This window comes from Rattus rattus, chromosome 5, assembly GCF_011064425.1.
Source record: "Rattus rattus isolate New Zealand chromosome 5, Rrattus_CSIRO_v1, whole genome shotgun sequence".
NCBI lineage: Eukaryota > Metazoa > Chordata > Mammalia > Rodentia > Muridae > Rattus > Rattus rattus.
Genome location: NC_046158.1, coordinates 12,887,390 through 13,031,568, shown reverse-complemented (window position 1 = coordinate 13,031,568; position 144,179 = coordinate 12,887,390). Strand labels below are relative to the sequence as shown.

Below are 144,179 nucleotides of genomic sequence, written 5' to 3'. Positions count from 1 at the left end.
ATTATTTTAGCACAGAAAAATTCTGCTCTTAGCTTTTTAGCTTTTAAAAATAATACTGGTTATTATAACGGTTCATAGAAATAAAGCTGAGGGGAACTACTCTTCACCTGAGTTACAGCATCATGGTTTGAAGAGGGAAAGTGAGCCTTCGTTAGGGAATACAGCATAATGAAGGTCCTGAAGGGGATCATTTTTAGTCTCTTGAATGTCTAGGAGCATACAGCATTACTATCATAGGCAGCCACGAGGAGGCCCTGAAGGGAGATGCATACCCTTCAATTCTGTAACACAGAGAATTTCTCTGTCTTTTAGGTCTCCAAGAGTGGGATGGAAGATTCCACCCCATGTTATCCAGCCTGACCTAGCCAACATGCTAGGATGTCACAGGCTGAAGGGTACTAGGTAAAAGTAAATTTATAATTCAAAGTTTACTTGGATTTGCTCACAGCTGCAATGGGACCATAGGGAGGGGAACTCTAATTCCACAGTTACCTTTGTTTATCCACTTTCTGGAAAGAGGCAGGCAGGAAGGCACTGGGGAGAGGGAACAGGGGAGGATGTCGGTTGAGTTTTGGAAAAGACACAACAGTTTGTCCACAAAAGGATCTCTGATCTAATATTCTAGCATAACTTTTGTCTTGTACTGTAAGGTTGTGCTTGCCTGCAGCAGCAGAGATTGGAGAGGGACCTTTGTTATTGACATTGCTACTGTACCTGTAGAGGGATTGGGACCAGGACTTTTTTGCTAGAATTTCTAATGCAAATAAGTCCATATAAAAATGCACAATCCAGTTATTATAATTATAAGCTATAGCCTAGATTGGGCAGATCTAATGCTATACTAACTTATTTCCCAGCTATAAGACTTGTTGCTACTTGCAGTTTCTCCTGGCCATGGTTTTGGTCCATCAAGGCTTCTTTCTCCTCTTCCTCTGTCCTCTCTCTTTCCTCTCTTGTCCTCTTCTGACTCTCTACCTGCCCCTACCTTCAAACCTCCAGTCCCAACTTTCCCCTCCACTGCCCAATCACAAGCTCTAGCCTTTATTGACTGGTTAAAATAGGGAGAAGTTTCACATGAGATCACCTAAGTACATGATGGACTGTTCCTTGTGGGCAACCCTTCTTGAAGAAACAGAATTAACATCAGAATACATACAGCATCAGGTCAACCCACAACAGGGCTTCAGGGAGATATGACCAGATGTCTCCTACAGCTATCACATCTCTTAACATGGCCTCACTTTAAACAACATGTTCATTGTCTAGGAATAGCTAATGTCAATATTGATAATTATCTCAAGTGAAGCTAAGAGACCTGATAGAATATCTATCCATTTCATTTTGAGATAAGAATTTTTGGCAACTTCCTCAGTAACTGAGTTCTCTTCTCTTCAGAGACTCACCTACATCTCTGCTGTATCATCATCACTCCTGCTGTGGTCTGAATATGGCTTGAGTATGGCCCACAAGTATTCATAAATTGGAAGACTGATCCCTAGGTTGGTCATAGTAAGAGCTAATTAGACCATGTGAGTTGAACCTAGAGAAAGGGATTATGTCATGGAGGGGGGTCCCAACCTTGAAGAACATTCTTAGTTGATATAATAGTTTATTATATTAACATAATAGCATGCAAATATTCCATAATTAACATAGATTAACATAGTTCTTTGTGGAATCCCAGTTAATTGACCTGAGAAAAAGTTGTTATAAGAGCCAGATTGGCTCCTCTCTCTCCTTTACTGCTTCCTATCTCTTCACATAATCACTCTCAGTGCTAATTTGTTTTGTTTTGTTTTGTTTTTTTTAAAGATTTATTCATTTATTATATATGAGTACACTGTAGCTGTCACCAGGAGAGGGCATCGGATCTCTTTACAGATGGTTGTGAGCCACCATGTGGTTGCTGGGAATTGAACTCAGGATCTCTGGAAGAGTGGTCGAGGCTCTTAACCGCTGAGCCATCTCTCTAGCCCTAATTTGTTTTTCTCACGTTCCCATTTCTTCTAACTTCTCTGTCCTTTGATATCCAGATAAAGTTTAATTGGTGACTTTGGCAATTTGGACTGTCTTCTCTAAAAGATAGGAGGCTGTTGAAGGGTTAGACCCAAACACTGAACTTAAAGACACATCAACAGACTACACAATCTTTTACAATTTTCTTTTAGCGTTGGAGTACTCAAGCAATATGCAGAGGCTTTTAAATGCATAAAGATACTTTCCTCTGAGATGTGTTCTACAGGCCCACTGTGCATCATTACCTGATGCTACCACTCCATATCCACAATCTGTGCCTCCACCAGATTGCATATTCTTTTTAATGTTTTTGTTTTTGAGATTGTAATTACCTTTCTTCCCTTTTGTTTACTCTCTCTGAACCCACCCAATATCTCAGCCTACTTTTCATCAAATTCTTAGCCCCACCCGTGGTCCAGGCACCGCCCAGACTTGAAGGGACCAATCAACAGTTTTCGGCACCCAAATCCCATGAGAGGGAGAGCTAAAACTTCAGAGGGGCAAACAACCTGGGAAGCCAGAATAGACTACACTCTGCCCACATTTCTGACTCCAGAGGAAAATACCTAATGCCATCTGGGACCCAAGTGCACAGGGGCTTAAGGCAACGCAGGCCCTCCTGGTTGCTGCCCTCACAGAGAACTCAAAAGCAGGCCCCACGAGCAACTTGAGCCATGTGACCACAGGTAGGACCAACTTTTCTGCTCCAAGTGACCTGCCAGGTGGACTCAGGACACAGTCCCACAGGAACAGCTGAAGACCAGTAGGAAAGAAAGACTACACGCCTGAAAGCAGAACACTCTGTTCCCACAACTGGCTGAAAGAAAACAGGAAAACAGGTCTACAGCACTCCTGACACACAGGCCTATAGGACAGTCTAACCACTGTCAGAAATAGCAGAACAAGGTAACACCAGACACATCCTGATATCGAGAGGCAAGCACAGGAACACAAGGAACATAAACCAAGACTACATGGCAACATCAGAGCCCACTTCTCCCACCAAAGCAAACACTGAATATCCAAACACACCAGAAAAGCAAGATCTAGATTTTAAATCACATTTGATCATGATGATGGAAGACTTCAAGAAAGACATGAAGAACTCCCTTAGAGAAATGCAGGAAAACTTAAATAAATGAAGTTGAAGACTACAGAGAGGAATCACAAAAATCCCTGAAAGATCCAGAAAAACACAATCAAACAGTTGAAGGAATTAAAAATAGAAATAGAAGAAATAAAAAAAACACAAAGGGAAACAACCCTGGATATAGAAAACCAAAGGAAGAGACAAGGAGCCATAGATACAAGCATCACCAGCAGAATACAAGATATAGAAGAGAGAATCTCAGGAGCAAAAGATTCCATAGAAATCATCCACACAACGGTCAAAGAAAATGTAAAACGGAAAAAGCTACTGTTCCAAAACATACAAGAAATACAGGACTCAATGAGAAGATCAAACATAAGGATAGTAGGTATAGAAGAGAGTGAAGACTCCTAGCTCAAAGGACCAGTAAATATCTTCAACAAAATCATAGAATAAAACTTCCCTAACCTAAAGAAAGAAATGCCCATAAACATACAAGAAGCCTCCAGAACTCCAAATAGATTGGAACAGAAAAGAAACTCCTCCAGTCACATAATAGTCAAAGCACAAAATAAAGAAAGAATATTAAAAGTAGGAACGGAAAAAGGTCAAGTAACATATAAAGGCAGACCTATCAGAATCACACCAGACTTCTCACCACAGATTATGAAAGCCAGAAGATCCTGGACAGATGTCATACAGACCCTAAGAGAACACAAATGCCAGCCCAGGTTACTGTATCCTGCAAAACTCTCAATTAACATAGATGGAGAAACCAAGATATTCCATGACAAAAACAAATTTACACAATATCTTTCTACAAATCCAGCGCTACAAAGGATAATAAATGGTAAAGCCCAACATAATGAGGCAAGCTACATCCTAGAAAAAGCAAGAAACTAATTGTCTTGGCAACAAAACAAAGAGAAGAATAGCACACAAACACAATCTCACATCCAAATACTGAATATAACAGGAAGCAATAATCACTATTCCTTAAAATCTCTCAACATCAATGGACTCAATCCCCAAAAAAAAGACATAGATTAACAAACTGGATATGCAATGAGGACTCTGCCTTCTGCTGCCTACAGGAAACATACCTCAGAGACAAAGACAGACAATACCTCAGAGTGAAACGCTGGAAAACAACTTTCTAAGCAAATGGTCTGAAGAAGCAAGCTGGAGTAGCCATTCTACTATCGAATAAAATCGATTTTCAACTAAAAGTCATCAAAAAAGATAAGGAAGGACACTTTATATTTATCAAAGGAAAAATCCACCGAGATGAACTCGCAATCCTAAATATCTATGCTCCAAATACAAGGGCATCTACATACATAAAAGAAAAAAACCTTATTAAAGCTCAAAGCACACATTACACCTCACAAAATAATAGTTAAAGATTTCAACACCCCACTCTCATCAATGGACAAATCATGGAAACAGAAATTAAACAGAGACATAGACAGACTAAGAAAAGTCATGAACCAAATGGACTTAATAGATATTAATAGAACATTCTATCCTAAAACAAAAGGATTTACCTTCTTCTCACCACCTTATGGTACTTTCTCCAAAATTGAACATATAATTGTTCATAAAACAGGCCTCAAGAGATACAGAAATATAGAAATAATCCCACGCGTCCTAACAGACTACCACAGGCTAAAGCTGGTCTTAAATTACAATAAGGGAAGAACGTCCACATATACATGGAAATTGAACAATGCTCTACTCAATGATAACCTGGTCAAGGAAGAAATAAAGAAAGAAATTAAAGACTGCTTAAAATTTAATGAAAATGAAGGTACAATATACCCAAACTTATGGGACGCAATGAAAACTGTGCTAAGAGGAAAACTCATAGCTCTGAGTGCCTGCAGAAAGAAACAGGAGAGAGCATATATCAGTAGCTTGACAGCACACCTAAAAGCTCCAGAACAAAAAGAAGCAAATACACACAGGAAGGCAGGAAATAATCAAACTCAGAGCTTAAATCAACCAAGTAGAAACAAAAAGAACCATAGAAAGAATCAACAGAACCAAAACTTGGTTCTTTGAGAAAATCAACAAGATAGATAAACCCGTAGCCAGACTAACGAGAGGACACAGAGAGTGTGTCCTAATTAACAAAATCAGAAATGAAAAGGGAGACATACTAGAGAATCAGAGGAAATTCAAAAAAAAAACAGATCCTACTATAATAGCCTATATTCAACAAAACTAGAAAATCTACAGGAAATGGACAATTTCCTAGACAGATACCAGGTACCAAAGTTAAATCAGGAACAGATAAACCATTTAAACAACCCCATAACTCCCAAGGAAATAGAAGCAGTCATTAAAGGTCTCCGAACCAAAAAGAGCCCAGGTCCAGACAGGTTCAGTGCAGAAATCTATTAGAAATTCATAGAAGACCTCACACACATACTATTCAAATTATTCCACAAGATTGAAACAGATGGAGAACTACCGAATTCCTTTTATGAAGCTACAATTACTCTTTTACCTAAACCACACAAAGACCCAACAAAGAAAGAGAACTTCAGACCAATTTCCCTTACGAATACTGACTCAAAAATACTCAATAAAATTCTGGCAAACCGAATCCAAGAACACATCAAAACAATCATCCACCATGATCAAGTAGGCTTCATCCCAGGCATGCAGGGATGGTTTAATATACGGGAAACCATCAACGTGATCCATTATATAAACAAACTGAAAGAACAAAACCACACGATCATTTCATTAGATGCTGAGAAAGCATTTGACAAAATTCAACACCCCTTCATGATAAAAGTCCTGGAAAGAATAGGAATTCAAGGCCCATACCTAAACATAGTAAAAGCCATATACAGCAAACCGGTAGCTAATATTAAACTAAATGGAGAGAAACTTGAAGCAATCCCTCTAAAATCAGGGACTAGACAAGGCTGCCCACTCTCTCCCTACTTATTAAATATAGTTTTTGAAGTTCTAGCCAGAGCAATAAATCAGACAACAAAATGAGATCAAAGGGATACAGATTGGAAAAGAAGAAGTCAAAATATCACTATTTGCAGATGATATGATAGTATATTTAAGCGATCTGAAAAGTTCCACCAGAGAACTACTAAAACTGATAAACATCTTCAGCAAAGTGGCTGGGTATAAAATTAACTCAAATAAATCAGTAGCCTTCCTCTATACAAAAGAGAAACAAGCCAAGAAAGAAATTAGGGAAATGACACCCTTTGTAATAGTCCCAAATAATATAAAATACCTCGGTGTGTCTTTAACCAAGCAAGTAAAAGATCTGTATGATAAGAACTTCAAGCCTCTGAGGAAAGAAATTGAAGAAGACCTCAGAAGATGGAAAGATCTCCCATGCTCATGGATTGGCAGGATTAACATAGTAAAAATGGCCATTTTACCAAAAGCGATCTACAGATTCAATGCAATCCCCATCAAAATACCAATCCAATTCTTCAGAAGAGTTAGACAGAACAATTTTCAAATTCTTGTGGAATAACAAAAAACCCAGGATAGATAAAACTATCCTCAACAATAAAAGGACTTCTGGGGGAATCACTATCCTTGAACTCAAGCAGTATTACAGAGCAATAGTGTAAAAAACTGCATGGTATTGGTACATAGACAGAGAGATAGACCAGTGGAATAAAACTGAAGACCCAGAAATGAACCCACACACCTATGGGCACTTGATTTTTGACAAAGGAGCCAAAACCATCCAATGAAAAAAAGATAGCATTTTCAGCAAATGATGCTGGTTCAACTGGAGGTCAGCATGTAGATGAATGCATATAGATCCATGCTCATCACCCTGTAGTACAAAGCTTAAGTCCAAGTGGATCAAGGACCTCCACATCAAACCAGATACACTCAAACTAATAGAAGAAAAGGTGGGGAAGCATCTCCAACACATGGGCACTGGAGAAAACTTCCTGAACAAAATACCAATGGCCTATGCTCTAAGATCAAGAATCGACAAATGGGATCTCATAAAACTGCAAAGCTTCTGTAAGGCAAAGGACACTGTTGTTAGGACAAAACAACAGCCAACAGATTGGGAAAAGACCTTTACCAATCCTACAATAGATAGAGGGCTTATATCCAAAATATACAAAGAACTCAAGAAGCTAGATGGCAGGGAGACAAATAACACTATTAAAAAATGGTGTTCAGAGTTAAACAAAGACTTCACAGCTGAGGAATGCCGAATGACTGAGAAACATCTGAAGAAATGTCCAACATCTTTAGTCATAAGGGAAATGCAAATCAAAACAACCCTGAGATTTCACCTCACACTAGTGAGAATGGCTAAGATCAAAAACTCAGGTGACAGCAAATGCTGGCAAGGATGTGGAGCAAGAGGAACACTCCTCCATTGCTGTCGGGACTGCAAACTGGTACAACCATTCTGGAAATCAGTCTGGAGTTTCCTCAGAAAATTGGACATTGAACTACCTGAGGATCCAGCTATACCTCTCTTGGGCGTATACCCAAAAGATGCCCCAACATATAAAAAAGACACGTGCTCCACTATGTTCATCGAAGCCTTATTAATAATAGCCAGAAGCTGCAAAGAACCAAGATGCCCTTCAACAAAGTAATGGATACAGATAATGTGGTACATCTACACAATGGAATATTATTCAGCTATCAAAAACAATGACTTTATGAAATTCATAGGCAAATGGATGGAACTGGAAAATATCATCCTGAGTGAGGTAACCCAATCACAGAAAAACACACATGGTATGCACTCATTGATAAGTGGCTATTAGCTTGAATTATCCTAGAAGCACAGAACACATGAAACTCAAGAAGGATGATCAAAATGCAAATGCTTCACTCCTTCTTTAAAAGGGGAACAATAAAACCCTTGGCGGGTAATAGGGAGGCAAAGTTTAGAACAGAGGCAGAAGGAACACCCATTCAGAGCCTGCCCCACATGTGGCCCATACATATACAGCCACCAAACTAGATAAGATGGATGAAGCAAAGAAGTGCAGGCTGTCAGGAACCAGATGTAGATCTCTCCTGAAAGACACACCCAAAATACAGCAAATATATAGGCGAATGCCAGTAGCAAACCACTGAGCTGAGAACGGGACCTCCATTGAAGGAATCAGAGAGAGGACGGAAGAGCTTGAAAGGGCTCGAGACCCCATATGAACAACAATGCCAACCAACCAGAGCTTCCAGGGACTAAGCCACTACCCAAAGACTATATGTGGACCTAACCTGGGCTCCAACCTCATAGGTAGCAGGGAATAGCCTAGTAAGAGCACCAGTGGAGGTAGAGGAGGGCCCAGGAGCAGCAGGTCCACCGCGTCTGAGACACCGCACCTGAAGGGACCGACCGGATAAACAGTTCTCTGCACCCAAATGCCATGGGAGGGAGAGCTAAACCTTCAGAGAGGCGGACATGCCTGGGAAACCAGAAGAGACTGCACGCTGCACACAGTACTGATCCCAGAGGAAAACACCAAAAGATATCTGGAACCCTGGTGCACGGAACCTCCGGAAGGGGCGGGCGAGATCTTCCTGGTTGCTGCCACCGCTGGAGAGCCCGTGGGCAGCACCCCGCGAGCGAACTTGAGCCTCGGGTCCACAGGTAAGACCAACTTTTCTGCTGCAAGTGACTTGCCTGGTGAACTCAAGACACAGGTCCACAGGAACAGCTGAAGACCTGTAGAGAGGAAAAACTACACGCCCGAAAGCAGAACACTCTGTCCCCATAACTGGCAGAAAGAAAACAGGAAAACAGGTCTACAGCACTCCTGACACACAGGCTTATAGGACAGTTCAGCCACTGTCAGAAATAGCAGAACAAAGTAACACTAGAGATAATCTGATGGCGAGAGGCAAGCGCAGGAACCCAAGCAACAGAATCCAAGACTACCTGGCACCATCGGAGCCCAATTCTCCCATCAGAACAAACATGGAATATCCAAACACACCAGAAGAGCAAGATCTAGATTCAAAATCATATTTGACCATGATGCTGGAGGACTTCAAGAAAGACGGAAGAACTCCCTTAGAGAACAAGTAGAAGCCTACAGAGAGGAATGTAAAAATGCCTGAAAGAATTCAGGAAAACATAAATAAACAAGTAGAAGCCCATAGAGAGGAGACACAAAAATCCCTGAAAGAATTCCAGGAAAACACAATCAAACAGTTGAAGGAATTAAAAATGGAAATAGAAGCAATCAAGAAAGAACACATGGAAACAACCCTGGATATAGAAAACCAAAAGAAGAGACAAGGAGCTGTAGATACAAGCTTCACCAACAGAATACAAGAGATGGAAGAGAGAATCTCAGGAGCAGAAGATTCAATAGAAATCATTGACTCAACTGTGAAAGATAATGTAAAGCGGAAAAAGCTACTGGTCCAAAACATACAGGAAATCCAGGACTCAATGAGAAGATCAAACCTAAGGATAATAGGTATAGAAGAGAGTGAAGACTCCCAGCTCAAAGGACCAGTAAATATCTTCAACAAAATCATAGAAGAAAACTTCCCTAACCTAAAGAAAGAGATACCCATAGGCATACAAGAAGCCTACAGAACTCCAAATAGATTGGAACAGAAAAGAAACACCTCCCGTCACATAATAGTCAAAACACCAAACGCACAAAATAAAGAAAGAATATTAAAAGCAGTAAGGGAAAAAGGCCAAGTAACATATAAAGGCAGACCTATCAGAATCACACCAGACTTTTCGCCAGAAACTATGAAGGCCAGAAGATCCTGGACTGATGTCATACAGACCCTAAGAGAACACAAATGCCAGCCCAGGTTACTGTATCCTGCAAAACTCTCGATCAACATAGATGGAGAAACCAAGATATTCCATGACAAAACCAAATTTACACAATATCTTTCTACAAATCCAGCCTTACAAAGGATAATAAATGGTAAAGCCCAACATAAGGAGGCAAGCTATACCCTAGAATAAGCAAGAAACTAATCGTCTTGGCAACAAAACAAAGAGAAGAAAAGCACACAAACATAACCTCACATCCAAATATGAATACAACCGGAAGCAATAATCACTATTCCTTAATATCTCTCAACATCAATGGCCTCAACTCTCCAATAAAAAGACATAGATTAACAAACTGGATACGCAACGAGGACCCTGCATTCTGCTGCCTACAGGAAACACACCTCAGAGACAAAGACAGACACTACCTCAGAGTGAAAGGCTGGAAAACAACTTTCCAAGCAAATGGTCAGAAGAAGCAAGCTGGAGTAGCCATTCTAATATCAGATAAAATCAATTTTCAACTAAAAGTCATCAAAAAAGATAAGGAAGGACACTTCATATTTATCAAAGGAAAAATCCACCAAGATGAACTCTCAATCCTAAATATCTATGCCCCAAATACAAGGGCACCTACATACGTAAAAGAAACCTTACTAAAGCTCAAAACACACATTGCACCTCACACAATAATAGTGGGAGATTTCAACACCCCACTCTCATCAATGGACAGATCATGGAAACAGAAATTAAACAGAGATGTAGACAGACTAAGAGAAGTCATGAGCCAAATGGACTTAACGGATATTTATAGAACATTCTATCCTAAAGTAAAAGGATATACCTTCTTCTCAGCTCCTCATGGCACTTTCTCCAAAATTGACCATATAATTGGTCAAAAAACGGGCCTCAACAGGTACAGAAAGATAGAAATAATCCCATGCGTGCTATCAGACCACCACGGCCTAAAACTGGTCTTCAATAACAATAAGGGAAGAATGCCCACATACACGTGGAAATTGAACAATGCTCTACTCAATGATAACCTGGTCAAGGAAGAAATAAAGAAAGAAATTAAAAACTTTTTAGAATTTAATGAAAATGAAGGTACAACATACTCAAACTTATGGGACACAATGAAAGCTGTGCTAAGAGGAAAACTCATAGCGCTGAGTGCCTGTAGAAAGAAACAGGAAAGAGCATATGTCAGCAGCTTCACAGCACACCTAAAAGCTCTAGAACAAAAAGAAGCAAATACACCCAGGAGGAGTAGAAGGCAGGAAATAATCAAACTCAGAGCTGAAATCAACCAAGTAGAAACAAAAATGACCATAGAAAGAATCAACAGAACCAAAACTTGGTTCTTTGAGAAAATCAACAAGATAGATAAACCCTTAGCCAGACTAACGAGAGGACACAGAGAGTGTGTCCAAATTAACAAAATCAGAAATGAAAAGGAGACATAACTACAGATTCAGAGGAAATTAAAAAAATCATCAGATCTTACTATAAAAGCCTATACTCAACAAAACTTGAAAATCTGCAGGAAATGGACAATTTCCTAGACAGATACCAGGTACCGAAGTTAAATCAGGAACAGATAAACCAGTTAAACAACCCTATAACTCCTAAGGAAATAGAAGAAGTCATTAAATGTCTCCCAACCAAAAAGAGCCCAGGTCCAGACGGGTTTAGTGCAGAATTCTATCAGACCTTCATAGAAGACCTCGTACCAATATTATCCAAACTATTCCACAAAATTGAAACAGATGGAGCACTACCAAATTCCTTCTATGAAGCCACAATTACTCTTATACCTAAACCACACAAAGACCCAACAAAGAAAGAGAACTTCAGACCAATTTCCCTTATGAATATCGATGCAAAAAATACTCAATAAAATTCTGGCAAACCAATCCAAGAGCACATCAAAACAATCATCCACCATGATCAAGTAGGTTTCATCCCAGGCATGCAGGGATGGTTTAATATACGGAAAACCATCAACGTGATCCATTATATAAACAAACTGAAAGAACAAAACCACATGATCATTTCATTAGATGCTGAGAAAGCATTTGACAAAATTCAACACCCCTTCATGATAAAAGTCCTGGAAAGAATAGGAATTCAAGGCCCATACCTAAACATAGTAAAAGCTACATTCAGCAAACCAGTTGCTAACATTAAACTAAATGGAGAGAAACTTGAAGCAATCCCACTAAAATCAGGGACTAGACAAGGCTGCCCACTCTCTCCCTACTTATTCAATATAGTTCTTGAAGTTCTAGCCAGAGCAATCAGACAACAAAAGGAGGTCAAGGGATACAGATCGAAAAGAAGAAGTCAAAAATATCACTATTTGCAGATGATATGATAGTATATTTAAGTGATCCCAAAAGTTCCACCAGAGAACTACTAAAGCTGATAAACAACTTCAGCAAAGTGGCTGGGTATAAAATTAACTCAAATAAATCAGTAGCCTTCCTCTACACAAAAGAGAAACAGGCCGAGAAAGAAATTAGGGGAAATGACACCCTTCATAATAGACCCAAATAATATAAAGTACCTCGGTGTGACTTTTAACCAAGCAAGTAAAAGATTTGTACAACAAGAACTTCAAGACTCTGAAGAAAGAAATTGAAGAAGACCTCAGAAGATGGAAAGATCTCCCATGCTCATGGATTGGCAGGATTAATATAGCAAAAATGGCCATTTTACTAAAAGCGATCTACAGATTCAATGCAATCCCCATCAAAATACCAATCCAATTCTTCAAAGAGTTAGACGGAACAATTGGCAAATTCATCTGGAATAACAAAAAACCCAGGATAGCTAAAACTATCCTCAACAATAAAAGGACTTCAGGGGGAATCACTATCCCAGAACTCAAGCAGTATTACAGAGCAATAGTGATAAAACTGCATGGTATTGGTACAGAGACAGACAGATAGACCAATGGAACAGAATTGAAGACCCAGAAATGAACCCACACACCTATGGGCACTTGATTTTTTGACAAAGGAGCCAAAACCATCCAATGGAAAAAAAGATAGCATTTTCAGCAAATGGTGCTGGTTCAACTGGAGGTCAACATGTAGAAGAATGCAGATCGATCCATGCTTATCACCCTGTACAAAGCTTAAGTCCAAGTGGATAAAGGACCTCCACATCAAACCAGATACACTCAAACTAATAGAAGAAAAACTAGGGAAGCATTTGGAACACATGGGCACTGGAAAAATTTCCTGAACAAAACACCAATGGCTTATGCTCTAAGATCAAGAATCGACAAATGGGATCTCATAAAACTGCAAAGCTTCTGTAAGGCAAAGGACACTGTGGTTAGGACAAACGGCAACCAACAGATTGGGAAAAGATCTTTACCAATCCTACAACAGATAGAGGGCTTATATCCAAAATATACAAAGAACTCAAGAAGTTAGACCGCAGAGGGAGACAAATAACTCTATTAAAAACTATTAAAACTATTAAAAAATGGGGTTCAGAGCTAAACAAAGAATTCACAGCTGAGGAATACCGAATGGCCGAGAAACACCTAAAGAAATGTTCAACATCTTTAGTCGTAAGGGAAATGAAAATCAAAACAACCCTGAGATTTCACCTCACACCAGTGAGAATGGCTAAGATCAAAAACTCAGGTGACAGCAAATGCTGGCGAGGATGTGGAGAAAGGGGAACACCCTCCATTGTTGCAGGGGTTGCAGACTGCTCACAACCATTCTGGAAATCAGTCTGAGGTTCCTCAGAAAATTGGACATTGAACTGCCTGAGGATCCAGCTATACCTCTCCTGGGCATATACCCAAAAAGATGCCCCAACATATAAAAAAAAGACACGTGCTCTACTATGTTCATCGCAGCCTTATTTATAATAGCCAGAAGCTGGAAAGAACCCAGATGCCCTTCAATAGAGGAAAGGATACAGAAAATGTGGTACATCTACCCAATGGAATATTACTCAGCTATCAGAAACAATGACTTTGTGAAATTCATAGGCAAATGGTTGGACCTGGAAAATATCATCCTGAGTGAGCTAACCCAATCACAGAAAGACATACATGGTATGTACTCATTGATAAGTGGCTATTAGCCCAAATGCTTGAATTACCCTAGATGCCTAGAACAAATGAAACTCAAGACGGATGATCAAAATGTGAATGCATATCGCTCCTAAGAGACACAGCCAGAATACAGCAAATACAGAGGCATATGCCAGCAGGAAACCACTGAACTGAGAACAGGACCCCCGTTGAAGGAATCAGAGAAAGAACTGGAAGAGCTTGAAGGAGCTCGAGACCCCATATGTACAGCAATGCCAACCAAACAGAGCTTCCAGGGACTAAGCCACTACCCAAAGACTATACATGGACTGACCCTGGACTCTGACCTCATAGGTAGCAATGAATATCCTAGTAAGAGCACCAGTGGAAGGGGGGAAGCCCTGGGTCCTGCTAAGACTGAACCCCCAGTGAACTAGACTGTTGGGGAGAGGGAAGCAAGGGGGAGGGTTGGGAGGGGAACACCCATAAGGAAGGGGGGGAGGGGATGTTTGTCGGAAACCGGGAAAGGAATAACACTCAAAATGTATATAAGAAATACTCAAGTTAATAATAATAATAATAAAAAAAAAAGAGCACCAGTGGAAGGGGAAGCCCTTGGTCCTGCCAAGACTGAACACCTAGTGAATGTGATTGTTGTGGGGAGGGTGGTAATGGGGGGAGGATGGGTAGGGGAAGCCCGTGTAGAAAGGGAGGGGGAGGGGTTAGGGGGATGTTGGCCCAGAAACCTGGAAGGGGAATAATAATCGAAATGTAAATAAGAAATACTCAAGTTAATAAAGATAAAAAAATCTTAGCCCCTTTTCTCACTAATTGTTATTATATATACATGTATAACCATATGCCATATCATATCCATATCAGTCCATATCTTATTTGTATGCACATTATCAGGGCTGACCGTCTGGCACTGAGAAACCAACTGGTATGCCTTTCGTATACTGTTTGTAAGGGCCATCAGTTGGTGCAGGATTTCCCATCTGTACAATTTTAGGATTTCCTAAAGCATCAGTCCCAATATTCTTCATTTGAGTTCATTTGAGTTCATTTGGTTGTTTAGGGTTTTGTTTTGTTTTGTTTTGTTTTGTTTTGTTTTGTTTTCCATTTCTACAATTGCAACTATCTATAATTCCTTATAGATAGAATCCATGATTCCCTTTATTCTTTAGTCTCTCTGAGCCTTTCTAAGGAGGCAAGTCCAATTTCTTGTCCTTGGTTCCCTCCATTTAAGATCCTAGTACAGTTTCTTCTGCAATCTGATTCTTTTATAACAACATTTTTTCAGGTACAAATTGGATTCTGACTGAAACAGAGTACTAAGGGATTTGGAAGGCAAATGGTACCTTTTTGATGATGCTTTGTTGTGAACATCCCAAGGAAGAGGACATTTTGGCTGATAAATAAGGGAAAGAATGCAAGAGGGGCAACAAGCACCAAATCTCATTCTCAATTCATCTTTATACGTTCTCTTAAGGCAACATGAGAGCATATTCTTCCAAGGACAGAATGAGATCCAGGTGGAAAGGAAGAAAGATGTATAAGGGAGACTATTAAAAGGCCAGAGCAGAATTTTGGATGTCCAGGTTCTAAGAGTGATCACTCTAATTTGTGTTCCCAGAATTTGTGGTCTAAACCCAAACTGACAGATCAGGGCAGCTAAGCTCTGGGGAAATCCCATAATCTCTACCTTTTGAGAAACCTACAGCTTGTCATTAGATCTGTTTCCTGGTAACCGTCATATGGGGCTGGGCTCCCTATGATTCTTAAGGAGCTCAGACAAGTCATACTTATGCTGATTCTGCGGTTGCTTCACCTGAACTTCCCAGAAGCAAAGTTCTGGCAGGAGGAACTGGATTTCTTCCATGCTGCATATTTGCCACACCCCATAAAAGAGGTTGGAGCCTCTGGTACTCACCTAGATAAAGGACTCAGACTGGGTCAGAACCCATCACTGCACCTGGAAGCTGCCCAAGCTGGGATTTGATCTTCTGAACTTTCCATAAGGACTCTTTCTTGCCAGGTATAGCCCAAACCTACAAAACCCTCTGACTGTGGAGTCTTCTGCAATTTAGGGCTCAATGAATGGACACAATCCATCTTGCTGTGAGTGATCTGTGAGTGCTCTGTGAGTGACCCTGTCTTTCACTTCTGAGTTGCTGAAATTCTGGCTGAACTGCCCAACATGAAGACCCTCTTGACTTAGGCAGAAAGAGATGACAGTGAAGGGGAAGGGTCTCAGGGGAAAGGATATACAAGGAATTGGAGACTGAGAGAATGTTCAAGTTCAAATGTTACTTATGGCCTTGAAACATGTAGGGAAATAATGTTATTAGGATTTCTGTGAGAGGAGAATTATGCCTGCTCTTCCATCTCCAGTGCCTTAAGATTTTGTTCCAGCAAGTAGCTTAGTTTTTCTGACAAGAGCATCATGTCTGGTTATGCATTTTTGGCTCTCTGTCCTGAATGAAACACTGAGAAACCAGGGTCTTAGAAAGTCTTGGAAATGTTCCTGAGGTTTATCTTCTTCCTTCTATCTTCTCTCTCAGGCACCAGAACAAGTTCATGATGGAAAACAATGAAAAAAATCATTACATATGGGTGTGATGTTGAGACGTGACACTAAAGAACTGGGCTATTTGTATCTTCAGCTATGTCCTCTAAATACCCACATTCTCCATGTACTGCCTCAGGTATGGGTCTTAGCAAACAATAAGGTGCTCATATGCCATTAGGACTTCATTTTCTGAAAGATGGAGATGACTGCCAGCATCAGGCCGATCACAGAGCAAGCACAAGAGCAGTTGGGTCTCAGTACATGTGAACTGTGGAACTGCTTTTCACTCATCTTGCTGGTTTGTCCTTTCGATCAGTAATAACCCTGGGTAGACTTTGATTCCCATAGATTTACTACAAATAAAGTCTGGGTTGATGAGTTACCAAAAAATAAAAAAGAAAGCTGCCAGTTTTGGGATATAAGACCCTGGTTTTCACTGCAGAACGAGTCTGGATTTAGGCAGTCATCTTTCTCCTATTCCTGAAACTTAAGCTTCACGTTTATTTGTTTTCATTCAAGCAGGAAAAGAAAATCCTGACCTTGGGCAGGTTTCTGATGTGGACCAGCAGGTGTGGATCTTTCGCGATCAGGCCCTTGTGACAGTTCCACGAAGCCACACTGTAACTCCAGGTCAGTGGTCATCTGTTACTGCTTTGCTTCTAACACTGTACAGACTTTGTTAAAGTACCCTATTGTGCAGCAGGATGGCCATGGTTAATAGTAGTTAGAAGAGAACTTCTGGGTTGTTTGACCACAGGTGAATGTTAAATATATGGCCTGAAGCATATACTGATTACCCTAGTTTCATCATTGTCATTTGGCATGTACATATATTAAATCAATACTCTGTACCCCCAAAATATGTCTAATTATGTAACAAAACTAAGTTTAACTTTCAATGGGAGCCACCAGGAAGAGGCAGAATTTTACACCTGCTGCGAAGAGAAATCAGGGAGAGGGTTGTTCCAGACAAAGGTAAGGCAGTCACTGTAGGTGGAAGAGCTTTCTCAGGCATGAGGAACTTGTACCAAGGATCTAAAGCAGCTAATCTGTACTTTGGAAGAGATATATGTGTGTTCTATATGATATCAAGGCATCCTAAAAGAATCAAATGAGTGAATAACACAGATTGGGAAACTTCAACATCCCATTAGGCAAACTTTGCTAATGGTCCAAGAACTCTCCATTGGCTCAGAGGAGTCTCTTAGGGTAGGACAACTGCCATTGAGTGTTCAAGCATACGTGTGAGAATCTGGATTGGTGCCTGCCCCAGTAGCTAGAGCAGTGCTTCCCTATCAGGGTGGATGGGTAGATTGGTGGAGGACCGCTTGGCTGGTCTAGGTAGCAGAGATTACATCCTCTAAGTGTCTTCTGGTCTCACCCGGCACATGCTACTCTGCTAAATCAGAACTATTAGAACGTTTTGTCTTCCTGGCTTCAAAAGGAAACTGTTTATCTTCTTATTTTTATAGTCACTGTGACTGTCCTCCCATGCAAGTACCCAGAGTCTCTTGAGCAGGGCAAAGGGACTCCCATTTATTTGGGAATTCAAAATCCAGATAAATGCCTGTTTTGTAAGGAAGTTAATGGACACCCCACTTTGCTCCTGAAGGTCAGTAACCCAGAAAAATAACATTAAAAAACTGTTTCTTTTCTTATACTTTTTATCTTTAAGTTAGCATATAAAGCAGTAGGTTTCATGTGGCATTTTTTAACAAAGCATGTTGTGGTAGATTCTCAACACTCCAGCTCCTTCCTTTACCCTCACATCTGACTCTCCACCCATCTCCTCTCTACTTCACACCACACTGCCATTTTTCCTTTCCCTACTTAGTTGTCACCCTTTTCATTTCCTCCTCTCTCAGATTCCTTTCCAGCCCATGTATCTTTACATGGTTTATTTGGCAGGAGATCAAATGTTAGAATTAACAAAGAAGCTTTTCTTTCTAGCATGTTTATTTCTAGCTCCTTTTAAAATGTGAGCATGTCTTGTAGAAGACAGACTTAGTTAAATTAATTGATGTGGGAAGACCAAGCCCACTATGAACAGTACCACTCCCCAGGCAGGGAGTCCTAAACTGTAGAAGATTGGAGAACAAGCAAATAAATAGGCATGTCTTTAGATGGGGTGTGACTAGCTAGATGCCTCAGGTTCCTTGACTTCAGAATGATTGACTGAAGCTTAGCATTGTAAGACAATTGACCTTTTCCTCCCCTAAAGTAAAATTAAAAATATAGACATGTAAAACACTTTATCTTGACTTCCCTAGTTGAGAACTTTTGTCTTTGTTAAATGTTAAGGTATCTGCGGTCATGGTGGACATTCACATGACCTCTCCCTAATTCTCCTGTATTTCTCATTTCAGAATTCCTATTCACCAGTCAGTGGAAGTCTTAGGCTTCCCTTGAGTATTTTACAGTATCTTATGTAATGACCACACTTTCTGTCCTTCCATTATTTAATTACTTACTTTCCTTTCATTCTAGGAAAAATTCTTGGTACAATATCCCTGTTTATAAATTATGCTCTTTCTCTTGTTTTGCCTGCTCTATGTCCCTTCCTTAACCTTTTCTGAAATGTTAATCTTTGCTGTTCCAACTCTTAACCTCTCAATATAAGTGTGTGTGTGTATATATTCATACATAGAAATGTATATAAATAAATATAATTTTGTTTGTATATAAGGATATGTTTTATAAACATATATATACATATATACATATATATATATTCTTGCTCCATAAACTTCACTGTAATTAGCTCAATTACACTCAATCCAATTCAACTCAACAAATATGCAAGAAGTTAATTGTACCATATGAGTACATGGGCTATCTTTGAACAGAATGGCAAAGAGCTCTGACCTTGTATAACCTGGATTCTAGATAGAGAGACATGCAAATGATAAACATAGTAGTACATTTGTGATATGGCAAAGGGTATCACATGTCATAGGAAAAATAAAGCAAAACAACACAAAACAAGTTCAGTAAAAAGCCGATCCAATCAGGGCCAAGCCTGGGAGCAGCAGAAGCAACATGGAGTCAGGCAGTAAAATGTGTGGTAGGTGTCATTATACAGGAAGAGCTCTAGGAGAGAGCAGGAGCAGGGAATTTAGTCAGCAGCAGAGGGTGAGTTCAGGGACCAGTGAAGGTATGTGGCACTGAACTGAGACCAGAAAAAGACTTGCAGAGGACTGCCAGGACTTGGCCACTCCATCCAAGTGAAAGGAGAAACCTGGGATGCTTTGAATGGAGTGACCCAAAGCAACTTGGGTCTGAAATGGATTGTCTGACATTAGGTTGATCAGACATTGCAGAGGGCAAGGGTGAAAGTCCTCTGGGGGCTCTATGGTAAACTGGGTGTGGTTTGATGGTTCTGGGATGATAATGGAATTGGCGAGAGTAGACTCTGAAAATAGTTTTTATGTGTCTGCAAAAAGATTTATGGACAGAGTAAATGTGATTACATTCCAAATTCTGTCCTGTCTTTGCTAAATCACTCTTCTGTAGGACTTTTTTCCCCAGAAATCGGCCATTGATAATGTATGGGCTTTGGGGAGAACTTAATGAAACAGTGTTAGGGGTGAAAAGGTTGCTTACATGGTGTGAATTGAAAGAGAAAAATCAGACAGCAGATTTTGGCAGCCATCAAGAGGGGTTTCTGTAAAGCAAGAACTGACAGGGGGCTTGGGTCATTAAAATACACTTATGTGACACATGACAACATTTTGATTATCCTAAGACCATGTCATCCAGTGACATTGTCACTGCCTTAAGTTGTGCGAGCACATATACAATGTTGACACAATGGATAATCACCAATGTTCTCTTAGCATTTGTCTGTCATTTAGTGCCAAGCCTATGGCCCTTATTTAAGATGAAAGCAAATATACAGATAAGAATGACCTAGCAGAAAAAGCAAAATGGGCGGTGCCTATGAGAGCAGGAAGGATGGCTAGAGAAAATCCTTGGTTATGTGAGCGAAGGGGAGCCATTATCTAGTCCTCAGGTAGGAAGCAGAGGTATAGCTGACTTGTGCCCAGCCAGTGGGTAGTTTGGACAGTCGGTGGGTAGTTTGGACAGTCGGTGGGTAGTTTGGACAGTCGGTGGGTAGTTTTGAAAAGTTCTGGTTCAGTCATTTCAGCTTTCTCAGGGACCTGGAACCTGAAAGTGAAGATGATTAAAGAAGTGGGGGAGATAAGAAGGTAGATTTTCATTTTTTTGAACAGTCAGCAAATCTCTGCTGAGCAGAATGTCAGGTCAGTAATGAGCAAGTTTAGAAGGTGTTAGTAGTGAAGGGGAAAACCAGAAAAGAGATAATTATAATCGGGGAGACTTGAAGCCTGCCTTCTTTCCTTCCTTCCCTCCTCTCTCTCTCCTTCCGTCTCTCCTTCCTTCCTTCTTTCCTTCCCTCCTTTTTCTCTTCCTTCGTTCCTTCCTTTCCTTTCTATTTCTTTTCTTTCTTTTTCCTTTATTTTTTGGCGGGAAGAGAGTTAGTGTAGACTGAACCCAGGGCCTTGCACTTGCTAGGCATTTTCTACCACTGAGATAAATACCTCACCCCTGAAATGTCTCTTTCTTATCCTGTTGTAAGAGAGGCTTGCTTGAACTTGAGAATATTTAATGGCTGTGTAAAAATAACTTTGCCTGTCAGAAATAGTGTCTGTTTTTGCTCATGAATATTCTCTCTCACATGTAGGAAGAGAAGATTTTGAATTTGTACCACCATCCTGAGCCAATGAAGCCATTCCTGTTTTACCACACCCTGACAGGTGCAACGTCCACCTTTGAATCAGTGGTTTTCCCTGGCAGCTTTATTGCCTCCTCCAAGATTGGCAAACCCATCTTCCTCACATCAAAAAAGGGAGAACATTACAACATTCACTTCAGTTTAGATATAATTTAGATATAAAGTCTTGAACTCAGAGTGGAGGTGGAGGGTTGGTTAGAACTCTTATAACTTCAAACCTCTAATATGCTATCATTTCTTTGATGTGTGGTGGTTTCATACTGAGAAGTGAGCAAGACCAACATTATCTCATTTCATAGATGAAGAAGCAACAAAACAGAATGTGTACTCCAAAGTAGGTTGGATGGGAGTGGTATAAGGCTGTCCTCTAAGGCTGAAGTGGTCCAACCCATAAGGCATCATGCCTTTCTCAGGTGCTATTATAGGGTGCTGTGACACAATATATAAAAACTAGAATGCCCCATGTGTGAGTGGCAACATCCTCACTTCCAGTCATTGGCCTGATTCATACCAGGTTTTCACACACTTGTAATACCAATTCCTTGCATTTGGATAGCAGGAGCCTCACAATGACATTTGCTGCCAACAGCTGATAGCTTTGATCCTTCAGCAACTGACTGCTACGTGGATCTGAAGACGCCAGAAAAGGAATTGGAATCCTAAGTGAACAAACAGTTTTTAAAATGTCTAGAACTATTTAAACTATGTTAGAATACAGTGGTTTATCCTTGAAAGGTAAGGATACTGCCTGGTAAATCAAAAACAGTTAGGTCAATAAACTCAGCTTGAACAATTCTTTCCTGGAAACAATGTGTGCGAGTAATGATTAAAACATTACCTTTTATTATTCTAGACTTCCATAAATGTTTTAATGTTCTTTCAATTATAAGGTGCATCTGTGGTTAAAAGCACTACTATCATGCCCCAGTCCTGTCTCTATAAGTCACTTTCTCTTGCTCAGTTCTTTTTCCCCTGCATCTTGCTTCCACACACCCAGGTAGATGTGAGCATAAGCACTGAGTCAAGCAGAGTTGGACCCACTGACAGTGACCCCAGGATGATCTTTTTGCCTGGTTTTAGAATTTGGATAGTTTATTTTATTATTTGTGTGTGTGTGTGTGTGTGTGTGTGTGTGTGTGTGTGTGTGTGTGTGTTTAAGAGAGAGGGAGAGAGAGGGAGAGAGAGAGAAAGCAAGAGAGAATGCAGGAGGCCAGATAAGGGTGCGGAATTCCCTGAGCTCAGAGTTACAGAAGGTTGTGCGCTGACTGACAACGGGTGCTGGGGACCTAACACAGATCTTCTGCAAGAGAAGTGCATGCTCCCAACCATCGATTCATCTCTCCAGTCCACGGATAATTTTTAAGTGGCATCATTTCCACCTGCCTTTTATTTTGTTAATGAGGACAGGAAGAAATATGGATGGAGTCAACAATAAATGCTGAGGACAGCCTTGACATTGAGTACTATAACCAGAAACAATGACATTCTTGATATTTGGACTTTAAATATTTATCTGCTGAAGTTAGGTCCATTATTACATACAGTATAAGAAATCAGCAGATATGATCTTGGGCAAGATTGATGTCCACATGAAATAGTTCACTACAACCATGATGATTAATCCAATTAAAGTTTTGAGCCCTTGAGTGGCCAGACCAAGAGTGGGTTCACATCTCTGGAGAGTCTCTTGGTACCCAACCACAATTACATCCATGCTAGTAGGAAGGCATTGCATTATTGAGGGGTTGGGAGTTCCCTAATATCTGCTTTCTTTACAAGGCTCAGCAATATCTTACAAATACTACACAATATGGTTAGAGCATGGTTGATCATGGACAGTTCCAGAAGTGTTGACAAGGTGAACATGACTGTTGTGGGTGGAAGGCTTAAAAGTCACCAGGTAGGCACAAACTATGTTGGGATATTATGGTATATCTTAGTCACTTCAAGATAGCATGATGTCTTGCCATGTGCATGACAAAATTTTTTCTGTAGGGATACAACACACATGTTTACTTCCCCAAGGAGGGATTTCATGACAGACCAAGGTACAGATAGACCACAGTCCTGCTTGGTGAATCAATGAGTTTTATTGAGTTTATTTACAAGACTATGGGTGAGGGGTTTCTTACAGGAGCAGAAATGACTCAAAGACAGCTACATTACCAAAGTCTACTCTAGCATGAGTGACAATGCACAAAAGCTAGAGAACCTGGAGCATGCTGCACTGTGTGCAGGCAGCTCAACAAATTGCAGAATGTCCTTTCCAGGAGCCTCCATTGCTCTAAACCACTCTCAGGCAGTTCCACTGGGTCCTGGTCTTTCAGCAAGCTGGTCAGGTCTTAGTCATCTTAGTCTTCTCTGCAGCATAGTGCTTTTATTGTTTACTCTGGCAGGAAGGGGCCTAGCGAATCGTCTAAGCTTCAGGGACTTCCTAAAGCTATTTTTCATGGTTTGCTTTCCTGCTTAAGAAGCCTGCCTGAAGAATGGAATATTTCAATCTTTGTAGAAACTGTTATATGACACATGGCGAACTCCAGATCTCTTCATGCTCATCCTTGAAGTTGTCCTTATTTTGCACAGTATCAACCAATGACTCATCCAAACTCAGTACCTCTAGCCACCCAAATATAGTCATGTAATAAAATGTACTTATTTCACTGCATTTCTTACACTTGAAACAACCAGAATTACCAAATGTATGTACTAAACCTTCATAAACCCCATACCTAGTAAATTAAACCCCCTTCCTAGACATTGCAACATGGCCACCAGGGATTGCTGATTGGCTAATGTTTTCCTGGATTTCTCACTGTAATTTTCTATATAAATATACTCAGACTAATCATAGTTAGAACTATACATATACATATATATACACACATATATATATGCTTCTGTAGAAATAAAAAGTTATCTTCAAATGCGTTTCTTGACTTTATTTTTGAAATGTGGTGATACCTTTACCTTTTTCTGTTCCTTTTTTCTTTTTTTTATTGTATTTTTATTTACATTTCATATGTTATCCCCTTTCCCAGTTTTCCATCTATTAACCCCCATTCCATCACCCCTCCCCTGCTTCTGTGAAGGTGTTCACCCACCCACCCACCCCTTCCTGCCTCCCTGCCCTGACATTCCTGTACACTGAGGCATCAAACCTTGGCAGGACCAAGGGTTTCTCCTCCGATTAACTATTTTTATATTTTCTTCTCTAAAGCCTTTTCCTCTTGAGTGATTTAAAAGTTAGCTGTGCATTAGGGATATGGAACCTGAAGAGGTTACCTCCTGTAGCCAGGCAGGAACCCCAGTGAAGCTATAAGGACACCAACTCACCCACCAAACTTTCAACCCAAAATGTATCCTGTCTACAAGAAATGCAGGGATAGGGGGTGGAGTAGAGACTGAGGAATTGACCAACAAATAACTTGAGACCCATAGGCAAACACCAATCCCTGACACTTTTAATGATATTTCTGTTATGCTTGCAGACAGGAGTCTAGCATGGCTGTCTTCTGAGAGTCCCCACTCAGCAGCTGAATTATACAAATGCAGACACCCACAACAAAACAGTGGATGGAGCTTGAACATTCTTATGAAGAACAGGAGGAAGGATGTGGGCCTGGAAGGGGATGGAAACTACACAAGAAGACAAACAGAGTCAACCAACCTGGGCCCTTGGGGCCCTCAGAGACTGAACTACCAACCAAAGGACATACACATGTTCGACCTAGGCCTCCCTACTCATATGTAGGAGAAGGGCAGCTTAGTTTTCATGTGGTTCCTTAACAACTGGAAGGTGGGCTATCCCAAAAGCTGTTGCCTGTACATAGGATATGCTCTTTTAGCTGGGCAGACTTGTCTGGCCTCAATGGGAGAGAAGGCATCTAACCCTGTAGAGACTTGATGTGCCAGAGTGGGGAGATACTCAGGGAAGCCCCCACCCTCTCAGAAGAGAAGGGAAGAGGAGAAGGGAGGAAGGATTGTGAGAGAGGTGACCAGGAAGGGACAGTGAACAGGATATAGATGAATAAATAAAAATTATGTTAAATTATAAAAAATAAACTATCACAAATACTTCAATAAGTGCTTTGAAATATTCATTTTTATAATAAAAAGTTAGCTGTGCAAAATGACTTGCATAACAATGTTCAAGCCATAGAATCAACTTTTATAATATTATAAGCAGAGGAAGAGCCCAGATTTCTATCAACCAGTGAATAGATAAGCACACAATATATTCAGTACTATCTAGTAAAAGGAAATAACATATTCAACTAAATGTTTCTGAGATTGGCAGACACAGGGGGAAATACAGTGTATGTGTTCATTTATAAGAAGTTCAAAAATAGTTGAGAATCCTTTGGATGAGTGAAATTAGAGCATCCATGCTTTGAGGAAAGAGAAGACAGTGGGAATTTTAAAAGCTGCTAAAGAAATAAAACTAGCTGCATTCAAAGAATGGATGGGCCAAAATAGCTTTTCGTGACTCCACTGTAATGACATGCACTGAAGACCTTTAAAGCAACACTTTGTAGAGAAAGAATATTTTCATGGTAGAAGTCCTTTCTCACATATTTTATCAACTAAGAATAAAAGTAGGATGAGCCCACCAAAGAAGCTCATTTTCAGAGCTGGCAAAAAATCACTTTTTGTGGAAACATGACCTGAGTTCCATCTCTGGGCTCCACAGTGGGTCAGTAGAAATAATGTCTGACTCACAAAAGCTGTCCTCTGACCTTCACATATATGCCATGGTATGCGCATGCGCGCGCGCGCGCGCGCGCACACACACACACACACACACATTCACACGCACAGGTATACACACACACACAACCTTCACATAGGCCATGTGTTATGGTTCGTCTATGCTCAGCCCAGGGAATAGCACTATTAGAAGGTGTGGCCCTGCATCCCTGGGATGAAGCCTACTTGATCATGGTGGATGATTGTTTTGATGTGTTCTTGGATTCGGTTTGCAAGAATTTTATTGAGTATTTTTGCAACAATATTCATAAGGAAAATTGGTCTGAAGTTCTCTTTCTTTGTTGGTTCTTTGTGTGATTTAGGTATAAGTGTAATTGTGGCTTCATAGAAGGAATTAGGTAGTGTTCCTTCTGTTTCTATTTTGGAAAATAGTTTGGACGGTATTGGTATTAGGTCTTCTATGAAGGTCTGATAGAATTCTGCACTGAACCCATCTGGCCCTGGGCTCTTTGGGGGACTTTTAATAACTATCTCTATTTCTTTAGGAGTTGTGGGACTGTTTAGATGGTTTATCTGATCCTGGTTTAACTTTGGTACCTGGTATCTGTCTAGAAAATTGTCCATTTCATCCAGATTTTCCAGTTTTGTTTTATGGCTTTTGCAGTAGGATATGATTTTTTTTAATTCCCTCAGATTCTGTTGTATGTCTCCCTTTTCATTTCTAATTTTGTTAATTTGGATACTTTCTGTAACTCAGACTCTGTCTCTCTCTCTCTCTTTCACACACACACACACACACACACACACACATGCCATATAATGAATAAAATTTTGAAGGTTTAAAAATTATTTATTCCATGTGTTTTACCTAAAAAACTGCTAGAGAATAAGTCTGCCCAAACCAAAAAAAAAAAAAATATGTGGTCTCTTTAAAGCAGCACATCTTCACCAAAGAACAGGAAGGTGAACTTGCATGGTAAAGGCAAATGTCAGAATATACCCAGGCAGAATGGAACTCTCGTAGGCTCAGCAGAAATAAGTGAGCCATATAGACAGTGAGCTTAACTCACAGAATGAATTAGAAAGATTTTGATGAGGAGGAAAATTTGTAAGGGGTCAAGGAAGAATAAGCAAAACTCTATAGAGGAATAAGAGAAGAATTCTGTGTAGTAGCACATGCCTGTAATCTCAGCATTCAAGAAGAAGGAAAAGGAGGAGAATAAGAGGAAGAAAAGAAGGAGGAAATGGAAGAAGAGAAGAGAAAGGAGAGAAGAAAAGGAGAAAGAAGAGGAGGAGGGAGAAAAGGAACAAGAAGAGGAAGAACAAAAAGGGGAGGAAGAAGAGAGAAAAGAGGAAGAAGAGAAAAAGTGGAGGAGAAAGAGAAAGAAGAAAATGTGTGTGTGGTGTGTGTGTGTGCGTGTGTGTGTGTCTGTACGTGTCTCTGTGTGTGTCTGTGTGTTTTTGTGTGTTTGTGTGTGTGTGTGTGTGTGTGTGTGTGTGTAGAGAGAGAGAGAGAGAGAGAGAGAGAGAGAGAGAGAGAAGACGGCAGGGACAGAGAATAAAGCAGATAAGCAGAGAGGCTAAAGATATAAGGTAGTTTTTTTTTTTAGCATGACCCCACCCAGTTCTGAGGCCGAGGCGGGTTTATTTTCACAGTCTGCTTTTATACCATTTTAAGTACATGCAAAATAATGAGATCAGTTCTAGGTCAAGGAACAGACAAGGCAATAAACACGATTAGTCAGGGAGCAAACAAGGCAGTGAACAAAGTACCATAAACACTGTTTCTATGGGGCTTATCAGGATGACAGAGACAAAAGGAACACCACACACTCCTTGGCTGAACCCACTAGCTCAAATGTAAATATTCTTAATCTGAGCCTATTTTCTGAGTCCTAGCCCAAAGTTAGATTCCTGCCTGACTTACTTCCATGTCCTGGCCCAATGTCAAATTCCTGCCAAGTTTCTACAAGTGGCCCCAAAGCTCTCCACACTTACCCCTATATGGATATGTGTAGGCTCTCTTACTAAAAACCCCATGCTTCCTTTGTTTGAAGAAAGTCTTGGTTTGGAAATGGCTCCTGTGCTCTCCTGACCTGCTGCAGATAGCAGGCCTTCTTGGTCATGCTTATTTTGGCTTCGCACTTGGCAGACAAAAGCCTATTGGGACAGGCTTACCTGGAATGTGTGTTTAATGGGTATAAGTGTTAGACATGGGTGAACCATCTCTTTCCCCTACATTGTGACCTGATCATGGCCATTCTCTCTCAGAGAAAGCAATTCCTGGGTTGAACAGTTTTGTTGTAGTTACTTTTCTACTGCTATGATAAAACACCACAATCAAAGCAACTTACTGAAGAAAGAGTTTTACTTCGGTTCATGGATCCAGAGGGCTCAGAGACCTTTACCACTGCATCTAGAGAAGTCTTTGGGTAGTGGTTTAGTCCCTGGGAGCTCTGCTTGGTTGGTATTGTTGTTCTTATGGGGTTGCAAGCCCCTTCAGCTCCTTCAATCGTTTCTCTAATTCCTCCAACAGGGAACCCATTCTCAGTTCAATGGTTTGGTGCTAGCAAACCAACAGTCTGATGGTCTTTCTGGCTGAGTCTCTCAGGAGACACTTATATCAGGCTCCTGTCAGCATGCATTTCTTGGCTTCATTAATATTATCTAGTTTTGGTGGCTGTATATAAATGGGCTGTATACCTAGGTGGAGCAGGCTCTGAATGTCCATTCCTTTAGTCTCTGCTTCAAACTTTGTCTCCATATGCCCTCCTATGAATATTTTTGTTCCCCCTTTCAAGAAGGACTGAAGCATCCACACTTTGGTCCTGCTTCTTCTTGAGCTTCATGTAGTCTATAGATTTTTATCTTGTATAATTTGAGCTTTCGGGCTAATATCCACTTATCAGTGAGTGCATACCATTTATGTTTTTTTGTCATTGGGATACATCACTCAGGATGATATTTTCTAGATCCATCCATTTGCCTATGAATTTCATGAAGTCATTGTTTTTGATAGCTGAGTAGTACTCCATTGTATAGATGTACCACATTTTCTGTGTCCATTCCTCTGTTGAAGGGCATCTGGGTTCTTTCCAGCTTCTGGCTACTATATATAAGGCTGCTATGAACATACTAGAGCATGTGTCCTTGTTGTATGTTAGAGCATCATTTGGGTATATTCCCAGGAGAAGTATAGCTAGGTCCTCAGGTAGTGCAATGTCCAATTTTCTGAGGAACCTCCAGACTGATTTCCAGAGTGGTTGTACCAGTTTGCAATCCTACCAACAATGGAGGAATGTTCTTCTTTCTCCACATCCTTGCCAGCATCTGTTGTCAACTGAGTTTTTGATATTAGCCATTCTGACAGGTGTGAGGTGGAATCTCAGGGCTTTTTTGATTTGCATTTTCCTGATGAGTAAGGATGGTGAACATTTCTTTAGGTATTTCTAAGCCACTCAATATTCCTCAGCTGAGAAATTCAGGAAATTTACCCCAGTGCCCATGTATTGGAGGCTCTTCTCCACTTTTTCTTCTCAGTTTGAGTGTATCTGGTTTGATGTGGAGGTCCTTGATCCACTTGGACTTAAGCTTTGTACAGGGTGATAAGCATGCATCGATCTATTCTTCTACATGCTGACCTCAAGTTGAACCAGCATCATTTGCTGAAAATGCTATCTTTTTTTCATTTGATGGTTTTGGTTCCTTTGTCAAAAATCAAGTGACCATAGGTGTGTGGGTTCATTTCTGGGTCTTCAATTCTGTTCCATTGGTCTATCTGTCTGTCTCTGTACCAATACCATGCAGTTTTTATCACTATTGCTCTGTAATACTGCCTGAGTTCAGGGATAGTGATTCCCCCAGAAGTCCTTTTATTCTTGAGGATAGTTTTAGCTATCCTGGGTCTTTTGTTATTCCAGATGAATATGCAAATTGTTCTGTCTAACTCTCTGAAGAATTGGGTTGGAATTTTGATGGGGATTGCATTGAATCTGTAGATCCCTTTGGGTAAAATGGTCATTTTTATGATATTAATTCGGCCAATCCATGAGCATGGGAGATCTTTCCATCTTCTGAGATCGTCTTCAATTTCTTTCTTCAGAGGCTTGAAGTTCTTATTGTACAGATCTTTCACTTGCTTGGTTAAAGTCACACTGAGGTATTTTATATTATTTGGGACTATTATGAAGGGTGGCGTTTCCCTAATTTCTTTCTTGGCTTGTTTCTCTTTTGTGTAGAGGAAGGCTACTGATTTATTTGAGTTAATTTTATACCCAGCCACTTTGCTGAAGGTGTTTATCAGGTTGAGTAGTTCTCTGGTGGAACTTTTCAGATCGCTTAAATATACTATCATATCATCTGCAAATAGTGATATTTTGATTTCTTCTTTTCCAATCTGTATCCCCTTGATCTCCTTTTGTTGTCTGATTGCTCTGGCTAGAACTTCAAGAACTATATTGAATAAGTAGGGAGAGAGTGGGAAGCCTTGTCTAGTCCCTGATTTTATGGGAATTGCTTCAAGTTTCTCTCCATTTAGTTTAATGTTAGCGACTGGTTTGCTGTATATGGCTTTTACTATGTTTAGGTATGGGCCTTGAATTCCTATTCTTTCCAGCACTTTTATTATGAAGGGGTGTTGAATTTTGTCAAATATTTTCTCAGCATCTAATGAAATAATCATGTGGTTTTGTTCTTTCAGTTTGTTTATATAATGGATTACGTTGATGGATTTCCATATATTAAACCATCCCTGCATCCCTGGAATGAAGCCTACTTGATCTTGATGGATGATTGTTTTGATGTGTTCTTGGATTCGGTTTGCCAGAATTTTATTGAGTATTTTTGCATCGATATTCATAAGGGAAATTGGTCTGAAGTTCTCTTTCTTTGTTGGGTCTTTGTGTGTTTTAGGTATAAGAGTAATTGTGGCTTCATAGAAGTAATTCAGTAGTGCTCCATCTGTTTCAATTTTGTGGAATAGTTTGGATAGTATTGGTATGAGGTGTTCTATGAAGGTCTGATAGAATTCTGCATTGAACCCATCAGGACCTGGGCTCTTTTTGGTTGCAAGACTTTTAATGACTGCTTCTATTTCTTTAAGAGTTATGGGGTTGTTTAAGTGGTTTATTTGTTCATGATTTAACTTCAGTACCTGGTATCTGTCTAGGAAATTGCACATTTCATCCAGATTTTTAAGTTTTGTTGAATATAGGTTTTTGTAGTAGGATCTGATGATTTTTTTAATTTCCTCAGATTCTGTTGTTATCTCTCCCTTTTCATTTCTGATTTTGTTAATTTGGACACACTCTCTGTACCCTCTGGTTAGTCTGGCTAAGGGTTTAGCTATCTTGTTGATTTTCTCAAAGAACCAGCTTTTGGTTCTGTTGATTATTTATATAGTCCTTTTTGTTTCTACTTGGTTGATTTCAGCTTTGAGTTTGATTATTTCCTGCCTTCTACTCCTTCTGAGTGTATTTGCTTCTTTTTCTTCTAGAGCTTTTAGGTGTGCTGTCAAGCTGCTGATACATGCTCTCTTCTGTTTCTTCCTGCAGGCACTCAGAGCTATGAGTTTTCCTCTTAGCACAGCTTTCATTGTGTCCCATAAGTTTGGGTATGTTGTACCTTTATTTTCATTAACGTCTAAGAAGTCTTTAATTTCTTTCTTTATTTCTTCCTTGAGCAGGTTATCATTGAATAGAGCATTGTTCAACTTCCATGTATATGTGGACGTGCTTTCCTTATTGTTATTGAAGACCAGCTTTAGCCCGTGGTGGTCTGATAGGACGAGTGGGATTATTTCTATCTTTCTGTATCTGTTGAGGCCTGTTTTATGACCAATTATATGGTAAATTTTGGAGAAAGTACCATGAGGCAGTGAGAAAAAGGTATATCGTTTTGTTTTAGGATAGAATGTTCTATTAATATCTGTTAAGTCCATTTGGTTCATGATTTCTTTTAGTCTATGTGTCTGTTTGATTTCTGTTTCTATGATCTGTCTTTTGATGAGAGTGGAGTGTTGAAATCTCCTACTATTATTGTGTGAGGTGCAATGTGTGTTTTGAGCTTTAGTAAGGTTTCTTTTATGTATGTAACTGCCCTTTTATTTGGAGCATAGATATTTAGGATTGAGAGTTCATCTTGGTGGATTTTTTCCTTTGATGAACATGAAGTGTCCTTCCTTATCTTTTTTGATGACTTTTAGTTGAAAATCGATTTTATTCGATATTAGATTGGCTACTCCAGCTTGCTTCTTCAGACCATTTGCTTGGAAAATTGTTTTCCAGCCTTTCACTCTGAGGTAGTGTCTGTCTTTTTCTCTGAGGTGTGTTTCCTGTAGGCAGCAGAAGGCAGGGTCCTCATTGCGTAACCAGTTTGTTAATCTATGTCTTTTTTTTGGAGAGACCATTGATGCTGAGATATTTTAAGGAATAGTGATTATTGCTTTCTGGTATATTCATATTTGGATGTGAGATTGTGTTTGTGTGCTATTCTTCTCTTTGTTTTGTTGCCAAGACAATTAGTTTCTTGCTTTTTCTAGGATGTAGCTTGCCTCATTATGTTGGGCTTTACCATTTATTATCCTTTGTAGCGCTGGATTTGTAGAAAGATATTGTGTATATTCGGTTTTGTAATGGAATATCTTGGTTTCTCCATCTATGTTAATTGAGAGTTTTGCAGGATACAGTAACCTGGGCTGGCATTTGTGTTCTCTTAGGGTCTGTATGACATCTGCCCAGGATCTTCTGGCTTTCATAGTCTCTGGCGAGAAGTCTGGTGTGATTCTGATAGGTCTGCCCTTATATGTTACTTGACCTTTTTCCCTTACTGCTTTTAATATTCTTTCTTTATTTTGTGCATTTGGTGTTTTGACTATTATGTGACTGGAGGAGTTTCTTTTCTGTTCCAATCTATTTGGAGTTCTGGAGGCTTCTTGTATGTTTATGGGCATCCCTTTCTTTAGGGTAGGGAAGTGTTCTTCTATGATTTTGTTGAAGATATTTACTGGTCCTTTGAGCTGGGAGTCTTCACTCTCTTCTATACCTGTTATCCTTAGGTTTTATCTTCTCACTGAATCCTGGATACAGTATGTTTCCTGTATGTTTTGGAACAGTAGCTTTTTCCATTTTACATTATCTTTGACAGTTGAGTCTATGATTTCTATGGAATCTTCTGCTCCTGAGATTCTCTCTTCTATCTCTTGTATTCTGTTGGTGATGCTTGTATCTACGGCTCCTTGTCTCTTCCTTTGGTTTTCTATATCCAAGGTTGTTTCCCTGTGTTCTTTCTTCATTGCTTCTATTTCCATTTTTAATTCCTTCAACTGTTTGATTGTGTTTTCCTGGAATTCTTTCAGGGATTTTTGTGATTCCTCTCTATAGGCTTCTACTTGTTTATTAATGTTTTCCCTGCGTTTCTCTAAGGGAGTTCTTCATGCCTTTCTTGAAGTCCTTCAGCATCATGATCAAATATGATTTTAAATCTAGATCTTGCTTTTCTGGTGTGTTTGGATATTCAGTGTTTGCTTTGGTGGGAGAATTGGGCTCTGATGATGCCATGTAGTCTTTGTTTCTCTTGCTTGGGTTCCTGCGCTTGCCTCCCACCATCAGATTATCTCTAGTGTTACTTTGTTCTGCTATTTCTGACAGTGGCTAGACTTTCCTATAAGCCTGTGTGTCAGGAGTGCTGTAGACCTGTTTCCCTGTTTTCTTTCAGCCAGTTATGGGAACAGAGTGTTCTGCTTTCAGGTGTGTAGTTTTTCCTGTCTACTGGTCTTCAGCTGTTCCTGTGGGCCTGTGTCCTGAGTTCACCAGGCAGGTCGCTTGGAGCAGAATAGTTGGTCTTACCTGTGGCCCCATGGCTCAAGTTTGCTCGTGGGTGTTGCTTTTGAGCTCTCTGTGAGGGCAGCAACCAGGAGTGCCTGCGGTGCCTTTTCCGGGAGCCCCCGTGCACCGGGGTCCCACATGGTGTTAGGTGTTTTCCTCTGGAGTCAGAAATGTGGGCAGAGTGTAGTCTCTTCTGGCTTCCCAGGCATGTCTCGAGTCTCTCCAGTTCTTGTACTCGGCGACATAGTAGTATTTGTTCCCCAGATGGTCCGTGCCCACGTGCTTCCTCACCTCCCTGGACAAGGAGCTCCAAACAGAGCACACCACTCCCCGCCACCAGCTCATCAGTCTATGTCTTTTTATTGGGGAATTGAGTCCATTGATGTTGAGAGATACTAAGAAATAGTGATTGCTGCTTCCTGTTATTTTCATATTTAGAGGTGGAATTATGTTTGTGTGTGTCTCTTCTTTTGGTTTTGTTGAAAGGAGATCACTTTCTTGCTTTTTCTAGAGTGGAGTTTCCCTCCTTGTGTTGGAGTTTTCCATCTATTATCCTTTGTAGGGCTGAATTTGTAGAAAGATATTGTGTATATTTGGTTTTGTCATGGAATATCTTGGTTTCTCCATCTATGTTATTGAGAGATTTGTGGGATATAGTAGCCTGGGCTGGCATTTGTGTTCTCTTAGGGTCTGTATAACATCTGTCCAGGATCTTCTAGCTTACATAGTCTGTGGTCAGAAGTCTGGTGTAATTCTGATAGGTCTGCCTTTATATGTTACTTGACCTTTTTCCCTTACTGCTTTTAATATTCTCTCTTTGTTTTGTGCATTTGGTGTTTTGACTATTATGTGAAGGGAGGAATTTCTTTTTGCATCCAATCTATTTGGAGTTCTGTAGTGTTCTTGTATGTTTATGGTCATCTCTTTCTTTAAGTTATGGTAGTTTTCTTCTGTAATTTTGTCGAAGATATTTACTGGCCATTTGAGTTGGGAGTCCTTACTCTCTTCTATACCTATTATCCTTAGGTTTGATCTTCTCAATATGTCCTGAATTTCCTGTATGATTTGGGCTAGGAGCTTTTTGCATTTTACATTATCTTTGACAGTGGTTTCGATGTTTTCTATGGTGTCTTCTGCTCCTGAGAGTCTCTCTTCTATCTCTTATATTCTGTTGGTGATGCTTGCATCTATGACTACTGATCTCTTCCTTAGGTTTTATATATCCAGGGTTGTCTTGCTTTGTGCTTTCCTTTTTAAAAATTTTTATTAAGTATATTTCTTCATTTACATTTCAAACATTATTCCCCTTCCTGGTTTCCTGTCCATAAGCCTCCATTCCCTCCCCTCCCCCTCCCTCTCCCCCTCCCCGTCCTCTATATGGGTATTCCCCTTATACATCCCCCTTATTGACCCCCATGTTCCCTTACACTGTGGGTCCAACCTTGGCATGGCCAAGGGCTTCCCCTTCCCCTGGTGCTCCAACAAGGCTGTTCTCTGATACATATGCAGTTGGAGCACTGGGTCAGTCCATTTATAGTCTTTCAATAGTGGTTTAGCCACTGAAAGCTTTGGTTGGTTGGCATTGTTGTTTTTATCAGGTTGCAAGCTCCTTCAATTCTTTTAATCCTTCCTCTAATTCCCTCCAAGGGAGTCCTATACTCAGTTCAGTGGTTTGCTGCTAGCATTAAACTCTGTATTGGACATGCTCTGGATGTGTCTCTCAGGAAAGATCTATATCTGGTCCCTTTCAGCATGCATTTTATAGCTTCATCAATCTTATCTAGTTTTGGTGGATATATGTATATATGGGCCACATGTGGGTCATGAACTGAATGGCCATTCCTTGAGTTGCTGCTTTCTTATCCCCTTCTATGGAGATTTTCCCCCTTTTAAGAAGGAGTAGGAGCATCTGCATTTTGGTCATCCTTCTTCATGAGCTTCCTGTGCTCTGTGGATTACATCTTGGGTAATTTGAGCTTTTTGGATAATATCCATTCATCAATGAGTGGATACCAAGTGTGTTTTTCTGTGATTGAGTAACCTCACTCAGGATGATATTTTCTAGTTCATTCCATTTGCCTATGAATTTCATAAAGTCATTGTTTTTGATAGCTGAGTAGTACTCCATTGTATAGATGTACCACATTTTCTGTATCCATTCCTCTGTTGAAGGGCATCTGGGTTCTTTCCAGCTTCTGGCTATTATAAATAAGGCTGCTATGAACATAGTGGAGCATGTGTCTTTGTTTTATGTTGGAACATCTTTTGGGTATATGCCCAAGAGAGGTACAGCTGGGTCCCATTTTCTGAGGAACCTCCAGACTGAATGGAGGAGTGTTCCTCTTTCTCCACATCCTTGCCAGTGTCTGCTGTCGCCTGAGTTTTTTATCTTAGCCATTCTGACTGATGTGAGCTGGAATCTCAGGGTTGTTTTTATTTGCATTTCCCTGATGACTAAAGATGTTGAACATTTCTTTAGGTGCTTTTTGGCCATTAGATAATCCTCAGCTGAGAATGTTTTGTTTAGCTCTGTACCCCAATTTTTAATAGGGTTATTTGGCTCTCTAGGGTCTAACTTCTTGAATTCTTTGTATATTTTGGATATTAGCCCTCTATCAGATGTAGGATTGGTAAAGATCTTTTCCCAATCTGTTGGTTGCTGTTTTGTCCTAATGACAGTGTCTTTTGCTTTACAAAAGCTTTGCACTTTTATAAGGTCCCATTTGTCGATTCTGGATCTTAGAGCATGAACCATTGGTATTTTGTTCAGGAAATTTTCCCCAGTGCCCATGTGTTGGAGACTCTTCCCCACTTTTTCTTCTATTAGTTTGAGTGTATCTGGTTTGATGTGAAGGTTCGTGATCCACTTGGACTTCAGCTTTGTACATAGTGATAAGAATGGATTGATTTGCATTCTTCTACATGCTGACCTCCAGTTGAACCAGCATCATTTGTTCAAAATGCTATCTTTCTTCCATTGGATGATTTTAGCTCCTTTGTCAAAGATCAAGTGACTATAGGTGTATGGGTTCATTTCTGGGTCTTCAATTCTGTTCCACTGATCTATCTGACTGTCTCTGTAGCAATACCATAACGTTTTTATGACTATTGCTCTGTAATACTGCTTGAAGTCAGGGATGGTGATTCCCCCAGAATTTTTTTTATTGTTGAGCATAGTTTTTGCTATCCTGGATTTTTTTGTTATTCCAAATGAATTTGCCAATTGCTCTTTTTATCTCTATAAAGAATTGAGTAGGCATTTTCATGGGAATTACATTGAATCTGTAGATTGCTTTTGGCATAATGGCCATTTTACTATATTAATCCTGGCATCCATGAACATGAAAGATCTTTCCATCCTCTGAGATCTTCCTCGATTTCTTTCTTCAGAGACTTGAAGTTCTTGTCATACAGATCTTTCACTTACTTGGTTAAAGTCACACCAAGATACTTTATATTATTTGGGACTATTGTGAAGGATGTCATTTCCTCAATTTCTTTCTCAGCCTGTTTATTCTTTGAGTAGAGGAAGGCTACTGCTGATTTGTTTGAGTTAATTTTATACCCTGACACTTTGCTGAAGTTGTTTATGAGGTTAAGTACTTCTCTGGGGAACATTTGGGGTCACTTAAATACACTATCATAACATCTGCAAATAGTGATATTTTTATTTCTTCCCTTTCAATTTGTATCCCTTTGATCTCCTTTCACTGTCTATTTACTCTGGTTAGGACTTGAAGTACTATATTGAATAAATAAGGAGAGAGTGGGCAGCCTTGTCTAGTTCCTGATTTTAGTGGGATTGCTTCAAGTTTCTCTCCATTTAGTTTGATGTTAGCTACTGGTTTGCTATGTATTGCTTTTACTATGTTTAGATATGGACTTTGGATTCCTGATCTTTCCAGGACTTTTATCATGAAAGGTAAGCTTTCTCAACAGCTAATGAAATAATCATGTGGTTCTTATCTTTGAGTTAGTTGATATAGTGGATTACATTGATGGATTTTCATATATTAAACAATCCCTGCATCCCTAGGATGAAACCTACTTGATCATGATGTATGATTGTTTTGAGGTATTCTTGGATTCAGTTTGCAAGAATTTTATTGAGTATTTTTGCATCGATATTCATAAGGGAAATTAGTCCGAATTTCTCTTCCTTTGTTGGGTCTTTGTGTGGTTTCAGTATAAGAGTAATTGTAGCTTCATAGAAGGAATTTGGTATTGCTCCATTTGTTTCTATTTTGTGGAATAGTTTGACAGTATTGGTATGAGGTCTTCTATGAAGGTCTGATAGAATTCTGCACTGAACACATCTGGACCTGGGCTTTTTTTTTGGTTGGGAGGCTTTTGTTTTTCTCCATCCTTATTAAATTGGGTATTGCTTTTTCTTTTTTTTTTTTATCTTTATTAACTTGAGTATTTCTTATTTACATTTCAAATTTTATTCCCTTTCCTGGTTTCTGGGCCAACATCCCCCTAACTCCTCCCCCTCCCCTTCGTTATGGGTGTTCCCCTCCCCATCCTTCCCCCATTACCGCCCTCTCCCCAACAATCACATTCATTGGGGGTTCAGTCTTAGCAGGACCAAGGGCTTCCACTTCCACTGGTGTTCTTACTAGGCTATTCATTGCTACCTATGAGGTTAGAGTCCAGGGTCAGTCCATGTATAGTCTTTGGGTAGTGGCTTAGTCCATGGAAGCTCTGGTTGGTTGGCATTGTTGTTCATATGGGGTCTCGAGCCCCTTTCTCTGATTCCTTCAAAGGGGTCCCGTTCTCAGTTCAGTGGTTTGCTGCTGGCATTCGCCTATGTATTTGCTGTATTCTGGCTGTGTCTCTCAGGAGCGATCTACATCCGGTTCCTGTCAGCCTGCACTTCTTGGCTTCATCCATCTTGTCTAATTGGGTGGCTGTATGGGCCACATGTGGGGCAGGCTCTGAATAGGTGTTCTTTCTGCCTCTGTTTTAATCTTTGCCTCCCTATTAGTTGGGAGACTTTTAATGACTGCTTCTATTTCGTTAGGAGTTATGGGGTTGTTTAGATGGTTTAATTGTTCATGATTTAACTTTGTTACTTGATATCTGTCTAGAAAAATGTCCATTTCCTCCAGATTTTCCAGTTTTGTTGAATATAGGCTTTTGTAGTAAGATCTGATGATTTTTTAATTTCCTCAGATTCTGTTGTTATGTTTCCCTTTCATTTCTGATTTGGTTAATTTGGATACACTCTCTATGACCTCTGGTTAGTTTGGCTAAGGGTTTATCTATCTTGTTGATATCCTCAAAAACCAGTTCCTCATTTTGTTGATTGCTTGTATAGTCCTTTTTGTTTCTATTTGGTTGATTTCAGCTCTGAGTTTGATTATTTCCTGCCTTCTACTCCTCTTGGTTTTAATTATTTCTTTTTGTTCTAGAGCTTTAAAGTGTGCTGTCAAGCTGCTGACAAATGCTTTCTCTTGTTTCTTTCTGCAGGCACTCAGAGCTATGAGTTTTCCTCTTAGCACAGCTTTCATTGTGTCCCATAAGTTTGGGAATGTTGTATCTTCGTTTTCATTAAATTCTAAGAAGTCTTTAATTTCTTTCTTTATTTCTTCCTTGACCAAGTTGTCACTGAATAGAACATTGTTCAACTTCCATGTATATGTGGGCTTTCTGTCATTATTGTTGTTATTAAAGACTAGTCTTAGTGTGCCCTGGTCTGATAGGTTGCATAGGATTATTTCTATCTCTTATATCTGTTTTGTGACCAATTATATGGTCAATTTTGGAGAAGGTTCCATGAGGTGCTGAGAAGAAGCTTGTTTTAGGATGGAATGTTCTATAAATATCTCTTAAGTCCATTTGGTTCATACCTTCTGTCAGTTTCTCTACATCTCTGTTTAATTTCTGTTTCCAGAAATCACTGTCTATCCAGTGATGAGAGTGGGGTGTTGAAATCTCCTACTATTATCATGTGAGATGCAATGTGTGCTTTGAGCTTTAGTAAGGTTTCTTTTATGAATGTAAGTGACCTTGCATTTGGAGCATAGATATTTAGGATTGAGAGTTCATCTTGGTGGATTTTTCCTTTGATGAATATGGTGTGTCCTTCCTTATCTTTTTTAATGACTTTTGGTTGAAAGTCAATTTTACTTGATATTAGAATGGCAAGTCCAGCTTGTTTCTTTGGGCCATTTGCGTGGAAAATTGTTTTCTAGGCATTTACTCTGAGGTAGTGTCGGTCTTTGTCTCTGAGGTGTGTTTCCTGCATGCAGCAAAATGCTGGATCCTCTTTACATATCCATTCTGCTAGTCTATGCCTTTTTATTGGGGAATTGAGTCTGTTGATGTTGAGAAATCTTAAGGAATAGCGATTATCACTTCCTATTATTTTCATTGTTAGAGGTAGAATTATGTTTGTTTGTCTCTCTTTTGGTTTCATTGCAAAGAAATTTTATCCTTGCTTTCTGTATGGTGTAGTTTCTCTCCTTGTATTAGAGTTTTCCATCTATTATCCTTTGTAGGACTGGATTTGTAGAAAGATATTGCATAAATTTGGTTTTGTCATAGAATATCTTGATTTCTCCATCTATGTTAATTGAAAGTTTTGCTGAATACCATAACTTGGGCTAGCATTTGTGTTCTCTTACGGTCTGTATGACATCCGTCCAGGATCTTCTGGCTTTCATAGTCTCTGGTGAGAAGTCTGGTGTAATTCTTATAGGTCTAACTCTATGTCACTTGACATTTTTTCCCTTACTGCTTTTAATATTCTTTATTTGTTTTTTGCATTTGGTGCTTTAACTATTAAATGACAGGAGGAATTTCTCTTCTGGTCCAATCTATTTGGAGTTCTGTAGGCTTCTTGTATGTGTATGGGCATCTCTTTCTTTAGGTTAGGGAAGTTTTCTTCTAAAATTTTGTTGAATATATTTACTGGCCCTTTAAGTTGGGAGTCTTCACTTTCTTCTACACCTATTATCCTTAGGTTTGATCTTATCATTGTGTAGTGAATTTCCTGTTTGTTTTGGGCTAGGAACTTTTTGAGTTTTACATTATCTTTGACAGTGTGTTGATGTTTTCTATGGTATCTTTTGCCCCTGAGATTCTCTCTTCTATCTCTTGTATTCTATTGGTGATGCTTGTATCTACAGCTCCTTGTCTCTTCCTTTGGTTTTCTATATCCAGGGTTGTCTCCCTTTGTCCTTTCTTTACTGTTTCTATTTCCGTTTTCAATTCCTTCACCTGTTTGGTTGTATTTTCTCATAGTTCTTTCAGGGATTTTTGTGTTTCCTCTCTAATGGCTTCTACTTGTTTACCTGTGTTTTCCTGCATTTCTCTAATGGAGTTCTTTATGTCTTTCTTAAAGTCCTCCATCATTATCAAAAAATGTGATTTTAAATCTAAATCTTGCTTTTTCTGGTTTGTTTGGATATCCAGTATTTTCTTTGGTGGGAGAACTGGGCTCTGATGATGCCAAGTAGTCTTGGTTTCTGTTGCTTAGGTTCCTGTGCTTACATACATACATACATACAAGAAGCCTCCAGAACTCCAAATAGATTGGAACAGAAAAGAAACTCCTCCAGTCACATAATAGTCAAAACACCAAATGCACAAAACAAAGAATATTAAAAGTAGGAAGGGAAAAAGGTCAAGTAACACATAAAGGCAGACCTATCAGAATCACACCAGACTTCTCGCCAGAGACTATGAAAGCCAGAAGATCCTGGGCAGATGTCATACAGACCCTAAGAGAACACAAATGCCAGCCCAGGTTACTGTATCCTGCAAAACTCTCAATTAACATAGATGGAGAAACCAAGATATTCCATTACAAAACCGAATATACACAATATCTTTCTACAAATCCAGCGCTACAAAGGATAATAAATGGTAAAGCCCAACATAAGGAGGCAAGCCATACCCAAGAAGAGGCAAGAAACTAATCGTCTTGGCAACAAAACAAAGAGAAGAATAGCACACAAACACAATCTCACATCCAAATATGAATATACCAGAAAGCAATAATCACTATTCCTTAAAATATCTCAGCATCAATGGTCTCTCCAAAAAAAAGACATAGATTAACAAACTGGTTACGCAATGAGGACCCTGCCTTCTGCTGCCTACAGGAAACACACCTCAGAGAAAAAGACAGACACTACCTCAGAGTGAAAGGCTGGAAAACAATTTTCCAAGCAAATGGTCTGAAGAAGCAAGCTGGAGTAGCCAATCTAATATCGAATAAAATCGATTTTCAACTAAAAGTCATCAAAAAAGATAAGGAAGTTCACTTCATGTTCATCAAAGGAAAAAATCCACCAAGATGAACTCTCAATCCTAAATATCTATGCTCCAAATAAAAGGGCAGTTACATACATAAAAGAAACCTTACTAAAGCTCAAAACACACATTGCACCTCACACAATAATAGTAGGAGATTTCAACACTCCACTCTCATCAAAAGACAGATCATAGAAACTGAAATCAAACAGACACATAGACTAAAAGAAATCATGAACCAAATGGACTTAACAGATATTAATAGAACATTCTATCCTAAAACAAAACGATATACCTTTTTCTCACTGCCTCATGGTACTTTCTCCAAAATTTACCATATAATTGGTCATAAAACAGGCCTCAACAGATACAGAAAGATAGAAATAATCCCACTCGTCCTATCAGACCACCACGGGCTAAAGCTGATCTTCAATAACAATGAGGGAAGAATGCCCACATATACATGCAAGTTGAACAATGCTCTATTCAATGATAACCGGGTAAAGGAAAAAATAAAGAAAGAAATTAAGGACTTCTTAGAATTTAATGAAAATAAAGGTACAACATACCCAAACTTATGGGACACAATGAAAGCTGTGCTAAGAGGAAAACTCATAGCTCTGAGTGCCTGCAGAAAGAAACAGGAGAGAGCATGTATCAGCAGCTTCACAGCACACCTAAAGGCTCTAGAACAAAAGGAAACAAATACACCCAGGAGGAGTAAAAGGCAGGAAATAATCAAACTCAAAGCTGAAATCAACCAAGTAGAAACAAAAAGGACCATAAAAAGAATCAAGAGAACCAAAAGTTGGTTCTTTGAGAAAGTCAGCAAGATAGATAAACCCTTAGCCAGACTAACCAGAGGGCACAGAGAGTGTGTCCAAATTAACAAAATCAGAAATGAAAAGGGAGACATAGCTACAGAATCAGAAGAAATTTAAAAAATCATCAGATCCTACTACAATAGCCTATATTCAACAAAACTTGAAAATCTGCAGGAAATGGACAATTTCTTAGACAGATACCAGGTACCGAAGTTAAATCAGGAACAGATAAACCATTTAAACAACCCCATAACTCCTAACAAAATAAAAGCAGTCATTAAAGGTCTCCCAACCTAAAAGAGCCCAGGTCTAGATGGGTTCAGTGCAGAATTCTATCACACCTTCATAGAAGACCTCATACCAATACTATCCAAACTATTCCACAAAATTGAAACAGATGGAGCTCTACTGATTTCCTTCTATGAAGCCACAATTACTCTTATACCTAAACCACACAAAGACCCAACAAAGAAAGAGAACTTCAGACCAATTTCCCTTATGAATATCGACGCAAAAATACTCAATAAAATTCTGGCAAACCGAATCCAAGAGCACATCAAAACAATCATCCACCATGATCAAGTAGGCTTCATCCCAGGCATGCAGGGATGGTTTAATATACGGAAAACCATCAACATGATCCATTATATAAACAAACTGAAAGAACAAAACTACATGATCATTTCATTAGATGCTGAGAAAGCATTTGACAAAATTCAACACCCCTTCATGATAAAAGTCCTGGAAAGAATAGGAATTCAAGGCCCATACCTAAACATAGTAAAAGCCATATACAGCAAACCAGTCGCTAACATTAAACTAAATGGAGAGAAAGTTGAAGCAATTCCACTAAAATCAGGGACTAGACAAGGCTGCCCACTCTCTCCCTACTTATTCAGTATAGTTCTTGAAGTTCTAGCCAGAGCAATCAGACAACAAAATGAGATCAAAGGGATACAGATTGGAAAAGAAGAAGTCAAAATATCACTATTTGCAGATGATATGATAGTATATTTAAGCGATCTGAAAAGTTCCACCAGAGAACTACTAAACCTGATAAACACCTTCAGCAAAGTGGCTGGGTATAAAATTAACTCAAATAAATCAGTAGCCTTCCTCTACACAAAAGAGGATCAAGCCGAGAAAGAAATTAGGGAAATGACACCCTTCATAATAGTCCCAAATAATATAAAATACCTCGGTGTGTCTTTAACCAAGCAAGTGAAAGATCTGTACAATAAGAACTTCAAGCCTCTGAGGAAAGAAATTGAAGAAGACCTCAGAAGATGGATAGATCTCCCATGCTCATGGATTGGCAGGATTAACATAGTAAAATGGCCATTTTACCAAAAGCGATCTACAGATTCAAAACAATCCCCATCAAAATACCAATCCAATTCTTCAGAGAGTTAGACAGAACAATTAGCAAATTCATCTGGAATAACAAAAAACCCAGGTAGCTAAAACTATCCTCAACAATAAAAGGACTTCTGGGGGAATCACTATCCCTGAATTCAAGCAGTATTACAGAGCAATAGTGATAAAAACTGCATGGTATTGGTACAGAGACAGAAAGATAGACCAGGGGAATAGAATTGAAGACCCAGAAATGAACCCACACACCTATGGTCACTTGATTTTTGACAAAGGAGCCAAAACCATCCAGTGGAAAAAAGATAGCATTTTCAGCAAATGATGCTGGTTCAACTGGAGGTCAGCATGTAGAAGAATGCAGATCGATCCATGCTCATCACCATGTACAAAGCTTAAGTCCAAGTGGATCAAGGATCTCCACATCAAACCAGATACACTCAAACTAATAGAAGAAAACTAGGGAAGCATCTGGAACACATGGGCACTGGAAAAATTTCCTGAACAAAACACCAATGGCTTATGCTCTAAGATCAAGAATCGACAAATGGGATCTCATAAAACTGCAAAGCTTCTGTAAGGCAAAGGACACTGTGGTTAGGACAAAACGGCAACCAACAGATTGGGAAAAGATCTTTACCAATCCTACAACAGATAGAGGCCTTATATCCAAAATATACAAAGAACTCAAAAAGTTAGACCGGGGAGACAAATAACCCTATTAAAAATGGGGTTCAGAGCTAAACAAAAAGAATTCACAGCTGAGGAATGTCGAATGGCTGAGAAACACCTAAAGAAATGTTCAACATCTTTAGTCATAAGGGAAATGCAAATCAAAACAACCCTGAGATTCCACCTCACACCAGCGAGAATGGCTAAGATCAAAAACTCAGGTGACAGCAAATGCTGGCGAGGATGCAGAGAAAGAGGAACACTCCTCCATTGTTGGTGGGATTGCAGACTGCTACAACCATTCTGGAAATCAGTCTGGAGGTTCCTCAGAAAATTGGACATTGAACTGCCTGAGGATCCAGCTATACCTCTCTTGGGCATATACCCAAAAGATGCTCCAACATATAAAAAAGACACGTGCTCCTCTATGTTCATCGCATATTTATAATAGCCAAAAGCTGGAAAGAACCCAAATGCCCTTCAACAGAGGAATGGATACAGAAAATGTGGTACATCTACACAATGGAATATTACTCAGCTATCAAAAACAATGACTTCATGAAATTCGTAGGCAAATGGTTGGAACTGGAAAATATCATCCTGAGTGAGGTAACCCAATCACAGAAAAACACACATGGTATGCACTCATTGATAAGTGTCTATTAGCCCAAATGCTTGAATTACCCTAGATGCCTAGAACAAATGAAACTCAAGACGGATGATCAAAATGTGAATGCTTCACTCCTTCTTTAAAAGGGGAACAAGAATACCCTTGGCAAGGAATAGAGAGGCAAAGATTAAAACAGACACAGAAGGAACACCCATTCAGAGCCTACTCCACATGTGGCCCATACATATACAGCCATCCAATTAGACAAGATGGATGAAGCAAAAAGAAGTGCAGGCCGACAGGAGCCGGATGTAGATCGCTCCTGAGAGACACAGCCAGAATACAGCAAATACAGAGGCGAATGCCAGCAGCAAACCACTGAACTGAGAATAGGACCCCCGTTGAAGGAATCAGAGAAAGAACTGGAAGAGCTTGAAGGGCTGAGACTTCACATGTACAACAAGGCCAAGCAACCAGAGCTTCCAGGGACTAAGCCACTACCTAAAGACTATACATGGACTGACCCTGGACTCTGACCTCATAGGTAGCAATGAATATCCTAGTAAGAGCACCAGTGGAAGGGGAAGCTCTTGGTCCTGGCAAGACTGAACCCCCAGTGAACGTGATTGTTGGGGGGAAGGTGGTAATGGGAGGAGTATGGGGAGGGGAAGCCCATATAGAAGGGGAGGTGGAAGGGTTAGGGGGATGTTGGCTGGGAAACCGGGAAGGAGAATAACAATCGAAATGTAAATAAGAAATACTCAAGTTAATAAAGATAAAAAAAAATTTTCCCTTTTTCTGGCTTATTTAGGTTTCCAGCATATAAATTTTCATAATAATTTCTAAAGATGTTCTGTTGTCAGTGTTCTGAATTATGTAGGTCAATTGAAGAAAAAGAGACAGGACAGACTGTATTAAGACTTCCTAGGATCAAGGTAGAATAGTTTCTGATGAATTGAACCAAACAGTTATGCAGAAACTTATTTGTTTATTGTTATACAAAAGTTGTTTTTTTGGGTAAAACAAGTTCCTCATACCAAGCCCCTGATCTAATCTATGTGTTTTATAAAGGAAAGCAATCACAGCCCTGCAACTTTGATCCTCATTGTGCACTGTTTGAAGTATTCAACAATGCAGGGCACTCCAGGTGTGCCAGGACTGTCTTGGATCTAAAGCCATTCAAAGGCTGAAAAGCTTCAGAAAAATAACCTTATAAATCATAGAAAATAATCACTGTTTTCTACAATGATTTCTTCAAGGTCTGGGTATTTCTAGAAAACAACTACTTCATTCTGATGTCTACCCTAGAAACAATGACTCAAGAAAGTGGTTTTTAATAACAGTTTCAATCTCATTGCTTGCAACAAGTCTGTTTAAGTTCTCTGTATCTTTGTAGCTTGGTTTTGGTAAATGATATGCATGTAGAAATTCTTCTATGTTTTTATGGCTCATTTAGCCTTCCACCATATAAATTTTTATAGTAATTTCTAAAGATATTCTGCATTTCTTTGAAACTAGTTATAACATTCCCTTTTTCTAAATTACTTACTGTAAACATTGTATACAAATATTTGTTATACAGAAATTTTATCTTTATTACAAATCACATCAGCTCATGACACATTTTTCACCTTTATTTCATTAACTTGAGTGTTCTCCCTCTGTCTTTTTGTCAGATTACCTAAGTGTAAGTCTTACCTTTCAAACAACCATCTTTTTGGTGGATATGATACATTGCTCTTTTAATCTCTGTTTCATTATTTTATTAATGTTAATTTCTTGGTGAACTTTTCTTCAATGTAGTCAACTCTTTCATACATTTCAGGTTTTTTTATTTCATTTTGCATACTTTATTTCTATAAAAAGTCATGGGTCCAATTTACATGATTTTTTATATGTACTCTCAACTCCTTGGTCATTTTTAGCAGTAAGCTTTTGAAATGTTCATCTGGAATTTTATCTTTTTGTGTTCAATAGTTACAATATTTGGGGAAGTCATGTTGCTTTGCTTTTTCATGTTTCTTGCAATTCTGTGTTGTACTTTATGCATTTGCTGGTTTGTATATTTCTTTAGATGTGGAGGTCATCTTCCTGTTGAGCAGCCTATACTTCAATCCCACTACTACTCAGTAAAGAGAAAGCAAACTCCTATAACTGAAACTATACTATACAGAGTATAGACATACACTTAAAACATATGATAGCCCACTGGTACATCATACTATATCATCAGTGACCACAAAAATAAGACAGAAAAAAGTCATGGAAAGTGTTTCATGAAAGAAAGAATCATATAGGGTAGCAATGTAATAATAAATAAATGACATAACGGAAGGGGGCAGGTGAAAGGGAGAAATATAGAAGCTAGATTAAATAAATGAGTAGAAAAGGTAGAGTAGGGTTGGGTGTTATGGAGGTCAAGAGAAAGGAGAAAAGACTAAAAACAACCCACAAATTTAGAAATGAAAAATTAAATTTTACCAATGATTTTAAAAGTTCAAAAACACAAATAAATGATAAAAATTAAAATCTGAATATTAAAATATTAAAACCCCTTAATAATCAGATGTACAGATATAACAAAAGGATATATCTCAGGACTGAAAAAAAAAGAAATTAAGGAAAAGAAAAATATTCAGCCCAAATGAGAAAAAAAATGCATCAACAAAATTGGATGAGTGTATTCAAGAGAATAACAAACCAGAAAACTGGGGTTGGGGATTTAGCTCAGTGGTAGAGCGCTCGCCTATGAAACGCAAGGCCCTGGGTTCGGTCCCCAGCTCCGAAAAAAAGAACCAAAAAAAAAAAAAAAAAAGAAACAAACCAGAAAACTGAGATATATCAAAGTCAAAATCCTATTAGACATGAGGGCAGGGGGTAAAGAAAGGAATTACAAAAAGCAAAGAAAAAAAAAAGAAAATGGTGTGTCATATTAGCTTCTTTCTGGGCCCTCAAAAGTTGGAAACTGCCATTGTATCCCAGGAGTGGATCAAAGGTCAGTTGAACTGATGGATGCATGTCTTCTCAATGGTTCATGCTGTTACTGAGTCTGGACTGAGCAAATGTCTATATCCACCAAAGTTGTCAGTACAGTGGTAGCTTTCTTTCCACATATGACAGGACTTCTGCTGGCAGTACTTAGCTTTGCATCGCATGGTCTTGAATGTTATCTCCCCATCTCAACACTCTCCAGATTGTACAGTCTGGCTAATATCTGCCAAGTACATTAGGACTGTAGGAAGCAAACAGTACAGAAATTGGGATGGGTGAAAGATTTGTCTTCATACTTTCAAAACATTCTTAGTATGCCCTGCTAGAGGAATATAGTTGTGGGTGTCTCATTGTAGTGATTTGAATAAAAATTACCCCCATAGACTCATAGGGAGTGGCACTATTAGGAGGTTTAACTTGTTGGAGTGGGTGGGGCCATATTGAAAAAGTGTGTCACTGGGAGCAGGCTTTCAGCTCTCAGGCCAGGCCTAGTGTCTCACTCTCTTCCTGCTCTCTCTGCCATGTAGCACTCTCAGCTACCTCTCCAGCACCAGGTCTACCTGCGTGCTGCCATGTTTTCTGCCTTAATGACAATCGATTAAACCTCTGAACTGTAAACCTGCCCCAATTAAATGTTTTATTATAAGAGTTGTTTTGGTTGTGGTGTCTTTTCATAGCAATAGAAACCCTAACTAAGACACTTGAACAACCTTGGAACATTCTCAGGCTCTACAGCAGGAAACAAGGAGGTTCCTACGTGAGATCTGTATACCAACCTGCCCTGGGCTCAAAGCTACCAAATTCTTGAGTTATTTTCAGTAGATGAGGTCTGTTTCTAGCTATCTTAGGATGGGCTGTCTCTGATCCTCCTGTTTGGCTTCATTCTGTTTTTCTCTTTCTCCTTTTGATTGGTGCCAACAAAGCCCATTTGTATAGTTTTGAGAGATTGGATATAAAAATGGCTTCAGGGCTCTGAACCTGTTTCCTCCCAACCCCAAGCATACCCAAAGTCCTGACCACTTTCTTTTTGTGTTGATTTGAGAGCATGGGCAAATGCTATAAATACAGAAAGCATAGCAAGAAAATTTTTTGAGATAGGATCTTACATAGCACTGGATTTCCTGGAACTCTCCATGTAGACCAGGCTGAGCTCATATTCAGAGAGATCCTCTGCCTCCAGACTGCTGAAATTAAAGGCAGGCCTGATGGTGTAGCAACTATTAATGTTCTTTTCTTTCAGATCTTAATTTTGTAGGTTGGTGTAGATCCTGGGTTGTTGTTTTCTTTTTTTTAATTTCTGACCAGATGCCAAATTATGCCAATACAATATTCATAGTGTACACTTTAGAATCAAGTGTAAGCACAATTAGAAATGTTTAAAAATATACTGAGAATACGAATTATTTGAGTACAAATGTCTTCATTTTGAGTACTGATCTGCTGTTTTATTGGGGTTGTCTTTAGAGCAGAAAACTTGCTTAGGAAATTACTACAGGGAATTCAGTAGAAACTAGTTACTTTTCTGGTTAACTGTGGCTAGAAGTCAATAGGGGCCTTCTGAGAAGCCTGAGAATTGTCTCACCAGAAGACGAGGAGGCTGGGACCTTATCCACCAGCCCCTTAACTCATTGGTAGTATTTGCCTTGAGATGGAACCTGATAAAGTATGAAAGTGACTTGGTTTTGGATCTTTCAGAGACAGACTATAAACTCCAATATGGGGAAAAGCATCAAAATCATTGCCTCGGTTTCCTTTCAAAATAATCTAATGATGGGCACTCTGACAACTGAGACCATCTGACAACTAGACCTAAGCATGGCAGACGTGGCAGCAGCAGATGCTGCCCTTCCTAGTCCCTTTCTTGCTAAACCATTGGATCTCCTTATTTGGCCACTTCCTTACTATGCCTGACTCCTTTCTGGGGGTAACTACCAAGGTTCCTCTATCAAAATTTCCTATTTGGCTACAATGACTAACATGTCCAACCAGAACCTCCCCATTCATTCTAGCCCATTCTAACCTGACGTCCCCTTTTTCCCTCCCTCATTCTTACTGAGCCATTTATTGCTGTTTCTGCCTGATTCAGATGCAGCCACCTTGTGTTTCTGTCTTGCTTAATAAAATTGTTGTTTGGGTGTGTTCTGTGCCTAATACATCATTAGAAGGGAGCACCCCAAACATTAGCAGTTCATCAGGCTTCCTCTTCCTATAACAAGTTAATGACATATCTGCTGAGATGAGACCAGGCAGTCCAAAGTTGGCTTTGCTTTGGCTAAAACTTGTTAGTGGAGAAGCAACATGTATATTGGCTGGGAGAAGGTGAAGCATCCACTGGAGTCAGCCTGAGGTGACTTGTATTAGTTTAAAAGTGACATAGGGAGACCATATCCAGAAGTTAGGCATGGCCCCCTGGTTGAGGAATGGGGTCACCCACACATCTCCAAAATGTTAACCCAGAATTGCTCCTGTCTGAAGGAAATACAGGAACAAAGAGTGGAGCAGAGACTGAAAGAAAGAACATCCAGAGACTGCCCCACCTGGGGATCCATCCCACATGTACACACCAAACCCAGACACTATTGCTGATGCCAAGAAGTACTTGCTGACAGGAACCTGATACTGCTGTATCCTGAGAGGCTTTGCCAGATCCTGACCAAGATGGGGATACTCAAAGACAAGCATCAGACTGATCACAGAGACACCATTGAAGGAGTTGGGGGAAGACTGAAGGAGCTGAAGGAGCCTTATATGGCATCAATGGGAAGAGAGGCCCTTGGTCCTGTGAAGGCTTGATGCCCCAGTGTAGAGGAATGCTAGAGCAGTGAGGCAGGAGTTGGTGGGTGGGTAGGGGAGTACCCTCATAGAAGCAGGGTAAGTGGGGATGGGGTAGAGGGTTTGCAGAGAAGAAAAGGGATAATATTTGAAATGTAAATAAATAAAATATCCAATTTTTTAAAAGTGACATAGGACTTAAAGCATAGTCTTCTTATCTATCCTTGTACTTCCTGTAGGTTCCTACTAGTAGGAACAATATTCTAGTACTTCACTTTACATCACCTAGTCCAGTCATCCATCCTGGGGAAATCCCATGTTTCTTTCCTCCATCAGGCTAAAGTCTGTGACTTATTTCCTGCTTACTGCTCTCACAGGCTTAGCAAGCCCTCCCTTTCCAAAGTGCTCTAAGTCACAAGCATGCTGCAAATGCCATTATTCCAATAGATGCTTAGCAAGCCCTCCAGCACACGGAACCAGCAATTATCTAGGGTGCCCGGCAGTCCTAGATCCACTGATGCATAATCTCCTCCCTTCATGTTTTGGATAAAAGGCCTGGACCCTAGCAGAGCTTGTCAGAGAAGCTGAGCACAGTAGTGGCTGTAGTTCTGTAGTGTGCAGATACATTCCTCTGCAATCAGGTTAGAGACACAGCCTGTGGCTTTCAGCCACTGCCCGGAATCTTGCGTTGTTCCATTCTGCCCTTGGTGCTGCTCTTGGTGCTCTCCGCCCCTTTGTACCTCAGGTCTATGTGGAAATTAAAGTAGCTACTTCCCTTGGACAATAAGCTGAGTCTAAGGATATAATAGGAGCTTGGTGACACTTGGTTTAGAGAGTTTGCATGGGGTTAAGCTGCTCACCAGTTCCTCTGACCTGGGTCAAACTGCAACTTTAGACTAACTCTGTGTCTTCCCTAGGGTCAGTCTGAAGATTGGCAGTTCAGAAACAACATCACCATAATGAATAAGGATAAAGGTAAAGATCACCTTCATGAAGGAGCAAACGATTGGAAGGGGGAGATGTCCTACACCTTCCTACTTAAATATCTGCATTTACTTTTGTTACAGAACTAAGTGCAGCAACACCTTGGTTTAGACATATTCAGGATCTTAGTAGTCGTGTGTGGGTCCTTCAAGACAATATTCTTACTGCAGTCCCAAGGAAAGAGCAAACGGTTCCAGGTGAGTAACCCTGGCCTTTTATAGCAGCCCCTCTGGCTAACATTGTAGGTGTGTCCTCGGCCTTTCATTTCACTGAACGTGTTTTAATTGGCCTCATCTGAAGAAGAGCATTGCATGTTTAGAACAGAGAGCAGCCATAGTCTTGGATGGGTCAAGGAAAAGAGAGGTAGGTGACCCTAGGAGGAGTGGAGGGCTAGGTTAATGAAATGGTGGAAGATTTTTTTTTTCTGTGAAGCTTCAAAGAGTTAAAGAGAACAGTCTATGAGATGGATTTTTGAATCCATGAGAAGTCTTCTCTAATGGAAAGAGTTATGCAAATGAGATGTTTGTCTAAGCCAAGTGGTGTGTGATGGGGTGGTAGGAAGGTTAGTTCCAGCCTCTATTTTGTTGTGCTGAATTTGGAGATGATGCTTTGGAAGCATGAACTGAACTCTGCTCTCTGCCTTGCATTCACAGTCACTATCACCTTACTCCCATGCCAATATCTGGACACTCTTGAGAAGAACAAGGGGGATCCCATGTACCTGGGAGTGAAGAAACCTCAAAGTTGTCTGTCCTGCACAAAGAATGGGGAGCAGCCTGTACTACAACTTCGGGTGAGTTTAGAAAAGAAGGAGCTGCTCTCTCCTGGCCAGAGGAAAGGACCCCACCTTTTCACAAAGCACTCACTTAGCAGAAACTCTGATTTTCAAATCTTTTAAAAGGCAATTACCAGATTATCCTTATCCTGATTTAAGGGTGCATAAATTACCAAAGAATAAGGAAAAATGTAGTGGTATTTTGAAACCAGCTTTCCAAAATAACATTTTCTTTTATTTTACAAAAGTTTTGTCAAGGAAGATTTTTAGAGTTACTCTGGGTGTCTGTGTGTACACATGTGTGGGCTTGGGTCTATGTGTGCATGTGTGTGTAAATCAGATTGACACTGAATGTCTGTGTGTACACATGTGTGGGCTTGGGTCTATGTGTGCATGTGTGTGTGCAAATCAGATTGACACTGAATGTCTGTGTGTACACATGTGTGGGCTTGGGTCTATGTGTGCATGTGTGTGTGCAAATCAGATTGACACTGAATGTCTGTGTGTACACATGTGTGGGCTTGGGTCTATGTGTGCATGTGTGTGTGCAAATCAGATTGACACTGAATGTCTGTGTGTACACATGTGTGGGCTTGGGTCTACGTGTGCATGTGTGTGTGCAAATCAGATTGACACTGAATGTCTGTGTGTACACATGTGTGGGCTTGGGTCTATGTGTGCATGTGTGTGTGCAAATCAGATTGACACTGAATGCCTTCCTTCATCTCGCTCCATATCATTTTTAAGATAGGATCTCTCACCAAATCTGGAGCTCACCAGCTAAGCTAGGATCTCTCACCAAATCTGGAGCTCACCAGCTAAGCTAGGATCTCTCACCAAATCTGGAGCTCACCAGCTAAGCTAGGATCTCTCACCAAATCTGGAGCTCACCAGCTAAGCTAGGATCTCTCACCAAATCTGGAGCTCACCAGCTAAGCTAGGATCTCTCACCAAATCTGGAGCTCACCAGCTAAGCTAGGCTGGCCGGCCAAGGTTAAAAAACAAGGATATTTCAATTGTCACAGAGTGGAAGACAAAATTTCTAGACAAAATTTCACTGATAATTTTTTGTGAAAAAATATATAAATCTCTGCAATGGGCATCTTAGTGACTCTCCATTATTAAAAAAAAATATTATAATGATGCAATTTAAACTAGACCTCTGGGCACCATAATGATTGATTATCTTGACCCTTTCGATTAATAGTCATAGACAGATGCTCAGTTTTATGACTAAACAAAAAAATAATGAATTTCTTTTTAAATTTTATAGTCATATTTATGTTTTAAAAAAACTTAATGTACATTTAACCCAGTTTAGTGGCGAGTTCTTTAGCCTTTGCCTTTTCCAGCTTGGCAATGGGAGCCACAGACTTAGGACCCAGGACGTTGCCTCCCCAGTGGTAGCGGATCTCGTCACATCTGTCATTATAATTGGTCCTAATAGCTTCCACCAGCCTAGCCAGAGCTCCCTTGTCTTCCGAGTTCACCTGTGTGAAGGCAACAATGGTTCATGTCTTCCTGTGGACCAGGCACTGCAGCCTGACCTTTCCCTTGATGGTGCAGAATGGCACCCCCATCTTTCGATACAGGACAGGTAGGAAAACCACCAGCCCAATGGGGTCTACATCATGGGCAATGACTATCAGCTGAGCCTTCTTGTTCACCACCAAGGTGGTGACTGTATTGGCCCCTGCTCGGAGGACAGGTGGTCTCTTAGTTTGGACGTCCCCTTTGCCCTAAGCTTTTTTCTCAGCATGGCCTGGTAGGTAGCCTTTGCTTCTTCTCTTGCTTTGCCTGCACTTATGGGCAAACTCACCATGATGATAATGGACTAAGCCACTGGAACTATAAACCAAGCCCAATAAAATTGGAGACAAGAATGTGAGTGAAGAGCAGGAATACTGCTGACGGGGAGGAACCTATAACACATGAAAGGATAGCCCCTGACAGTAAAGATGTCCACAGTGCTAAAGAAATTTTGCAAAGTCAATTGTATTTATGCTATTATGTAAAAATTCATTGAACATCTTTAATCCCAGCAACTGGGAGACAGAAGCAGGCAGATCTCTGAGTTCGAAGCTATTCTGGTCTATAAAGTAGAGGGGGAGGGGAAGGGGAGAGGGGAAGGGGAGAGGGGTAGGGGAGAGGAAGAAACAGCTGGATATGGTGGCACTTGCCTCTGATCTTAGCATTGAGGTTACCCAGAGAAAATTTGTCTCAAAACATTGAAAATGCAAACAAAATTGAAATTTTGTGTCCTAATGTTTCTGCTACACTCTTAACATGTATTTGGAGTATGTGATTCTCTAATAAGAAACAGAAGTCTCGGGGTTGGGGATTTAGCTCAGTGGTAGAGCACTTGCCTAGCAAGCACAAGGCCCTGGGTTCGGTCCCCAGCTCCGGAAAAAAAAGAAAAAAAAAACAAAAAACAAGAAACAGAAGTCTCCAGGCTGCTTTAAAAGGTGGAAACTGATGTTAAAAACAAGTGAAGAGTTCCTGTGATAACATTTCTTCCCGGGATCTCTTTCTCGCCCACCAGGAAGGGAACATACTGGATATGTACCACCAGAAGGAACCTGTAAAAGCCTCTCTCTTCTATCACAAGAAGAGTGGTACAACCTCTACATTCGAGTCTGCAGCCTTCCCTGGTTGGTTCATTGCTGTCTGCTCCAAAGGGAGCTGCCCACTCGTTTTGACCCAAGAACTTGGGAAAACCTTCATCACTGATTTTGAGATGACTGTAGTACATTAAGGTCAGTCTTATAATGGGTGCTGCTTCCCAAGCAGAGCAGAGCCTTCGTTTCCACCATTCTAGCTTTCAAAGCCCTTCCTTCTTACATGAACACTGTTATCCTGATCCATCCTCTAATGGGAGGGGGATTTTCATGTCAACCTACAAGTTAGACTCATGGGGGAAGCAAAAAAGTTCATTTGAGAAAATACCTCCATTATATTAGCTTATCAGCAAGTCTAAATGATCTAAATGCTGCTATTTTCTTGATTAGTGATTGATATAGGAGGGCCCAGATGACTGTAGCTGGTCCTACAACTGGGTGGATGGTCCCAGGGCTATAAGAAGGGCAAGTGGGCAAACCACATAGATAAATCAGTACTCTTCTGTGGTCTCTGGAGTTCTTGCACTGACTTCCCTCAGTGATGAACTGTTACCTGATACCGGGAAGCATAAATTATTAAAACATTTCCTTGCCGAGTTGTTTTTTGGTAAATGTTTCATCATAACAACAAAGAAGCAGACACACATAACCAAAAAAGCAGATTAAGAGGTAATGTGCAGTAAAGCTTAACCCTAGAGTACAAAGAAAGACTCTGTTCCTAGTCTTTTGACTCAAGGTGAATTGGTGTCCTCCCACACATTCATGCAATGATCTAAATGCTTGTGTAGGCTGCTGGGGAAATGGTAGTGGTATACTAGGCTTCTTTGTCGTGGTCATGTAGTTAAATCATAACGGCATTACAAGGAAGAGACCCTAGCTACATACTTCCTGGTGTTATATAAGCTAATATATAAATGGTGACCATCTGTGTTCACACTTCTGGGTTTTAGATTGCTCTGCAGCACTCTCTGAAGATCTCTCGGGTTCTAACAAGCAACCAAACACACCCCCAACAAAATACAAGACTGAAAAGAAAGCTGAGCCCTCCCTGGGCTTTTTTCCCTTGGCAGGTGGATCAGATGCAGAACTTCTTACCATGTTTTCATCCAAAGCATTTACTGACGGTTTTTACAAGAAGAAAACCTTTTTTAATTAAAATCATTTATCTCACTTGCATTATTGAATAAAATAGCCATATTATTTTTGCATTTATAGTTTGTAAAGCAAGCTCACATGCTCTCTGTGTGTGTGTGTGTGTGTGTGTGTATGTGTGTGTGTGTGTGTGTGTGTGTGTGTGTGTGTGTGTGTGTGTTTGTGCATGTGAAGCCCAGAAGTTGATGTCAGGTATCTTCCTTAATTACCCTCTACCTTGTATATTGAGACAGAGTCATTCATTTGGGCTCAGAAATTGCCAACTCAGCTAGTGTAGCTAGCCAGCTTGCTCATGGAGAACTCTATCTCTAGCTTCAGAGGAATGGAATTACAAATGGGACACGTGCTGGTTAAGGTTGTTTTGTTTTGTTTTGTTTTGTTTTGTTTTGTTTTGTTTTTGTCAACTAGGCATGAGCAGGGGTCATTGAGAAGAGGGGAACTTCTGTTGTGGAGCATTTTCTTGATTGATGACTAATGTGGGAGGGTCCAATCCATAATTGGCAAAGCCCTCCCTGTACTGGTAATTTGTATAAGAAAGCAGGCTAAGAAATGAACAAACCACTCAGACTGGCCGCAAATTTGCAATCATCCTGATTTCGTCTCTTGAGTAGCTATAAATATAGCTTTGTACTGCTTTGCTAGAGCATTTTAATACAGTCTTACTGTGTAGCCTCCTTACACCTGGACATCCTTGTGTAGTCTGGTCTGGCCAAAACCTCAAAATCTTGGTGCTTTATTATTCAGAGTGATAAGGTCACAGGCACGAAGAGCCACGTCCAGTTATGTTTGGTCTTTTCAATAATACCTGTTGTCACAATGATCACACATAACCTAGAGGAAGGTGTTTCCAATAAAGTGAATATAAACAGCTAGAAAATAGTTCCGATAATAAAATCATAGATGTGAACCGAACAACTACTCTCAATGTCATTAAGATAAATTTTAACAGGGATGGAGACATTTTTAGTTTCTTTTAAAACATTAGTTCTGAGATGTATATCATATACTGGAAACTCATAAAAATCTAATAAAGCTAAATAAATGATCATGGAGATAACATCCACACTGCCAACATTCTTTTTTTTTTTTTTTTTTTTTGGTTCTTTTTTTTTTTTTGAGCTGGGGACCGAACCAGGGCCTTGCGCTTCCTAGGCAAGCGCTCTATCACTGAGCTAAATCCCCAACCCCAACTGCTAACATTCTTAAAACATACAATACTTAAGTCAAGGTGTTTTTGCTACTAACTCTAATGAAGAAAATCTTAGGGAGCAATTTGAAGTTCAGAAAGGCACACTCTTAATAATTAAGCTAGGAACATTTTATGGTTAGGGGACAAGAACAATGGAAGCACTGGCTGGCGTGACTCTCACTGAGGCTGGACTGTGATGACTAATTTCTTATACCCACTTTTGCTATCAGTCAGCTTTCTGATGTGACTTAATAAGAACTGCTGATGAGTAGAGATGCATTTTGAGGATTTAAAGTAGATATGACTGACTTTTATATAAAAATTTAGATTTTGATTCTATTAAGATTCTTATAAGATTACTTTTAAAGATAGATAGTAAAATAATCCTTTCTTTGTAACCAAAAATTGCCGCCTGCAGTAAGAGGGACTGGCTGAGAAAATTATCTTGCTTGCTTACAGTTTTTAAATCTATAACAACTTGCTTAGCTATGAATGTACATGGGTTCTTGGGAATAATTTGTTTTATTTACCTGTACTATGTAATGTTATTTCTTGTAACAATACTTGGGAACATGCTGTTTTTTCGTACTTATTCACTAGAAGAAAACTAAAATGTAAACACATTGTAATTTTATACTGCTTGAAAGACTTTGCTGGGATATATAAGCCATAGGAGAAAGAATAAAGTTGTTTGAACACTGTTCCTTCCAGAAAGAAAGAAAAGAAGAAAGAAAGAAAGAAAGAAAGAAAGAAAGAAAGAAAGAAAGAAAGAAAGAAAGGAAGGAAGGAAGGAAGGAAGGTAGGAAAAGGAAAGAAGGAAGGAAGGTAGGAAAAGGAAGGAAGGAAGGAAGGAAATGAACAAGCCAGCAAGCATTCCTCCAACAGTCTCTGCCTCAGTTTCTGCCTCCAGGTTTTGACCTGCTTGATTCTGGCCTTGACTTCTGTGGTATCTGAATGAGAATGCCTTCATATATTGGCAAACTTAGTCCCTAATTGGTGAACTATTTGGAAGGATTGGGATGTGTGGCCTTATTGAAGGAAGTGTATTGCTTTGAGATTTCAAACGTCTATACCATGTCCAATATTGCTCTTTCTTTCTGCTGCCTGAGGATCAGGATATAAAGCTCTCAGCAATTGCTCCAGGGCCATGCGTGTCTGCTCCCCACCATGAAAACAATATACTAACCCTATAAAACTGTAAAAAAAAGGACCCAGTTAAATGCTTTTCTTTGTAAATGTCAACTTAGAAATGGTGTCTCTTCACAGTAATAAAATGATAACCAGGGCAGTATCCCTCAGAAGTGGGCTGTGACTAGAATGTGTAAACCTAATAAATCTTTTCCTCTCCAAATCACTTTTGGCTATAATCTTTATAAAAGCAATAGAAAGCAAACTAACACAACTGCCCAGCCCTTACATGGGTACCAGGAATTTGCACTCTGGTTTTCATACTTGTGCAGCAACTACATTATCCTTCATTCCAACTCCTCGGCCCCAAGTCTCTTAGCTTTTAGAACTAGCAAGATTTCTAAAGAAGCTAGTATCTTCCAAAACCAGATCCTTCAAAGAGCAAATATGAGATGACTAAGAAACAGGATTTCATTCATAAAAATCGCATTCTATATTTTGTATTCTATGTATGCACTGCATAACGGACTTCAAATCTCCTGCCCTGCCCTGGTATGTGTTTCTTTGAACTCATCAACCATAAACTGACTTCATTCTCTTGTATGGAGAGGATATTCATTTTTGAATGATTATCTTTTCCTATATCCTTTTAAAATTAAAATTTCTTTAAATGTTCTTGTCCAAAGGAATGACAGGGGCAAAAAAGGGAGCAAAGACTGAAGGAAGGGCCATCCGGGGACCGCCTCACCTAGGGATCTATCCAGTCTGCAGACACCAAACCCCACTGTTGCTGTTGCCAAGAGGAGCTTGATGCCAGCAACCTGGTGTAGCTGTTCCCTAGGAGTCTCTGCCAGCCCCTAACCAATGCAGATGCAGATGCTTGGAGCCAACCATCAGACTAAGCTCTGGCACCCAGGTGGGCAGCTGGCAGAAGGACTGAAGGAGCAGAGGGGGATTACAATCCCATAAAAATAATGTTGGCTGGCTGGACCACAGTTGCTCCCAGGGACTAGACCACAAACCAAAGAGTGTACAAGAGGGATCCATGGCTCCAGCTACATATGTGGCAGAGAATGGCTTTGTCTGACATCAATGGGAGGGGAGGCCCTTGGACCTGTGGAGGTTTGATGCACCAGCATAGGGGGATGCTGGAGCAGTGGGGCAGTAGTGAGTGGGTGGGTGAGCACCCTCATACAAGCAAAGGGAGAGGTCAATGTGGGATGGGGGGTTGTGGATGAGTAACATGGAAGAGGGATATTATTTGAGATATAAACAAATGGAATGACTAATAAAATTTTTAAAAGAGAAAAACAGAAATTTTAGTAATTCTTTGAGAATTTCCTGCAGTGTGTTTTGATTGTATTTACTCCATCCCCAAATTTCTCCCAGATCACCCCTCTTTCCCTACCTCCCAACTTTATGTCCTCTTTTTTTTTATGGTGGAAAAAAGTATATATTTAGAATTAACCATCTGGATTCACTTTAGATGATCCCAATCTTGTTGGCAACATCTAGAGCGTCATCATCAGGAGTCAAGTGAACATACACTGCCTTCTTCTCTCTGTCAGGCCACATCAATGTCATAGAGCTTCTTAATGGCCTGTTTTGATCTGGTGCTTGTTGGCCTTTCATCCACAATGAACACAAGCATGTTATTGTCCTCTATTTTCTGCATGGCCGACTCGGTGGTCAGTGGAAATTTGTTGATAGCATAGGAGTCAAGCTTGTTTCTTCTGGGTGCACTCTTTCGAGGATGTTTTGGCTGCCTCCGGAGCCGCAGGGTCTTGGGCCGCCAGAAAGTGGATGACGTTCAAACCTTCTTTCTGTGGCTGTGGACACCTTTCAGCACTGCCTTCTGAGCTTTCGAAGCCCTTGCTTTGGCTTCAGCTTTGAGAGGGGCCAGAGTTTCCTTCTTTGCTTTCGGCGCCATCTTGGCGAAAAGGGTTCCTCTTTTTTTTTATTAATCATTTTATTTGTTTCCATTTCAAATGATATCCCCCTTCCCAGTTACCCACACACACACAAGCCTCCCCATCCAACCCCCCTCCATCCTCTCCTTTGTCTTTTTCATCCACTCCCACCTCACCCCTCTAGGATTCCCGTATGCTGGGGCATCAAGCCTCCCTCCCCTTCCATTGATGTCAAATAAGGGCATCCTCTGCTACATATGTATCTAAAGTCCTGGGTCCCTCCATGTATACTCTTTGGTTGTTGGTTTAGTCCCTGGAAGCTCTGGGTGGTCCAGGTAGTTGATATTTTACTCCTTATGGGGTTGCAAATCCCCTTCAGTTCCTTCAGCTCTTCCACCTGCTCTTCTATTGGCGTCTCTGGGCCCAGTCCGATGGATGGCTGTAAGTAAGTTCATCTGTATTGGTCAGGTACTGGTAGAACCTCTCAGGGAACCGCCATACGAGGCTCCTGTCAACAAGCACTTGTTGGCATCAGCAAGAGTGTGGAAGTTTGGTGTCTGTAGATCACTAAGTGGGGCAGTCTCTGGATGGCCTTTCTTTCTGTCTCTGTTCCAATTTTTTCCGTCTTTCCTTTGGACAGGAACATTTCTGGGTTAAAAATTTTAAGATGTGTGGGTGGCCCCATCTCTCAACTGGGGATCATATGTATCTACTGAAGGTGTTTTCTACAGATTCTCTCTTCCCTTTGTTCAGTATTTTGGATAGAGTCATAGCCATTGGCTCCTGGGAGCATCTGGCTTCCCTGGAGTCTGGAACTTTCTAGTGGCTACCCCCAGTTCCCAATCCCCAACTGCTACAAGTTTTTATTCAATTTTCTGAATCTCTGTACTTCTCTCCTGTCCCTACCAATATCTGTTCCTGCCTCCTCCCTTTTCCCACCCCCTCCTCTCTCTCTCTCCCAGGTCCCTCCCTACTTCCCTCTACCTCCTGGGGTTATTTCATTCCCCATTCTATGTAGAACTGAAGCATCTACACTTTAGCTTTCCTTTTTCAGAAGCTGCATATGGTTTGTGAGTTGTATCATGGGTATTCTGAGCGTTTGGGGCTAAAATCCACTTATCAGTGAGTACATACCATGTGTGTTCTTTTGTATCTGGATTACCTCACTAAGGATGATATTTTCTAGTTCCATCCATTTGCCTGTGAATTTCATGAAGTCATTATCTTTAATAGCTGAGTAATACTCCATTGTGTAAATGTACCACAATTTCTGTATCCATTCCTCTGTTGAGGGATATCTGGGTTCTTTCAAGCTTTTGGCTATTATAAATAAGACTGCTATAAACATAGTGGAGCATGTGTCCTTGTTATATATTGGAGCATCTTTTGGACATATGCCTAGTAGTGGTATAGCTGGGACTTCAGGAAGAGAACTATTTCCAATTTTCTGAGGAACCACCAGATTGATTTCCAAAGTGGTTTTACTGGCTTGCAGTGCCACCAATAATGGAGGAGTGTTCTTCTTTCTCCACAACCTTGCCAGCATCTGCTGTCACCTGAGTTTTTAATCTTAGACATTATATGATTGGTGTGAGGTGGAATCTCAGGGTCATTTTGATTTGCATTTCCCTGACGACTAAGGATGTTGAACATTTCTTTAAGTATTTCTCAGCTATTCAAGACTCCTTACTTGAGAAGTCTTTGTTTGGCTCTGTACCCCATTTTTAATAGTGTTATTTGGTTCTCCGGAGTCTAACTTCTTGAACTCCTTATATATTTTGGATATTAGCCCTCTATTAGAGGTAGGAGGTAAAGAATTTTTTTTCCAATCTGTGGGTTAACATTTTGTCCTATTGACAGTGTCCATGGCCTTACAAAAGGGTTCAATTTTATGAGGTACCATTTGTCAATTGTGGTCTTAAAGCATGAGCCATTGGTGCTCTGTTCAGAAAATTTTCCCTTGTGCCGATATGTTCAAGGTTCTTTCCCACTTTCTCTTCAATTAGATTCACTGTATCTGATTTTATGTGGAGGTCTTTGATCCACTTAGACTTGAGATTTGTACAAGGAGATAAGAATGGAGTCATTTGCACTCTTCTACAAGTCGACTGCTAGTTGAACCAGCACCATTTGTTGAAACTGCTGTCTTTTTTCCACTGGATGGTTTTGATTTTTCAGTCAAAGATCAAGTGACCATAGGTGTGTGAGTTTATTTCTGGACCTTCAATTCTATTCCATTGATCTACATACCAGACCCAGTACCATGTGTGTGTGTGTGTGTGTTTTTTTATCACTATTGTTCTTTAATACAGCTTGAGTTAAGGGATGGTGATTCCCCCAAAAGTTCTTTTATTGTTGAGAATGGTTTTTGCTATCCTGGGTTTGTTATTCCAGATGAACTTGTTTATCAGCTGTAGGAGTTCTTTGGTGGAATTTTTTTGGAGTCATTTATGTATACTATCATATCATCCACAAATAGTGATTTCTTGACTTCCTCCTTTCCAATTTGTATCCTTTTGATCTCCTTTTGTTGCCTAATTGCTCTGATAAGAACTTTGAGGACTATGTTGAATAGATATGGGAAGAGTGGACAGCCTTGTCTTGTCTCTGATTTTAGTGGTATTACTTCAAGCTTCTCTCCATTTAGTTTGATGTTGGCTATTTGTTTGCTGTATATTGTTTTAATTATGTTTAGATATGGACCTTGAATTCTTGATCTCTCCAAAACTTTTAAGATGAAAGGGTATTGAATTTTGTCAGAGGTTTTTCAACATCTAATGAGATGATCATGTGTTTTTTCTTTGAGTTTATTTATATGGTGGATTACATTAATGGATTTCTGTGGTTGAACCATCCCTGCATCCCGGGGATGAAGCCTACTTGATTATGATGTATGATCGTTTTGATGTGTTCTTGGATTTGGTTTGCTGAATCTTATTGAATCTTTTTTCACATCAATATTCATAACAGAAATTGGTCTGATGATGTTCTCTTTCTGTGTTGGTCCTTGTGTGGTTGAAGTATGAGCATAATTGTGGCTTTGTAGAAGGAATTGGATAGTGTTCCTTCTGTTTCTATTTTGCAAAATAGTTTGAAAAGTATTGGTATTAGGTCCTCTTTGAAGATCTGATAGAATTCTGCACTAAACTATCTGGCCCTGGGCCTTTTTTTTTTAGATTCTAATGACAATGACGGCTTCTATTTCCTTAGGGGTTATGTGACTTTTAGATAGTATATCTGATCCTGATGTAACTTTGGTACCTGATCTCTGTCTAGAAAATTGTCCATTTCATCCAGATTTCCCAGTTTTGTTGCATATAGGGTTTTGTTGTAGGATCTGATGATTTTTTTGGATTTACTCGGTTTCTGTTGTTATGCCTCCCTTTTCATTTCTGAATTTGTTAATTTGGACAATGTCCCTGTACCCTCTGGTTAGCCTGGCTAAGGGTTTATCTATCTTGTTGATTTTCTCAAAGAACCAGCTCCTGATTTTGTTGATTCTTTGTATAGTTCTCTTTGTTTCTACTTGGTTGGTTTCAGTCCTGAGTTTGATTATTTCTTGCCTTCTATTCCTCTTGTGTGGATTTGCTTCTTTTTGTTCCAGAGCTTTCAGATGTGCTGTTAAGCTGTCTATGTATGCTTTCTCTAATTTCTCTATGAGGCACTCAGAGCTAGCACTGCTTTCATTGTTTCCAATATGTTTGGGAATGTTGTGCCTTCATTTTCATTAAATTCTAAAAAGTTTTTAATTTCTTTCTTTATTTCTTCCCTAACCAAATTATCACTGAGTAAAGAGTTGTTAAGCTGTTATATGTATATGAGCTTCATGTTGGTTTTGTCGTTATTGAAGACCAGCCTTAGTCTGTGGTGACATGATAGGATGCATAAGATTATTTCAAACTTTTTGAATCTGTTGAGGCTTGTTTTGTGACCAATTATATGGTCAGTTTGGGAGAGGGAACCATGAGGGACTAAGAAAGTATATTCGTTTGTTTTAGGGTGAAATGTTCTGTAGTTATCTGTTAAATCCATTTGGTTCATAGCATCTGTTAGTTTCATTGTATCTCTGTTTAGTTTATCTCTGTTTCCATGATCTGTCCATTGAGAGTGGGGTGTTGAATTCTCCCACAATTATTGTATGAGGTTCAATCTGTGCTTTGAGCTTTAATAATGTTTCTTTTACAAATGTAGATGCCTTTGCATTTGGGAATATAGATATTCAGAATTGAGAGTTCATCTTGGTGGATTTTTTTCCCTATGAAGTGGCCTTCCCCACCTTTTTTGATAACTTTTGGTTGAAAGTCTATTTTATTGGATACTAGAATTGCTACTTCAGCTTGTTTCATGGGACCATTTGCTTGGAAAACTTCTTTTCAGTCTTTTACTTTGAGGTTGTGTCTGTCTTTGCCACTGAAATGCAATGCCAGTATGCAGCAAAATGCTGAACCCATTTTACATATCCAATCTATGCCTTTTTATTGGAGAATTGAGTCCACTGATGTTGAGAGATTTTAAGGACCTATGATTGTTGCTTCCTGTTATTTTTGTTGTTAGAGGTGGAATTATGTTTTTATGGCTATCTCCTTTTGGGTTTGTTGTGAGAAGATTAATTTCCTGCTTTTTCATGGGTGTAGTTTCCCTCCTTATGTTGGAGTTTTCCTACTTTTATCCTCTGAGGGCTGCATTAATGGAAAGATATTATTTAAATTCGGGTTTGTCATGGAATATTTTGTTTTCTCCATCTATGATAATTGAGTGTTTGGCTGGCTACAGTAGCCTGAGCTGACATTTTTGTTCTCTTAGGATCTGTATTACACCTGCCCCAAATCTTCTGACTTTTAGAGTCTCTGTTGAGAAATCTAGTATAATTCTGATAGGTCTGCCTTTATATGTTACATGACCTTTTTCCATTACAGCTTTTAATAGTCTTGCTTTGTTTGTGCATTTAGTGTTTTGATTATTATATGATGGGAGGAATTTCTTTTCTGGTCCAATCTGTAAGGTGTTCTATAGGCTTCTTGTATGTTTGTGGGCAGCTCTTTCTTTAGTTGAGGGAAGTTTTCTTCTATAATTTTGTTGAAGATGTTTACTGCCCCTTTGAGTTGAGCATCTTCACTTTCTTCTATACCTATTATTCTTAGGTTTGGTCGTTTCACTGTATCATGGAGTTCTTGAATATTTTGAGTTAGGAACTTTTTGCTTTTTTGTGTGTGTGTTTTCTTTGACCATTGTGTTAAAATCTTCTATCTCTTGAATTCTATTGGTGATGATTGCATCTATGACTCCTGATCTCTTTCTAGGTTTTCCATCTCCAGTGTTGTCTCCTTTTGTGCTTTCTTTAATGTTTCTATTTTCATTTTTATATCCTGGATGATTTTTGTTCAATTCCTTCACCTGTTTGATTGTGCTTTCCAGTATTTCTTTAAGATATTTTTGTTTCCTCTTTAAGGGCTTCTACGTGTTTACCTGTTTTCTCCTGTTTTTCTTTAATGGAGTTATTTATGTCCTTTTTTTGTCTCATCTTTATCAATTTGGGTATTTCTTATTTACATTTTGATTGTTATTCCCTTTTCCTGTTCCTGGGCCAACATCCCTGTAACCTCTCCCCCTCCCCTTCTCTATGGGTGTTCCCCTCCTCATCTTCCCCCCATTACCACCCTCCCTCCAACAATCACGTTCACTCAGGGTTTAGTCTTGGCAGAACAAAGGGCTTCCCCTTCCACTGGTGCTCTTACTTGGCTATTGATTGCTTCCTATGAGGTTGGAGCCCAAGGTCAGTCCATGTATAGTCTTTGGGAAGTGGCTTAGTCCCTGGAAGGTATGGTTGGTTGGCATTGTTGTTCATATGGGGTCTCGAGCCCCTTCAGCTCTTCCAGTCCTTTCTCTGATTCATTCAACAGGGGTTTCATTCTCAGTTCAGTAGTTTAATGATGGCATTCGTGTATGTATTTGCTGTATTCTGGCTGTGTCTCTCAGGAGAGATCTACATACGGATCCTGTCGGCCTGCACTTCTTGGCTTCATCCATCTTGTCTAATTGGGTGGCTGTATATGTATGGGCCACATGTGTGGCAGGCTCTGAATGGGTGTTCCTTCTGCTTCTGTTCTAAACTTTGTCTCCCTATTCCCTCCAAAGGGTATTTTTGTTCCCCTTTTAAAGAAGGAGTGAAGCATTCCCATTTTGGTCATCCTTCTTGGGTTTCAGGTGTTCTATGCATCTAGGGTAATTTAAGCATTTGGGCTAATAGCCACTTATCAATGAGTGCATACCATGTGTGTTTTTCTGTGATTGGGTTACCTCACTCAGGATGGTATTTTCCACGTCCATCCATTTGCCTAGGAATTTCATAAAGTCATTGTTTTTGATAGCTGAGTAATATTGCATTGTGTAGCTGTACCATATTTTCTGTATCCATTCCTCCGTTGAAGGGCATCTGGGTTCTTACCAGTTTCTGGCTATTATAAAAAAGGTTATTGTGAACATAGTGGAGCATGTGTCATTGTTATATGTTGGAGCATCTTTTGCGTATATGCCCAAGAGAGGTTTAGCTGGGTCCTCAGGTAGTTCAATGTCTAATTTTCTGAGCAACCTCCAGACTGATTTCAGAATGGTTGTACCAGTCTTCAATCCCACCAACAATGGAGGAGTGTTCCTCTTTCTCCATATCCTCACCAGCATTTGCTGTCTCCTGAGTTTTTGATGTTAGGCATTCTGATGGTGTGAGGTGAAATCTCAGGGTTGTTTTGATTTGCATTTCCCTTATGACTAAAGATGCTGAACATTTCTTTAGGTGTTTCTCAGCCACTCGTCATTCCTCAGCTGTGAATTAACTGTTTAGCTCTCAACCCCATTTTTTTTGGAGCTGAGGACCAAAACCAGGGCCTTGAGCTTGCTAGTCAAGCGCTCTACCACTGAGCTAAATCCCCAACCCCTGAACCCCATTTTTAATAGGGTTATTTGTCTCCCTGCAGTCTAGCTTCTTGAGTCCTTTGTATATTTTGGATATAAGCCCTCTATCTGTTGTAGGATTGGTAAAAATCTTTTCCCAATCTGTTGGTTGTCGTTTTGTCCTCACAACAATGTCCTTTGCCTTACAGAAGCTTTGCAGTTTTATGAGATCCCATTTGTCGATTCTTGATCTTAGAGCATAAGCCATTGGTGTTTTGTTCAGGAAATTTTTTCCAGTGCCCATGTGTTCCAGATGCTTCCCTAGTTTTTCTTCTATTAGTTTGAGTGTATCTGGTTTGATGTGGAGGTCCTTGATCCACTTGGACTTAAGCTTTGTACAGGGTGATAAGCATGTTTCAATCTGCATTCTTCTACATGCTGACCTCCAGTTGAACCAGCACCATTTGCTGAAAATGCTATCTTTTTTCCATTGGATGATTTTAGCTCCTTTGTCAAAAATCAAGTGAACATAGGTGTGTGGGTTCATTTCTGGGTCTTCAATTCTATTCCACTGGTCTATCTGTCTGTCTCTGTACCAATACCATGCAGTTTTTATCACTATTGCTCTGTAATACTGCTTGAGTTAAGCAATAGGGATTCCCCCAGAAGTCCTTTTATTGTTGAGGATAGTTTTAGCTATTCTGGGTTTTTTATTATTCCAGATGAATTTGCGAATTGTTCTGCTAACTCTATCAATAATTGAATTGGTATTTTGATGGGGATTGCCTTGAATCTGTAGATTGCTTTTGGTAAATGGCCATTTTTACTATATTAATCCTGCCAATCCATGAGCATGGGAGATCTTTCCATCTTCTGAGATCTTCTTCAATTTCCTTCTTCAGAGGCTTGAAGTTCTTATCATACAGATCTTTCACTTGCTTTGTTTAAGTCACACCAAGGTATTTTATATTATTTGGGACTATTATGAAGGATGTCATTCCCTAATTTATTTCTCAGCTAGTTTCTCTTTTGTGTAGAGGAAGGCTACTGATTTATTTGAGTTAATTTTATACCCATCCACTTTGCTGAAAGTGTTTATCAGGTTTAGTTGTTCTCTAGTGGAACTTTTGGGATCACTTAAATATACTATCATATCATCTGCAAATAGTGATATTTTGACTTCTTCTTTTCTGATCTGTATCCCCTTGATCTCCTTTTGTTGTCTGATTGCTCTGGCTAGAACTTCAAGAACTATATTGAATAAGTAGGGAGAGAGTGGGCAGCCTTGCCTAGGCCCTATTTTAGTGGGATTGCTTCAAGTTTCTCTCCATTTAGTTTAAAGCTAGCTACTGGTTTGCGGTGCATGGCCTTTACTATGTTTAGGTATGGGCCTTGAATTCCTATTCTTTCCAGGACTTTTATCATGAAGGGGTGTTGAATTTTGTCAAATATTTTCTCAGCATCTAATGAAATGGTCAGGTGGTTTTGTTCTTTCAGATTGTTTATATAGTGGACTACGTTGATGGTTTTCCATATATTAAACCATCCCTGCATGCCTGGGATGAAGCCTACTTGATCATGGTGGATGATTGTTTTGATGTGTTCTTGGATTTGGTTTGTAAGAATTGTATTGAGTATTTTTGCATCGATATTCATAAGGGAAATTGTTCTCAAGTTCTCTTTCTTTGTTGGGTCTTTGTGTGGTTTAGGTATAAGAGTAATTGTGGCTTCATAGAAGGAATTCGGTAGCGCTCCATCTGTTTCAATTTTGTGGAATAGTTTGGATAGTATTGGTATGAGGTCTACTATGAAGGTCTGATAGAATTCTGCACTGATCCCATCTGGACCTGGGCTCTTTTTGGTTGGGAGACCTTTAATGACTATTTCTATTTCTTTAAGAGTTATGGGGTTGTATAAATGGTTTATCTGTTCCTGATTTAACTTCGGTACCTGATATCTATCTAGGAAATTGTCCATTTCCAGCAGATTTTCAAGTTTTGTTGAATATAGGCTTTTGTAGTAGGAGCTGATGATTTTTTTTAATTTCCTCAGATTCTGTTGTTATATCTCCCTTTTCATTTCTTATTTTGGTAATTTGGACACACTCTCTGTGCCTCTCTGGTTAGAGTCTGGCTAAGGGTTTAGCTATCTTGTTGATTTTCTCAAAGAACCAGCTTTTGGTTCTGTTGATTCTTTGTATAGTCCTTTTTGTTTCTACTTGGTTGATTTCAGCTTGAGTTTGATTATTTCCTGCCTTCTACTCCTCCTGGGTGTATTTGCTTCTTTTAGTTCTAGAGCTTTTAGGGGTGCTGTCATGCTGCTGATACATGCTCTCTCCTGTTTCTTTCTGCAGGCACTCAGAGCTATGAGTTTTCCTCTTAGCACAGCTTTCATTGTGTCCCATAAGTTTGGGTATGTTGTACCTTCATTTTCATTAAATTCTAAGAAGTCCTTAATTTCTTTCTTTATTTCTTCCTTGACCAGGTTATCATTGAGTAGAGCATTGTTCAACTTCCATGTATATGTGGGCGTTCTTCCCTTACTGTTATTGAAGACCAGCTTTAGCTCGTGGTGGTCTGATAGGACACATGGGATTATTTCTAACTTTCTGTATCTGTTGAAGCCTGTTTTATGACCGATTATGTAGTCAATTTTGGAGAAAGTACTATGAGGTGGTGAGAAGAAGATACATGCTTTTGTTTTAGGATAGAATCTTCTATAAATATCTGTTAAGTCTATTTGGTTCATGAGTTCTCTTAGTCTGTCTATGTCTCTGTTTAATTTCTGTTTCCATGATCTGTTCATTGATGAGAGTGGGGTGTTGAAATCTCCTACTATTATTGTGTGAGGTGCAATGTCTGCTTTGAGCTTTAGTAAGGTTTTTTTTATGTCTGTAGATGCCCTTGTATTTGGATTTTTGTATTTAGATATTTAGGATTGCGAGTTCATCTTGGTGGATTTTTCCTTTGATGAATATGAAGTGTCCTTTCTTATCTTTTTTGATGACTTTTGTTTGAAAATCGATTTTATTCGATATTAGAATGGCTACTCCAGCTTGCTTCTTCAGACCATTTGCTTGGAAAATTGTTTTCCAGCCTTTCACTCTGAGGTAGTGTCTGTCTTTGTCTCTGAGGTATGTTTCCTGTAGGCAGCAGAAGGCAGAGTCCTCATTGCATATCCAGTTTGTTAATCTATGTCTTTTTTTTTGGAGAGACCATTGATGCTGAGATATATTAAGGAATACTGATTATTGCTTTCTGGTATATTCATATTTGAATGTGAGGTTATGTTTGTGTGCTATTCTTCTCTTTGTTTTGTTGCCAAGATGATTAGTTTCTTGCTTCTTCTAGGGTATAGCTTGCCTCCTTATGTTGGGCTTTACCATTTATTATCCTTTGTAGTGCTGGATTTGTAGAAAGATATTGTGTAAATTTGTTTTTGTCATGGAATATCTTGGTTTCTCCATCTATGTTAATTGAGAGTTTTGCAGGATACAGTAACCTGGGCTGGCATTTGTGTTCTCTTAGGGTCTGTATGACATCTGTCCAGGATCTTCTGGCTTTCATAATCTGTGATGAGAAGTCTGGTGTGATTCTGATAGGTCTGCCTTTATATGTTACTTGACCTTTTTCCCTTCCTGCTTTTAATATTCTTTCTTTATTTTGTGCATTTGGTGTTTTGACTATTATGTGACTGGAGGAGTTTCTTTTCTGGTCCAATCTATTTGGAGTTCTGTAGGCTTCTTGTATGTTTATGTGCATCTGTGTCTTAGGGTAGGGAAGTTTTCTTGTATGATTTTGTTGAAGATATTTACTGGTCCTTTGAGCTGGGAGTCTTCACTCTCTTCTATACCTGTTATCCTTAGGTTTGATCTTCTCATTGAGTCCTGGATTTCCTGTATGTTTTGGGCCAGTAGCTTTTTCCGTTTTGCATTATCTTTGACAGTTGTGTGGATGATTTCTATGGAATCTTCTGCTCCTGAGATTCTTTCTTCTATCTCTTGTATTCTGTTGGTGATTCTTGTATCTATGGCTCCTTGTTTCTTCCTTTGGTTTTCTATATTTAGGGTTGTCTCCCTTTGTGCTTTCTTTATTGCTTCTATTTCCATTTTTAATTCCTTCACCTGTTTGACTGTGTTTTCCTGGATCTTTCAGGGATTTTTGTGATTCCTCTCTATAGGCTTCTACTTGTTTATTTATGTTTTCCTGCATTTCTCTAAGGGAGTTCTTCATGTCTTTCTTGAGGTCCTCCAGCATCATGATCAAATATGATTTTAAATCTAGATCTTGCTTTTCTGGTGTGTTTGGATATTCGATGTTTGCTTTGGTGGGAGAATTGGGCTCCGATGATGCCATGTAGTCTTGGTTTCTGTTGCTTGGGTTCCTGCATTTGCCTCTCGCCATCAGGTTGTTTCTGGTGTTACCTTGTTCTGCTATTTCTGACAGTGGCTAGACTGCCCTATAGGCCTGTGTGTCAGGAGTGCTGTAGACCTGTTTTCCTGTTTTCTTTCAGCCAGTTATGGGAACAGAGTGTTCTGCTTTTGGGCATGTAGTCTTTCCTGTCTACTGGTCTTCAGCTGTTCCTGTGGGCGTGTTTCCTGAGTCAACCAGGCAGGTCACTTGGAGCATAAAAGTTGGTCTTACCTCTGGTCCTGGGGCTGAAGTTGCTCCTGGGGGGCTGCTTTTGAGCTCTCTGTGAGGGCAGCAATCAAAAGGGCCTGCCCTGCCCTTTTCCAGGGCCCCAGTGCACCGGGGTCCCAGATGGCGTTAGGTGTTTTCCTCTGGAGTCAGAACTGTGGGCAGAGTGTAGTCTCTTCTGGCTTCCCATGTGTGTCTTCCCCCCTGAAGGCTTAGTTCTTCTGGCTTCCCATGTGTGTCTTCCCCTCTAAAGGCTTAGCTCTCTCTCTTCCATGGGATTTGGGTTCAGGGAGCTGTTGACTGGGTCCCTTTAGATCCGGGTGGTTTCTGGACTGCTGTGGACCTGCAGCTTGAATGCCCCTATCTTCCTGTTTCCAGAGGCCTTATACAGTTTCCTCTTGGGCCAGGGATGTGGGCAGGGATGGGCAGTATTGGTGGTCTCTCCTGCTCTACAGTCTCAGCAGTACCCACCTGTCCAAGAGGTGAGCTCTCTCCTATTTATGTCCTTCTTTAAATCCTCTATCATCTTCACGAGATGGAATTTTAGATCTGAATCTTGCTTTTCAGGTGTGTTAGGATATACAGGGCTTTCTGTGGTGGTGCAACTGGGTTCTGATGTTGCCAAGTAGCACTAGTTTCTGTTGCTTATGCTCTTGTGCTTGCCTTTTGCCTTCTGGCTATCTCTAATGCTAACTAGCCTTGCTGTCTTTGACTGGAGCCTGTCTCTTTGTGAGCCTCTGAACCTGTGATTCTGGTTGCATCAGATGTCCTTGGGGTCCAGCTATCTCTGTGATTCTATGATCCTGTAGTCCTGTGATCCTGTGATCCTGTTATCCTGTGATCCTGTGATGCTGTGATGCTGTGATCCTGTGATCCTGTGGCCCTGTGGCCCTGTGGTCCTGTGGTCCTGAGATCCTAGGTGTGTCAGAGCTCCTAGGAGTCAAGCTGCCTCTGGGTCTGGGCAGAGTGGCTAGAGAGACAGAGTTCAATCCCAGGTGCAGGTGTAATCCAGAATGAACATGTGCAAGGGTTCCTTCGTCCCCTGAATCTTTTTTTTCTTTTTATTCTATTTGTCTTTAAACATTGAGTTCAGTTTTTACTGCCCTATAGGATGTAGACACATTCAAGATTTTCTTTTATTATATGCACACACACAGAGAGAGAGAGAGAGAGAGAGAGAGAGAGAGAGAGAGAGAGAGAGAGAGAGAAATAGTTCTTTGCAATGTAGTGATTGATAAAATAACCCATTCAGTCCTTCTAGAAATGTCAGGGAGTCAAAGTCTACCTTTGCCTTCAGTGAAAAGTCCTATCATGTTCTTTCAACCACTTTTTGTGCTATAAAACTTCAAGAGGTAAACGTTCTTTAACCTAAAATTTATGTCAAATTCTTCTGAAGACACATAAAGTTAGCTGCCAGAAGAACTAGGTGTTACCATCTTCAACCACAGTGACAACTTAGCACTACAGAAGCTGAATGCAAAGCCCTGTTTACACATTTCTGCTAAGCAGCTCTTTTTTATGTTTCCTAAGACTGTATTTTGATGTCTTAAAAATTATCTGAATTTTTTCTTGGTGAACTTTTTAAACAATTGAAATAACAATGACCTCAGTTTTTGAAAATTACAATTAAGGATATTACCATGTGACCTAACAAGCCAGGCTGAGGCCAAGGGCCAAGTGTCATTCAGGGATGGCTATCAGGTTGTCCCCAAGGGAAAAAAAGAAGTTTGGGGTTCATATGCCACTTTTAGTTGTGTAGGAGTATGACAGAGGAGCATTAAGGAAAAAGGACTGTCTTGGGTGAAGGGGACAGCAGTAAGCATTTTATAAGGGCTCTGCAAGGTATGTTCAAAGTTCTGCTGAGACAAGGGTTCAATGGGCCTGAAAAGTGTAGAGCTTTCAGTTTTCTTTTCCCTGAAGAGTGTGGATCCCACACAGGCCATCCACCTAAGTGTTTTTGTTGACTCTATCTTGGGCCAAAGATCTGGACCAGTCTAACAAGTATGATCTCATTCATTAGTCAGGATTTTTCTACGACTGCTTGCCTACCTCAATTGTCTCTTTAAATCAAGTCTTCATGTTTAAAAATATTATGAAAGTAACATATTCGTTTCTTTCATAAAATGTTTATCACTAAATATAGACTATATATAGCACACAGGTTTTAGATGGAGAGAGATTTCCCCAAAACCTTTCACTTTGGAGGCACCTCTATTTTACATCCAAATTCCTACAACCACAAATCATTAAGATTTCCTATAAAAATGATGGACTGGCTGGTCCAACCAATTTGGTTTTGTATTGATATTGATATTTAAAATGTTAAGATACAACAAACTTATAGGCACCATAGTTAATCTGGTAGAGCTAATCTACATTTCACATCACTGATCCTGATAAGCATCTGTCTTATGGATGTAGTTAGATGGCCCACAGTTCAGGAACTAATCATTCTTAGCAAATATAAAAACACTAATTAAACTCAAATCTCACCTGATATATGCCAGTAATGAAAGGTTGTGTGAAACCCTGTAGCTTTTTGTCTTCCTAGGAGTAGCATTGAATCCAGTAACTCTTGTTAGAGATAAACCAAAGATTTTCAGTTGACTCTTTTTATCCAAATTAGGCCAAGACCAATCAGTCTCTATAGAAAATAATATTTGTGATGTTTTTTAAAAATCAGAGAGAAGTCTGCCTGCCTTATGAGCACAGCCCTCGTATCAATGGAACTAATAAAGGATTAGTATAATGTAGAGGTTTTGTTTATGTCGTCTGGTTCTCAATGGAAAGTAGGTAGACAGCAGCCAGGTTATGCAAAGTGTTTCTCATAATACCACACAATATGTTTGAGAGTAAAAGGGATAGTGTCCATTATTATGAAGGACTTGTGTGCAGATAACAATTCCATTGTTTTCTGTGATACCAAAGGTTAGGAGCAGGATGGTGCATTTTACTTTGAGTAGGGCAAATCACATTGGTTTTTACTAGCATATTTAATATCTGAGACAATCAACTACAAAGAGGAAAAGTTTGCTTAAGTTTACACTTCTGGAGGTCTTGATTCATTTTACTGAGTATCATATTCAACAGATATTTGTTAAAGATATAACAGACACTATGGTGGGGACTGGGGATATAGTGGTTAAATAAGCAGACATCCCAGTGACCAATTCCTTTATAAAGTAATGGGGAAAGTAAGGAGAGTCAAACCAGACAAATACAGACAACCTGTGTAAAGAAAGTCTGCAGATAACAAAATACTAGAGGTAGAAAAAGAGAATTTCAGGTATGGTGGTTAGAAGATGAAAGGAGGCAGCACAATATAAACAAACAGTCAAGGTACAGGAATGTGAAGAGGCTATAGAAAATGTGGCACCTTTGAGGAATTGAAATATTGGCATAACTGTTAGAGGAAGATCCTCAGAGTGGGGAGGTTGTGCCTAATTCTCTAGGTGAGCCTTTGAAGTGCATGTAAATGGAAAGACTAGGGGAGTCTAAATGTTGGTAGCCATATACAAGATGGATTTAATGGGTATCGTTGTGGACCATTCAGCAGATGACCCACAATCATTTAAATATTTACTTGTTATTTAGTGGTGATTGGCAGAGATTCTGCACAGAGATGGGTGGAATGAGATGTAGTTTAGAGTTAATCTTTGAAAATGAACATTATGGAATGTTGGGTTTTAGGACAGGGAGGAATTGGTGATGATTGGTTTCTGCCTTGAGAAATGGAGAAGAAAACTGGGTGTGGGGATAGACAGGCTGGGGAGCATTCAAGGCTCTGCTTACCACACATCTATTTATAAACTATGAGCCAGCACAACTCAGTACAGTTCCAGTCTGCAATTTAGTAGAGAGTTCTGGGCCAAAAATCATTCGTTAGCTTATACCTAGAATTTAAATTCATGGGAACACAACAAAATATTGTGAAAGAAGGAGGAATCCAGTAACTTCAGAGAAGCTTCAGTCTTTAGAGGTCCCATGAAGAGGGGTCAGCAAGCAGGATTAAGAGCAGACACCCAGTAAGGTCTGGTAAGCCAGGACTTAGTACAGAATATCTGGCCCATGAGTGAAAGATGTGAGGGGAGTGGAGCTGTATCTGAGGCTGTCTGAGGGGAAATGCCAGTGTTGTCTGCATTACAAAACAGACAAAGGTGTTGCCAGTGATGCTCAGAAATGTTTGAATGGAAAACTAGACATGGAGGTCAAACTAGGGTATGCTGAATATTGAGTGCTTATTAGTAAATTATGAGCAAATTACAATAACAAATAACCTTTTATACTGAGCCGACAATACTCATAATCTAAATTGTGAGCAATATTTGGCAAGGAAAAAAATACCTTGAAGGTATTTAATGGAAAAAAGCCATATATAAGACAGAGAGCACTCTTGGAAATAAGGACTGTCCCTACTCCAGTTCACTCTTCTAAAGAAAGTCTTGCTTCTATATGTAGGGAGCCGTATTGGATTTGGGCCTGGCTGCTTTGTGACTGTGGCTCAAAGTGGCTACGTGACTCTTGGCTGCATGGCCACAGATGTTCAACCTTGAAATGACTGTCATAAGTCATGAGAGTGTTTGGACAAAAGCCTCTCCCATGAATTTACGGCACAGGAAGATAACATTCACAGGATGTTTCAGTCTGAGCAAACACCAGACTTCTCCAGCGTCTCCATCGCATGACCTCTCGCTGCTGAAATGCCCTCCTCCCTCCATCCTTTGTGTTTCACTAAGGACACTCCCCCTACCTGAAAACCTTAAAACCTGTAACGTTCACCCCAATGAACGAGACCTTGACAACAGAACTTTTGCTTGGTCTCCTTCTTCTCTTCACCCCCATTGATACACAGGTAGAAGGCCTCTTCGGGACCCTGAATAACTGGACCCGCTGGACAGGTCATCTATATGCAAGGTGTGCAGTTATGAAAACAGGTCTTCAGGGGGATATTTATTTGTTGTAATACTCATGAAATAGCTTACCTGTTTATCTCTGAAGGAATAGCTAGGCAGCTGGCAGGGCAATGAGTCTTTTGGAAACTCAGCAGCAGCTGTAGAGAATGAACTAAAGCTATTCATACCAGGGTGGACATCTATTCAAACATATGACTGAGTGGGAAAGTACATGCACATTGTACCAACCAGGGAAATGCATGAGTCAGTAAACACACACACACACACACACACACACACACACACACACACACACACACACACACACACAATAACTATTCCCCAGCAATCCAGCAATGGAGGAGTGTTCGTCTTTCTCTACATCCTCGCCAACATGTGCTGATCTTAGCCATTCTGACTGGTGTAAGGTGGAATCTCAGGGTCATTTTGATTTACATTTCTCTGATCACTAAGGACTTTGAACATTTCTTTAGGTGCTTCTCAGCCATTCAAGATTCCTCTATTGTAATTTCTCGGTTTAGTTCTACACCCTGTTTTTTGATTGGGTTGTTTTGTTTTTTGGGAGGTTAGCTTCTTGAGTTCTTTATATATTTCAGATATTATCCCTCTATCAGATGTAGCATTAGTGAAGATTTTTTTCCCAATCTGTAGGATGTTGATTTGTCTTATTATGTCCTCTGCCTTATAGAAGCTTTCCAGTTTCATGAGGTCCCATTTATCAATTCTTGATCTTAGCATGTGAGTCATTGGAATTCTGTTTAGGAAATTTCTGCCTGTGCCAATGAGGTTTTTTATTTATTTATTTCATATATGTGGGTACACTGTCACTGTCTTCAGACACACTAGAACAGGGCATCATATCTCATTACAGATGGTTGTGAGCTACCATGTGGTTTCTGGAAATTGAACTCAGGACCCTGGAAGAACCATCAATGCTCTTAACTACTGAGCCATCTCTCCAGCCCTATTTTTTATTCTCTTATACATTACATTCCAACTGCAGTTTCTCTGTCCCTCCTCCAACTCCGATCCCCTGTCTCCCCTCTTCCACAGATCCATTCCTCCTCTTTTTCCCTTCCAGACATAAAGAGAGAGCAAGACTTCCAGAAACAAGTTACAATAAGATTAGGCACAAAGCCTCATATCAAGGTTGATCAAGGCAACCCAGCAGGAGGAAAGGAGTCACAAGGGCAGGCAAAAGAGTCAGAGGCAGATCCCACTCACACTGTTGGGAGTTCCACAAGATCACCATGTTGTACAAATGTGTTTTCCAAATAATAAAGGGAATCAGATCTGAAGAAAGAAAAAAACAGACTTAGATGCTACCACAAGTATATGGGAGAAAAAGAATAGATGGAAGGAAATCTGTGCCTATGAAAAAGATTTGCACTCAGGTTGCCAAATGGAAGAAAATCAGGAAGGAGGAGGAGTGGATTATAATGGTGAACCTCATTTCTAGAAACCCTTGAATCTCCCATCATTTATCAGTCTTAGAATTGAATATGGTCATCATGTCTCCAGTTTAGGAAGTCAAATAGCATATGGATTTTTTGCAGTATTAGTATATTTTATCAACTTCAGAGAAAAGTCATAAGGACTTGTGATTCAGAGATTGAAACAGGAGATTGAAAAACTTCTATGATGTATCTTTTCTTCATCTGTTTTTTTTTTCCTTGTGAACAAATGCACATACACTGATTCTCTACAGGCTACAAATACACAATGAATTTTTCTTTCTCCTGCAAATCTTAGGACATGGCTTTATGGAATTGCTTTCAGATGTTAACCATGCAGGAACCTATATCCTTGAACAAATATGCACTGCTACCTTCTGTTTGCATCCTTCATCATGGCACCATCCTCACAATTCAGGATGGACACAGTGTCCTTTTCCCATTCATATCCAGTGCCTTCTGGAAAGTGACTGTTTATATTAACAACCCAGAACTACATTGTGTTTTTCAATACTATTGGTCATTCTTTCCATGTACCCTTGTGCTTACAGAACTCAGAATCTTTGTAGTCTGCCCTACTGTGTGTTTAACCTTTGTTGTTGCAAGCACCTCCTGGTCATGCTGGGAGACATATTGTTCTTAGTCCTGGCTCTATCATCAAAAAATATTGTCTCGATGAACTTCTCTGACTCCTCCTCCTATGTCACTCGAGTGCTATGCATGTACCTAAAAGGTGTGTGATGCAGAGCCTGGACAAAGTGTAAACCCTCAGACTGTTCCCAGAACATTCTGAGAGGCAGGCAGTGACCACTGCTTGAGGGAACCTCCAGAATAATCTGTTCTGTTCTGGCTGCACCTAACTTTTCCTGAGTAGACATCTTTTCATGCCCAAAGTTACCCAAGGTCACAAGGATCATATTAAAACGAAGATAAGGAAGAAATGAAATGTCACTATGCAAGCTTTCTAGCTTTTTAGCTCCATGTTCCTTGAGCAGTTTAGTATCTACTTGGACATTTCTTGGAGGTGAATGTTGCCCCATTGCAATGTAAGATCCTGTCAACATACTTTGGTATTGACACAAGATGCACAGTATGCAGTGATAATTTATCTTAGCAACATTTCTTGAGAAATTGTTATACAGAAGTCAAGAATAGTACAAAGCCAAACAAAAGAAATCTTCCGCAAGAAAGTCAGATTGTTATGATTTCAAAGAAGAGAATGTGTTGCCTTTGACTGGGGAGATGAAGTGTGGCCTCCAAATACTTCAGATATAGGTTGTTAAGACATAACAGAGCCGGGTTGGGGATTTGGCTCAGTGGTAGAGCGCTTGCCTAGCAAGCGCAAGGCCCTGGGTTCGATCCCCAGCTCCGGAAAAAAAAAAAAAAAAAAGACATAACAGAGCCAAGCATAGTGTTGCACACCTTTAATCCCAGCACTTTGGGAGCAGAGGCAGACAGATCTCTGAGTTCAAGGCCAGCTTGGTCTACAGATCAAATTCCAAGACAACTAGGGTTACACATAGAAAACCTGTCTCAGAAGAAGGCAGGGTTATGCAGTGGTGTAAATGTCAGAGTCTCATGTGAAAGCATTAACAGAAATACAGAGGGAAGAAGTGCAATACAATAAACAGTGGAGAAAAGAGATGTTTACATTGGTAGAATCCGTTTTGCTAGGGCAGATTCTGGGATACAGGAATGCATGTGTAACAATGAAAACTGACTCCAGGGAACACAAGTTGGAGCTGGGGAACTGAAGAAGGAAAATGAGGAAGATAAATGCATGGAAGAGTTCTTAAGTGTGTGGCTTTGTCTTACTCCTGCTGAGATCTTCTGAGGAACAACACAGAGCACATTGCAGAATTATGTTGGTGAGAGATAGGACAGAATAGTTATCCCTGACCCCCTCACATGTACAGGGGCCAAGGTTTTTTCATGTTTGAGCATGGGTGAGTACCATACAGAGCCTGTAACCACCCTTCCCCAGATGTCCTCGGTAACAGGAAGAGATAACCAATGTGACTGGTTTGAATAAGCCAGATAGCAAGCTGTCATATAATACCTTCTTGAAGCTTGTTGCATGGAAATGACAGGACTAAGAGATAAGCAAGATGTAAGGCAGGATTCAAGGAATATCTCAAATGGAATCACTAGTGGTGGTATTACAGGAGATAATTCCAGGACAGGTTTTGGAACATACTTCACCTGGCCAAGAACTTTCAATTTAGCAGTGGATTCATAGCATTACAAGTCCTACTTGCTGCCTTGCATATGTAAGGTCTGAAGGAAGAGAAGTTATCATAATGTTTATGTTTGTAATCAGTATCTCATAGTCTATTGCAATCTATGTGGCTTCTTGCTAAAGTAACCCTCTGCCTCAGTCACTCTTCTATTGCTGTTAAGAGATACCATGACCACAGAAACTCTTATAAAAGAAAGCATTTAGCTGGGGGCTTGCTTACAGTTTCAGAAGTTAAATCCACTAAGAGTCATCACTGCAGGGAGGATGGTGACACACAGGCAAACATGGTGCTGGAGAAGTGACTGAGCATCATATATATAGATCCATAGGCAGAGAGAAAGACTGGGCCTGGCATGGGCTTTTAAAACCTCAGAGCCCACTCCCAGTGACACACTTCCTCCAGCAAGACCACACCTACTTCAACAAGGCCACACTTCCTAAGCCTTATAGTTCTTTCAAACACTCCACTCCCTTATAACTAACCATTCAAATATGAGTCTACAGAGCCATTCTTATTCAAACCACTTGACTTAAAACTATCCCCACATGCATTCCTAAACTTCCAGACAACACAAGAAAATATCTGAGCTGACCCTTCAATTTCCAATCACTTTATAAAGTAAAGTAAAAACAGTATAATTAGTTTGAAATTCTAATTGATATGAATAACTCTGAGATCTGGATTCATTTTATATTCACTTCAGTTAATAGTCACCACAAGTATATACTGTGTGTCAAATTATTAACTGATGATGTTCTGAATCTATCTCTATTATCAGAACTTAGGAAATATTCTTTTATATTGACTCATTCTTGAGATTTACCTTTTAGTTAATTATCCATTTAAATATACATAATGCTTTACAATAAACATTCATAAAGTGAAGAAGGAAGAATCTTGCATTGACGATTTGAAGTTTACATCTCTGCTACATAAGCTACTGTGAGAACAGGGACGGAGAATTGCGTGTAAGAAGACGGTGACTTTTCTGGACTTCGGAGCTGAATGGATGGTGGACAAGATCAGAAAAGGATAAAAGTGATCTTGGGCTTCATGCTGGAATGGTGTTCAAATGAATGGCATTTCAGACATGGATGTCAGGAGAAGAGGTAACATGGTGGTCTTCTAAGATGTCTTGCTATGTTTTCAAGTAAAAGATTCTCCAACAGTTTGATTCTTTGGCCTGCAACTGGCCACATATGGCCCATGGTAGATCTAATTCTCAGACTCTAAGTAGAAGTTAGTGTTATTAGCTTCACCCCTCTCCTGTGTAAGAATGATTGTTTGTCTTGCTGTGGAAGAGGTGGCTATAAACCAGCCAGGATACAAGACTGACTGAAAGACAGAAGTAGATCCCTCTATGCCATGGTAGAAGAGAAAGGCTTTCTGTGCTTTTTTCTCATTGTACAAATCCATGATGTCTACATCCTAGGGATAAAAAAAGAGGTGTGTTAATGAGGAGCACCTGTGAGAGGGACTTCAGTAACTGAGCAGTGGGTGCAACACAGGAGTAGCTGTTATCCAATAGGAGGGATAGAGGTTAGAGATGCAGACAGATGAAAAATTATAAGCTATCAAAACAGATACCCACTAGTTTCCAATAACCTGTCTTTCTCCCAAGATCCTGTGATATAGGGAGTTACAGATTCTTTGAGGCATTGTGTCCCCTAGAACAGAATGGGGTAAGGGTAGGTATGCATCCTGATATGCTTCCATCTACAGGTTCATGCCAGCCAGCCTAGAGACCCAACCTCTGAGTGAATTTATGCATTATAATTTCCATCATTAGCAAGGAATTTGGCTTTTAATCATAAATCTCTTCTTTTAGCACACACCAATATAAACATATATTATGAAAAATACAGATTTGCAATCTTTTGCCCAACTGGCATATTAGCATCTCTGAAGATGTCTGAGAGGAAGTTATCCAGGACTAAACCACATTCCGTCACTTTTCAGAAACATTTGCATGACTTTGATGCTCTGATTTTGTATGATCTTTTGCCCCGGAGTTTAGAAGAATGCTTTATCTATTGTTTATTCAGCAGTAGTGTAAATTATTTGGGGTCTGTGCAGGTGAAAGATCCTTCCTGACCGTGAGTAGTATGAGCTTGCATGGCTATACTGTTCTGTACTATACTATACTATACTATACTATACTATACTATACTATACTATACTATACCATACTATACTATACTATGGCAACTGGTAAGTCACCTTAGACAGAAGGCTACCTGACTTACTTCAATCAGTGACTACCCCCACTCACCTTAAGCTGCAAAGCCGGTTTGCCCTCGATCTCAGCACAGAAGAGGCAGAGACTTCTGCCTTTGATTCCCAGGAAAACTAGATTACCCTTCTTTTCATCTTGGAATTCCATGTCTCTACATGCTATCAAGCTAAGAATGACTAGAAACACAAGAAAAATATGGAATATGTCAGACTTCAATCACAGAGAAATCCAGTCTTTCACCTCCCACTCTTATATCCCTCCAAACCAGGGATGGTGAAAAACTTTCTCCATCAAAGCTCTCTATGTTATCCACATAACAGTGATTCTTCATTGCTTTCCTTAGATCTTTTTCTTCTTGATGCCAGAATTTCAGTTGTCATTGTTTCCCAAAAATAAAATAAAATGTCTTATTATCCTTGCAGCTAAAAATAGTAATATAGTCATGCACTTATGTGTGGCCTGTGAGATATCAGTGGAAGTATGCTATAGGGTTTCTAAAATTGCTCCTTAAGACTAGATTCACCTAGAAATACTTTGTCACATTTAGTGTCATCTTGTTACTTACATCGCTTAAGTGATAGCTTAGGTAAACTTAATGTTGCTGAGGCAGAAAGGTAGAATCCTTGGCCTCTGGCGGCATCGTGGAACCAACATAGAACCCAGCCTTGGCTATCCCACTGATCTTATATATGGAAGAAATATACCACTATGTTATTTAAGTTCTCATTATATGAGCTTTTTTCATTCTTGGTTGAATTTAACCATTTAATAATTTAGGATGAGATGCCCAAGAGTTTGGGTATTCCGTATCTATTTCTTAACAGAGGACAGGAAAACAAATCCATTTGATAACTACTTAATGCCACGTAAGACAAAGCACTATGTGGGCATTGGAGATTTGGCTTAGGGAAAGACAGAAATCATCATTTCCTATAAAATATATAAAAATATATAAAATATATAAAAATGATAAAATTGGAAAAGATGTAAAAAGAAAAATTACCAAAAACTCTGTTTGGGGGGAACTGACCAAAGCCTGGAAAAACAAGAGTGAGGCCCGATTTAGAAAACTTTTCTAAAGAAGTAGACTTCAAGTCCAGAGAGTAAGGCTAAGAGAGAAAACACTCATATGAAAAGATGGATACTGGATAGTGGAGGGGTTGGAGAGAGATCACAATAGGAAAAGAAAACAATATATGAAGTCTCTTGTGTGCAAACAAGCATCTATGTTCAAGGATCTCAAAGCAGAATGGTACACTTAGGCCTCCTCCCCTCTCCCTGTGCTCTCTCCCATGAACAGACATGCAGACATGACCATATTCAATCTCATGTATTAAGAGGGTTGTTCGTGGTTCTGCTACATAGGCAATAGATGGAACTACACAAATGAAATGGGAAGAAGAGCAGTGAGGGTGTGACAATGGTGGCCCAATTCCTGGAGGTTGTGCCAGAAATGAGGCACATTTTCCAACAGAATAATCAGTGGTTGAATCATCCCTGAATCATCAAGGGTGCCTCCTGTTCTTGTGATGTGAATGAACAAAGGTTGGTAGTGACGTCAATGGATCTTCTCAGGATCGTTCAGAAGACAGATCTACAGTTCATTTTGAGGGCACACAAAACTAAAGATGTTGGAGGAGACAGGTGTAAAACATTCAGAGGTCTCTGTTGGAAACATGAGTGGCAGAGTGATGAGCATAGCAGTCATATACTAAACCAAGAGATAACTTGCCATCCCTTCACCGGAATTGTATTGCCACAGATAGAGCTCTGAGGAGTTGAACCATTCAGATATCTCCAAGAAAATATGAAACAAAGAAGTCCAAAGAGGACAGTAACACACACAAGAATAATTGTTCTTCCAGAAAGGGAAGGTGAAAGCTGTTCAAGACTGAGTTATCCATCATTTTCCAAGTTACCAAGAACAGACGTTTTGTTCTTTAGGGGTGGTTGCAGAAGGTGGCCTTGGAAAGATGAACTGAAGGAAATGGGAGTGAAAATCTAGATGTCAAATTCTTTTTTAAAATATGGATTTTTTACTCATGTATATAGTGATATCTTTGGTAAATAATAAAATGTATGATTTATCATGAAATTAAAGAAGTAGTTTATAAAACAGTTTATTTGAAATTATTACAGCATGAAATACTGTCTGTATTAATATTATGTATATAATATTTTTTGTAGAAAAGAAGTATTAATAGTAATTATATTTAAGGAAGGAGGTCATATGATATTTATTATTATCTTTCTTTTCTTGAAAATAAGTATAAAGATTCTGTAACAAATTTTAAAGATGGTTTTAAATTGTTTAATACAGACCATGGAAATAACACATGCTAATTATATATTCAAAGTATATGTGGGTGTATACACCAAAGAAGAAAGGAACACCAGCAAACTCCAATCACTTTCCAAGAGGAAGAATAGCCAGTAGAAAGTTTTGTATAGCACAAATGCAAACAGAATACTAAATATACATATATCCTTTGAAGTGGGCTATTATGATATAAATGTGTACAAGAATCAAAGACAAGTTGTATAGACTACATTCCATCAGAATTTATCTGTGATTGCCACAAGCAAACAAGATTATTGTGCTATGAGTATGAAATAATCCCTCAAACTCTTGTATACTGCAGGTTTGAACCCCACCTGCTGGCATTATTGAGATATGGCCAGATCATGAGAGTTTTAACCTCATCAACGCACTATTCTATTAGTGAGTTCATATTTGAATGAGTTATTGGACACGGGACCTAATTGGTCACTGTTGATGTTTCTTTAAAGCAAGAAGATTGGAACCTTCCTCCTACTTTCTGTCCACTATGAGGTGAGTAGCTCTTTTCCACCATGGTAATGTGTCTGTCTTTACATGAACCTAAACAAGCAATGGAACTAGCAAAAAGCTCTGAAAACTCTGAAATTATGGACACAAATAAATCTTTGCGTGGTTTTTAAATGATTTAGGTGGTGGTGTCATACTATGAAAATCTGACTAAAACAAGTGGTGGTAGGGATAGACTGGGAATCAAGAGGTAGTTTTAGTATTAAGACTGGGGATATGATCTAAGAGGTCTGTGTGAAGTAGACAAGGTTAAGAGAGGAGTTAAATAAAATATGGAAGTTTTAAAGAAATGAGACAAGGCTGAGATGGATTGATTGCCTTTTGATGGGAAGATGTGATGTTTCATTATTACCAGAAGAGGAGATGCCAAGAGAGAAAAGTTTGTAAACATGACAGAGGAAAGATGAGAGAGTTTGAATCTATAAGGCTGGGTAGATGCCAGTTGGAATTTAGAGGAATTGCCATTCTGAAAAGAAACAGTGACTGTGGTAACACAAACCCTTCCTACTTGAAGATGCTTTCATGAGAGGAATTCCTGGCTCCCTGCACTGCCATTTCTGTGAATAGGCTTCCCTAGATGTAGAAGGGGAATAACCATTTTCTTCCTGTCTTTCCTTTAATCGTAGGTAAGATTGGTGACCAGGGAAGGAGCAGCACAAGGTTTGTGCAAGCTCATATCCACTCCCAGTGAAACTGACGGCTCTTCACCTGCACCATCACATGCCACCTACCAGATTTGACATTGTTGCTAGCAGGAACCGCTGTCAAAGAATTTCCAGCCAGGACCCACGCCTTGTGTTGGGAGTCATGAACTCTGTAGGTACTGGGAAATGCTTGAACTGCCAGATAACAGAAAAACACAAGACACAGGTGTGGGCATAACTAACCTTAAGGTTTGGGGTCCATTCTAATAATAATGAATTCCGAATTTCTGTGATAGGTATTGCTTTGAGAAGACATGGCCATAAAAATAAAGGAAAGGGAAGTAGGGCAGCCTAGTTTATTGACCATGGCACAGAAAAGAACTGAATACACTCCTAGTTGCAAGACATATTTGACACTTGCCAGTTCTTACAGCGTTATCTTTTCCTGATTTATAAAGTCTCTATATGGAAACAACAACCAAATCTATTAACCAAGCATAAGTATGTTGTTTAATTTTTTTTCCTTACCATCTTAGTCAAAATCAACAAACAATTCTAAATGTAACTAATAAGACAAGAGCTAAGTGCCTTGCGATCTCAATGTGTGTCTTTGAGTATCTTAGCAAATAGATCTGTGGCTAAGAAAGTGAAACAGGGCCCTTCAACCCCATTGTCCTTGGTGAGATTAGATGAAGACTGTCCAATTGATTTGTGATTTACACTTACCCCCTTTGTTGATATTGTCAAAGTGAGAGCTTTTTGGAGGAGTAAAACATACACGAGATTGTGGAGGGAAAGCCATCATTGCCGGTCTGAGAAAGAAAGAGAAAAGAAAAACATCTTTCTAGTAGATGCTCCTACAATTCTATGAAATTCTTTAGTGAGAGTTTCCCTATGTCCTCACACCCATGTTCACATTAAAATGTTTTAATGACTTGTCTATTGTATTTATGTGCACGAGTGTTTCGCTTGCCTGTATGTGTATGTACCATGTGTGTGCCTGGTGCCTGCAAAGGTCAGAGGAGGCAGTCTGATACTCTGGAACTAGTCTCAGTCAGTTGTAAACTGCTCAGGGTGGGTGCTAGGGTTTGAACCCTGACCCTCCTCAGAAACAGCAAGTGCTCTGAAGCACTGAGCCATCTTTCTCGCATGTACTTAGAAAGAACCGCAAGGACAGCAATCCTTAAGCGGAAGCTCCCATTCCTTTATTGACTTGTCTCCAGGTTATGATGACTTTGAAATGCCATCCGCCTTCACATCTGGATGGTGAGGGGGTTCAGTTATCACAGGTACTTCTTGTGCATTGAGTCACCAGGCTTAGGGAAGGCAGAGTGCACTTGTCCATCTCTGTTCCAGCTCTCTCCCATAGCTAGTGAATGACAGTTTTCCCTGCTTTTAAACCGAGAATTCCTGTGCATCTGGCAGCAAACCTGCCCCTCTGACTTCTGTATCCCTTTACTCTTTCTCCAGAGAGATACCTCTGAGGATTCTTCAGGTGACCATCCATAACCGCATCAGAAGTTCGTCATCTAGAGATGTTTGAGTATAAGATTCTGGTTAATAGCACCGAGTATAGAAAGTACACAGTCTCTTAGAATGGAAACCATTTGTTCACCTCCCTGTAGCCAGGACCATCAATGCCCTGCTTGACAGTTGTCTTTAAGCAGGGAATAAGAAAATTGCAAGCAGCACTCTAATTATAAGCAACTCTTAATTTCTCCTGTACCTTGTATCTTGGGCGAAGGCCACAGAAGCACCCAGGGCTGAACAGAAAGCAGAGAAAGTTTTCCCTCACAAGGCTCTCAATAGCAGAAATTACCTTGGTCCAAGGAAATCTTGTCTCTGGGATCAAAGTTACGACTGCAGCTCTATATGCAGGCACTGAAGACAGTCTGGGACTCCAGACCTTTTAATTATTAGCAAGGTAGTCTCACTATCTTCTGGCCCTGGGTGTGCCCACTTCAGCAAGAAACCTGGGATGGCAAGAAAGGCCTGGGAGACTGTGGAGGGGAGGTAGGGAGGCAACATAGGTGTGACTTGTCTAGGCTCCTGGGGCAATGAGAGCAGCAATCACAGCAGCAAACATTAGTGAGGAAACACACAGGCTAGAGGTTGAGTCACTGTGGAGAGCGTGGGTTCTGGACTGCCTTGAGTTAAAGGTGTGGCTGTCTTGACTCAGTGAAGAGCTTAACACCAAAGCCCTGTTTACATTGATCTGTGGCAAAGCCCAGCCCTGATCTCAGGCATTTTATATATTTAATATTTATATATTTAATATTTAATATGCCACAACTCCTGACAGCTTCTTATGTTTCCGATAAAGCTGTAAGAGCTCCAATTTCCTGAATAATCTTTCAATCCTCACAGCAGCCCTTTACAAGCCATCTTCCTCACATCAGAAAACAAGCCCCAAAGATGACAAAAAGTTCCCACAGCCAGGCATACTGTGCAGCCAGCTGTGAGGGTAAGTGCTTCCTTTTGGGTGCTGTGTGAGGCATTCACCCTGGGTCTTAATCTTCTGCATACTGTATTAACAGAAACACAAAGGAGGCCTTGCGATTCACACTGTGTGCAGACAAAGGAGCTATAAAACTCAGGTTTGTGAGTTCCTAAGTCTGCAGCATAAGTTAGACACAGGCTGGACATTGATAATAGAAGGAAATCTTCACCCTTCAGTAATGTAGGTAACACTGAAAGAAATCCACTTGTTCTGTCCCAAACATTGCTCTCAGGAAATTCTCAAATGTACGTTACGGTCATATTCTCTGACACCCACCATCAAGTCTTCTTCTTAAAATCTTTTACAAGATTACAATATTCTCTAACTACTGTCCCTCTCTGGCCTAACTGTACCCACTTAGCCAAAAACCCTGGGCTGGCACTGAGTTCCTGTGAGGATTTGAAGGGAAGGTTGAGAAGCAATACAAGCTGTTCTGGGCTCTTAGAAAAACTAAAGCAGCACAAACACCAGGAAACTATTTTTCTTTGGCCTTCAATGTCCACCAAGCTATAACCAGGATGAGATAGAACTATGGTCATATTACTTCCCTGCTCAAAACTCTCAAAAGTTTTCACTTCATGGTAGGACACGCAGAGCTCTCACTATGGTTACCCCATCCCATAGGACCCCTGTGCTTTCTGTTCTGGCTGCTTCTGAACCTCCCCTAAGATTTCCCTGGCAGTAGTTCACATTGGATTGCTGCTAGTTCTCCCAGATTATTCCTGTTTGGGCAACTGAAGGTTTACATTTAATACTAGTGAGATGTATAAAAAGTAAAATATTATATTTTACCCTTTTATAATTATTATATTATATTTTATTGTGTTAATTAATATGTATTAATTAATGTATTATAGATTGACTAATATAATATCATAATATTAATAGATTAATTATATAGAATATGTATAGTTATATAATATATTACATATCTATTATAGCTAATATGAAGTACATATTATATCTAATATAATTAAAATATATGTATCATATATAATATAGTATATATGATATGATATAAAATATTACGTGATATATAGTGACATATCATATATATTGTATATGTGTTATATAACTATGTGTATAAAGTATATCATATTATATGCAATATATAATAAATATATGACTATATAAAATAATTTGTATAGTTATATATTATATACCAACCAACCAGAGTTCCCAGGGACTAAACCACCATCCAAAGAGCACACATAGATAAACTCATGGCTCCAGCTGCATATGTAGCAGAGGATGGCCTTGTTGGGCACCAATGGGAGAAGAAGCCCTTGGTCCTGCCAAGGCTGGACCCACCCCCCAGTATAGGGGAATGTCAGGGCAGGGAGGCAGGAAAGGGTGGGTGGTTGGGGGGGAACACCCTCACAGAAGAAGGGGGAGGTGGAATGGGATGGGAGGCTATGAACAGGAAACCTGGAAAGGGGATAACATTTGAAACAAATTTAAATTTGCAAATAAAAAATCCAATTAAATAAATAAATAAATAAAATAATTTGCGTAACTATATGTTGTATTTTATATATTGTATTTCATAATATAGTTAACATATTATATATTTATTATATATGATTGATATGTTATATATATTTGTTATGCATAATATAATATTAAATATAAGTATTATTCATGTATTATATCTTATATTTATTATGTATAGAGTATAATAGAATATATTATATATAACATGTTATATAATATATAATGTATGTACAATATAATATGTTATATAAATTATATAGTATTCATGATATGTTATTATATGCATAAATTGTATATATAAATGTTATATATCATTATATGTATATATTATACATTATATTTCTAGTAGGTATATATTTTATATGTGCATATATGGCATATATATTCTTTTATGTATAATTATACATATAATTACATGTAATTATATATGTAAATAATATATATAAATCATATATAATATATTTGTAATATATAACTGTATATTATGCAATGACATATGTAATATAATATATTCATATATAAGTATGTTATAATGTGGATACATAATTATATAGCATACATATTATATTTTGTACAATATATATGATCTATAATTACATGGTATATTAGATAATATATTATATGTAACACATCATAGATATTATCATATTACATCATTATATATGTTATTATATAACATGTTATTAGACAAAAAAATTACATAGTATGTTATAATTATTTATATTAGTTATAAGAATGTATTATTGAGTAATTATTGATTGTTGGTCATTACTGTTTATTAATATAAAATGCTCAATTATATTTACTAATAATATAGCATATATTATATATAGAAAATAATATATATAATTTATTTTATAATATATCATATAATATATTTATATAATATATTATAATGTATGTGTAATATATTTTATATAATATATCATATGTATATTTATGTGATATATCACAGGATGTGATGCTCCCATACTTTCCTCTTAGTACCAGACCTTGCTAATGAAGTCAAAGGAGCTGCAGCACCCTTAGGAACACCCACTTGAGCCTAAACTAAGTCTTCGTGGCTATGGATGCTCACTGCCTGAATAAACTGTTTATATCTTTTGCAGGAAAAAAAATGGAAGCAAGACTGAACATAAATCACCCATGTGTCTGCTGGAACGTGTGCTAAGTGCAGCCTACCCTGACAGTGTCCCTCCGATCCATGTCAGGCTGGCCGTCCAGTGCAGTCGGCAGAGCCAGACCAGCCAGGACGCATGGGGCCCAGCGCACACTTTCCCTGGCCCAGCAGTTTTCAGCTCTCACTTACGGACCGTTTCCATTCAATATTAGTTTCTGTCCAGCAATGGACAAACCTTACAATCCAGGGGAGCGTTCTCAGAGTCTGGAGACTGTGGAGGCACCTTTTACCAGGGACGTAAGTGCCTGCACCTGCTTCATAGAGTCTCACACGGATCTGGAGTGGGGAGCTTGTGGTGGCCCCTGCCCTCAGTGACTCAATCAAGAGAAACTGCCTGTGGTTGTTAGAGACAGAGGAGCCTCACCCACCCTGTGGTTGCCCATACATCATTTCCAAATTTAGCTGGTAGAACTGGTTGATTCCCTTACAACTTCTTCCCTCCATCCCCCACTCAGCCAAGATAGTGTTGGCTGAAGTGCTGTGGCACCACCCACTAGGTACCCTCTGTCTCATGGTCGCCCTGTCTCTCAAGTCTATTCTTTAAAGTTGTTCCCTCACTCCCTCCCTATTGCCCCACAGGATGATTTTATGTGTAGCTCAACGGAGGAGGGTGGCACATCTCCATGTTCTGTGTGTGACCCAGCAACATCTCTTCTATACTTTCAATCACGAAAACTAACCCAAAGAGGAGTCTCCCTACCCACAAGGTGGCATGCCCCAGGCCTGGATACAGCCATTTTTCTCTGAATTAGCTTGTGTTTTGTTGTTTCTGAAACCCCATTCTTTTTACATAGTCCCTTAGTCCTTTAGGCAGATCGATTCCTGCCAGTGTTGTACCTTGGTTCCTAGCTCAGCTCTTTGCCCATCTCCACTCTATTTAAATCTATACCCTATGGTATTTTTGTACATTGAGGAATGGACGCTAGTAGCTATGGAATTGAACTTCCACAGCACCAGGTCTACATCCTACTAATTTTATGAGCTTAGGGGAGTCTTTTCATTACATGGGTATAAAATTAGCCCTTGCCTTCTATGACCAATGACAAGACCTTTAACTGTCCTTTAACACCGTGTCTGGCACAGTAAATGTGTACCAAAGGTTACCCTTGTCAGAGATTTGAAACCCAATACCAAATCCATTTATTAGGGTGAGTTGGGTAGAGAAACAGCCCATGAACATGCAAGGTGGTATTTGATCTTGAAACCTGCCTCGAATTTAGGTCAAAGTAAGCTTGGCCTCTGCCATATTCTCTTTACTCCTTGCGGTAAGTACAGAAGAGGTGAGGAAACAGCAGGAAATTTTGACCATAATTGGTACTCTGTGCTGACCCAGCTCTTCACAGGCTCTGCCTCATTCAGTCCTTATATCTCTGTGAGGAGAGAACTACCATCCTCTACACAAAGAAACAAAAGTTAGGTGGGATGGCATGCTGTATCAGCGATGTGGTGGAAAGAGTGAAGACTATACTGGTGCTGATGGGAGTGACCGTGAAGCTGCTGCTTTGGGCAATAATGGTGTAGCATAGTTGGTGTTCAAGTTCCTGCTATGTGCCAGGAGCTAAACACATGTATTAACTCACTCAATAATACTATTTTCATTTTTAATCCTCGCTTTATATATGAAAATCCTAAAATACATAAATGTCTTAGGGTTTCTGTGACTGTAAAGAGACTCCATGGTGACAATGGCCTAAACTCTGAACTGTAAGCCAGCCCCAATTAAATGCTTCCCTTTATAAGAGTTGTTGTGGTCATGGTATCTATAAGGAGCTGAGAGTTCTACATCTTGATTGGCAGGCAGCAGGAAAAGAGATTGACTGGGCCTCATTTGAGCATCTGAGGCCTCAAGGTCTGCCCCTAGTGACACATCTCCTCCAGCAAGGCCACATCTCCTCCAGCAAGGCCACATCTCCTCCAGCAAGGCCACATCTCCTCCAGCAAGGCCACATCTCCTCCAGCAAGGCCACATCTCCTCCAGCAAGGCCACATCTCCTCCAGCAAGGCCACATCTCCTCCAGCAAGGCCACATCTCCTCCAGCAAGGCCACATCTCCTCCAGCAAGGCCACATCTCCTCCAGCAAGGCCACATCTCCTCCAGCAAGGCCACATCTCCTCCAGCAACGCCACATCTCCTCCAGCAAGGCCACATCTCCTCCAGCAAGGCCACATCTCCCCCAGCAAGGCCACATCTCCCCCAGCAAGGCCACATCTCCCCCAGCAAGGCCACATCTCCCCCAGCAAGGCCACATCTCCCCCAGCAAGGCCACATCTCCCCCAGCAAGGCCACATCTCCCCCAGCAAGGCCACATCTCCCCCAGCAAGGCCACATCTCCTCCAGCAAGGCCACATCTCCTCCAGCAAGGCCACATCTCCTCCAGCAAGGCCACATCTCCTCCAGCAAGGCCACATCTCCTCCAGCAAGGCCACATCTCCTCCAGCAAGGCCACATCTCCTCCAGCAAGGCCACATCTCCCCCAGCAAGGCCACATCTCCTCCAGCAAGGCCACATCTCCTCCAGCAAGGCCACATCTCCCCCAGCAAGGCCACATCTCCTCCAGCAAGGCCACATCTCCTCCAGCAAAGCCACACTTCCTAATAGTGCCAACCCCTTTGAGTCTATGGGGCCAGTCTCTTTCAAACTACTACGATAAAAATTATGTAATTCAATCAATATTCTAGCTAGTGACAGGTTTAGACTTGATCTGATTTAGTTTATACATACATATATTTAGTAATTATATAAATAAGTAGTAAGTATTTTTTGCAGGTATGGGTATCAGTCATAAATATTTATTCTCTGCTTTCATAATGTAAATGCAGCTATAGGCAATATTTCAACAAATAAACTCGGTTGTATTGCAGTAAAACTTGATTCGTAAAATAAGTAGTGGGCTGATCTTGGCCCAAAAGCCATGTTTTTTAATCCATGGTCTTTAAAAAAAAGGTGGGGTGGGGGGCGCCTTAGTCAGGGTTTCTATTGCTACACAAAACATCATGACCAGGAAGCAAGTTGGGGAGAAATAGTTGCTGTTCATCACCAAAGGAAATCAGGACTGGAACTCACACAGGGCAGAAACCTGGAGGCAAGAGCTGATGCAGAGGCCATGGAAGGATGCTGCGTACTAGCTTGATCCCCCTGGCTTGCTCAGCTTACCTTTTTATAGAACCCAGGACCACCAGCCCAGGGATGGCACCACTCACAATGGCCCCTGCCCTCTTGATCAGCAATTGAAAAAAATGCCTTATAGCTGGAACTCATAGAAACATTTTCTGCACAGAGGCTCCTTTCTCTGTGATAACTCCAGCTTATGTCAAGTTGACACACAAAACCAGCCAGTACAGTGGTACAAGTCTTCAATCCTAGAACTTGGAAGGCAAAATTAGGCAGATCTGTAGAGTTTGGGTCAGTCTAATCTACAAGTAAATTTTAGGAAAGCCAGGGCTGCACAGGAAAATTCAGTCTCAAACAAACAAAAAGGATGTGTGTGTGTGTGTGTGTGTGTGTGTGTGTGTGTGTGTGTGTGTGTGTTCCTGAATGTGTATATGTGGATCATGTAAGTGCAGTGCCCACAGATTCGAACTCAGCATTAGATTTCATGGAACTGGAATTACACAGATGGTTACACACTGCCTGATACCAGTACTAGAAACTGGACCCTGGTCCTCTGCAAGAGGAACAAATCCTCTTAACTACAAGACATCTCTCCAGTTCCCCAACCCATGTTCTTAACCACCACCACCACCACCAAGAAAACAAAAACAAAAACATATCTATAAGCATCAAATCTCTCTGGGAAATGAAATAATAATGATAAAGTGTTAGACAGCTTCTCAGTGTTTATAGTGTGAGAAAGGATACAATTCATTCTGGTTCAGTATCTGTGTGTATAGAATCTTTCTATATTAGGAGGATCCAAAGGCCTAGGTTTCATTCATCCACAGCACTGACAGAGGAAACCTCCCCTAATGTGAGGTTAGCATCCAGAAGTACTAGGCAAGGGACTCCAACAGATAATACCACATTTGATTAATTACACAATATGCTAAATGGTGGTGAGTACCATAGGGAAAATGAAGAATGGTTGGGGGAGCATAGAACCAAAAACAGATGCATACAATAGTGAAGGCAGACTGAGAAGGTGGCACTAAATCAGACACCTAGAAGAGGAGAGGAAGGACCATACTGATGTCTTGGTCCAGAGCTATCTGGACAGGGAGATAAGTCAGTGCAAGGGTCGTGGGTGAAGCATCCATGGCTTGTTCAAGTAAGAGAAAAGCGTCCATGTTGCTGGCTCTTACTGTCTTTAATGAAAAAGGAGGGGCTAGTGAGAGCCTTACTGTGTGGGGTTTTGTAAGCAGAGTGAGAATTTAATCAGAGTGCTATGGGGACCAGAAAAATAAGGAGAGTTCACTCAGGTAGTTGAAGGATTACTCTGATCCTGCTTGGTGTCAACAGTTTAGGGTTCAGCTCTCTTTGTCTCATTTTTACGTTACTATATATCAGGACATGTAATGAATATTTCTGTGTTTGATTCCACATTCATAAAACAGGTAAAGATACTAACCACACAAGTATGAGAGTATGAAGTGAAAAAGTGAGATTAAACCATTAGCCTAAGTCTAGGGGACACTGGACTGTTTGTGCCTATCTGCTCAGGAAGTGAGTACACTGTTATTTCAAAGGCACTGCCATTCTCACAAAAGCGGTGATAAGCCACCTGGGAGACATTACCCCTTTCTCTTTGAGTGTATCTGGTTTTATATGAAGGTCCAAGATCCACTTGTATTTGAGCTTTGTACAAGGCAATAAAAATGGATTGATTTGCATTCTTCTACCTGCTGACCTCCAGTTGAACCAACACCGTTTGTTGAAAAGGCTGTCTTTTTTCCTCTGGATGGTTTTAGCTCCTTTGTCAAAGATCAAGTGACCATAGGTGTGTGCATTAATTTCTGGGTCTTCAGTTCTATTCCACTGATCTACCTGCCTGTCTCTGTACCAATACCATACAGCTTTTTAACACTATTGCTCTGTAATATAGCTGGAAGTTAGGGATGGTGAGTCCCCCAGGAGTTCTTTTGTTGAGAGTTTTTTTGTTATTCTAAATTAGTTTGCAAATTGCTCTTTCTAACTCTATGAAGAATTGAATTGGAATTTTGATGGGGATTCCACTGAATCTGTAGATTTGCTTTTGGCAAAATGGCCATTTGTACTATATTAATCCTGCCAATACATGAGCATGGGAGATCTTTCCATTCTCTGAGATCTTCTTCAATTTCTTTCTTCAGAAACTTGAAGTTCTTGTCATACAGCTCTTTCACTTGCTTGGGTAAAGTTTATATTATTTCTGACTATTGCAAAGGGTGTCATTTCCCTAATTTTTTTCTCAGCCTGTTTATCCTTTAAGAGAAAGGTTACTGATTTGTTTGAGTTAATTTTATATCCAGCCACTTTGCTGAAGTTGTTTATCAGCTGTACAAGTTTTCTGGTGGAATTTTTGTGGTCACCTATGTACACTGTTAAATCATCTACAAATAGTGATATTTTGACTTCTTCCTTTCCAGTTTGTATCCCTTTGACTTTTTTGTTAACTAATTGCTCTGGCTAAAACTTCAAGTACTATATTGAATAGGTAGGGAGAGAGTGGGCAACCTTAACTAGTCCCTGATTTTAGTGGTATTGCTTCAAGTTCCTGTCCATTTGCTTTGATGTTGGCTACTGACTTGCTGTATATTGATTTTTACTATGTTTAGATATGGATCTTGAATTCCTGATCTTTTCAAGACTTTTATCATGAAGGGGTGTTGAATTTTGTCAAATGATCATGTGGTTTTTTCTTTGAGCTTGTTTATATAGTGGGTTATGTTGAGGGATTTCCATATATTGGACCATTCCTGCAGAGTTTCACTGTGTATCTGTTTAGTTTCTTATTCCATGATCTGTCTATTGATGAACATGGGGTGTTGAAGTCACCCACTATTATTGTGTGAGCTGCAATGTGTGCTTTGAGTTTAAGTTTCTTTTATGAATGTGGGTGCCTTTGCATTTGGAGTATAGATATTCTGAATTGAGAGTGCATCTTGGCAGATTTTTCCTTTGATGAGGATGAAGTGTCCTGCCTTATCTTTTTTGATAACTTTTGGTTGAAAGTCAATTTTATTCAATATTAGAATGGCTACTTCAGCTTGTTTCTTGAGACCATTTGCTTGGAAAAGTTTTCCCAGCCTTTTACTCTGAGGAAGTCCCGCCTTTGTAATTGAAGTGTGTTTCCTGTATGGAGCAAAATTCTGGATTTACATATGTCAGTCTGTGTTTTTGTTGGGGAATTGAATCCATTGATGTTGAGAGCTATTAGGGACCAATGATTTTTGTTTCCTATTACTTTTGTTCTTAGAAGTGGAATTATGTTCGTGTGGCTATCTCCTTTTGGGTTAGTTGAAGGAAGTCTACTTTCTTGCCTTTTCTAGGGTTTAGTTTCCCTCCTTGTGTTGGAGTTTCCCATCAATTTTCCTTTGTAGGGCTGGATTTGTGGAAAGATAATGTGTAAATTTGGTTTTGTCATAGAATATCTTGGTTTCTCAGTCTACGTTAATTGAGGGTTTTTCTGGATACAGTAGCCTGGGCTGGCATTTGTGTTCTCTTAGGGTCTGTATGACATCTGCTCAAGATCTACTGGTTTTTATAGTTTCTGGTGAGAAATCTGGTGTAATTCTGCCTTTATATGTTACTTGACCTTTTTCACTTACTGCTTTTATTCTTCTTTTTTTGTTTAGTGCATTTGATGTTTTGACTGTTATGTGACTGGAGGACTTTCTTTTCCCATCCAATCTATTTGGAGTTCTGTAGGCTTCTTGTATGCTTATGGGCATTTCTTTCTTTAGATTAGGGCAGTTTTCTTCTATAGTTTTGTTGAAGATATTTACTGGCCCTTTAAGTTGGGAGTCTTCACTCTCTTCTATATCTATTATCCTTAGGTTTGATCTTCTCATTGTGTCCTGGATTTCCTGAATGTTTTGGGTTAGGAGCTTTTTGTGTTTTACATTTTCTTTGATGGTTGTGTCAATGTTTTCTATGGTATATTCTGCTCCTGAGATTCTTTCTTCTATCTCTTGTATTCTGTTGGTAAAGCTTGCACCTATGACTCCTGATCTCTTTCCTAAGTTTTCTATCTCCAGGATTGTCTCCCTTTGTGATTTCTTTATTGTTTCTATTTCCATTTTTAGATCCTGAATGGTTTTGTTCAATTCCTTCACCCATTTGGTTGTGTTTTCCTATAACTCTTTAAGAGATTTTTTTGTTTCCTCTTTAAGGGCTTCTACCTGTTTACCTGTGTTGTCCTGTATTTCTTTAAGGGAGTTATTTATGTACTTCTTAAAGTCTGCTAACATCATCATGAGATGTGATTTTAAATCAAAATCTTGCTTTTCCAGTGTTTTGGGGTATCCAGGACTTCTTATGGTGGGAGAACTGGGTTCTGAAGATGCCAAAATGATAAACAGGCTGAGAAAGAAATTCAGGAAACAACTCTTTCACTATAGCCAAAGATAGTATAAAATATCTTGGGGTAACTTTAATCAAACAAGTGAAAGATCTTTATGATAAGAACTTCAAATCTCTCAAAAAGAAACCAAAGAAGATCTCAGAAAATGGAGAGATCTCCCATGCTCATGAATTGGCAGAATTAACTAGTAAAAATGGCCAACCTACCAAAGGCAATCTACAGATTCAATGCAATCTCCATCAAAATCTGAAGTCAATTCTTCATAGAATTAGAAAGAGCAATTTGCAAATTAATTTGGAATAACAAAAAACCCAAGATAGTGAAAACTATCTTCAACAATAAAAGAACTTCTGGGAGATTCACCATCCCTAACTTTCAGCTATATTACAGAGCAATAGTGTTAAAAAAAAAAAAAAAGGTGTGTGGTATTGGTACAGAGACAGGCAGGTAGATCAATGGAATAGAATTGAAGACCCAGAAATGAATGCACATACTTATGGTCACTTGATCTTGACAAAGGAACTAAAACCATCCAGTGGAAAAATAGAAAGCATCTTCAATAAATGGAGCTGGTCTAACTGGCTGTCTGTATGTATAAAAATAAAAATTGTCCTGTATTTTTCACCATGCACAAATCTCAAGTCCAAATGGATCTTGGACCTCCAAATAAAACCAGATACACTGAATTTCATAGAAGAGAAAGTGGGAAAGAACCTGAACTCATTGACATAGGGGGAAATTTTCTAAACACAACTCCAATGGCTCATGGTCTAAGATCAAGAATTGATAAATGGAATCTCATGAAACTGGAAAGCTTCTGTAAAGCAAAGGACATAGTCAATAAGACAAATTGGCATCCTACAGATAGGGAAAATAATCTTCACTAACCTCACATCTGATAGAAGGATAATAAATAAAATATATAAAGAACTCAAGAAGCTAACCACCAAAAAACCAAACAGCCCAATCAAAAAGTGGAGTATAGAACTAAATGGAGAATTCACAACAGAGGAATCTCGAATGGCTGAGAAGCACCTAAAGAAATGTTCAAAGTCCTTAGTGATCAGAGAAATGCAAATCAAAATGACCCTGAGATTCCACTTCACACCAGTCAGAATGGCTAAGATCAAAACCTCAGGTAAAAACACATGTTGGCGAAGATGTAGAGAAAGAGGAACACTTTTCCATTTCTGGTAGTATTGCAAACTGGTACAACCACACAGGAAATCAATTTGGAGGTTCCTCACAAAATTGGAAATAAACCCACCTAAAGACCCAGAAATACTAGTCTTGGGAATATACCCAAAAGATGCCCCACCATGCCACAGGGATACATGTTCTACTATATTCATAGTGGCATTATTTGTGATAGCCAGAAGCTGGAAACAACCCAGATGTCCCAAGACAGAAGAATGGATACAGAAAAACGTGGTTCATTTACACAATGGAATACTACCAAGCTATTAAGAACAAGGACATCCTGGATTTTGCAGGCAAGTGGATGGAACTAGAAAATATCATCCTGGGTAAGATAACTCAGACCCAAAAGAACATGCACAGTATGTTCTCACTAATAAGTGGATATTAGCCAAAAAAAAAAAAAAAAAGTACAGACTACCCAAGATACAGTCCACAGAACTCAACAAGGTCAACAAGCTAAAGGGTCTAGGTGAGGATGCCTTAGTTCCACTTGGGAGGCAAAGGGGATGGGGGTGGGAGGGGAAGGGGAACATGATCTGGTATTGAGTGAGGGAAAAGGACTGAAGCCCTGAGGGCCAGCAGAAAGAATAGAAACAGGTGACCTCGGGAAGAAGGAGGTTGGGAGGACCTCTAGAATGTACCAGAGACCTGGGAAGTGAGGGACTCTCAGGACCCTAGATGAAATGCCCTACTATGGGGAAAGGGAACTTATTGAACCCACCTTTAGCAGAAAAACAGGGCATCAAGTGAGGGATGGGGTTGCTATCCTACAGTCTGGCTTTTTTTAATGAAACAATATTGACTTCTCTGACAGATAGGAACAATCTTGCTTAAACTTTATTTTGCCTATAGGCTGCTTCTTCCTAAAACTGTTTTGTTTTTGCAAATATTATAGTGTTGTTTCTACTTAGTCAAATAGTAGTCCATCTAACAATTTTATGTAAGGCAGCTTCTACATTCAATTTACTTTCCTGAAAGACATTTGCCACAGTAACAACCAATAGTTTGCAGGAAGAATCAAAACTTGAACATTTTTGTTATGCACTGATGCTTACCTTTAATTCTGTTAGTTTATAGAGGTATTAAAAACATATTAGTTATTTTATATAATTACATATTGTTTTACTAACCAAGTATTTAAGACAGGCAAAGTATATAATTGTGGCAGTTTGTCACACATAATATTCTATAGCAAAAGCAAACAAGCAAACAAGCCCAGCTTCAGGAAGGATCAATAAGATAAGTGGATGAGTAGAAGACTAGAGCTATGTACACTTACATGTTATTATCATGTTTGGTATAGGAAGATATTCTGCTAAAGATGTGGGTTAAAAAAGTATACTTTCTGTAGTGTTGCTGAATGGAAAGCTGCCTGTGGTTAAATGTGTTCAAAGGAAAAGGTATTGGCACTTTCTGTAATGCATCCAAAGGCAGGTCAGCATGCATATTTTTCTTTATTGCTTGTCTGGATTTTCTGGTTTTTCTACAACTGTTGCCTAAACATTCCTAAGCAGATCTCCGCCTCCAACAGCTCCATAGGTCTGGCAAAGGCAGGAAGAAGGGACTGAAGGAAGGGAAAGAGAAAGAGAGAGAAGAAAGAAGGTTGCTCTGGCTTTCTGGATCTACTTCCTGAAGTCGCTGAGTGTACCTGGAGAATTGGAAAGGCCGGAGGAAGTCCTTCTGAATCTCTGGAAGGAGGCCGACTGTTGAAGCTCCTTCATTGAGAGATAGGTGAGAACGACGGCAGGTGCTTTTGGAAGTTTGGGATGGTGTGAAACCATTCTGGGAAAACCTGCTCCTCCCTAGTGAGTTTCAGGCTCCTCCCTGGATCATTAGTGCATTTCATGTACTTAAAGGACCACGGCATCTTGGAGAAGCAAGCAGTCATCCACAGGCTCCTATCTGGAGAAAGGGGAGATCTGATGGATGCTTTGTGGGGTCTTTCCTAACTTCCAGATCCAGAATCTCCTCCTTCACACAGGCTGTTCACAAACTGACAGGCTCTGGAGCATGCTTTCTACTCAAGCCTCCCTCAGATTTTCCAGATTTGCCTTTGCCTAAAATTTCCTGCTGTTTGTTTCAAAATAGGGTCTACATATCGTGGAGCTCATGATGGTTCTGAGTGGGGCACTATGCTTCCGGTGAGTATTTGGTCATCTGATTTGGTGGTGTCCTCAGAAAAGTGAGTTTCAAGTAGACAAGAAGGGCCGTTCTCTCATCTGGGCTATCACAGGTAGCTAGGAAGATAGGATATTTCCTGGAATTCTTCTGACCTTCTTCAGACTGGGAAAAACTAAGCAGGATCTAAGAGTGTGGAATGGGGATGGGACAAGTAACTAGTTTAGCGCTGCAGCCTGTCATCTTTGGTGAGCAGAGTCGGTGTCCCTTAGAGAGCTCCACTATTGCCTCCATGATGATGAATTAGCATCAGTCCAGACACTGTACTAATTTCTCCATGATCCTTGCTGGAGATGGGAGTAACAGTCCCTCCGTGGGATGCACTGAGCTCAGCATCTTACTACAGATTTTATAGCAGCAGATGACAATGCTCCTTACTCTCACTGGACTCAGTTTATAACTTGTCAGCCCTCTGTATCTGTGGTTTCTACAATCACAGACTCAGCAAACTGAATTGAAAATATTAGGAAAAATTGCATCTGTGGTGCGCATATACAGACCTCCCAGTTACTCTTCCCGTAAATAATACATTACAGTTATATAGAAATGGTTAGTGTATTCAGGAGGATAGATATCAGTTAGAGGCAAATACTACAGCCATTTGATCTAATGGCCTTAGCACCTGTGGGTTTTAGTTTCGGCAGGGGTCCTAGAACCAATTCTTATGCTAACAAAGTGTTGGAGAATCTCCGGAAGTCTGTGCTCTGAGGCTCAGCCCCATGAGATGGTTTGTGTAAAAGTGCTCTAAGAATGAGGGTGTGGAATGAAACCTCCTCATCATGTTTGGCTGGGAAGATGGCTCCACAGAAGCAGAAAGACATTCATGTTGGGAAAATGTGACTTCCAGAATGTGTATCTTCAGAATCCACATAAAAGTCTAGTGTATGTCTGAGGCCAACCTCCAATCTCAGCACCCGAATGGAGAGACAGGACATCCCTGGGGCAAGCTGACTAGACTAGTCTAATTGGAAAGATCCAGGTTCAACAGGAGTCCCTGCCTTAGCAAATAAAATGGTGCAGGGTTAAGAAGGACACCCAACGTGGAGTTGCAGCCTCCATGTACATGCTCAAACTTGTGGGCATGCATACACATACACCAACACATATGTGAACATGAAGACACATATGCACACCGTACACATACAGATGCAAACAATGTTCGGCTAGACATCAAGACAATTTTACACTGCAGAGGTCTATTGTAGAATAAAATTTTCATCTTACAGAATCTCAGAAAATCAGCTGAGAAGTAACTTTGAAAAATAAAACTTAAAAGAAAGTCCCCAGGATAAAATATATGGCTATATGGACTCAAACATGCTGTGAAATGTTCAGTCGGACTAGAAGTGAGAGGTAGAGTCGGCAGAACTATGAGTATGAGGCCAACCTGGTCTATAGAAGGAGTTTCAGGCCAGTCAGGACTACACAATGAGATCCTGTCTCAAAAACAAAACAAAAAGGTGAGCATCAGATTTTAATCAGGAAGAGGCCTGGTTGTTATTTAACCCTCTGCTATGGTTTAGCAATGAAGAGAGTCACACTCAGAGCAAAAAAGAATTTTGTTTGTTCCAACTCATATCCAAACCTTCCCAGTAAGAGTTAGCGCAGGTAAGACCCTCTTCTGCTCATCGAGATTCCCGCAGGGGTTAAACATGTCCAAACAACTTTCAGGTCATAAGACAGGTTTAAGATAAGAAGCCTGTGAATCAGGGGAATCAATGAAGATAGAGAAGTGGTCCTGGCTTTGAAGAGTCTAAGGCTCCAACTCACAGGGGCCCAACAGAGCATATGTAAAAGATTGAATGTGGGGAAGTAACAGACTTCAGGTACAGATGAGAAGAAGGGAGAGAGAGTCAGTCATCTTGCAGAGCTAGGCCTGAAAGTTGCATGACTATGTAACTGTGGAAATAGAGCGAGACAAAATGCCTGAATTTGGGGGATCCTTCTGGAGCCAAGGCAAGGTAAGACATCCATCCCTATCCTTTATGGAGGCTTGTTTCTTCCTGGTGTTTCAGAATGAAGGATTCAGCCTTGAAGGTACTGTATCTGCACAATAACCAGCTGCTGGCTGGAGGATTGCATGCGGGGAAGGTAATTAAAGGTTGGTATCTCTGAGTCCTAGGTCTCTGTACTCTCTTGGGGTATGTGTTTAGAAGCCCTTAAATGATTCTGTAAACCAGTGGCAGGTCTACAAACCACAGGATTACCAAGTCAGATAGGGAGTCATAAAACAGGCTTTAAACAAAGTGGAAACCTTGGTAAAGCCTCTGTGTGGAGGTGGAGTATTTTCCAGGACAAATGGCCTGTGATTCTATCATAGGCTTTTGAATATTCTGCCTCCACAGGAGCCAATACTTGGCAGAAGACGAAAATAGATCTTCATTCCCACGTAAGTGAGCTCTGCTCTTCCATGTGCTCCCCAGAGAGCCCACAGACATGAGATCTGGACAGTGGGACCACCCTCTGGCCTCCTGCTTACTTATGGTGCCCTCTGACTTTGGCAGGCCTACAACAATACATACGTGTTTACTTGGGCATCCTTAGGAGATATAAAAGCTGAACATATACATGAAGGTTTATCTATAAGTGAACGCATGCATAAGCTCATGTATATAAATATGTGTGTAAGCATATGTGTGCATACAATATGCATATAAACATTGTCTTGTGTGTGCCTGTAAATGTGTACATATTTTTATTATGTACTATTTATGGGGGTACATACATATGTGTGATTGTATCTACGTACATATGCATGTATCAATGTAATGTGTGTGCATGTGTGATATGTAGTGAAGACTGAAATCCTGTTCTGTTCACAGAAATCCCACAGAGGCTATAGAACTCTAACAGGACAATACAAGATGCAGAAAAGAGGCCTGGGAGCTGGGGGAAGGGGGCGGAATTTGGAGAATTTCTCCAATTTGGCCTTATAAAAGAGAGATTGAGTAGAATAGTGTACCTATGTTCCTGTGCTGCGATGTCTTGTCTGGGCCAGGTGGCAGGATATTAGCCTTATCCATGTGTGGGGACGGAGGATGCCTCACTCTGGCTCTACTTCCCTTGAGCCCCTACTCAGAGAGAGTGGACAGGACACCCAAGCTCCTGCCTCTTGCCTTTTTCCTCTAGGTGAGGAGATCAGCGTTGTCCCAAATCGGGCACTGGATGCCAGTCTGTCCCCTGTCATCCTGGGTGTTCAAGGAGGAAGCCAGTGCCTGTCCTGTGGGACAGAGAAAGAGCCAATTCTGAAACTTGAGGTGAGTCTTACGGCGGCATCTTCCGGGCCTGAGCTGGGAGACGCAGAGAACACCCAGGCTGCCACTCAGGCTAAGTTCCTTTGGATGCTGCTGAAGGCACCAAAAGGTCTACTCTAAGGACCTTTTTCCTTGCCCAGTTTAGCACCGCCCTGTCTCCGCCACTTGCCCACTCCTGTATCTCATCCTTCATGCCCTTTTCTACAGCCAGTGAACATTATGGAGCTCTACCTCGGGACCAAGGAATCAAAGAGCTTCACCTTCTACCGGCGCGATCTGGGTCTTACCTCTAGCTTCGAGTCTGCTGCCTACCCAGGCTGGTTTCTCTGTACCTCACCCGAAGCTGACCAGCCCGTCAGGCTCACTCAGATCTCTGAGGACCCCGCCTGGGATGCTCCCATCACAGACTTCTACTTTCAACAGTGTGACTAGGGCTGTGTGGTTCCCCAAACTCCCTAAGCAGAGGTGGTCGTAGGGGAGCCCCATATTGGGTAACTTACTCCTCTCCTTCCTCACAGGACTCCTGCTTCTGACTTATAAGGCACATAGGCACTCTCTTCTCCTGTGTCCCAGTGCTGGCAAATCTTCTGGTATTTGGAGCCCAATGTGTAGATTCTTTCCAATTAGATGGTACTGCCTCTGGTATGGAATCCAATAGAAACCACAAAGGACCAACACAGAGCAACATAAAAATAGTCTTGGGTGAGGGAGAGGTGGGAATTATTCATGCATAGTAAGATCTGACACAGTACCTCAGAAGTCCTGCCATCCCCGTCTGTCCGGGAGAACAAGGGGGCACCAAGACTTTTCTGACTGGCTGGGCCCTTTCCCTTGATCTTGCTGCTGACATCTGCTGCCTGTCTCATCCTTGCCTTCATTTTCTGGCCTTGGACTGAGAGGATGATGTCAGGATAGAGGACAGAAGGTGGCCAGGCACACTGTCCTGGTTTGAAACCAGAGGTACAATAAAAATTCCTGATTCTTGTCTCCACTCACATAAGAAGAAGCTTGTGAACAATAGGTGGGGAGAGATTGCTACTAAATAACTCATCTTGTAATTTCATCTTAATTAAAATATACTTATCTATATTATATATTTTAAAGGTGGTCTGGAGTGTTTACATCAATTGTAGCCATGTCCAAGTGAGGGCAAGACAGGTGACTTTTCCTTTTATCTGTATCTATTACCTTTTCCCTTATGGAGGTGGGTCGTTTGTATAATAATAAAAAAGGAATCAATATAGAGGGAAGTGAAACAGACAAAGTTTCTGGTCATCCTCACCATCTGCTGAAGTGAAATCCAAACTGAGCTCAGCTACTCTAAGTGGCAAGGAGCAGGGAGCAAGGGGCAGACCCTAGAAAAGCTAGGAAGAATGTGATGGGTTTGTGCTTTAATCTCCTGGGTAAGGTATTTACAGAAGAAATAAAGGAAAGAAGAAAGGAGTGGAGGGAGGGAAAAGAAGGAAGGGGAGGAAAGGAAAGGGGAAAGGCTATCCTGTGCTTTAACCTGGGATGGACAAACCCCTGGAATTCCAAGGAGTCACAGCTAACTTCCTAGAGGGCTACTGTGCTGGTTGGAAAGTTTCCTCCTCAAATTCATGTCCCTCCCAAATCTACTATGATCTTAAACGTAAAGTGCTGGACTGATGTCTTTTGAAAATAATGTAGACACAGAAGGGGCAGAGGGGAAAGGCCCACATGAGACAGAGGCAAAGGTTGAAGTGACTTGGCTGCTACAGCCAGAGGGCCACGGACTGTGCAAACCACCAGAAGCAAGAAAGAGGAGAGAATCCAGAGAGTGCAGATGGACAGACCCATGGCTCCAGCTGCATGTGAAACAGAAGATGGCCTTGCTGGGCACCAATGGGAGGAGAAGCCCTTGGTCCTGACAAGACTCGACACCCAGTATAGAGGAATGTCAGGGTGGGGAGGCCAGAAGGGGTGGGTGGATGGGTGGAAGAACACCCTCATAGAAGGAGGAGGGGATAGAGGATTTACGGATGGGAAACCAGGAAAGGGGATAACATTTGAAATGCAAAAAAAAAAAATTAAAAATCCTCTGGGGGGAAAAAGGGGGTGGGGAGGAAAGGTTCCTTTCTAGGGCATCTGAGAGAGCTCTGCCTTGCTGACACCTTAGTCTCAACCTTCTGGTCCCCTGCACAGAATACACTGCCACTGCTCTAAGTTACTAAGTGTGAAGTCATTGGTGGTAGCAGCTGGAGGGATTGAATGGAGCTGGTAGTGGTCTCTACTTCCTCAAGTCTTCTCCCTCTGATGCTCTGCCATATTACCTCTGGGCTAGTGAAATATGGCAGAGGTGCCAGCAGGCTACTACGGAGAGTAGTTCTGAATGACACTTTAATGGCTTTGGAGGGCCTGGTCTTTCTCTTCACACTGGGGCAAACCAGTTTCTATGCTATAAGCAACCCCTTAGAGAGAGCATATGAGGGAAGCTAGTCTCCCATGGACAACAGCTGAATGTATGAGCTCAGGAGCATGGCCTGCCCTGCAGCCATTGCAAGCCAGATGCTGTCTTGATTGCAGCCTCATAAGAAACTGAAGCAGCACTGCCCCCACCAAGCTGCTCCAAGGCAAAGGTTTCCCCACAGAAACCCCATGAACTAAACATGTTGCTTTTAGATTCATTCTGCAGAAAGTTGATAAGCTGCAATAAATAATATTCAAAGAAAGAGAAGCATACACAGTTACTTTATTGTGATCAAAACTTTATGTCTCCACTCCTTCCATTTTCCTTCTCAGAATCAACACCAGCCTTTCACTAACCCAAAGAGCCTGTTTAATGCAGGTCGTGCTTCGCTCGTCAACTGTTAGCTGCTCCTATAGGGTCCAATTCCTCTTCGACCAATGCTGCATCTGCCACCTGCACACCAGGATGTCTCTCACATTCCTATCTAAAGCATTGGGGACTAAGAGTGAAAGCAAAAGAAGGGGTCCATATCAGAAGCCCAGGTATTTGCTGTAAAACACACTTGTCAGGCAAGTTTGACAGGCTTACTTACAGTTTGTAGAAGGACCAGCAAGGTGGCCAAGACAGAAGAGGTAAACTCCTCTGCTTGTCCTAGAACCTTCAGTTCTAAGGATATCTAAGCTCCTTGAGCAACGGGCAGCACCATTTCTACCACAGACCTCTCAGAGATACTGAAGATGCAGACTCCAGGACACAGACCTCAGTTACCAGACTGTCTCTGCACACCCTGTTCACACTGCCTGCCTATGAGTTAGTTTCATAGTGCATCCCTATTTCGGGACACTGTACCCATCCCCCACCACCTACAGAAATCACTCACTTTTCAATGCCAGCTCCTATAGGAAGTATTTGGAGAGATGAGAGACATGGTCACTTGTTATGATGGCACTCGGTGATTATCTGCTGTAAAAAGTTGGCTTAGGGACTCTGGCACATACCTGACCTTAAGGTCAGATCTGCACCAATATGATTTTAAGCACTTAGCATAATGCTTCACAAATTTTTAGAACATGGTTTGTACAGAATGTGAAAACTCACAATTCTGGGGCACCCTTTCCCTTGCCTCTACCCACATAAACCCTTGCAAAAGAATGGTTCGAATTCCACCTCATTCTTCCTCCTTTGTAGGGTGACAGAATTTAAAAATACTTTAGTCTGGGTAAGATCACACTTCCAAATCCAGCATGAAAGAAGAAATAGAAGCACATTTATTTTCTTGCTGTTGCTGTTCTTGGTGTTGTTGTTGTTGTTGTTGTTGTTGTTGTTGTTGTTGTTGTTGTTGTTGTTATTGTGCTATTGTTGTTGCTACTGCTACTGCTGCTGTTGTAATAGTCACAGTAAAGGGAGACATTATTGCTTGAGAGAGTCTAGCATCATGGCTCTTTGAGTAAAAACTACCACTACTGTTTCTGTAATTTTGGTAGCAGCCACTGGCCTGGGCCTATATTTTCAGAGAGGAAATGCCCACATCAGGTGGGATCTTGTCAATTGCAGACATTGAAGATCAGAAACCCTTAATGATCAGGTCATGAGGAAAGAAGTAAAGGAGCTGACAGCCTTTTTTCCTGAAAAAGCAAAATACAACTCATGCAGGCAGGCGAATACATTTGCTTTTCATAATTATATATAATTATAACTGAGTATAAATTATCTAGAGAATATTTTATCAGAATTTTCTCCCATATTTTTATCTTAACCATAAAAATAATGAACTCCGCTGTGCCCAGGGTCCCAAGAGAAGGTGGGGCAGGCCCTTCTGGTTGCTGCCCTCATGGAGAGCTGAAGCCCGGCTGTGAGGAATGACTTCAGACCCAAGACCAGAGGTAAGACCAACTTTTCTGCTCCAAGTGACCTGCCTGGTGGACTCAGGACACACAAAGGTAAAATTCCTCTGCAACTTCCGGTTTCTAGCTGGGGCCCGATCCTCACTGATCCTGGCCCACAGCTCCCTGTTCCCAAACCCCGTGGGAGAGAAAGCTCATCGCCCAGACAGGTGGGCACTCCTGGGACTGAAGAGCAGGAGAGACCACCAATACTGCCCACCCTTGCCCACATCCCTGGCCCAAGAGGAAACTGTATAGGGCCTCTGGGAACAGGAAGATAGGAGCATTCAAGCTGCAGGAATGACACCACCGGGATCTGAAGGAACCTGGTCAAACAGCTCCCTGCACCCAAATGATGTGGGAGGGAGAGCTAGACCTTCAGAGGGGCAAACAAACATGGGAAGCCAGAGGAGACTACTCTCTGCCCACATTTCTGACGCAAGAGGAAAACGCCTAGCACCATCTGGGCCCCCTGTGCACAGGGTCCCAAGAGAAGGCAAGGCAGGCCCTTATAGTTGCTGCCCTAATGGAGAGCTGAAACACAGTCCCCGAGGTGTGACTTCAGGCCCAAGACGAGAGGTAAGACCAACTTTTCTGCTCCAAATGACCTGCCTGGTGGACTCAGGACACACGCCCACAGGAACATCTGAAGACCAGTAGACAGGAATGACTACACTCCTAAAAGCAGAACACTCTGGTCCCATAACTGGCTGAAAGAAAACAGGAAAATAGGTCTACAGCACTCGTGACACACAGGCATATAGGATGGTCTAACCAATGTCAAAAATAGCAGAACAAAGTAACACAAGAGACAAGGTGATGGCAAGAGGCAAGGGCAAGAACCCAAGCAACAGAAACCAAGACTACATGGCATCATTGGAGCCCAATTCTCCCACCAAAGAAACACTGAATATCCAAACACAGCAGAAAAGCAAGATCTAGATTTTAAATCATAATTGATCATGATGACAGAGGACTTCAAGAAAGACATAAAAAAACTCCCTTAGAGAAATGCAGGAAAACACAAATAAACAAGCAGAAGCCTATAGAGAAGAAACACAAAAATCCCTGAAAGAATTACAGGAAAACACAATCAAACAGGTGAAGGAATTAAAAATGGAAATAGAAGCAATAAAGAAAGCACAAAGGGAGACAACCCTGGATATAGAAAACCAAAGGAAGAGACAAGGATTTGTAGATACAAGCATAACCAACAGAATGCAAGAGATAGAAGAGAGAATCTCAGGAGCAAGAAGATTCCATAGAAATCATCGACACAACTGTCGAAGATAATGGAAAATGGAAAAAGCTACTGGCCCAAAACATACAGGAAATTCAGGACACAATGAGAAGGTCAAACCTGAGGATAATAGATATAGAAGAGAGTGAAGACTCCCAGCTCAAAGGACCAGTAAATATCTTCAAAAAAAATCATACAAGAAAACTTCCCTAACCTAAAGAAAGAGATGCCCATAAGCATACGAGAAGCCTACAGAACTCCAAATAGATTGGACCAGAAAAGAAACTCCTCCAGTCACATATTAGTCAAAACACCAAATGCACAAAATAAAGAAAGAATATTAAAAACAGTAAAGAAAAAAGGTCAAGTAACATATAAAGGCAGACCTATCAGAATTACACCAGACTTCTCACCAGAGAATATGAAAGCCAGAAGATCCTGGACAGATGTCATACAGACCCTAAGAGGACACAAATGCCAGCCCAGGTTACTGTACCAGCAAACCTCAATTAACATAGATGGAGAAACAAAGATATTCCATGACAAAACCAAATTTACACAAGATCTTTCTACAAATCCAGCCCTATGAAGGATAATAAATGGTAAAGCCCAACATAAGGAGGCAAGCTACACTATAAAAAAAGCAAGAAACTAATCGTATTACAACAAAACAAAGAGAAGACGAGCACACAAACATAATCTCACATCCAAATACGAATGTAACAGGAAACAACAATCACTATTCCTTAATATCTCTCAACATCAATGGACTCAATTCCCCAATAAAAAGACACAGATTAACAAACTGGATACCCAATGAGGACCCAACATTTTGCTGCCTACAGGAAACACACCTCAGAGACAAAGATAGACACTACCTCAGAGTAAAAGGCTGGAAAACAACTTTCCAAGAAAATGGTCTGAAGAAGCAAGCTGGAGTAACCATTCTAATATCGAATAAAATCAATTTTCAACCAAAAATCATCAAAAAAGATAAGGAAGAACACTTCAGATTCATCAAAGGAAAAATCCACCAATCCTAAATATCTATGCTCCAAATACAAGGACACCTACATACATAAAAGAAACCTTACTAAAGCTCAAAGCACACATTGCACCTCACACAATAATAGTAGGAAATTTCAGCATCCCACTCTCATCAATGGACAGATCATGGAAACAGAAATTAAACAGAGACATAGACAGACTAAGAGAAGTCATGAACCAAATGAATTTAACAGATATTTATAGAACATTCTATCCTAAAACAAAAGGATATACCTTCTTCTCACCACCTCATGGTACTTTCTCCAAAATTTACCATATAATTGGTCATAAAACAGGCTTCAACAGATACAGAAAGATAGAAATAATCCCATGTGTCCTACCAGTCCACCACAGGCTAAAGCTGGTCTTCAATAATAATAAGGAAAGAATGCCCACATATACATGGAAGTTGAACAATGCTCTACTCGATGAAAACCTGGTCAAGGAAGAAATAAAGAAAGAAATTAAAGACTTCTTAGAATTTAATGAAAATGAAGGTACAACATACCCAAACTTATGGGACACAATGAAAGCTGTTCTAAGAGGAAAACTCACAGCTCTAAGTACCTGCAGAAATAAACAGGAGAGAGCAGCTTGACAGCACACCTAAAATCTCTAGAACAAAAAGAAGCAAAGACACCTAGGAGGAATATAAGGCAGGAAATAATCAAACTCAGAGCTGAAATCAACCAAGTAGAAACAAAAAGGACCATAGAAAGAATCAACAGAACCAAAAGTTGGTTCTTTGAGAAAATCAACAAGATAGATAAACCCTTAGCCAGACTAACGAGAGGACACAGAGAGTGTGTCCAAATTAACAAAATCAGAAATGAAAAGGGAGCCTTAACAACAAATCAGAGGAAACTCAAAAAATTGTCAGATCCTACTACAAAAGCCTATATTCAACAAAACTTGAAAATCTGCTGGAAATGGACAATTTCCTAAACAGATACCAGGTACCGAAGTTAAATCAGGAACAGAACAGATAAACCATTTAAACAACCCCATAACTCCTAAAGAAATAGAAGCAGTCATTAAAACTCTCCCAACCAAAAAGAGCCCAGGTCCAGATGGGTTCAGTGCAGAATTCTATCAGACCTTCATAGAAGACCTCATACCAATACTATCCAAACTTTTTTGACAATATTGAAACAGATGGAACGCTACCGAATTCCTTCTATGAAGCCACAATTACTCTTATACCTAAACACACAAAGACCCAACAGAGGAAGAGAACTTCAGACTAATGTTCCTTATGAATATTGACACAAAGATACTCAATAAAATTCTTGAAAACTGAATCCAAGAACACATCAAAATAATCATCCATCATGATCAAGTAAGCTTCATCCCAGGCATGCAGGGATGGTTTAATATAAGGAAAACCATCAACGTAATCCACTATATAAACAAACTGAGAGATTAAAAACCACACGATCATTTCATTAGATGCTGAGAAAGCATTTGACAAAATTCAACACCCCTTCATGATAAAAGTCCTGAAAAGAATAGGAATTCAAGGCCCATACCTAAACATAGTAAAAGCCATATACAGCAAACCAGTAGCTAATATTAAACTAAATAGAGAGAAACTTGAAGCAATCCCACTAAAATCAGAGACTAGACAAGGCTGTCCACGCTCTCCCTATTTATTCAATATAGTTCTTGAAGTTCTAGCCAGAGCAATCAGACAACATAAGGAGAACAAAGGGATACAGATTGAAAAGGAAGAAGTCAAAATATCACTATCTGGAGATGATATGATTGTATATTTAAGTGATCCCAAAAGCTCCACCAGAGAACTACTAAACCTGATAGACAATTTCAGCAAACTGGCTGGGTATAAAATTAACTCAAATAAATCAGTAGCCTTGCTCTACACAAAAGAGAAACAAGCTGAGAAAGAAATTAGGGAAATGACACTCTTCATAATAGTCCCAAATAACATAAAATACTATGTGTGACTATAACCAGGCAAGTGAAAATCTATATGACAAGAACTTCAAGCCTCTGAAGAAAGAAATTGAAGATCTCAGAAGATGGAAAGATCTCCCATGCTCATGGATTAGCAGGATTAATATAGCAAAAATGGCCATTTTACCAAAAGCAATCTACAGATTCAATGCAATCCCCATCGAAATGCCAATCTAATTCTTCAGACAGAAGAGTTAGACAGAACAATTTGCAAATTCATCTGGAATAACAAAAAACCCAGGATAGCTAAAACTATCCTCAACAACAAAAGGACTTCCAGGGGAATCACTATCCCTTAACTCAAGCAGTATTACAGAGCAGTAGTGATAAAAAACCATATGGTATTGGTACAGAGACAGGCAGATAGACCAATGAAATAGAATTGAAGACCCAGAAATGAACCCACACACCTATGGTCACTTCATTTTTGACAAAGGAGTGAAAACCATCCAATGAAAAAAGATTGCCTTTTCAGCAAATGGTGCTGGTTCAACTGGAGGTCAGCATGTAGAAGAATGCAAATCGATCCATGCTTATCACCATGTACAAAGCTTAAGTCCAAGTGGATCAAGGACCTCCACATCAAACCAGATACACTCAAACTAATAGAAGAAAAAGTGGGGAAGAATCTCAAACACATGGGCACTGGAGAAAACTTCCTGAACAAAACACCAATTGCTTATGCTCTAAGATCAAGAATCAACAAATGGGATCTCATAAAACTGCAAAGCTTAGGTAAGGCAAAGGACACTGTTGTTAGGACAAAACAGCAACCAACAGATTGGGAAAAGATTTTTACCAATCCTATAACTGATAGAGGGTTCATATCCAAAATATACAAAGAACTCATGAAGTTAGACTGCAAGGAGACAAATAACCCTATTAAAAATGGTGTTCAAAGCTAAACAAAGAATTCACAGCTGAGGAATGCTGAATGGCTAAGAAGCACCTAAAGAAATGTTCAACATCTTTAGTCATAAGGGAAATGCAAATCAAAACAACCCTGAGATTTCACCTCACACCAGTGAGAATAGCTAAGATCAAAACCTCAGGGGACAGCAAATGCTGGCAAGGATGTAGAGAAAGAGGAACACTCCTCCATTGTTGGTGGAATTGGTACAACCATTCTGGAAACCAGTTTGGAGATTGCTCGAAAATTGGACATTGAACTACCTGAGGACCCAGCTAAACCTCTCTTGGGCATATACCCAAAAGATGCCCCAACATATAACAAAGACACATGCTCCACTATGTTCATAACAGCCTTATTTATAATAGCCAGAAGCTATAAAGAACCCAGATGCCCTTCAACAGAGGAATGGATACAGAAAATGTGGTACATCTACACAATGGAATATTACTCAGCTATCAAAAACAATGACTTTATGAAATTCATAGGCAGATGGATGGACCTGGAAAATATCATCCTGAGTGAGGTAACCCAATCACAGAAAAACATACATGGTATGCACTCATTGATAAGTGGCTATTAGCCCAAATGCTTGAATTATCCTAGATGCACAGAACACATGAAACTCAAGATGGATGACCAAAGTGTGAATGCCTCATTCCTTCTTTAAAAGGGGAACAAGCATACCCTTAGCAGGGAATAGGGAGGCAAAGTTTAGAACAGAGACTGAAGGAACGCCTATTCAGAGCCTGCCCCACATGTGGCCCATACATATACAGCCATCCAATTAGACAAGATGGATGAAGCAAAGAAGTGCAGGCAGACCGGAACCAGATGTAGACCTCTTGTGAAAGACACAGCCAGAGTAAGGCAAAGACATAGGCAAATGCCAGCAGCAAACCACTGAACTGAGAACGGGACCCCCATTGAAGGATTCAAAGAAATAACTAAAAGAGCCTAAAGGGGCTTGAGAACAACAATGCCAACCAACCAGAGCTTCCAAGGACTAAGCCACTACCCAAAGACTATACATGGACTGACCCTGGGCTCCAACTGCATAGGTAGCAATGAATAGCCTAGTAAGAGCACCAGTGGAAGGGGCAGCCCTTGGTCCTGCCAAGACTGAACCCCCAGTGAACGTGATTGTTGAGGGGATGGCCGTAATGGGGGGAGGATGGAGAGGGAAACACCCATATAGAAGGGGAGTGGGAGGAGTTAGGGGGATGTTGGCCTGGAAACCGGGAAAGGGAATAACACTCAAAATGTAAATAAGAAATACTCAAGTTAATAAAGATGGAGGAAAAAATAATGAACTCCATTTGTGCTTCTCCCTGATCTTGGAGTGTTGGGGAAAATCCTGACCAACTACCTTTGAGAATGCCATACCATAGATTTGGCCACTTGGAGAGAAAGTCTGATGACATGTCTAAAGGGTTACTCTGAGGCTGTTGTATCTCACATGCCCTTGGCTTACAGCTAAGTATGGCCTTTTAAATTGCCTTTTGTTTGTGGCCTGGCTCCCCAGCTAAACTATAATGTTCTTAGCAACAGAGGTGGCACTCTATGTGTCTTTGATGCAGCAGTATAAATGCTTGTGATACTTTACTGATTACTTTCAATAGAGAGATGCAACCTTGTGAAGAACAATGAAGGATAAAAGCAGAAAACGGTTTACCCAAGTCTGCCTCTGAAATCATTTCCGGTTGGGTAGGGAGTCTTTTTGTTTCGTTTATTCACTTTACATCCCAATCCATGTCCTCCCTCCTGGCTCCCCCCCCACCACAGTCCTTCCCCCATCCCCTTCTCCTCTGAGGGAATGGAGATCCCTCCTGGATATTCCCCCATCCTGACACATCAAGCCTCTGCAGGGCTAGGTATTTTTCCCACTGAGGTCAGACAAGACAGCCAAGTTAGGAGAACAGATGCCACAGATAGACAACAGTTTTAGAAATAGCCCATGCTCCAGCGTTCAGGACCCACATGAACACCAAGCTACATATCTGCTACATACGTGAAGGAAGGTTCAGCTGTGTGTGCTCTTTGGTTGGTGGTTCAGACTCTGAGAGCCACAAGGGTCCAGGTTAATTGACTCTGTTGACCTTCCTGTGGAGTTCCTATCCCCTTCCAGCCCACAATCCTTCCCCCAACTCTTCCATAGAATGTGAGGAGTCTTTAAAAATATGAGGTATTTTATCTCCCCAGGACAACACATGAAAATGAAAGATTGTGAAGTATAATTCAAGGGAAAATAAAAATTTAACAAGGAATAAGAATTTTGTTTCTCTGAAAATGCTTGTGTGGAAAACATAGAATGGATTCTAATAGAATGAAATTGGAATGTAATAAAAACCTATCAAAGTTCTGAAATAACTTTCATTACCTTACACAAAACAAATATCTCTTGGCATATATGTTGTTGGCACATTCTGTTGTTAGTTTAAAACCACAACAATAACAACAAAATAGCAAAAATGGGTCTCAGCCCCATCCATCTCCTCTCATTTCTTACTCTGTGGTTGTCTGGGTCTTAAACTGACACCCCCACTAATTCCTCATTAAGTCCTTTGCTGAAATTTGCAAATGTCCCAGAAAGGAGAACTGCAATAAGGCAGTTTAATCTCCAGAGAACATTCTGTCCAATTCTTTATCCCTAGTGATAGATGAGTAAAAAATGTAAAACGGATAGACCAATGGATTGATGTATAGATATGTGAAGGAATATGTAAATGGTTAGGTGGGTAGATAACTTACTCAACAAATGAGTGGATAGATGAGAAAGTGGATGGACAGATAGACAGAGGCATGTAATGTCAACTGGAGAACTGAGTCTCTTGACCCTGCACTGTCCACTGTCTCATACTCCCTAATAGTCCAGGGCCCATGGCTCCTGTGCTGTTCCCATTCAAATCTAAGGCTGATAGTTCTACAGCTGAGCTTCCTTAGATAGTCTGTCTCAGTAAATTTGTGTCAACTAGATCTGAAAAGCAGAGAGTTCCTTCTGATCTTCCCAAACAGAGCCAAGCTCATGATGAAGTCAGCCCCTGCTTCATTGTGATTCTCTGGATGCATCTAGCTTCCATCAGCAGTAATCTTTCTAATTTTGGTCCTTCTGACCTCTCCAGGTCCAGGTCTCAGGGAGCATCAAAGATGCTTGACCCCAGCATTGTTTATGTAGTTCCAAAACCACTAATAACACAGTCAATGACAGTAGCTACATAGACAGGTCAGTGTCTGGCCTCTGTCAGGGCTTTATGGGTGACTCTCTCCCCTTCCCACAAATACTCATTAATCTCCCCACCTCCTTATTATTTGTGCTGTGTTGAAGATATTATGAAATCTCTGGGCTCTTCTTCCCTGACCTAGAGCCAATTACAGATTTCTATTGGCTTGACACACCCTGACCAGACATTATAAAAACAGTGCTGATGCCCTGAAGAAAACAGTTGGAGACTTCAGGCATCAGAATCCAGGCACCAGGATCTACAGGTCAGTGGTGACAGTCTCTCTGTATGTCTCTTCAACACACACACAGACACACAGACACACAGACACACAGACACACAGACACACCACAAACCATACACACATACAGCACACATATATATACACAACACATACACATACACACACACACACACACACACACACACACACACACACACACACACACACACCACTTTTCTGTCAATGTCTCCAAACTGTTTAGGCTGTAGGGAACAAGAAATGCCTTTTAGAGAATGTGGATGGTGTGATGTTCTATAAGTCTAGGAACACTTGGTAGAATTTAATGAGAGGTATAGAGTAGATCAAAGCAAGGGTGTTACATTTTTGGAACCACAGAGTTTTGAAAGTCATCTCAAAAGAAATCATCTAGGCCAGTGATATTCAAACAATGTTTTGTTTGTAACATATGGAAGCTCCATGGAGACATTCTATAACTCACATCAATAAACAGTAGGAATGCCACCAAGGTACTAGTGTCTCTGTCACCCCAACATTTGTCATACATCCAAATGGTTTCTTTGAAAAACATCTCCTTGTGAAACTTAAAATAGCCTTGAAAAAATAATAATTTTGTCCAACCTCTCATTTCAATTTGACCCAGGGACCAAAAAACACAAACAACAACAAAAATCAACAATAAAAAATGAATGGGTAGCTCACTTACTTCTAGAATCCAGTCTTTTAGTCAAGGCCTGATCCATGCATATCTGTGTTCTGACCTTAAGGTGCTGTGTCCGTCAATTGTGTAGTTAGATAAAGGCTCAGATGAGCTATATCATGCTTCCAGACTTCAGGACCATCACTTTTACAAGGCGAACAATTTGTCTTAATGCACACTAATAAACAATATAGCAAAGCTTAAAAAGAGCTCAGAGTAGTGTTCAAAAGTGAAGGGGAGAATTTTGTTAGGATAGTAAAGGGGAGAATCAAATTTTGAGTCATGGAATCATACATAGCTTGACCTAGAAAGAACCTTGGCAATCACATAATCTAATGTACAAACCCGAGGATTGGCCGTGAAAGGACATGACCCTGTTTTTTAAGCTCCCATTCTCAGCTGTTATGTAATTGAACGGACAAGACACTGAACCTGATTGTAGTGAAGCCATCTCCAGTGATCCTAATAGGAGTGACATGAGTGGTTGGTGATGAAGAGAGGTGGATTTTGAGCAGAAATACCAAAAGCAATTCTGAGTGCCCTTGGAGAGGATTAGAAAGGAATTCTTGAGAGAGAAATGAGATGTTATTGCACAAGCAAACTAGGGCCAGTTGGTGTCAAAATAGGTGGCCACTGTGGATTTTAGAACCACAAGGAATGTGGTCAAAGATGTTCTTAAAAATTGAATTCCAAATGCTTTACATAGTTGGGTTTGATTGAAGGTACAGCAAGCAGGAAGGCTAGAGTGTTCACAATAGTGAGTGAAAACAAACACAAGGTTGGACTTTAAAGGAATAATCTCTGAAAAGAAGGAAGGTATATTTTCAGTGCTGGTAAGAGAAATAATATGAAAGGGAGAGGAGTAGACCTGAGAAAGAGAAGTGAACTGGTAATGAGCAGTAGATACTTAACTCACCCTTACATACACTTGATGTGCATGAGAACACGACACGTGAATATAAGGGTGTGCTATAGACTGCGAAGCCCAGCCTGTGTCTGGGAGGCATTAGGTCACATTTCTCATCACAGCTGTAGAAAATAGTCCATAGCATATAGAAAAAAGAAGTTCTTAGGATGTTCTTTTGTGACTCTCAGCCTTATGGATGACCTAAGAAAAAAGACTACAATGTGACCGTGACATACAAAGGGAAATGTGAAAATAACCAATCAGTGTCAAATATCCCAAGAAGGTAGTGAGAAATCCTTTTTTAAATGTCTTTGGTTTTGGTTCTGTAAAGGTTGATGTTGTTCTTGGGGAAGCAGGCAAGAAAATAAGGAGACTGGTGAACAATCATGGCACTGTCTGTTTGTGACACTTGATCCAGGACAAGAAAGTTAGAGAAGTCTGGGCCAGCTAGAGTCCATGGCCATGGATTAATTAGAGAAAGAAAAGGGGGACATGGGCCCAAACTGAGCAAATTCTTATTTTGGGATTAACAAGGAAGGGGAAACTTCCAGAATCAAATATGAAGACCACTGGAAAGGGCAATGAGCGATTACGGACAGTTGACCCGACATCAGTTCCCACGCCTGGCTCATTGCTTGCATCCCTTCTAGCAGAAGTGAACAAGGAAGGATAGGGAGAAGACACAGAGTGATTCAGAAGTGAGGGCATGCTTTGGAGCCTATGATTTTAACCAAATGCTTCATATTTTTAAAGAATACCACTTACATTACAAAATAAATTTATACAGGAAAATAGTAAGAACTATCAGCAACCATTGACGATCCTGTCAGCCACAAATGAGTGCTGTAACAAGCACAAGCATTCCTTGTCTCTGTGTGTGTCTCTACACAGCTATGAAGTTAATTGGGATTATAATGTGCACAGTATTTATAGCCTGTAGTTTTCATGTCATGTATTTAAAATGTTTATCCCACAAGTGTCATCTTTAAGGAGCACATACTTATCTCCTGAATTTATCATTCCCCTTCAGCCAATTGCCTATTATTGGACATTGAGAGCATTTCCAACATTTCAACCTTGTAGAAATAATGAATTGAACTACTTTACAACTAAGCATTTGGGCGATCGACTACCTCTTCCTGGAACAGGGCAATAACACATGCAAGCACAGGATAGCGAGGATGCTGCTGTCTGATTCCTAGCCCTGGCATTCAGGCAGAACCTCACTCTCCTCCACGCCCTGTTATCCTTCACTCTCAAGTCTTTTGCCCAGTGACTTTCTAAGGTGACAGAATCATATAGCCAGTAATTAAAGCCACTTGGTCTACAGTCCTGTTTCTTATAACACCAATCCTTGGATCTCAGTGACACTTCGGTGGTCTGAATTCCATCCATTAGCATTAACCTCGTCTTCCTTATGAGTCTCCCTCAGTAGCACTCCATCCATCTCTCAGTCCTACTCTTCCTTCCCACGGTATTCTTTCCTGTCTCATTTTCTGCCTGCTTACACAATCATTTCTCTCTTTTTCCCCTTCTTGCTTGGCAAGGCTCAGATCCACCCCAGAAGTCTCAGCCCTGACCATCCCAGCATTTACAAATTGTTCTGCTTTCATCTATTCTGAGTTTCTCATGTGCTGTTCTGGATTAGACGTTCTAGGTGATCATTTCAGGGAGGAGCTCTGGGATAGGACAGTCCTCCAGGAAGGAAGACAGTCCCAGGAGGGAAGCTTTGTGGTTTGAGGTTATCTAGGTCAATCTCTTTACTTCAGAGTGCTCGTTTTCTAAGTCTCTGTATTTCAATCCTGTTCTGATTTTCCCCTTATAAAAAGATAAAGCAGGGGTGGGGGGTGATTGGACAGACTCATCGTAAGTGATTCCGGTTCCCAAGAGTGATTATTCCTAACCTTCAAACCCTGCCTAGTCTCCCTAGCTATTCTCCCTAGCTAATGTGTTCTTCCCTGTGCTGAGTGCCAAGTATCTTGTTCCCTGCTTGGTAAGGAGGGCAGATCACAGTGACCTTCTTACAGGCCAGGTTGGAAAATGGGACTGGATCTGTCCTCAGGTTATCCCAGGGTACCCACCTCCAAGCCTGGGAAGTGAGCCGGAAGGCTATTTGGGTGAATTGGTTTTCTAGAGTCTAGGAACCAGCTTCAGCACACAAAATAAAACCCTATCTAAAGGCCAGGAATATGAAAAAGATGAGCTTCCTGCAGTTGGGAGGGCTGGAGAAACCTTTGTGGATTCTGTAATACCTAGGGGTGGGGAACAGCTTGTGGCTGGGTAATCCTGAACCCCAGCATGTCTGTCCTCAAATACACTCTGTTTTTCTGAAAGCCTTTTTCTTCTTTGCCTCAGTGAAGACCAGACACTCCCAACTGCAGGAATGTGTTCTCTTCCCATGGCAAGATACTACATGTAAGTAATCTTGGCACTCTCTCAGCCAAGGGGCCTGGAGAGCATGTGAGAAGGGAAAAGGCTGAGTCAAAGGAACAAAGCTCCCTCTAGCCACAGAAATCTCAAGAAATGAATAATTGATCTTCATCTTTGTCAATCACAACAGCCCTCTTTCCTGGTGGCAGAATGAAACACCTGTAAGAATGCTATTGCTTCGTCCATTTTACAGTCCTGGAAATGGAAGCTCCAAGAGGTTATGCCATTTTCCTCGTGCCATGCAACTACTCAAAAGCAGAGAGTGGGGTCAGGCTCCCTGTTCTCTGAACTGATACAGCTAGTTCTTAGAAAGCTCAAACAATCTTGAGTCCCAAGGACAGCACCTTTATGGTGACCTTGACTGATATCTGGATCAAAAAAGACAAGTTTCATTATATGACCCTGGCTTCCCTGGAACTATCACCATGTACATTTGGGTGACAACAAGCTCACAGAGATCTGCCTCCCAAGTGCTGGGATTAGAGTATGCATCACCATGCCTGCATCTTTGATAATAACTAAGTTGTGTCTAAATGCTTCCAGTGGGGTGAACTGCTAAGTCCCAGTTCTCAAAGTCTGGTAAGGATGCCAGGTGGCAAGATCTGTGCAGGCCTTTGTTCTTAATGTACAAGTGAGCCTGCTTTAAAAACAATGCATAAGCTGTTTTTACTATTGCTAGCTGTTGCAGAGACAGAAAAGGCTCCTGGAGGCTCTCAAATGCATCATGAGTTCCCAGGACTCTGAGAGCAACTGGTGGGTATCTCTGAAACCAGCTGGGCAACTAGGCTAATATTGGACATGATTTTAATGTTTCACGTGCATGACAGTTTCTCCCCAGCTTCCCTGGTGCATACTTACCCTCCCAGGCAGGTCATTAGATCCATGGGCATAACCAGTGATTAATCAGGCTCTGATCTAGGTATGGGTTGGCCTCCTAGATGTGTTCCACCCAGAGTGTACCTTACCATGGTCAGAGTGGGCCCAGAGACTAGGGAAGTAGACTTTTTTATTCTCTAATTTCTGATTCATGAATTTTCTTCTACAAAGTTTTTTTTTAATTTTGCAAAGCAAATCACAGTTGTTGCATCCTCAGTATCTTCATTAATTAGTGTTACTATTTATTTAAAAAATTAAATCATGGGGTTGGGGATTTAGCTCAGCGGTAGAGTGCTTGCCTAGCAAACACAAGGCCCTGGGTTCGGTCCCCAGCTCCGAAAAAAGAAAAAAAAAAAAAGAAAAAAAATTAAATCATGCCCAGAAACATCATGGATAGTGGTCAATGTATCTCCGAGATACCTGAGCCTCAAAGCAACTTCTCAGACAACCATGAAAACACCTTTGATTCCTTCATGACAAAGAACAACCTACTCTCACTTCCGGAGTCTCTGACAATCCTCAGCCTAGGAAGTTCACTCTTGCTTTGGGATGAAACTATTTCTACCCTTATTGGAGCAGCGTTTGTCTCCTTTCTGGAAGTAAAATTCACCAAAGGCTCTGTGTGGCAGCCCAGTGAGGTGGTATGGGGACTGAAAGGGACAAGGATCCCTGTGGGAAACAGGCCATTAACCTTGCCCTCCCATTTCAGAATCAAAGATGCATATCAAAAGGCTTTGTACACACGGAATGGCCAGCTCCTGGTGGGAGACCCTGATTCAGAAAACTGTGAGCCAGGTGAGCTTCCGGGGACTTTCAGGAGTTGTCCAGTGTCCATCTGCCACAGGCCCTTGATTCTTTCCTTCTATTGTGTCTCTAGAAACATGAGAATATTGTCCCAGTGGTAAGGAGAGGAGGTAGGGGCAGTTTCTGCCTCTCTCTATACAGAAACAGGCCAGATGGGGCCAGACCCAGCAGCTTGTAGCTGAGGCTTACCTTGCTAAAAGCCTGCCATTTGCAGTCCCCTCATTGCCTGAACTGCATTTTGTCCTCTCAGAGAAGGTCTGTGTCCTTCCTAACCGAGGCCTGGACCGCTCTAAGGTCCCCATCTTCCTGGGGATCCAGGGAGGAAGTTGCTGCCTGGCGTGTGTGAAGACAAGAGAGGGGCCTCTCCTGCAGTTGGAGGTGAGACATTCCTCCTCATTCTGGGGGACACTGCAATGTCTGTCCTGCCACTGGGACGTAGTGACATCTTTGTACCCACATGTCCCCTTTCTTGTTCCCCATCTATCTCTCTTTGTGGTCAGCTGAGAGAGAGAAAGAGACTCTTGCCTTTGGGGATCTATAGAAAGAACATCACTGTGAAAAACTCTTCCCTATTGAGTCTTTCTTTGGCCAAGCCTCCTGAGGCACTAAGGGCTGACATCCCAAGCAGAACACCTATGTCATCTCACAGCTGTCTCCCTTTCCCCACAGGATGTGAACATCGAGGACCTTTATAAGGGAGGTGAACAAACCACCCGCTTCACCTTTTTCCAGAGAAGCTTGGGCTCTGCCTTTAGGCTCGAGGCTGCTGCCTGCCCTGGCTGGTTTCTCTGTGGCCCAGCTGAGCCCCAGCAGCCAGTGCAGCTCATCAAAGAGAGTGAACCTTCTACCCGTACTGAATTTTACTTTGAGCAGAGTCGGTAGGGAGGCATGAGGTTGGGGTCCAGCCTAGTGCCCCCAAACTCAGCCCCTCTTGCTTGGCATCTTATGGAAAGCAGAATAAGGATCCACCAAAGATGTTTAGGTCTTAATTCTCATAATCTGTGACTGTGTTACATTAAATGGCAAAGGGACTTTTCCTCCGAGGTCCATGTGGGCCCATTGGAATCATACGAGGCCTGGAGAGAAGGAGGAGTCAGAGGGAGACTAGGGCAAACGTTGCTAGATATAAGGATGGGAATAGAAACCATAAACTGATGGGTAACAGTGGTTTCTAGAAACTAGAAATGGTAAGAGCTCTCTTGACACTGATTCTGGATTTTTCTGGACTGGAGAATTGTAAAATAATAAATACACTTCCATTGTTTTAAGCCACTGAGCTTGAGATCCTTCATTAAGCTGTCATAATGAAACCTGTGCTTCACATGCAATTCAGGATTGTCAGGTACCCTCGTGATTTCTCAGAAAGACATCCACAGATTCTCTTGGATGTTGAGTTCAAGGCCCAGTGGAGTCCCTGAGTTGAATGGATTTCCCAACCCAGAATATCAAGCTCAACTCTTCTGAAAGTTTGTAGTTGCAACCCTTGCCTGAGAGCATCAGCAATTTTTACCTCATAGGAAATCTGTGTCCCTGCCCCTGCTGAAGCAGGGAGCCTTGTACTGTCCTGATTTAGTGAGAGTGAGCTGCTGGCACTTTTTTGTGTCACCAGTGTCTAGAGCAGTGATGGAGCACAAAAGATCTTGACTGACAAGATGACCATGAAACTCTGGCTAGAAACTAAGAATATAATAGAAGCAGAGCTCTAGGGTAAGGTGAGCCCACGAGGAGAGCTGCTAGGGAGGCTAAGCGGGACTTCACAAAGGGTAACCCTGGACTCGGAGGAAAAAGAGTTTTCCTAGCAGAGAACATGGGTCAAGCATTCTAGGTAGAATCAACAATTCAGAAAGGTATGAGGGAGGCATGGAGTGCTCCAGGCATGTCTAGGCTATGCTGTGTCATCCGTGTGGCAGGAGCCCAAGGTTTGTGGTTAAGAAGTTGCTGAAAATTAAAACAGGAATATGGGTGGAGGCCAATTGTGATTGACTTGCAAAGGAGTTTAGGTCATAAGTGGGAGGCCCAGAGGAGTCATCTGAGTATTGCAAGCAGAGGCCCTGTGACCATTGCTGGACCAGCCTAGGTACTGCAGAGCCAATGTTCAGCCCTACATCCTAACCCACAGTCATGTACCTTCGGAGGTCCACTTCCGTGCTCTCGGCTCTGGTTCCACGGGTAGCCTGACCCTGCTTCATCTTCCCCTATAAACTTAGGCACATACGCTTAGGCATTGGTAGAGTTTACTTGGGTGATTGGTGAATCAGGCAGCACCAAACTACAAATTGTTCAGGGCTTTACCAAGGGGGCTGATTGGATCATCGGAATGAGGGTGGTTAGAATGCATTCCGGAAACAAGGGGGAAAACATGATTGCTTAAAGTGGAAAGTCCCAACTTAAGTGTTAGTCAGTAGTTTCTAATTATTTGAGTCTCTAATTAGAGGTTAGTTGGCAGTTTCTGGTTAGTTAATCTAAGTTTCATTTTCTTACACCATGACCGTTCTCTGAGTTGCATGTTAGCAAGCGATGCAGTAGGAACTCAAGACCTGGAATGGCCTGTGTTAATTACATTAACAACGATCACTCATTTCTGTTGCCTCCTACTGAGGTTCCTATGCTGCACATACAATCATGTGTTTTTCAATATCTGGCATTTGCTGCACCTCCACTAGTGCTGAGGGGAGCTACAAAGGCCACAAAGCACAGCCCCTGCCCTCTAAGGACGTACAACGTAATGGCAGGAGACCTGACATTGTAAAGTGGATCACCTGGTTTCAAACTGAGCAGAACTGGAGCTGAGGGCTTAGCTTAGTGCTGGGTCACTTACCTGACATGTCCAGTGCTAGGAAAAACACATTCTGGAGCTAGTTAGAGGGCTTAGAAGAAAAGGGCTAAGCAGCCTGATCATCAGACTTTCAATTTCTAGAACTCATATGGTTGAATAGAGAACCAACTTCTGACCATTTGGGCCATGGCACATCCCCTTCCACCACCACAACACACCCAAATAAATAAGGAAATAAATTAGAAAAATCAAGAAAATCTCATATTCTATAGAGTTCTGGTAAACAGCAGGCTGTTAATGGCATTTAGGATTTGAAACTCAAAAATGGAAGGATCTACTTGTGACGGTTCAGGACTTCAGGGATGCTTCTCTGGCATATCCCAAGACTCAGGCTTAAATTCCTTCTCCTCCCTAGAAGACCACACCACCTTCTCAACCAGGACACAGATGCTATAATTATGTAAATGTGTGGGAGAGGCGCACTCTAGATCTTATCTACTCTTCTACATATCAGAATGACAGGTATGGGGACAGGATGAGTAAGTGGTACACAGGATAAAGACCTCTTAGGTGGTGCTCAGGACTTAGTGAGTAAGCAAGGGAATGCATGTGACCATGTGTGTATGATGTAGGGTGTGTGTGTGTGTGTGTGTGTGTGTGTGTGTGTGTGTGTGTGTGTGTGTGTGTGCGCGCGCGCGCGCGTGCACGCATGCACTTGGCCTGGTATCCCTGCTGTGTATGTCCGCCACAGGAACTAATGTGTGCAACAGTTCATTTAGTGGGCTTTGTTTCAAGAGGATCTAGAACAACTTTACCCTAGAGGGCAGTATGTTCAAAGCCTCCTAGGACCTGCATATCCTAAATCATCCAACCCAAGATTAAAATTTTACATTGACTCTCCTTCCTCGTTAGACCATATTTTCAAGATACCAGCGTAAGCACCACCATAAATTCAAAGCATTATACACACACACCCCAGATACACGACCTGTCAGTGCAAGTGAAGGCAACCCATGTCTAGGGAAGGAAAAATACGTAAAGGAGAGAGGATAAAAGGTTAAAGATCACCATATTTTTCTTAGTATCTGTCAGCAAAAATCAAAAAGTTAGTGCATTGGCATTTAGATTATTTGCCATTATTTTAGATTGGACTTCAAGTTTACATAACTAGTTTACTGTTATTCCATCTAAACAAAGAGTCTACCTCCTAGAGAAATTCCAGACTCATCTGTACCTAACAAGGGGCAGACTCCAAGCAAGTCTCTGGTGGGACCCTGGACGCCTATTTCTAATAGGGAACTTGCAATGTACCATTTGGACTGAAGGTGGCGACAGAGTTCATCTTTACCCTGTGAGATTGTGAGCCCTTGGTGAGCCAATTCATCAAATTTAACTTGAATGTTTCATATCGCCCATCCACCAGCCTCTGTACCCCATCTCTGCCTTGCTTTCAACGTGTAGGTCTGCATCGCTGAAGAGACTCTTCCTGTTTCTGCCATCCAGAAGTTTTACAACTTGCCTATGACAAGAGGTCATGGGCCCTGCTCTCTAGAAGCCTGGAGCCACACATGCAAGTATGCTTGTGCCTGTGCTGTATTAAAACACACATTCACTCTTAACTCACCCTTAGTGTCATTCTTTCTGCACGGATGTCCTTGTACGAGGTGCATGCTGTCTCCCCTCATGACTACGAGCTGCAATAAATACTCACTCCTCCCAATCTACTGAGACGCTCTTGCCCAAGGTCTGATCATAGAATTGGGGTGACAGTAAGGCTTGGAACCTTACTTTCAGCAGAAGCTCTTCTTCTTCGGAGTATGGAAACAGGCAATTGTCATAGCAACGTTACAAGGATTGGTACTGCCCATATCAGCTTGTCCACATAGAAGACTGGGGGCTCAAATATCTCCTAGCTATGTATTTTTCAAAGTGGTTTTTGAGAATCTTGCACTAAAGGCTCATGCATGTTTGGGGGAAATAGGTTATCTGTGACCTTTTTCCCATGTTCTTTTCTGTTCTACCCTACTGCGACAACAGTGGCTGTCTCACCATTCTCCAAAAATAAGTATGCTCAACACTAGGCTATCTCAGTCTACAGGCACCTGCTAAGATTTCCAAGCTTTTATGTCATAGAATGAAGAGAGAGACTAGGAACCACACAGATAATGATAGAAATAGAGGCAGTTCATTAAGGAAATGCACTCCTGAGAACGGGTGAGAGACCTGGAACAGGACCAAGACCTTAGCACCCAAACCCTTTATGTCTCATTTAATAGCACCCAGTTTTCCCACACTCGGAATTCAAGGGCTTTTTTTTAAAAAAAAAAATCACTTTTAGCCTCAGGTTTGTTCCGTTTGTCCATTTAGGAGAGATTCCCAATCCTCTGCTGCCAACTGGCTCCTTTGACACATTAGTCTTGATGCCTCTCCATAGCCTGATCTCCTGATCCAACTCCATTCCCAAGAGCTGTGTTCCCAGAAATCTTTTGGAATGATGAGAGTTGGTCTTCTGTAATTTTTTTAATGGTGTATTTTCTTTTTAATTGTCTGTTTGTCTGTCTGTCTCCCTATGGGCATTTGTATTTCTGTTCAGGTACCAGCAGAGGCCAAAACATAGCTTCATATTTTCTAGAGGTATGAACTGCCCACTGTGGGTCATGGAATTGAACTTTATAAAAACGGTATGCCTCTTAGTCATCTCTAAAGCATTCCCAAGACAAATTGTAAATGTTAACTTGGATTGTTTGGGTCTTATTATCTTTCTGTAATTTTCTTCCAAGCAACAGAAACTTCTACGGACTGCTTACAGGGATCAACCAGATAATATCTTGACTAAGGCTGCTCAGTTACGTATACCTTTGTCCTCCACTTTAAATTTTTAGTTACACTGTTAATTAAAAGAGTAAAAGAAATATGGGCTAACGTGGAGAGAAAGCATATAAACATTAGGTACACAGAAAGATAGGTTTTTAAAAGTAAATGTTTTGTGACTTTCACTTAGATCTATCCTTTGTTTTTCAGTTTAGAATGTTGATCTAATTGTTTCCTAAATATCATTAAACAATCTTTAATGCCAAGTCTGGCCTTGCAAAAACATAGCTCTTAATATAAAGTAAGAGACTTTATATCCCATCAAAGTCATTGAACCTCACCTGATCAGTGACAAGATTCTAAGCAGGCTAAGCAGGCATCAGCTTCTCGTCTTCTTCTTAATGCTTTGCTTACATTTACTTACTTAATATGTACATATGTGTGTATGTGCATATACGTGTGCCACAGGGTGTGTCTCTCTCCTCTCTCCTCTCTCCTCTCTCTCTCTCTCTCTCTCTCTCTCTCTCTCTCTCTCTCTCTCTCTCTCTCTCTCTCTCCCCCCTGGCCCTGTATGTGTGTCTCTTTGTGTCTCTGCGAGTAGATCAGAAAACAACTTGTGAGACTTGATTCTCTCATTCCACAATGTAGATCATAAAAATCAATCTCAGGTTCACGATCTTGGCAGCACTTGTCTTTATCCACTGAACCACCTCATAACCGCTACTGCTTGGTTTTTAAATGACCAGGCTGGTTTTAGTTTTAAATTGGACCTGAACTTTGCAATCCTATTCTTTTGCTTTTGTTGTTGTTAAAAGAGGAAAACATGAGCAGACTGGTGTAGGATGATGTCATCACGCGGGTGAAGGCAGGTACAAGATAGAATGAGGCCTGTCATTGGACAAGAAGGCAGGACGGGCAGGAGAAAAGTTTTAGAGGGAGGAGGAGACTGGAGCAAGTGGGAGAAGTGGCTGGGAGAACATGGAGGCAAATATTAAGATTCCTCTCTGCACCTTCACAGGTTGTTATGAATATTCTTAACGGATGGATGTGTACAGGGCTTTGTATGTCTAGATGAGCAAATTATATATTATTAACTGGATCAGAAGCTATTGTGTCATGTGTTCTTTCATGTGGAGATTTAAGTTCAAGAATGTGTGGTGGCAGGAGACCCTGGACCGCCACAGAATTGGGATGTGTATGTCTGGCATTGTTGCCAGGCTCAGAGAGAAGCCATCAGCAGTGTGATATGAGATAGAGAAAAGCAGGTGAGAGGCTTTGCTGACTGAGACGAAGATTATCTACCAGATATCTTGGGGCACTTGGGTGCCGGACCAAGTTCAGGATAAAAGACAACATTTTTTATAATTTTACATCAACAGACGGGCAATAATTTTTATACTTCAATATCACAACTATAAATTAGGTCTTATCTTAAAATATAAGATATTAGTTACTATTGTTTTCTTAAAGACATAGTAGCTTTAATTTTTATTGAATATAGAGTAAACTTACATAGATTCTAAATTTTATTGCTAATTGTGAGTATATCACCTGAATTTTGATTGTGAAAAGGAAATTTACATAAAAACCTTTGACAAATGTGTACATGTAACCATCATCTTACATATATTATAGTCTTTATAAAAATATTGCGTTTATCACTTGCATATATAACTAGTCTACTAGGAGAATTTTTTTTTTCCAGAGCTGGGGACCGAACCCAGGGCCTTGCGCTTCCTAGGCAAGCGCTCTACCGCTGAGCTAAATCCCCAACCCCGAGAATTTTAATGTATAATATTTGAAGGCATTTTGATTAACATAAAGTTTGTCTTTTATTTTTTCTTACTCTTGACTATTAACCTTAAACATTCTTAAGAACCTAATTTGAAAGGAAATCCTTATAAAAATTTGTATCTAATGTTAAATTTCAAAGTTTAATAACTCCATTAAATGTTGTTTCTATAAACAATTAGCTTTTTATAAAACATAATAAATCCAAAGTTACCATTTCAGTAGACTAGAAAAGTGCTGAAGTTTATAAGATACCCTTTTAAGATATTTTACAAGGCCTTTAAAATAGCCCCAAAACACACACACACACACACACACACACACACACACACACACACACACACACACACACACTTTTTTAAAACTAGGCATGCTAAAATATCCTTAAGTCTACAATAAAATTAATTTTTAAAAATTAAGTGACAATGTGTTTTGTTACTCTATTATTTCAGGGAATTCTAGGAATAGATAGGTCTTTGTCCCACGTTGTTTTTAACGCAAAAATGACATATAAATTACATCAATACACAGGACACAATTTCACTAACAAAGTGAAGGATTTTTCCACTAACAAAGGAGGTTGGGCTGGGCAGTCTATTAAGCATGCCTTTGGCTCTCCTGTCTGCAAGACTGTGTTTCCCTGAGGACCTTTACTTCCATAAGATGTTCCTGCCAGGAGTTGGTCCTTTCTTTTCTGGGAGCAGAATCAGTCCCCTGGATCCTTGCATGGCCATAGCTGTGGAGTTGGAGCACATTGAATACATTCATGTGCCTGGTGGCCTGGGGCTTCTGTCCTCTGAGACTCATCAACGGATCATTTGATAGATGGGCCTGGCAAATGACACCTATAAGGACCAGCACTACCATTTAGACTCCTTTCTCTGTCCTCTTTGCCTTCCATCAATCTCAGTTGTTGAAGTTGAAGGAGTCAGTGTTTATTCAGCACTTGGGTCTGTGTAGTCAGAGTTTTTCATTCCTGCACTAACACTTTCTGGGAGGCTATAACCCCAAGCAATGGGTTCCTGATGAAAAGCATTCACACTGGACAGACAGCCATTAGAACTTTGAGCAATAGCTCGTCTGCATACTGGTTTTAAGAATCTTTCTCCCAGAGCCTCTGTTTCCTGCTCCCACCCCCCACCTCCACCCCAGAAATATAGCAAGGAGTTAGAACTAAGCATAGGCAATAGACTCAGTATCCCTATCCCTGGGGCTGGACTGGGTCTCTGAAAATTTATTGTAGGTGGAAGATAGAAAGATGAGCTACTTCAGTACCTGAAGCAAAACCCTTTGGAGTCTGTGTTTCCTGCCACCCCAGTGAGCCCTTGGGGAGTGAGAGGAAGAAAGAAGTGGGAAAAGAAGACAGGAAGTGAGTCAATGCAGTGACCCAGAAAGGCTCGGGTTCAGTGGCATTCATGAGTGTCTGAGGTGGTATGGTTCTCAAGCTGCTGTGTGAACAACATCATTTTATTAGCACTACCAAGGGCATCCCCACACATAGCCGCCATCTTAGTTACCCTTGTGATTGCCACCTTGATTGGCCATGTAACTGTTGTCCTATTGACTGACCACATGACTGCCTATGAGCAGTGGTCAGCTCTGTGGATGTCCGAGCTGATTATTAGTAGAATTTGAGTCTCCAAGAGCATCACCATGGCTCTGTCCCCCTCCAGGTTTAGTCAGAGTCAGTGTGGCTTTGCATAGGGGCCTCCCAGTTTAAATGAGGATCTTCCTCAGCAGCTGCTGCTTAGTCTTAAGCATGAAATTGGCAGCTGCTTATCAATCCACTTCTTTACCTGGCATAAGCTCTCCCATTATCCCAAAAGGTCTGTTTGGAAGAGCACCTCCTTGGTTCCCAGCTTTGCTGTTCCTTTTGCAAAGAAAGGAAAGGCAGGGAGAGGGAAGGTTTGAACCTAGTCACCAGGAGCAATACAGAGATTCAAACACCCAGGCCATGAATGTCCTGATCCTTTAATAGACCATTTCTGTAGCTTCTTCTTCCTATTCAGAGACAATAGGGGTTTTCTTGGCTTGGTCTCTGTCTTATAACATGGTGTTGGAGGAATTTCCAGTCTTCCAATGCCAAATACTTTGTCACCTTGATTCTTCTCTCCTCACTTGCCCTATCCGCCTGCTTTGATGCTGCCCCAGGGCCTTTACATCAGTGTTCAGTTGGAAGAATTAATTATCTTCATGCCTCAGATCTTTGGTGAAGACCATTCTAGTTACTTCTCTTAATAATGTTCCCAGCACTGAAATCTCAACACTTCCAAACCACCTACATTACAGTAGCAAAGCACCTTCCCCATAATGCAAGACCCACCAGGCAGAGGTTCGAGTCTACTTTGCTAATCTATCACTAGCGTGTACAAGTGTTCACGACATGTCGGGGGCGTTTTTGAACAAATAAACACACAGGAAATTGGGGAGAACACTTGGCTCACATAGCACATCCCAGGAAAACCAAAAGAGCCCAACTAGGGCTGTATAGAGAACTGAACTGTGATGTCTCCTCAGAATCGTCAGAAAGGACTGTGTCAGAAGATTCTATAGTGTGGAAAGAGTGTCTAGTATCTAGAAAGATAGGTACAGAGGGTGCTCTGGCCATCCAGCTGCGTCTAAAAACTTTGTGTATGCACCACAACTCACCTGTTGCTGGGTAACAGAACAGCCTAGCATTTAAGAAGTTAACACAACAGTTTATCACTTGTTCCTACCGGTGGACTGCACTGCCCACTCACATTCAGCTGGATGCACAACCAGGTGAGATGGTCCAAGGTAGTTTCAACCACATGGCTGTTGTTTGTGTGCCTTGAATACCCCGAGAGTGACCTTAGATCCTCCAATAGGCTAAAGTGTGACCACCTGGGTGCTACTTTTGTAAGGGAGAAGATAGTTGTTATGGCTCCCCTTGAGGTCTGAACTCCAGAGTTCACATAGCCACACCTGTCATGTCCTATTGTTCAAGTAAGTCACAGGACCTGGCTCAAGAGGAATGGGTAGGGAAATGAAACCTACCTCCTGAAGGGAGGAGCTGCAAGGAATTTGTTTTCAAAGTCACTGTGAGCAAATGGGAGAGGAGAGGGCTAAGCCCAGGATGACCATCCCTGAAACTGTCACTGCCAGCGGGGACCCAGTTATTCAGGGTCCTGAAGAGGCTTTCTACCTGTGGGCCAAATGGGGGTGAAGAGAAGAAGGAGACCAAGCAAGATTCTATGGTCAAGGTCTCGTTTATTGGGATGAACGTTACAGCTTTTAAGGCTTTCAGGTAGGGGGAGTGACCTTTGTGAAACACAGAGGAGGGGGAGATGAGGATATAGGCAGTGATAGCTGGAGGCAAAGAGGTCAGGCGGTAGACACCGGGTGTTGACTCAGGAGATAACTGGTATCTGCCCAAATCCAATATGGCTCCCTACATGAAACTACACCTTGTTATAAAATGCCTTTACAAGAAGCTCAGCCACAGGTCATGCAGCAAGAAACCCTTTGTCTTTTTCATGAGTGAGGGCATGAGTCAGCCCCCAGAAGTCAATCCCAATCAGTGTCTACGACGCAGTGTGTGTATGTTTCCATGACCAAAGGGGATAATTAAATAGGAAGTTGACAATCAAAACATAACTGCCCTCTATAGAACCATGTGCCTCAATTGTGACCCAACATGGCTTGCTCTGCTCAGCTCATTAGTCACAGAAGATCATGGAAAATCATCTTCATTTTGAGAAGCTGCACATTGGTCACTACTTCCTCACACACTTCCCCACACACTTCCTCAAGAGAAGCAAACAGATGACCTGATAAAGAAATTCAAGGAAATGTGACTCTGAGTATTCATATTCCTTCCCAACATGACAGGCAGGGAAATGGGAAGGAGGTGTTTTTCAGGCTGCCTACTATGAGAACAGAGTATGGATTTTTGGTGATGGTTCTAGGCTCTGCTGTCGGCTCCTTCCCTGCTTTGAAGGTCGGACCCTTCTCCACTATACTTTCCTTGTCACAGTTTGTAGTCCCTTATAGACAGCCCTCCCCAATCCTATCCAGGCAAGTCACCAAGCGTTCAGGTGGCCTTGCTCCTGACAACCAAGCGTGAACGCATCAGTGCAGTCTAGGTGCGCTTTCCCTAGAAGGTGAGCTCCGGGGGCAGGAGATTTGACACTTTTTATTTATATATTCTTATAGAAGCCCTTGGACCCTTCCTATGGATCACAGACTTTCCTGTGTAACTCTTAGGGCTGCCACATCCATTCTGAAACTATAGATTTGAATGTTTATTATGACAACTAGCTATAAATTAATGTGTGCTAAAGTGCCAATAATTTGTAATGATTTTCTAATTGATGAGAATAAAAGCAAGAAAGTGACTTTTGCTCATTTACTACTAAAAGCCACACGTGGGTAAAGCACAATTTCACCAGATAATGAAAATTTGAAGGTTCACCAAAAGCCTGGTCTTTGTCAAGAAATGTGGTGTCCCCACACTTTAAGTAGGGAACAGTAAGAATTGCATCCTAAAGTAAGGTCTGCCACTTCCTAAAGAACAGGCTGTTGGCAGTTCCATAAGAAGCCTCACAAAATGGCTTCCTGCCCCAGAATTCATTACCTCCAGTCAGTCTGAGAGATGATTAGTGTCTGACAACCAATAAGAGAAGTGATTTGATTTAAGACATATTTAAAATAAAGACTTGATCCATTTTGGTGCATTGTTGAATTTGGTGGAGTTCCTATGTATGTGTCTATTATAATACTTCTACTAATGGCTGCTGGTTTAATTACTGACTGGCGTAAGGTAGAATGGAGGAAAAAGAGGATACTCTGATCTTCTGATAAGCTTGGGTTTCAAGAAGCATCTCAACCTCTATGTGGAAGTGTTCAGTAGGCAGGGAAATACACATATTTGGAGAGGAGTTTGGAATGAATATAAAGATTTTGGAGTTTCTGGGTGATAACTGAGCTTATAGAGCAAATGAAATTTGGAGAGAGATTGGCTTAAGAAAAAGAAGAGGGAAGCAGTGGACAGTGTGGCTGAAAGGACGGTCAGGAAAGCTCTCCGTTCTAGCAGCTGGGACAATGTCTGGAGCCGTGCCGTATGGGAATCCTCTGGAGTAGGTTTCTCAGAGCAGGACTCGTCAGTACAGAACACTGTCAGAGATCAAATATGGTCAGGTCTAAAGTGCTCGTCGGACCTTGAAGCTAAGCCTGGAATGCGGTAAAGTTGGAGTACGGATGGAGGAGAAGCATCCGGAACAGAGACATGACATGTGGCGCTGAGCCTCCTTATAGAGTTGGCTGTATAGGGAAGAAAGAGGCAGGGTGAAGTCAGGGGCAGCTCCGGAACAATCGAAGGCAGGACGTTTCCAAGGCGCAACCAACATGTGCTTCTGGAGGGGAGATCGGAGAAAAGAGGTGGCTCTTCAGTCTGGGTCAGTAGCTAAGTGGGTGAGCGCAAATGTCCATCTGAACTAACAGTCCTACACTTCTCTGTTGAATATAAAGTATATATATGAATATATATAAATATATGAAGTAGATATATTAAGATAACATTGCAAACGATCAATATTGCAGAAGCAAGTGTTTTTATTGCTCCCTGATGCACCTGAGAAAAAACTAATGGCCTTCCTCAAGATTAGTAAGAAATCTTTACGGTATTTACAGCCCTCCTTAAATACTTAAAAGTATCTTTTCAGTACTATTTCCAAAACAACCATTTTATTTACCAATTGCTATGGAATAAATGACCCCAAATCCTAGAGGTTAAAACAAAAAGGAGACAACATTAACTCTGTCTATGAATCTGAAAGCAGCCAAAGCTCAGGGGACTTCCTGCCCTTGCCCTATCGAACATGTGCTGAGTGGACTCTGCGAGTGGGCCTGTGAGGAGTCGGAGAATTGCCTGCTCGCGGGTCTAGAAGCTGATGGTGGCTGTCCACAGGAACCTCAGCGAATGAGCTAAAATACCTTCAGGTGGCTTTTTCATACCACTTAACCTTCCCTGCAATATGGTGTCTGGTGTTCAGAAGCAAGTGTCTGGAAAAGCCAGACAACCCTATGTGGCATTTGATGCCCTCCCTTCAGAGCTCATTGAGTATAACTTCCCCTTAATTTCTGTTTGCTAATGCCAGCTGTCGTGGAGGAAGGGGTTAGACCTGCCTCTTCCTGAGAAAAGTTCCAGTTTGTTGATATGGTTTAAAACCTCGAGAACACATCTCCAATTAAGACAACAGATCAAAATGATGGGTTTCTTTTTCAGGCAGAATGATAATTTCGATGGGATATAACATCAATTTCTTTAGCCTCTAGTTACAATAAGATCCGTTTGTCCTTCTACTTGCAGGACATATTTCTTTTGGTCAAGAAATGAATTGGTGATGGTAATGTGCACTCACTAGACTCTTCATAATGTGCAAAGAGAAAGCGCTAGCTTGTGGCTGTCCTCAGTTCAGTGGCTCTCAAATGGAGGCTTTGAACAAGTTTATGTTGCAGAACCTCATCTCTCCTACTAAAGCTGTGAAGGAGGAGGGTACTCCCCAAGCTGCTGAGACTTTTTTCTTCTTGTTTATTTCAAACGTTACCACTATAAGCAACATTATTTGTGTGGCAAGCAAACAAGCAGGCCTTTGGACTTTGAAATAAGGATGAAATGAAGATGATCTCACTTAATAACAGTAGGATAAATAGCATAGTACGGTTTTCTTCTACCTTGCATTATTTGAGCAAGTAGAAGCAAAGACTTTAGGAAAAGGCTGAGTAAACTAACATATGCTGAGTACCCCAAGGTGTTTATTAAAATGGCTATTGACACTGAGTGAATTAGGGAGATTATGTAAGACACAAGAGGGCTTGCTTTGGAGAATAGTAGCCTCCTGGTCCCATTGGATGAGACAAAGGAAAGGGAAAGGGGGAAATCCATCATATCATATTTAATAGAGACAGATGGAAGAATGTCTTAAATCTTTTGCTCTTTGTGTCATTTTTCTCTAACTAAAAGGATATGGGGTAGAATAGGATATTGATAAGGAGATGATTTTAAGTGTTTTTCTGTGAAGATGGGAGAGCCAACCAGTTACAGAACCATAAAAACACAACCACAAAGGCCGGTAAATTTGAATATTAACAGTGTACATGAGGCCAATCTTTCACATTTTCCTGTGGTACTCAGGGGCTTCACTACAAAATCTAAGAGGATAGAAATCAGGTGTCAAACCTCTGCCTGTTATGCAGTGTGAGGGTAGAGGAACCAAGCCATGGGGAATATGACAGAAGAATGGTCCAGGTAAGTAGCTGGAAGAAGGTAAAAACCTTGAAGGAGGAGGCAGGTAGGTCAGAGGACAACAGATCTCTATGGTTGAAATGCATGGGTAGGGGTGCTAATGAGGAATGACAGGAGCAGGGGAGCAAGCCATAGAGATTCTTAGAATAGAGCTCATTGTAGTTGGGGAACACAACCCTTGCATTTATCTGCTATAGAGGTGAAGGAGTTCAAAATGATGACCCACAGTACGACGAACAACAGTGCAAGTCCCTGAAGGTGAGAAAGTCGAGGGGCCTAGAGGCCTCCGCGCCGGTTATTCAGATGAACACCAAAGACCTATGGGCTTTAGGATGAAGAGGAAGAAATGGTTCAAGGTGCCAAATGTTCTATGACTAAGTGCAAGTCCAGGAAATCTGTAGCCAAATGTGACAGTAAGTGCAGGGAGTGTCAGCTTCATGGAACTGGAGTCTTTGTTTGCTTGAGTTTGTTTTGCATTTTATAAACATCAGAGAAGTCGCAATCCGCTAACGTTGGCAGAGAGAAGACTACATGCTCGCCTATCTTCTGTGGCTTGGAATATCTAGAGGATAGGCCACCAGATCTTTCTTGTCTATCCTGTGAAAACTACTAGGGACAAACAGTCCTGGAAAGAAGGCAGATTACAGCTAAGGCAAGAGTTAGAGAAACATTCAGAAGAGAAAATGGAAAGTGTGATTCACCCATTTAAAATTACTGTGGTATGATAGGTTCCGGGCACTAAGACACATCTGTGAATATAATGCACTAAAGGGACCTACATTCCATTACTCAGAACAGACAACAAATTCCTGAGCAAATACATGCTCAGTGTGATTTCAGACAGTGATACAGCTGATGAGGAAACAATAGGCCATTAAATGGAAGCTGAAGAACGTGTTCAGGAAGTGAAACTTTTTTGTCACAAATTATGTTCTCCAAAGGGAATGGAGGGTGTCCTGGGACTTGTGTAAATAGTGAGCCCAGAGAGATTGTATCGGATTAATGCTGGCTAGCGTAAATAGCCTGACTGAGTAGCAGATGGAGAAAAACACTTTAACGTTTACTAATCATTGCTGTGGGACTGACAATTTTGCAGAGTCATTACCAGGATTCTCAGAACTCTGCCTTCATTGTGGCCCACTGAGAGAAGCTGTGGTCAGCTCTGTCTGCCCTCCTTGCTGAGCCCAAAGACCGAGGTCAGACAATTGCAATACCTGCCCACAGGCCACAGGTCACAGAAGCACTGGAGAACAGAGCAGACATTCACAGTGTGGGGGTGGGAGGCAGCATGCAAGGCAGTTTGCACGCATCGCAGGAAGTAATGGTACTTTTGGGAGTTGAGCAAAGGGAAGTGGCTAATTCTTCAGACATGACACCCAGTGAAGCTTGGAGGAGACCTTTTTAGGGCAAAAGAAAAGGAAGTTTTGCTTCACCAGGCACTAAGTGACATAAGGAACTTACTTTCTTAATAGATAAACAAACAAAGGCAAAGGAAGATCTGAAACATACCTAGCACACTGAGCCAGACCGGGCTGGTGGTGAGAGGTATGGAGATTTGAGAATATGTTTCTACTCTAAGTTGCCCCAAACAGTGTAGTCCTTGATGCCATGATTGGCCAGGACGTTGGAAATACCACCTAGGCTTCAATCCTTGCTCCCTGGTCTGATTTGCTTTTATATTAAAATCCAAAGCCTGTCTTTCCCAATGTTCTCTAACTCCATTAAGATCATAGAAAAGATAGACTTCTCTAGCTTAAGCCCTACCCTTTAAAATAAAAGGACAAATGAACCCATTATTGATTCACTCATCTCTACCTACACAAGACACTATCGTAAAAATATAAGGACTTAAATATATAAAATTGTACCTTTAAGCTACCAGGTAGTACAGAAAGTTTGAATGACATTGTAAAGTAATGTGAATGTTAACGTTGATGTATCCTTTATTCCCCATTCTTTCTTCTCTTTCAAAGCCTCAGATGTGACCCATCAGTAGGTCTTCATCCTTACAGGACTGTCTTCTAGCTGTTAGGTCTGCGTGGTCAGCTGCTAACTGAGGATCTCCATTTGATCTTGAACACTGTGTAATTCAAGATGAGTTCATCTTCCTCCCAATTCCTTCAAGAAGATCCTGCTCCTTCCCAATGTGTCTCAGAAATGCTTACCATTCTAATGTCTGGTGTATCCGGGCTGCAAAGTAAGAATATCCTTAGTCCCTACTCTCCCTCCATATTCAATAATACCTCTTGCCTTAAACAGCTGCTCGGTCCCATCCAATCTACCACCTCAATATTCCTATCAGCTTCTCTCCTAGTAGTCAGCATCATTGTCTAAATTCCATCTCATAACCTGTGCAAGTCCCCCCCACCCAAGCTTCTTACTACACTGTCTGGCCTTGTTTCAAACGTTAGCCCACACTGCCTCCCTCCTGGATGGACTGATGTCTTTCCTTCAGTGGCTCAGCACATACTTTTAGTACTGACATATCTATCAGGTCATCCCTCAGTTGTCCTTGCACTTCCCTACACTCACCCTATATTTAAGAACAGCCATCACAAAACACTGGAAGGTCCCCTGGGGTCTCTTAATAGTTCCATCTGCTGCTCTTTGTGGCAGAAAACCATTTCTCCTCTATGTGTAGGCTAGTCATAGTCATATTTCTGAGATCAATCCACAAGTCAAGCCCACTAGAACACCCTGTATATCTGGCTTAAATTGCCCATTTTCTATACAACTGTAGGGCACTGGCTCACTCCCAACACAAATTGATTGTTTAACCCCTTTCACTTAATTGTAAGGAAATGTACCCTATGTAGTTTTGTAGCCACAGTGGGTTCTTTGTCAGTAGATAGTCAATAAATGTATGATAAATGAATAAATGAAACAGAAGGAAGACAAGGAGAGAGGGTGAAAAGGAGGGAGAGAGGAGAAGAGAAAGGAGGGATGGAGAGAGGGAGGGAGGGAGAAAAGGAGGGGAAGAGGAATAAAGAAATGCCTAAGCATGTACTATATGTGGGAATAAAACAAAGCAGAAATAGGGAGTAAAAGTGTCAAGGAAGAGGTGATAAAGTTTGAGTCAAATGTTCTGATAAAGGAGGTGTCATTATCCAGGCAGTTTGAGCAAGGGGGTTTTTAGACAGAGGCAAGAATAAGTGCTGAACCACAGAAGTTAAAAAAAAATGGTGAAACATTAGTTTATTTGTCATGGTTCCATGACAGGTAATAGAAAGTACTACAGATTGTCTGAAAAGGAAATGTTTTCAAGTGAGTATCTCAGTCCTCAGACAGTCTGTTGGAGAATCACAGGAATAGCCATAAAGAATGGCTCCCATTGGAGTCCTCCAGAACTGCCTCACTGTCATCTGTCACTTCAGCATCACGAAGATGCTAATACACTTCAGGCTCCAGCTACCTGCTATAGAGTCTGGTGCTTGGCTCACACAGATGATAACTCCAGAAAAATACATCAGATATCAAAAGGCCACTTCTAGAAGCACTCCATAGTAATTAAAATCTGCATTAAGAAAATGAATGATCCTCCACAGACAGTGCATTCTAAAGACACATTGAGGTGCCTCATAAATGTTTCTTCTTGGCAGAGCTGAAAGTACAGCTGGAACTCTAGTTTCAAGAGACTCAGAGAAATATGGTTGTGTGGTCTAGTTGTGGCTTATCTCCTAAAGTTTTGTATCTTGGTACTTTGGGCCCCATTGAGAAGGTGTTGAGGGACTGGAACCTTAAGAGGTAGGTTTTAGGGTCTCACCTCTCAGAGGTGTCTGTCTGGGATAGGTTTGTCTCTTGAGATGGGATTCATTGGCATGAGACTGGGTTGTCCATAAGTAAGTCTGACAGCTCCCAGGACCCCTCTTCCTGCTGAGGCTTCTCCACATACATGTTCTCATGGTGCTAATTCCATCTACTATGAATCCCTCACTGGGATGAAGCAGAAGCTAGTGCCACCATCTTGTACCCCCAGAACTATGAGTAATATAAATTTATGCTCTTTATAGAGTATCCAGACAAATATGAAAAGACAACATAAACCTCATTTATCTATGTTTAAGGTCCAGGCCTGATTTTGGAAAAATGGCTGTAAAGTACCAGCTCCAGAGACAGATCATAAAATCCAGAACAAGGTCATAAAACCCCCTCCCTAAGAACAGCCTGGGGATAACCGCAAGAGCGGGGAATATTATCTCAGAATGGGACATCTGTGCTGGGCAGCCCTATTTCGTCATATGGTTAAATGGTTCGTGACACATAGATGCATACCAATGATCACCTGCGACCCCCTAGCACCCACCAATGAGAGTTTCTCCAGTTCCTTAGAAGAAGGCCTGCGTGATTTTGTCTGGGGTCACCATCTTAGAGAATAGTTGACCCCTCATACTGGATGTTTCTGAAGAATAAACGCTCTTTGTCTTCGCTATCAGAGGCTGGGGTCTTCCTTCAGCGATTTTCGGACCCTTACAGGTCTTTTGTAACAACACAAATGATGCGAGAATAATGGTTGGGTTTTTTTTCCAGACACTTCAGGGACAAACTGAAAAGCTGTTGAAGACATGGTGAGGTAACAAGCTACTCTTTTTAGTATCCTTTCCCACATTTGATGTGGTGTAAGAAGAAGAGATAACCTGTCTATGAA

The 144,179-nt window shown here is 40.7% G+C and overlaps 6 protein-coding genes across 6 annotated transcripts; 4 read left to right on the top strand and 2 right to left on the bottom strand.

Moving 5' to 3' along the window:
- Nucleotides 1–15,927: 15,927 nt before the first annotated feature.
- Nucleotides 15,928–22,139, top strand: LOC116900110 (interleukin-36 gamma-like). Its single transcript, XM_032901887.1, has 5 exons — nucleotides 15,928–15,988; nucleotides 16,515–16,658; nucleotides 17,042–17,152; nucleotides 17,995–18,134; nucleotides 21,225–22,139. The coding sequence occupies exons 2-5, from the start codon at nucleotides 16,619–16,621 to the stop codon at nucleotides 21,429–21,431; spliced, it is 498 nt and encodes a 165-aa protein (XP_032757778.1). The 5' UTR covers nucleotides 15,928–15,988; nucleotides 16,515–16,618; the 3' UTR covers nucleotides 21,432–22,139.
- Nucleotides 22,140–51,829: 29,690 nt separating this feature from the next.
- Il36a (interleukin 36 alpha) lies at nucleotides 51,830–56,859 on the top strand. The gene is made up of 6 exons (XM_032901886.1): nucleotides 51,830–51,948; nucleotides 52,225–52,282; nucleotides 52,375–52,488; nucleotides 52,945–53,084; nucleotides 55,609–55,822; nucleotides 56,635–56,859. Exons 2-5 carry the CDS (start codon nucleotides 52,267–52,269, stop codon nucleotides 55,819–55,821), a joined length of 483 nt encoding a protein of 160 aa, XP_032757777.1. The 5' UTR covers nucleotides 51,830–51,948; nucleotides 52,225–52,266; the 3' UTR covers nucleotide 55,822; nucleotides 56,635–56,859.
- Nucleotides 56,860–60,717: 3,858 nt separating this feature from the next.
- LOC116900031 (60S ribosomal protein L23a-like) lies at nucleotides 60,718–61,083 on the bottom strand. Its single transcript, XM_032901828.1, has 2 exons — nucleotides 60,970–61,083; nucleotides 60,718–60,936 (listed from the first exon to the last, which is right to left on the bottom strand). Exons 1-2 carry the CDS (start codon nucleotides 61,081–61,083, stop codon nucleotides 60,718–60,720), a joined length of 333 nt encoding a protein of 110 aa, XP_032757719.1.
- A 21,327-nt stretch (nucleotides 61,084–82,410) lies between these two features.
- Il36b (interleukin 36 beta) lies at nucleotides 82,411–87,728 on the bottom strand. Its single transcript, XM_032901827.1, has 4 exons — nucleotides 87,650–87,728; nucleotides 87,011–87,118; nucleotides 83,468–83,607; nucleotides 82,411–82,623 (listed from the first exon to the last, which is right to left on the bottom strand). The coding sequence occupies exons 1-4, from the start codon at nucleotides 87,726–87,728 to the stop codon at nucleotides 82,411–82,413; spliced, it is 540 nt and encodes a 179-aa protein (XP_032757718.1).
- A 14,629-nt stretch (nucleotides 87,729–102,357) lies between these two features.
- On the top strand, nucleotides 102,358–108,898 carry Il36rn (interleukin 36 receptor antagonist). Its single transcript, XM_032901884.1, has 6 exons — nucleotides 102,358–102,527; nucleotides 102,653–102,780; nucleotides 102,885–102,937; nucleotides 104,990–105,075; nucleotides 106,104–106,231; nucleotides 106,436–108,898. Exons 3-6 carry the CDS (start codon nucleotides 102,906–102,908, stop codon nucleotides 106,658–106,660), a joined length of 471 nt encoding a protein of 156 aa, XP_032757775.1. The 5' UTR covers nucleotides 102,358–102,527; nucleotides 102,653–102,780; nucleotides 102,885–102,905; the 3' UTR covers nucleotides 106,661–108,898.
- A 14,242-nt stretch (nucleotides 108,899–123,140) lies between these two features.
- Nucleotides 123,141–126,157, top strand: Il1f10 (interleukin 1 family member 10). Its single transcript, XM_032901883.1, has 4 exons — nucleotides 123,141–123,194; nucleotides 124,795–124,880; nucleotides 125,140–125,267; nucleotides 125,559–126,157. The coding sequence occupies exons 1-4, from the start codon at nucleotides 123,163–123,165 to the stop codon at nucleotides 125,769–125,771; spliced, it is 459 nt and encodes a 152-aa protein (XP_032757774.1). The 5' UTR covers nucleotides 123,141–123,162; the 3' UTR covers nucleotides 125,772–126,157.
- The last annotated feature ends 18,022 nt before the right edge of the window (nucleotides 126,158–144,179 follow it).

Coding starts and splice junctions, on each gene's coding strand:
- LOC116900110 (XM_032901887.1), top strand. CDS start 16,619: ATGTCCTCTAAATACCCACATTCTCCATGTACTGCCTCAG. Junction 17,153..17,994: donor AAGCCACACTGTAACTCCAG/GTCAGTGGTCAT, acceptor TTATTTTTATAG/TCACTGTGACTGTCCTCCCA. Junction 18,135..21,224: donor ACCCCACTTTGCTCCTGAAG/GTCAGTAACCCA, acceptor TCTCACATGTAG/GAAGAGAAGATTTTGAATTT.
- Il36a (XM_032901886.1), top strand. Junction 52,489..52,944: donor GAAAGAGCAAACGGTTCCAG/GTGAGTAACCCT, acceptor TTGCATTCACAG/TCACTATCACCTTACTCCCA. Junction 53,085..55,608: donor AGCCTGTACTACAACTTCGG/GTGAGTTTAGAA, acceptor CTCGCCCACCAG/GAAGGGAACATACTGGATAT.
- LOC116900031 (XM_032901828.1), bottom strand. CDS start 61,083: ATGGCGCCGAAAGCAAAGAAGGAAACTCTGGCCCCTCTCAAAGCTGAA. Junction 60,937..60,969: donor TCCACAGCCACAGAAAGAAG/GTTTGAACGTCA, acceptor TGGCGGCCCAAG/ACCCTGCGGCTCCGGAGGCA.
- Il36b (XM_032901827.1), bottom strand. CDS start 87,728: ATGATGGCTTTCCCTCCACAATCTCGTGTATGTTTTACTCCTCCAAAA. Junction 87,119..87,649: donor TGACAATATCAACAAAGGGG/GTAAGTGTAAAT, acceptor GTTATCTGGCAG/TTCAAGCATTTCCCAGTACC. Junction 83,608..87,010: donor TAGCAACAATGTCAAATCTG/GTAGGTGGCATG, acceptor TTGTGTTTCTAG/TCATTCTTAGCTTGATAGCA.
- Il36rn (XM_032901884.1), top strand. CDS start 102,906: ATGATGGTTCTGAGTGGGGCACTATGCTTCCG. Junction 102,938..104,989: donor AGTGGGGCACTATGCTTCCG/GTGAGTATTTGG, acceptor CTGGTGTTTCAG/AATGAAGGATTCAGCCTTGA. Junction 106,232..106,435: donor AGCCAATTCTGAAACTTGAG/GTGAGTCTTACG, acceptor CCTTTTCTACAG/CCAGTGAACATTATGGAGCT.
- Il1f10 (XM_032901883.1), top strand. CDS start 123,163: ATGTGTTCTCTTCCCATGGCAAGATACTACAT. Junction 123,195..124,794: donor CCCATGGCAAGATACTACAT/GTAAGTAATCTT, acceptor CTCCCATTTCAG/AATCAAAGATGCATATCAAA. Junction 125,268..125,558: donor GGCCTCTCCTGCAGTTGGAG/GTGAGACATTCC, acceptor CTTTCCCCACAG/GATGTGAACATCGAGGACCT.